This window comes from Ciconia boyciana, chromosome 16 (genome assembly GCF_034638445.1).
Source record: "Ciconia boyciana chromosome 16, ASM3463844v1, whole genome shotgun sequence".
Taxonomy (NCBI): Eukaryota; Metazoa; Chordata; class Aves; order Ciconiiformes; family Ciconiidae; genus Ciconia; species Ciconia boyciana.
In genome coordinates this window covers 15430019-15562694 of record NC_132949.1, presented here as the reverse complement: position 1 = coordinate 15562694, position 132676 = coordinate 15430019, and the positions used below count along the sequence as shown (strand labels likewise).

The following is a 132676-nucleotide window of genomic DNA, read 5'->3' as shown; positions in this document are numbered from 1 at the left end:
ATGTCCCTTCTGCTTCTCATGCCCCTCATCTTCCTCACATCCTCCTTCCCCTCCCCCCCCGACTTCCAATGCTTGTGTTCATCCTCCTCCTGGGCCCTCACTTTTCTCATCCTCCTCTTCCTCACACCTTCGTCTTCATTGTGCTCTGCTATATTTTCCACGTGTCCGCCCTCTTTCTTACACTCTCCTGTTCCTCGCATGTTCTTCCTTGTGCCCCCTCCCGCTCCTCTTCATCACACCTTTCTCCTCCTCATGGTCCTTCATCTTCCTCCCACCATTCCCCCCTCTTCTTTCTTGCCCCTTCCTCACCCCCTTTCCTCCTCCATTTTACCCCTCTCACTCTTCACACCTTCCTCCTCCTCGTGCCCCTTGTCTTCTTCTTTGCCCCCTCCTGTTTTTCTCTCTCGTGTCCCTTCATCTTCCTCATGGCTCTTCCTCTTCCTCGCACTTTTTTCCTCTCATGCCCCTCCTCTTCTTCACACCTTCGTTCTCCTTGTGGCCATTCATCTTTCTCCCATCCTTCTCCCATCCTTCTCCCCTCCCCTTCCTCGCTTCCTCCTCCCCCCACAGGCACAGGAGCTGAAGGAGCGGGGGAACCGGGCGCTGGCGGAAGGGGACGTGGCGGGGGCCCTGCGCCATTACACGGCCGCCATCGCCCTGGACGGCCGCAACCACGTCCTCTTCAGCAACCGCTCGGCCGCCTACGCCCGTCAGGGCGACTACGCCCACGCCCTGGCCGATGCCTGCCGCACCCTCGAGCTGCGCCCCGACTGGGCCAAGGTGGGTGGGGGGAGCACCCGTGGGTGACCCCGGCCGTGTCGGCCCCGGGGGGCTCACCTTGCCTCCCCCCGAACCCAGGGGTACTCGCGCAAGGCAGCGGCGCTGGAGTTCCTGCATCGCTTCGAGGAGGCCAAGGCGGCGTACGAGGAGGGGCTGAAGCACGAACCGGGCAACGCGCAGCTGAAGGAGGGGCTGAGGGGGGTGGAGGCACGGCTGGCCGGTACGGGGGTCCTGGGGGGATTTGGGGGCTAGGGGGCCAGGGAGGCGGTGCTGAGGGGGTTGGGCCTGCGAAAGGGGGTTCTGAGGGGGCTGGAGGGGCTGAGGGGAGCGAAGGCATGGCTTGCCGGCACGGGGAGTCCTGGGGGGATTTGGGGGGCTGGGGGCCAGGGTGGTGAGGGGGTTTGGGGCTGGGAAATGGGGGCTGCTAGGCACGGAGGGGCTGAGGGGGGTGGATGCCCAGCTGGTGGGGCTGCTTGCGGGTCCCAGAGTCGGTCCAGGATGGGCCCTGAGTCAGTCCAGCGGGTCGCTGAGAGGTTTTAGGAGGCTCTGAGGGGGTTTGGGGTCCAGGAAGGGGCTGGGAGGGGGTGTGAAGAGGTTTTGGGGTGTCAGAGTGGGTCTGGAGGGGGGTGCTGAGAGATTTTGGGGTCCCGGGATGGGGCTGGAGGGTTCCTGAGAAGGTCGGGGGTCCCCGAGGAGGGTACAAGGGAGTATGGGGGGTCCCTGACACCCCCTCGTGTCCGTCCGCCCCCCCCAGAGCGGAAGCTGCTGAACCCCTTCAGCGTGCCGGACCTGTACGGGCGGCTGGAGGCGGACCCCCGAACCCGGGCCCTGCTGAGGGACCCCGAGTACCGGCAGCTGCTGGAGCAGCTGCGCAGCCACCCGGCCCAGCTGGGCACGTTAGTGAGGGGGACGGGGGGCAGGTTTTGGGGTGCTGGGGGCCTTGGGGCAGGAGGGGGGGCTTTGGGGCTGGTTTTGGGGAGCTGGGGGGGGCTTAGGGGCAGCTTTTGGTTTGCTGGGGGGTATCTGGGGTGCTGGGAGGGCTGTAGGGCAGGTTTGGGGGGTCAGAGCAGTTTTTGGGGTGCTGGGTGACCCTGGAGGGCTTCACCACAACTCGTGTGCCAGGGTGGCTTTATGGCCGGTTTTGGGGTGCTGGGGATGTTGGAGCAAATCTGGGGCACAGAGTCCCCCCTGGAGGGGGTTGGGGTACAGATTTCGGGGTGCAGCCCCCCCAAACTCTCACTGTCTCCCCCAGGAAGCTGCAGGACCCGCGGGTGATGACAACCCTGAGCGTGCTGCTGGGGGTGGACCTGAGCGGGGCCGAGGAAGAGGAGGAGGCCCCTTCCCCACCCCCCCCGCCCCCTCCCCAGCCCCCTGCCCAGCCCCCCCCGCCCCAGGAGCTCCCCGAAAACAAGAAGGAGGTGAGGGGGGGTCCGCCAAAACCGGGGGGGGCGGTTGGGGAAGCATTTTGGGGTGACCGGCCCTGCCAAACCCCAGGCACAGTGGGAGGAGCTGGGCAACGCTGCCTACAAGGGGAAGGAGTTCTAGGGGGGTATAGGGCAGGTTTTGGGGTGCTGGGCGTTCTAGGCAGGCTTTGGGGTGACCCGTCCCCCCAAACCCCAGGCGCAGAGGGAGAAGGAGCTGGGCAACACTGCCTACAAGCGGAAGGAGTTCCCCACCGCCCTGGCTCACTACACCCGCGCCGAGGAGCTGGACCCCACCAACATGACCTATGTCACCAACCAAGCAGGTGAGTGACCCCCAAAATCCCCCAAGCCCCCCAAAATCCTCTGAGCACCCCAAAATCCCTCTGAACCCCCTTTTTTCTCCCCTACAGCTGTCTACTTCGAGACGGGCGACTACAACCGCTGCCGAGAGCTGTGTGAAAAAGCCATCGAGGTGGGGCGGGAGAACCGGGAGGACTACAGGCAGATTGCTAAGTGAGTACAGCGGGATTTGGGGGGTTAAAAAAGGGGGTGCACCCCCAGCAGCCCCAAACCTCTGCCTGTACCCCCAAAATCATCCCCACAGGGCATACGCTCGCATTGGGAACTCGTATTTGCGGGAGGAACGGTACAAAGACGCTGTGAACTTCTACAACAAGTCATTAGCCGAGCATCGCACGCCCGATGTGCTCAAGAAGTGTCAGCAGGTGATTTGGGGGCGTCTAGGGGGGGCCAAAAAAGGGGGTGCAGTCTCCCCGGACCCCCCCAAAACCCCATATTTCTCTACAGGCAGAGAAAATCTTAAAGGAGCAGGAGCGGTTGGCGTACATCGACCCCAACCTGGCGCTGGAGGAGAAGAATAAAGGCAACGAGTGTTTTCAGAGAGGTAACGGGGGGTCTTGGGAGGGCGAAGGGGCCCCCCCAAATCCTTAGTAACCCCCTGCCCCCCATCGTGGCCCCCCCCAGGGGATTACCCCCAGGCCATGAAGCACTACAGCGAGGCCATTCGCCGCAACCCCCACGAGGCCCGGCTCTACAGCAACCGCGCCGCCTGCTACACCAAGCTGCTCGAGTTCCCTCTGGCCCTCAAGGTCTGGGGGGCTGGGGGCTGCTTTGGGGGTGCAGGGCTCAGCTGGGGGTCCTGGGGGGCTGGTTTGAGGGTGCAGGGGGCTGCTTTGGGGGTACAAGGCTGGTTGGGGGCAGGGCTTGGAGTTCTGGGGGGCACTGGGGGGCTGGTTTGGGGGCACCTCTGACCCCTCCACTTCCCCCCTGCAGGACTGTGAGGAGTGCATCCGCCTGGAGCCCTCCTTCAGTGAGTGCGCAGGGGGGCTGCTCCTGGGGGGGCTGGTTTGGGGGCGCCTCTCCTTCCTCTGCCTGTACCCCCTCCTCCTCCTCTGCCTGTTCCTCTGCCTGTACTCCCTCCCCCCGCCTGCCCATCCCTCTGCCCGCAGTCAAGGGCTACACCCGGAAGGCGGCGGCGCTGGAGGCCATGAAGGATTACAGCAAAGCCATGGACGTCTACCAGCGCGCCCTCGACCTCGACGCCGCCTGTAAGGTGAGGGTGACGCTCTGCCGCCGCCCCCGCCCCGCCGCCGCCCCCCGCTGACGTGTCCCCGTCCCTGTCCCCCCCAGGAGGCGGCGGAGGGCTACCAGCGCTGCCTGCTGGCCCAGTACAACAGGCAGGACACCCCCGAGGAGGTGAAGCGCCGTGCCATGGCCGACCCCGAGGTGCAGCAGATCATGAGCGACCCCGCCATGCGCCTCATCCTCGAGCAGATGCAGAAGGACCCCCAGGCCCTCAGCGAGTGAGTGTCCCCCAGTGTCCCCAGCTGTCCCCGGGTGTCACTGTGGGTCTGCAAGGTGTTGCGGGGTGTTGCTGGCCACCTCGTGGCGCTTGCTGAGGCTTCGAGGGGACACCAGAGCCCTCCTGGAGCTGGCAGGGACTCCCCAAGGAGTCACTGAGTGTCCCCAGAGTGTTACAGAGTGTTATCGGCCACCCCGTGGCGCTCGCCAAGTCTTCAGGGGGACACCTGGAGACCTCCTGCAGCTGGCAGCGTATCCTCAGGGTGTCAGCAGTCACCCAGCTGTCCCCAAGGTGTCGCCAGGGGTCCCCAGGTGTCCCCGAGGTGGTATGGGCTGTCATCAGCCACCCCACGGCGCTCACTGAGTCTTCATGGGGATGCCCAGAGCCCTCCTGGAGATGGGGGGGGGGGGGTCCCCAGGATGTCACCAAGTGTCCCTGAGGTGTCACGAGGTGTTCTCAACCCCCCATGGTCCTCACTGAGTCTTCAAGGGGACACCCAGAGCCCTCCTGGAGCTGGTGGGGGGTCCCTGAGGTGTTGCGGAGTGTTACCGGCCGCCCCACGGCACTCACCGAGTCTTCAAGGGGATACCCGGAGCCCTCCTGGAGCTGGCAGGGGGTCCCCACGGTGTCACCAGTGTCCCCACGGTGTCTCCAGCACTCCCCCGGGGTGACGCCAGCTGCCCCACGGTGCTCACTGAGTCTTCATGGGGACACCTGGAGCCCTCCCGTAGCAAGGGGGGGTCCTCAACGCGTCAGCGGGTATCCCGAAAATGTCAAGAGTGTGTTCCTGGCATGTCAGGTGTCACAGGGTGTCCCCAACATGTTACAGGCAGTCAGAAGGTGTCCCTGACGTGATGGGGTGTTACAGGGTGTTCCTGGTGTGACAGGGACAGCTCCTGATGCCCTGTGACACGCTGGGGACACCTCCATGTCACAGGGTGTCCCCAATACATCATGAGGTGTCACAGGAAGTCCGCACACGTCAGGGCGTGTCCCAAGTACATCAGAGGTGGCCCCGATGTGTTGGGCGTAACGGGGCGTCTCAGGACACCCCGCAGCCCCCCCTCTTTGTCTCTCGGCCTGTCCTGGTGTCCCCTGCAGCTGCGGGGGTCCCTAGGGCCGCTGTCCCCACATGCCAGGAGGGGGTCCCTGTGTCTCCCCCTGATCCTTGTGTCCCCACCCAGGCACCTGAAGAACCCCGTCATCGCCCAGAAGATCCAGAAGCTGATGGACGTGGGGCTGATCGCCATCCGGTGACGTCACCCCCCGTCCCCCCCGGGGACCCCCCCGACCCCCTGGGGATGTGGGTGTGGGGGGTCCCGGGGGGGTTGGGGGGTGCTGCCCCTCCCACCCCCCCATCTTGTGTTGGTTGTGGGGGGCCGTGACCCCCAATAAAGAGCGGAGCAGTTGCCAAGCCCGGCCTCTGTGGGGTGGGAGGTGTGGGGCCCGAAGGCCTGGGGGTGGGAGGTGGGGGCCTGAACGCCTGGGGGGTAGGAAATGGGGGGCCCAGACACCTGGGTCCCCTCTGGGGAGGATTTGGGGGCCCGGATGCCTGGGTCCCCTGTGGGGAGGGTTATGGGGGGCCTGAACGCCTGGGTCCCCCTGGGGGTGGGAAATGGGGGCCCAAAGGCCAGGGTCCCTCTTGGTGTCTTGGGGGTGGGTACCTGGGGGCACACGGGCGCCTGCCTCCCTTCTGCAGAGGGGGGGTTGAGGCTGGGAGCGGGGCCTGGGCCCTCCCAGCTGAGGAGGGGGGGCGGGGGGGGCTCCCCACGCTGGGGACCCGGGCGCTGGGGCCCCATAGCCGCTAGCGGGTGCGATGGCGCAGGGGACCCAGGCGTCCGGGCCCCGCGGCTCCTCCCCGCCTCGACTTCCTCTGGCGCGGCAGTGGGGGGGTTGGGGGTGGCGTGGGGTGGGGTGAACCGGGCGTCCGGGGCCCCCTTCCCCCCGTGGGGCGGGGCAGTGGGGCGGGAAGGGACCCAGGCGCCCGGGCGATGGCGGGGCTGAAGACGGCGAGCGGGGAGGCCATCGACGGCTCCTTCGAGCTGCAGGTGGAAGTGGAGGAGGGCGATGCCGTGGGGCAGGCCGGCCCCCCGGCGCCCCCCGGCCCCCCAGCAGCCCCCCGCACCCTCGCCCTCCGTGTCACCGGGGACCTCCACGTCGGCGGCCTCATGCTCCTCATTGTGGAAACCATCGGTGAGCGACCCACAGCGGGACAGGCGGGCTTGGGCGTTCGGGCCCCACATCTCTAGGCCCTATGGGGAAGGACCCGGGTGTCTGAGCCCCACATCTCTAGGCCCTATGGGGAAGGACCTGGGTGTCCCAGCCCCACATCTCTAGGGCCCATGGGGAAGGACCTGGGTGTCCAGGCCCCACATCTCTAGGCCCCATGGGGAAGGACCTGGGTGTCTGGGCCCCACATCTCTAGGCCCTATGGGGAGGGACCCGGGTGTGCAGGCCCCACATCTCTAGGGTCCATGGGGAAGGACCCGGGCGTCTGAGCCCCACATCTCTAGGCCCCATGGGGAAGGGCCCGGGTGTCCTGGCCCCCCTGCCGTGGGCATCACGCGGTGCTGAGTGGCGGTGGGTGGGGGCAGGATCCGGCCCCGGGGGAAGCCCAGCCCTTATCGGGGTGCCCTGGGGGTCCCCCGCTTCCGTGTCATGCTCCCAGTTGTCACCCCCCCCCCCCCGTGTCACCCCACTGTCACCCTCTGGCCGGGGCGATAAGGGAACTGCAGGATATAAATAGCCGCTCCGTGCCCCCGATCCCCCCGCGGTGGTTTGGGGGTACAGCAGGGCCCCCGCATAGCACCCCGTGGCACCCCCTAACCCCCATAGCACCCACTCACCCCGCTCTAGCGCCCTGTAACTACCCCATAGCCCTCTTACGACCCCCTTAGCACCCCCCAACTCCTCACAGCCGCCCTGCGGCCCCCGTAGCCCCCCGTGACCCCGGTGTCCCCAGGGGTGCAGCGGGACTGGTCGGACCACGCGCTGTGGTGGGCGCAGCGGCGGCAGTGGCTCCTGCGCCCCGGGCGCACCCTGGACGCGCTGGGGGGCGGGGGGGACGCCCGGCTCCGCTTCGCCCCCCAGCACCGACCCCTGCGCCTGCGCCTGCCCAACCGCCGCCGCCTCCGCCTGCGCCTCTCCTTCGCCCAGCCCCTGGCCCACGGCGTCGCCCAGGCCTGCCGCCTGCGGGGTGGGGGGGGTGGGGGGCAACTGAGGGGGGCTGGGGGTTATGGGGGGGCTGGGGAGGGTTATTGGGGGGGCTGGGGGTTATGGGGGGGGCTGGGGAGGGTTATTGGGGGGCATGGGGGGCATTGGAGGGGCTGGGGTCGATGGAGGGGGCTGGGGGGCTGGGGAGGGTTATTGTGGGGGCTGGGGGGCATCGGGGTCCATTGGAGGGGCTGGGGTCGATGGAGGGGGCTGGGGGGCGATCGGGGGCTGGGGGTTACTGGGGGGCTAGGGAGGGTTATTGTGGGGGCTGGGGGGCATGGGGGTCCATTGGGAGGGCTGGGGTCAACGGAGGGGAGCTGGGGGCGATCGGGGGCTGGGGGCCTTGGGGGCCGTTCGAGGGGCTGGGGGCTGCTGGGGGTCTGAGGGGGCTTTGGGGAGCATGGGCAGGGGCAGGGGGCGATGGGGGTCCCAGGGCTCCCCGCGTGACCCGGGCTGTCGCAGGGATCCGCCACCCCGAGGAGCTGTCGCTGCTGCGGCCGCCCGAGGAGGAGGGGGGCGGGGAGGAGGAAGGGCAGCGCCGCCCCCGGCCCCCGACCCCGACCTCAGCCACCTCCTGCTGCCCTCCGGTGAGCGCGCGAGGGGGGCGGGCGCGCAAGGGGCCGCCTGGGCCCGGGCTCAGGCGAGGCCCCCCCTCCCCCCATGTGAGCCCCCCCATGTGAGCCCCCGTGCACGCCCGTGTGCAGCCCCCGGGACCCTCGTGCAAATCCCACGCACGTACTTGTGCCCCCCCCCCGGTGCAAGCCCCTGTGCCCCCCGCAGGCGAGGAGGGGTCACGGTCGGAGCCCCTCCCCACCTGCCCCCGGCTGCTACCGGATGCTGGTGGCCCCTCGGGGGGCTGGGCCCCATCGCCCCTCCCCGGCCCCCGTGGGAACCCCTGCTGCGCCGCGCCCGCCTGCACGCACGGTACGGGGGGTCTGGGCAAGGGGGGAGGCAGGTTGGGGGCAGCCGTGGGGCAGGGTGGGGGCAGTTAGGGTACAGGCTGTGGGGCAGTTGAGGTGCAGGGTGGGGGCAGTTGGGGTACAGGCTGTGGGGCAGGGTGGGGGCAGGGCTGTGGGGCAGTTGGGGTATAGGCTGTGGGGCAGGGTGGGGGGCAGGGCTGTGGGGCAGTTAGGGTACAGGCTGTGGGGCAGTTGGGGTGCAGGGCTGGGGGCAGGGTGAGGGGCAGGGTGGGGTGCAGGCCGTGGGGCAGTTGGGGGGCAGGCCGTGGGGCAGTTGGGGGGCAGGGTGGGGGGCAGTTGGGGGCAGGCCGTGGGGCAGTTGGGGGGCAGGCCGTGGGGCGGCCGGGGGGCAGGGTGTAGAGCGCCCCTGCAGGTGGCTGGACTCCTCGCGCCCGCTGCTGGAGCAGGACGTGGCCGACGACGAGGAGCTGCTGCTGCGCTTCAAGTACCACTGCTTCCTCGACCTCGACCCGCAGGTACCCCCGCCCCGCCCCGCCCCGCGTCTGCCCCCCGCTTTCCGCACCCCAAATACCCCCTGGGCCCCCCCAAGTTCCCCCCGGCTCCCTCCCCCTCATCCCTAAACATCCCCCTGGGACCCCAGGTTCCACCCAGACCCCCTCCTGGGCCCCCTCGCCCCCCTCAGCGTGTCCCCCCGTGTGCCCCCCAGCGGGACGAGCTGCGCCTGGCCCTGCTGTACGAGCAGGCGCGCTGGGCTCTGCTGACCGAGGAGGTCGACTGCACCGAGGAGGAGATGATGCTCTTCGCCGCCCTGCAGGTACCCCACCCCCCCGCACCCCAAAACGCCCACGGAACCCTCCCCAACACCCACGGTTCCTCCGGGGACCCTCCAGACCCACCTGGATCCCCACGGAATCCCCCCCCAAAATGCGCCCCCCACCCCCCTGGTTCCCCACAGACAACCCTGGATCCCCAAAACCCCCACATATCCCCCCGGACCCCTAGGCCCCCCAAAGCTCCCACATACACCCTTGGACCCCCCGGACCCCCAAAACATTCGTAGACCCCCTGGACTCCCACAAACCCCACATGCCCCCCAGACCCCACTGGACCCCTCCCATACCCCCTGGATCCCCCAGAACATTTGTAGACCCCCGGGAGCCCCACAAACCCCGCATACCCCCCAAAAATCCCCACAAACCTTCCTGGACCCCACAGACACCCCAGACCCCCACAGACACCCCCAAACACCCTGGATCCCCAAACACCCCTAATGCTCCCAAATACTCTCCCTGGGACCCCAAATGCCCCTGGGGCCCCCTGATCCCCCCTTGCCCCCCCCGGGACCCCACAGCTCCCCCCCAGCTGCAGGGGCCCCTCCTGACCCCCAACCCCCCCAGTACCACATCGATGAAGTGGGGGGCAGCGGGAGTCAGGCGGGACTGGGGAGGCTGGAGAGCACTGGGAGGCACTGGGGGCACTGGGGGCTCTTACAGGCAACCTGGAGGGACTGGGGAGGCTGGAGAGCACTGGGAGGCACTGGGGGGGCACTGGGGGGCTCTTCTGGCCACACTGGAGGGACTGGGGGAGGCTGGAGAGCACTGGGAGGCACACTGGGAGGGGGGGCACTGGGGCTCTTCTGGCCACACTGGAGGGACTGGGGAGGCTGGAGAGCACTGGGAAGGCACTGGGGGGGGCACTGGGGGCTCTTCTGGCCACACTGGAGGGACTGGGGAGGCTGGAGAGCACTGGGAGGCACTGGGGGGCACTGGGGGCTCTTCTGGCCACACTGGAGGGACTGGGGAGGCTGGAGAGCACTGGGAGGCACAGGGGGGGGCACTGGGGGGCTCTTCTGGCCACACTGGGAGGGACTGGGAGAGCCCTTCTGGCCACACTGGGGGGACCAGGAGGCACTGGGGGGGCACTGGGAGATACTGGGAGTCACTGGGGCCGGATGTCCCCAGGAGGAGCTCACCACCGTCCCCGAGCTGGCGGAGGAGCTGGAGATCTACAGGTACCCCCCGAAGCCTGGGGCCCCCCAGACGCCGGGGTCCATGGGTGACGGGGGGCCGGGACGCCTGGTCCCCGCGGGGCCGTGGCAGGGGGGGGTCGGGCCCGGACGCCTGGGCCCCCCCCGGACGCCTGGGTCCCCCCAGGCCCCGCAAGCTGACGCTGCGGGGGTTCCGCCCCACCTGGGCTGTGCTGAAGGAGACGTCGCTCTCGTACGGCCGCAGCCCCCCGACCCCGGGGGAGCCCCTGCAGCAGCTCAACCTCAGGGGTGAGACCCCCGACCCCCCCCGGGACACCCCAAACCCTCTGGGGCCTCCTGAGGCCCCCCAGGACTCCCAAATCCCCTGAGACACCCCCCTCCCCCCCCAAATCCCTCCTGGGACACCTAAGATGCCCCTGGGACCCCCAAGTCCCCCAGAGACACACCCCCCCAACCCCCTCCTGGGACACCTGAGACCCCCCGGTCCCATCCGCCCATCTCCACGGGTCCCCCCGAACTGCTGGGTCCCCCCTGGACGCTTGGGTCCCCCCAGGCTGTGAGGTGACCCCCGACGTGGATGTGGGGGCGCAGAAGTTTTGCATCAAACTGCTGGTGGCGGCGCCCGAGGGGATGAGCGAGATCCAGCTGCGCTGCCGTGACGTGAGTGGGGCGGCCGTGGGGCGGCCGTGGGGCTGGGGAGCCGCTGTGGGGCCAGGGGACTGCCCGTGGGCGGGGGAGCTGCTGTGGGGCCGAGGGCTGTGGGGGACTCCAAGGGCTATGGGGGTGCCCCACGGGGTAGCAGGGTGCTGGGGGGCGGGGGTCCCAGGGGTCTGACACCCCTCGCCCCCCAGTATGCCCACTGGATAATGGGGGGTGTCCTGGGACTTCGGGGGGTCCCAGAGTGTGGGGTGGGGGCTGGGGGAGGTCCCAGGGCGCCGTTGGGAGTCCTGGGGGAGGGAGGGGCAGTTGGGGGTCCCAGGGAGGTCGGGAGGTTCTAGGGGGGATTTGGGGGTGTCCCAGGGGCTTTGGGAGGTCCCAGGGGGCTTTTGGGGGTCCCCAGGGTCTGACCCCCCGTGCCCCCAGGCCACCCAGTACGCGCGCTGGGTGGCCGGCTGCCGCCTGGCCTCCCGCGGGCGCTCGCTGGCGGACGCCTCCTTCGGGGCGGGGGCGCGGGGGTGCCGGGGGTCCTGGGGCTGCAGCCGGGGGGCCCTCGCTGCCCCCACCACCCCCGGGGCCCCCGCGCCCCCCGCCGGATCCCCGGGTGCTCCTGGCCCCCCGCTTCCAGCGCAAGGTCAAGGCCAAGCAGGTAACAGAGCCCCCGACCCATCGCCACCCCCTGAGCCCCATAGGGATCCCCTGCCCCATAGCCACCCCTCTGGCCCCATGGCATCCCCTGCTCCATAGCCCCCTGCCCAGCCCATCTTCTTCCCCCCAGCTGCTCCCATAGATCCTGGGGATCCTCCAGCCCCTCCCTGCCCCCCAACCTCTGCCCTCCAACTCCTGCCCCACACTCTGCCCCACACTCGCCTCCAGCTCGTGCCTCGCATCCTGGAGGTCCTCCACCGCGTGGGGGCGCTGTCGCCGGCCCAGGCCCGGCTCCGCTTCCTGGAGGCCTGGAGGGCGCTGCCCGGCTTCGGCCTGGCCTACTTCCTCGTGCGGTAGGGGAGGGACTGGGAGGGACTGGGCAGCATGGGGAGGGGACGGGATGTTACTGGGAGGCACTGGGAATGGGTTGGGAAGCACTGGGAGGGACTGGGCAGCATGGGGAGGGGATGGGGGGGTTACTGGGAGGCACTGGGAATGGGTTGGGAAGCACTGGGAGGGACTGGGCAGCATGGGGAGGGGATGGGGGGGGTTACTGGGAGGCACTGGGAATGGGTTGGGAGGGACTGGGCAGCATGGGGAGGGGATGGGGGGGTTACTGGGAGGCACTGGGAGAGACCCAGGCGCCTGGTGCAGGTTCAAGGGCAGCCGCCGCGACGAGGTGTTGGGCGTCGGCCCCTCCCGGCTGCTCCGGCTGGATCCCAGCACCGGCAGTGTCACCCGCGCCTGGCGGTACAGCGCCCTGCGCCAGTGGAACGTCAACTGGGACACCCAGCAGGTACTGGGGGGACTGGGAGGCGGCGGGAGGGGACTGGGAGTTAGGCTGGGCGGGAATGGGAGTGGACGGGGAGAGAGCGGGAGGCACTGGGAGCGAGCTGGGGAGCGCTGGGAGCGGACCGGGAGGGCTGGGGGGGCCCTAGGAGGTGACAGCAGCGCCTCCCCCCCAGGTGACGCTGGAGCTGGAGGGGGAGGTGACGCTGGCGCTGTCGGTGCTGTTGGCCCCGTGCCAGACGCTGCACGAGTTCCTGGGGGTACCTGTGCCTGGGGGCGGCAGCCGGGGCAGCCCCTCGACCTCCGCCTCTTCCACAAGCTGACGGGGGGCAGGAGCCCCTCTGAGCCCCCTCGTGCGAGGGCCCCCGAAAGTTGGCACCAGCCTCAACCCCCCCGCTGCGACACCCCGCTCCCAGCACTTGTGCACCACCGCCCCCCCCGCGAGGCGCTCGTGCGACCCTTGTGAACAGCGGTCAGGGCCGGGAAGGGTTTATTGGCTTCTGTCGGGCACCGGAGTCCTCGTGCGAGGGGCTCACACCCCCCCGGCCCTCGTGCAAAGGGCTTTCGCTGTCCTCGTGCGAGGGGCTCACACCCCCCCGGCCCTCGTGCAAAGGGCTTTCGCCATCCTCATGCGAGGGCCCCTCCAGCGGCAGCAGACACCCTGGGGGGTAATAAAGCAGCTGTTACCATGGCAACGGCCTGGGTCTCTTTTTTTTGGGTGGGGGGTGGGGGGGTAGTGGGGTCTTGGATGCTGGGGTGCCTTGGGGTGGGGGTTGGGGTCCCCCCCCAACCCCTGGGGCTGCCCCCCAGCTCTGGGGTCCTCACGGTGTGGGCGCAGCTGCAGGACACGGAGGAAGTATTCTGGGGGGAGTCGTCCCTCGGCGTCCCCCGGCGTCAGGATCACCCCGTTGGCTGAGCGGAAAAAGGGGATCCCCTCTGCAGGGGGTGCGGGGGGGTCACCCGGGCGCCTGGGGTCGTCGTCGTGTCCCCCCCCCCCGACGCCTGGGTCCCCACTCACCCGCCAGCGCCCGGGGGCCGTCGATGATGATGGCGATCTCCGAGTCCGGCCTCATTCCTGGGGGGGATTTGGGGGGGGGGGGGGTCAGGGGTGCCCGGACGCCGGGGTCCCCTGGGATGGGGGTGCCCAGAGGGCGGTGACCTCACCGCTGCGCACGCCGGGGTCCCCGGGGAGGCCGGGTGCCAGGTGGATGTGGGTGCGCCCCATGGGTGCCAGCCCCCCGGCACGAATAGGGGCCCAGAGGCGGCGGCGGGTGCCGTGGGCCAGGGTGGGGGGCAGCGCCTCGGGGGTCCGCAGGGGCGTCAGCTCCAGCTCCGGCACCTGGGACCCCCAAGATACCCGGCACCCCGACTATCGCCCTGGGCCCCACTCTGGGGCACCCCAAAGGCCCCCAAATCGCCCAGGGATCCCCACGCCCACCTCTGCAGACTCGTAGTGACCCCAGACCCCCCTGGGAACCCCAAGATTCCTCTCTAGAGCCCTCCAGGGACCCCCAGAGCCCCCAAGCCTTCCCTCTGGAGCCCCCAAATACCCCGGGACCCCAAGATCCCTTTCTAGAGCCCCCTCAAGGACCCCAAATCCCCTGAAGCACCCCAGGGACACCCCAAATCCCCTCTGGAGCACCCCAAGTCCCCCTGGGACCTCCAAGATCCCTCTCTAGAGCGCCCTGGGGACACCCAAATCCTCCAGTGACAGACAGACACACAGACACCCCCCCAAATCCCCCTGGGACCCCCAAGCCCCACCTCTGGAGCATCCCAACCCCCCCTGGAACCCTAAGATCCCTCTCTAGACCCCCCCAGGGACCCCAAATCCCCCTGGGACCCCCAAGCCCACCCTCTGGAGCCCCCAGCCCCCCACCTGCAGGGAGTGCCCTGGTTGGCGCGGATGCGCAGGGGGTCGGGGCGCAGGGCGAAGCGTCCCTTGGGGTCCGCAGCCACCAGCCGCCGCACGTCCTCCTCCGAGACCCCCGCGGCGCGCCGCAGCCGCAGCAGGGCCCCCACCTCGGCGAAGCCGTCTGCGCCCCCGAGCCCCCGCCACGGGCCTGGGGGTGGGGGACTGGCGGTGCCGGGGGCACAGGGGGCTCCGGGGGGTTAATGGGGTCCAAGGGAACATTTGGGGGATCCCAGGGGACATCTGGGGCGGCCCCGGGGCATTTTGGGGGAGGCCCTGGGGAGGGGTTTGGGGTCCCAGGGGGCATCTGGGGGTCCTAGAGGGTGGTTGGGGATCCTGGGAGTCCCAGGGCGGGTCACGGGGGCCGGGGGGCACATGAGGGACCCAGGGAGCAGCTGAGGGTGGGGGTGAATTTGGGGGGTCCCGCAGCTCCTCTCCGGGGTCCGAGGGGGCGTTTGGGGGGGTCACGAGTGGGTCCATGGGGCAGTGGGGGATCCCGGGGGCAGTCGGGGGTGGGGGACACGACACGCACCCGGCCCCATGGGCAGCCCCACGGCCGCGGCCCCGCGGCGCAGGACGTAGCTCAGCGCCTTCGACAGCCGCACGGACGGGTCCTGGGGGCCGGAGACCTCTGGGTGCCCCCCGCGGGCCGGGTCCCCTCCGCGGGCCGGGTGCCCCCCACCCCCCTGGGTCCGCGCCCCCCTTGGGTCTTCCCCGCTCGCCTGGGTCCCCCCACCCACCGGGACGTGTGTGTCCCCCTTGTCCCCCCCCGCTCTCCTGGGTCTCCTCCCCTTGAGGTCTCCCCCCTTGCCGCCCCCCGCTCTCCTGGGGTCCCCTCCCCTTGGTCTCCCCCCCCTTGCCCCCCTGCTCTCCTGGGTCTCCCCCTTGCCCCCCCGCCCTCCTGGGTCCCCTCCCCTTGGGTCTCCCCCCTTGCCCCCCCCGCCCTCCTGGGTCCCCTCCCCTTGGGTCTCCCCCCTTGCCCCCCGCCCTCCTGGGTCCCCTCCCCTTGGGTCTCCCCCCTTGCCCCCCCCCGCCCTCCTGGGTCCCCTCCCCTTGGGTCTCCCCCCTTGCCCCCCCCCGCCCTCCTGGGTCCCCTCCCCTTGGGTCTCCCCCCTTGCCCCCCCGCCCTCCTGGGTCCCCTCCCCTTGGGTCTCCCCCCTTGCCCCCCCCCCCGCCCTCCTGGGTCCCCTCCCCTTGGGTCTCCCCCCTTGCCCCCCCCGCCCTCCTGGGTCCCCTCCTCCCCCCCAACCTCCTCCCGCCGCCGCCGCCGCCCCCCGGTCGGCGCTCGCGCCCTCCCCGCCGGCCATGCGCCACGACGTGCCCTCCCACGTGACACCCCGCCCCCACGTGACCACGCCCCGTTCCCCGCCATCACCACACGGGGGCGCTGTCGCGTCCGCGGTTTATTGCCCCGCCCCCCGCCCCGCCCCCCTCAGTCGAGTTTCCGGGCCCCCAGTTTGGGGGCCCCGGGGACCCCGGCGTTTGGCCTCCAGCTCCCGGCGCCGCTGCTGCTCCCGCTGCCGCCGGCCCGAGCCCGGGGGGACCTGGGGGGAGGGGGGGCACAGGGGTCACAGGGGGTCACAGGGGTCATGGGGGTCCCAGGGAAAGGGGGATTCGGGGGGCCCGAGGGGGATGGAGGAGCCCGGGGAGGGCAGGGGTTCGGGGGTGCTGGGGTACCCCCATGGGGGCGGTCCCGAGGGAGGGGGTCCCAGTGAGGCAAATGGGGCCCCCTGGGGGGGTCCCGGGATGGCTGGGGGTGCCGGGGGGTCCCGAGGGGTGGCAGGGGGCTGGGGGCCCGGGGGGGGCTCACCCTGCTGGCTGGGCAGCGCCTCCCAGGCGTCCTCGGTGCCCCACTCGCCCCCCACCCCCCAGCCCCCCTCCCCCTCCTCGTCGCCCCCGGCTGGGGGAGGGGCAGTGGGGGGGGGGTCCGGCAGGGGGTGTCCGGGGGGCTCTGGGCGAGCCCCCACATCCTCCTCGCTGCTCGCAGGGGGCTCCGGGGCAGCTCCATGTCCTGGGGGACACACACAGGGGGGACAGGGGATGCCATGCCGTACCCCTCCCCACACCGTCACGCCCCCTCCCCCCGCACCTCACCTCCAGGCTGCCCCAGTCGTCGTCCCACCCGTCAGGGTCCTCCAGGGGGCTCCTCGGGGGCGGCTCTGGGGGGACAAAAGGCGGGGGTCAAGGGGTTCTGGGGGTCCCCAAGTGTGGGAGGGGTTCGGGACCCCCGTGGAGGAGAGTTGAGGTCCATGGGGGGCTGGGGGTGGGGAGGACCCCGAGGGGCGGGTAGAGACCCCAGAGGGCATTTGGGAACCCTGGGGGGTTGGGGGACACTCACCTTTGGGGGCTGGGGGCCCTCGGCGGGGGTCTGCAGGGGGGTCGGCGAGGGGATCTGCGGGGGGGCCCCGGCCTCGGCCCCCATCAGCCGTGCCGTCAGGGACGTGACGCCGGTGACGGCCCAGGACACGGCGGCCCCCAGCGCCCCCGCCCCTGACCCCGGACCCCCTGGGGCAGCAGCTGCGCTGGGGGGGTCTGAGGGAGGGAGGGAGGGAGGGGTCACGGGGTGGTGGAGGGGGCACCCCGAATCACCCCCTGTCCCCCACCCCCATGTGAGTCCCCAATGTCACCCCCTTACTGCCCCCCGAAGCCCCCATATATGTCCCCCCAACTGCCCCGCAGCCCCCATGTCCCCCCATCCCTAACCCCCCCTTCTCCTCCCTCCCCCAGGACCCCTATTTCTCACCCCTGCCCACCCCTTCCTCCCCTCCGGCCCCCCCAATTCTTGGCTTCCCCCCAGGGTCTCCCCCACCCGGCCCCCCATTCTCTCACCCCCCTCCGGGGCCCCCCCGGATTCGGTGGCCGCCTCCAGCTGATCCAGGAAGCTGCGGATCGCCCGGAAAGCCTGGGGGGAGCCAGGGGGGCGGGGGGGGCCCCCGACAGTGAGGGACCCCCCCCGAAAGACAGGAGACTCCTCCAGCCCCGGTGACCCCAGGTGGGGACACCCGCCCACTGCCAGCACCCGCTGCACGAGGACCCAGACCCCCAGCACCCCCCGCAGCGGGACCCCCGGCACCCAGACCTCCCCAGCACCCCCACTGCAATGAGACCCCCCCAGCACCCATTGCATGAGCACCCTGACCCCCCGCACCCCTTGCAACGGGATCCCCCAGCACCCCCTGCGCCAGCACCCACCCCCCGGCCCCCGCCGCCCACCTGCTGCCGCACGCCGGGGTGGGGGTCGACGGCGAGGCCGCACAGGGCGGGCAGCACCTTCCCGGCGCACTCCTGGGGCGAGTAGCACCCGTGGGTGGCGGCGAAGGCGGCGACGGCGGCCGCCCGCGCCGGGGCGAAGGGGTCCCGCGTCGCCCGCGCCAGGGCGGGGGCCAGCACCCGCTGCCGCGTCTGGGGGGGAGGGGGCAGAGTGAGGCGGGGGGGGACGGGACTGCGGGGGTGGGGGTGCGGGGTGCCGGGGGGTGCTCACCTGGGGGGGCAGGAGGGGGCCCAGGCGCCCCAGGCAGAGCGTGGCGTTGCAGCGCAGGGGTCCCAGCGCGTCACCCGCCTGCACCCGCAGCAGCAGCCGCGGCAGCTCCTGCGCCCGGCGCCCCTCCCCCAGCTTGGGTGCCAGCAGCACCATCGACTGTGGGGGGGCGGGGGGCAGGAGGTCAGGGGGGACCCGGACATCCGGGGGGACCCGGGCACCCAGGTACTGGGAGGACTCAGGTGTCCAGGGGCAACCCAAGAGCTTGAGGGGGACCCAGGAGGTCGGGGGGGCCACATGGGGGAGGGGGGGCAGGTGTCCAGGGGAACCCACGTGTTTGGGGCGGGGGGACACACACGACACCCAGATGTTTGGAGGAGGGACCAGGGTGTTGGGGGGACCCAAGGGGGTGGGGGGACCCAGGTGACTGGGGGGGGTCCCCAGGGTGGGGGGCGCCCACCTTGCCGGTCTGCTCGCGGATGGCGGGGTTGGTGTCGAGGAACCCGTGGGCGACGTGGGGGAAGATCTGGGCGTCCACCGTCGCCTCGGGCAGGAACTCCACGTAGTCCTCCAGCTGGGGGACCCCGGCGGCCGGGTGAGCCCCCCCCCCGGACGCCCCCAGACCCCCAGGGCCGGGGGGACCCAGGCGGCCGGGTCCCCGACCCCCCCCCCTCAGCTCTCCCACAGCTGCCAGGGACCCGGGTGGCCGAGAGTCAAGGGAGGACCCCGGCGTCCAGGCCCCACGCGTTCGGGCCCCACAGAGGTGATGGGGCCCCACGGCGAGGACCCCTCCCCACCTGCTGCAGCAGCTGCATGCGCAGCGCCCGGTCCGGGGAGGAGAAGAGGCGGACGATGACGGGGACGATCCGCTCCTGGTACTCGGGGGGGTCCAGCGCCTTCGCCACCTGCGGCGACGGGGACGGGTGACGCCGGGGAGCGATGCCGCGGGGGGGACGCAGCGGGGGAGGACCCCACCTTGAGGAGGGGGGGCAGGGCGCTGGCGTCGGCACCGCCGAACTCGAGGGCCGCCAGCAGCCGGGGCAGCAGCTTGTGGCGGCGGAGGGGGCGGGGGAGGGCGTCCAGGCGGCCGCTCAGCTCCTGCAGGAAGGTCCGGCGCTCCGCGGCGTCCCGGACCTGGGGGGCACGGGGAGGGCGTCAGGGGCGGGGGGGACGGGGACGGGGACGGGCTGAGGATGGAGGGAGAGGGAGAGGGACAGAGAGCGGGATGGGGACAGGGATGGAGGCGACGGGATGCGGGCAGGGCCAAGGACAGGGGTAGGATGGGGAGGGAGAGGACGGGGATGAGATGGGGACAGAGACGGGACGGAGACCATCTGGGGCTGGGGACAGAGGGGACACGCCGGAGGCGGGAGACAGGGACAGGACACTGAGCACCTGGATGGGTCAAAGCTGGAGCGCCGAGGATGAGGACGGGGATGAGGGGACAGGGATGCAGATGAGGATGGGGACGGCGAGGGGACGGGGACGGTGCCACAGACCTGGAGCTCCTCGAGGAAGAGGCCGGTGCGGACGAGGGGGCAGGCGAGGAAGGCCCCGGGACGCTGCAGGCGCTGCAGGAGCTGCCCTGGCCCCGGCCGTGCCGATGGCTCCGCGGCCACCAGCTCGCAGAAGGGGGGGACCAGCCCCGCCGGCAGCTGGGGAGGGGGGAGACGGGGTCAGGGAACCCCGGCATCGGGGGGGGGTCCGGGGGGGGAACCTAGGGCACCGGGGGGGACCCAGGCATTCGGGGGGACCCATGGGTGGGGGACCCATGGGTGGGGGCCCAGGCACCCAGGGGGACCCAGGTGTTTTGGGGGACCCTGGTGGGTGGGGGGAACCCCAGGTGTCCGGGGGGGACCCAGGTGTTTTGGGGGACCCAGGAGTTCGGGGCACCCAGGTGGGGGGGAAGCACGTGTTGGGGGAACGCTGGTGTTGGGGGCGCCCAGGTGGGCGGGGGGGACCCCGGCGCTGGGGGGGGCCGGGGGGGCCCCAGCGTCCGGACTGACCTTGCCGAAGCTGCGCAGGGCCCCGGGCCGGGGGAGGGGCCCGTTGAAGACCTCCCAGATGAGGCAGCCCAGGCGCCACATGTCCCCTGCCCTGGGGACAGCTGTGGCAGCGCGGGGACGCGGGGACCCCACCGGTCCCCTCCGCCCCCCCAGAGCCCCTCACGGCCTCCTTCCCCCCACCCCCATGACCCCCTCATATGCCCGTGTGCCCCCCATGTCCCTCCCCAGCCCACACGTGTGTTCCCCCATCACCCTCCGCCGCGTCCCTCCCCGGGCCTCGTGCCCCCCTGCCATGACCCTCTGTGCGCGCCCGTGCTGCCCCGGCCCCCATGTCCCCCGTGTCCCCCCATGAGCCCATATGTCCCCAAGACCCCCATGTCCCCCCCATGACCCTCCATGTCCCCCTGACCCCCGTGTCCTCCCATGACCCCCAACGACCCCACGTCTCCCCAAGCCCCGTGTCCCCCCACGTCCCCCCACAACTCACCAGGGCTCACCCTGCCCTCGTGAGGAGTCGCTGAGCTCGGGGGGGTCCTGGGGCCGGGGGGAGACGCCGGGGGGCCGGGGGACCCCTCGCTGGCGGCCGCCACCCGCTCCAGCCCCCCCAGCTTCCAGTCACCCCCCGGGTCGACGAAGACGGCGTCCAGCCCCAGCGCGTGGTGCACCAGCCCCGAGGCCGCCAGGAAGGACAGCGCCGTCTGTGGGAGAGCTCAGCCGGGATCGGGGACCCCCCGGACGGTGGGGGACCCCCCGGACGCCTGGGTCCCCTCCTGAACGCCTGGGGTCCCCCACCCACCTGGGGTCCCCCAAATGCTTGGGACCCCATGGATGCTGAGTCCCCCCCACACACATCTGAGTCCCCCCAACACCGGGGTCCCTCCCAGACGCCTGGGTCCCCCCCCAGATCCCAGGGTCCCCCCCGCCCCCCTCACCAGGAGCTGGTGCAGCCCCCAGGCCACCTCCTGCTCCCCCAGGTCGCCCGTCGGGGGCTGCAGCCGCAGGTGCCGGCGCAGCGGCGTCACCGCCTCCGTCACCAGGTACAGGCACTGCTCTGTCTGGGGGGCCGCGGCGTCACCACACGCGCCCCACGTGTCGCCACGTCCCCCCGGGTCCCCCCACGTGCCCCTGTCCCCCCATGTCCCTCCACATCCCCACGCTGTCCCCGCATCCCCCCCACATCCCCCTGTCCCCCCCATGCCCCCCTGTGCGACCCCTCGTATCCCCCGCGTCCCCCCATGTGTCCCCTCGTATCCCCCCACGTCCCCCCTCCCTGTCCCCACGCCCCTCGTATCCCCCCACGTCCCCCCCATGTGTCCCCTCGTATCCCCCCACGTCCCCCCATGTGTCCCCTCGTATCCCCCCGCGTCCCCCCCGTCCCCACGTCCCCTCGTATTCCCCCGCGTCCCCCCGTGTGTCCCCTCGTATCCCCCGCGTCCCCCCTCCCCGTCCCCACGCCCCCTCGTATCCCCCCGCGTCCCCCGTATCCCCCTGCGTCCCCCCGTGTGTCCCCTCGTATCCCCCCACGTCCCCCCGTGTGTCCCCTCGTATCCCCCCGCGTCCCCCCGTCCCCACGTCCCCTCGTATTCCCCGCGTCCCCCCGTGTGTCCCCTCGTATCCCCCGCGTCCCCCCTCCCCGTCCCCACGCCCCTCGTATCCCCCGCGTCCCCCGTATCCCCCACGTCCCCCGTGTGTCCCCTCGTACCCCCCGCGTCCCCCATATCCCCGTGTCCCCCGTGTCCGCCTGCGTCCCGACAGCATCCCCCTGCCCCCCGTCCCCCTCTCCCCCCGCGTGTCCCCCATGTCCCCCACAGCCCAGCCCTGCCCCTGAGGCCCTGTCGCCCCTCGCGTCCCCCCGGCCGTCACCTCCAGGCTGTCCAGGTACCCCAGGACGCTGGGGTGCCGCAGGCTGCGCAGGCGCCGCAGGGCCGCCCGGGCCAGGGGGGTGGCGGCCGCGTCCCCCGTGCCCAGGCTGTGGGCGAACACCGACACCGGCGCCCCGTCCGCCTGGGACACGGGGACATCGTGGGGACGGGCACGGGGGCCGTGGGGGGAGACGGGGCAGGGGGTGGTGGGGACGTGGGGACACGGGGCTGGGGGCCGCGGGGACCCGGGGGAGCGGGGCAGGGGGACACGGGGACGGGGGGGGCGCCGAGGAGACGGGGATGGGGGACGCGGGGGACAGGGGCAGGGGGACACGGGACGGAGACACGACGTGCACACGACGGGCCCCCCCCGCCCCCCACCTTTCGCCGCCCCCGCAGCAGCCGCCAGAGCGGGGCCGGGGCCGCGTCCGCCGCCGGGTCCGGGTCCGGGTCCGGGTCGGGGTCGGGCGGGCCCAGCTCGAAGGGGAAATCCCGCACCGGGTCCCGGGAGAAGAGCCACATCGCGGGGGGCCGGGGGGGTGGGTGGGCCGGGGGCCGGGGGGCCCGGGCCGGAGCGGGCCCGGAGGAGGCGGCGGCGGCAGCGCCGGGCGGGAGGATCCGGTGGCGGACCAGGGGGCGGGGCCGGAGGCGGGGTCTGGGGACGGGGGTGGAGCCTGGGGAACGGGGTGGAGCCGGGGCGGGGCCGCCAGGGGGAGACGGGGGTGGGGTCAGGGGCGGGGCCGCGAGGGGAAGGGGAGGAGCGAGGGGGCCCGGGGAAGGGGGGCGGAGCCGAGGAAGGAGTCTGAGACCGAGCGCTGGGGGCGGGGAGGAGCGAGGGGCGGGGCGACGGGGCGGGGCCGGGGCAGGAGCGAGGAGGCGGAGCCGGGGAGGGAGCGAGGGGCCGGGCGAGGGGCGGGGCCGAGGAGGACGGTAAGGCGCGTGAGGGACACGCGGGCAGGAAGAGGCAGTGGCGTCACCAACAGGCCGCCAGCCTGGCAGGAAAAGGCAGTGACGTCATCAGGGACAGGCAGTGACGTTGTAGCGGGTGCCAGGGTCAGGCTGGCGGTGTCACAGCCCCGTGACGTCCCGTCCTCCTCCACCCCCCCGCCCCCGGGCAGCAGGGACGACACGAGGCCAGTCAGGTCTCAGCAAGTTTATTGGTCAGTGGGGGTCCCTGTCGTGACACGGGGTCCCTGTCGCAATAGGGCATCTTCACAGTAATACATGGTCCCCGTCACGGTATGGAGTCCTCGAAGCAACGTGGGGTCCCCGTTGACACAGGGTCTCGGTTGTGATATGGGGCTCCTGTCGCGACACCGGTCTTCAGAGCAATGTGGGGCTTGTTGCGGTACGGAGTCCTTGAAGAAACGCGGGGCCCCCGTCGTGATACGGGGCCGCCCCCGTCCCCGCGCCACGGGCTCCCCGAAGCAGCGCTGGGGCCCCCAGAGAAAGAGGGGCGTCCCGTCACGACACGCGGGGTCCCTATTGCCGAGCAGGGGCCCCGTCGCAATGCGGAGCCCTCGTCACGACAGGGGGTCACCCCTGCCCCTGCACGGGGGGCTCCCCGAGCGACGCGGAGGCCCCACAGAAACCGGGGGTCCCTGCCGCGAGGGGGCCCAGGCCGGCAGCGGGCGCCGCGGGGGGTCGAACCCCGCCCCGGGGCCGCGCCCCCGGGGGTGCCGCACCGGCGCCTTTTGCTTTTTTTTGGCCTTTTTGGGCAGGGAGGAGAAAAAGCAAAACCTGAGACAACGGCCGTTCTCTCAGGAAAAGAAAAACCTGCGGGGGGGCGGCCCCCCCGCCGACCCCGCGTCCGCCAAGCCCGGACCGGCCGGGGAGGGGCCGCGGGGGAGCCCCGGGCGGGAGCGCGCTGCGCCGGGAGCGCCGCCCCGCACTGCCGGAAAGGGGGGAAACCGCCCCAAAAAGGCAACCCGGGGCGGGGCCTCCCCGGGGGGCTTTTTTGGGAGGGGGAGGGGAGGGGGAAGGGGGGCTGGGGCCGGCGCCTGTCCCCGGCGCACGCGGGGCCGAGGAGGGGCCGGGGTCCGTCACAGCCGCGCGGGCAACCGGGTGCCGAGAGGGCGACCGGGGCCAGGGGGCCACCCCGCGCACGGAACGGGCTCACACAGGGGCTGTGGGGCGGGCGCGCGTCCCGGCCGCAAACCGGGCTCAGACAGCGGGATTTTGGGGCGGGTGTGCATCCCGGGCGCAAAACGGGCTCAGACGGGGATCTTGGGGCGGGTGCGTTCCCCCTCGCAAACCGGGCTCAGAAAGCGGGATTTTGGGGCAGCTGTGCATCCCGGGCGCAAAACGGGCTCAGACAGCGGGATTTTGGAGCGGGTGTGCATCCCGGGCGCAAAACGGGCTCAGACAGCGGGATTTTGGGGCGGGTGCGTATCCCCCTCGCAAAACAGGCTCAGAAAGCAGGATTTTGGGGCGGGTGTGCATCCCGGGCGCAAAACGGGCTCAGAAAGGAGGATTTTGGGGCAGACACACGTCCCCGTCGCAGAACGGGCTCCGTAAGTGGGATTTTGGGGTGGGCACGCGTCCCAGGCGCAAAATGGGCTCCAAAAGTGGGATTTTGGGGTGGGCGCGGGGGCCCCGCCAGTACTTACTCCGCTCGCTCACCTTTCCTGCCTCTTATTTTGGGGAGGGGGTTTCTAGATTTTAGCCATTTTTTGTACCCAATTTCCATTTTGGGGTGGATCGAGGCCATTTTAGGCACTGTCGCTGCGTTGGGGGGAGAGTGGGGGAGGGGAGAGAAACAACAACAACAACCGGAACAACAACCAGGAACAACAGCCGGAGCCACCGAGCTCTTCCCTACCCCAAAAGTTCTGCGGCTTCTCCTCAACTCCTATCGTTTTGGGGAAAAAACCTGGGAAAAAGGTTAAAAAAAAGCCTCCCCCCTCCCCAGGCAACACGCGATGGTGCTAAGCTTTTTTTTTTTTTTAAATAGCCACGTTTTCCGCTAAAAATCCCAGTTTGGGGGGCAGGCCCAGCCAACAGCACTCGCTGCACATTTTGGGGTGACTGTGGCCTTTTTTGGGTTTTTTTCTTGTTTTCAAATGTGTGGATCTGGGGGGGATGAAGCAGAATTGAGGGGGAAGCGGCAAAACCCGCCCAGGGTAAAAATGCGCCGCCCCCGTGGCACCCAAATCCGGCCAGAATTTCCCATTTTGGGGGGTGAAAAGAGCAGAAATACCCTTTTTTTCCGATCCCTACGTGTTTCTACAGACCCTTTTTTGGGCTTTTTTGGCCCCAATCTGGCGGTTTGAGGCTACGGATCCTCGGCTTTATGGTCGGAGGCGCAGGAGCAGCGGGTGCGGCGCCGGCCGGGGGGGTCTGGAAAAAACACCTGCGAGAAACAGCCCCCCGCCCCGCCAGCCGCCGCAGGGCAAGCGGCAAAAACGCCCCATTTCTTCGCGTTTCTCCGCAAAATCCATCGCTTCTCGCGCGGCTCCGCGCCGGGAGGGGGTGACGGGGCCGGGGGGCGCAAACATGCCGCGCGGCGCATTGCGGGGGCTCCCAGCGCTCCCCCCCCGACACAACCGCGCTCCGACACCCCCGCCACACCCAAAATGGCCGTAAGCGCCCCAAATCCGCAGCCCCTCCCCCCCGACCCCAAACCGGGGGATTTTGGTGACGGGGGGGGGGCGGGGGGGGAGGGGCGCGCCACGGGTCCCTGCCACCGCCGCCACCGAAGCGATTTGGGGGGGTTTGCCTGAATTGTTTTTGCTCCCGCCTCGCTCACTGCTACACTTACAGCTCATTTTGGGGGGGGGAAAGCCTAAATTTAATCATCCTGCTGCTGTTTATGGAGAAAATCTGAAAATACAATTATTGCACCCCCCGCCCCCGCCAGGTGCCCTGCCCCTCCCCCACCGAGCCTTTAGGGGGGTTGGGGGATTGTTGGTTTTGTTTTTTTTTTTACGTTATTTTTTCCTAAGGGAAGCTCCTGGGGACGCTCAGCACATGCCACAATCCTGATTTTCCAGCTCCGTTTTGGGGGGAAAAAAGCGGCTTTTCTTCCAAGCTGCCTCCTACCCTGGCGTCTGCGGAAAGGCTGGAAACAGGCCCAAAACGCGCCCCCGCCCCCCCCCCGCTCCACCAGCAGAAACCGAGGGCAACACCCCAAAAGCCACAAGGAAACCAAAAAAATCTTACTTCTGACTGGCTCCACATTAATCAAATCAGGGTTTTTATCCTCAAACGTCCCTGCGGAAAAGCTCCTGAGTGCGCTTTGGGTGCGGATTTGGCTTTTTTGGTTAAACCCCGAGACCCGGGGTCTCTTCCTATTTCTCCTGGGCATTTCTCTCACCATTATTTGCCTTTTTTTCCTGCGTTTTGCTGCTTCCCTGAGGGGGGAAAAACACTCGAGACACCCCCACCCCCCACCCCGCCCCCACAAGCACCACCATTTTTTTTTTTTTTTTCCTCTTTTCCGGAGAGTTTTGGCCATCCCCTCCCACGTGTCGCCTTTCTGGGGAAAAAAAGGGATTTTGGATCACTTACTCTGCGGCGACAGGCAGGACCTACGGAGTGCTACAGCCGGAGCCTGGTGACGCTGGAGTGGGGTTTGGGGGGATTTTTCCCCGTTTCTTGGGGTTTTATAGAAAAAAGGGGGGAGTGGGGGCGACGGCCGCGGCGCCTGCAACGACAAGAGCCCCCCCGCCCCCCAAAACCCCCCGAATCCCCCCAAAACGAGTGGGGGGAAGGGCCTCACCCGGCTGCCGCCTCCGGCCAGTTCCTCCTCCAGCCCCACCAGCTCCGGCTCCATTTTGGGGTTTTTCCTGATATTCCTTAGAATTTCCTTTCCCTGGCTGCCGCCGTCCCCTCCGGCAGGCTCCTGTCCTCCACTTGCTCTTTCCTCGCCTTCCTCTTCCTCGCCTCTCCTCTTCCTCCTCTTCGCCACCTTCCTCCGGCTCCTGCTCACTTCTCTCCTTAGTTTCTTTACATGCCGTTTCTCTGGTTTCACCGGTTGCCACCGGCTCCGTTTCTGCTCTCTACGTCCTCCTCTTTGCTTTTAGCCTCATTTTCTTATTTTTCTTTTTTTTTTCCTCTACTTCCTCTTTTATTTTCTCTTATTTTTTCTCTTTTATTTTTTCCTTTTTCTTTTTTCCTCTTCTTTCCCTTTTCTCTTTTATTTTTTCCTCTTTTCTCTTTTATTTTCTCTTATTTTTTCTCTCTTACTTTTTTCCTCTTTTCTGTTATTTTTTCCTCTTTTCTCTTTCATTTTTTTCCTCTTTTCTCTTTTATTTTTTTCCTCTTTTCTCTTTCGTTTTTTTCCTCTTTTCAATTTTTTCCTCTTTTCTCATTTTTGCCTGGTTTTTCCCTCTTTTCTCCTCTAGCTTCACCAGTTTCCACTGGCTCCTGATTTTTCTTTTTTTCCTATCTTCTCCAATTTCCAGCAATTATTTTTTCTTTTCTCTGTTTTCTCTTTTTCCCTATTTATTTTATATCTTTTTTTTCCTCTATTTTCCTCTATTTTCTCTCTTTTTTCCTCTATTTTCTCCTCCAGCTTCACCCATCTCCACGGGCTCTTTTTCCCCTTCATTTTTAAGATTTATTTCCTCCAGTTTCGCCATCTTGCACCGGCTCTTTTTTGGTTTTCCTCCTCTCTTCTCTCTCTTTTTCCTCTTTTCTCACCTCTTCCTCCTCTTCCCCGGGGCTGCCCTGCCCAGCGCCTCCTTCCCGGCCGCCAGCCGCCACCTTTCACCAAAAAGTCCTTTTTTTTCCCCCAGCCGGGGCTGCTGGGGGAAAAAAACCCCATCAGACCTCCCTGACTTCTCTCTTCCAGCCGTTAGCGCGCTCCCTGCCCGGGCCCGTCTTCGCTCGCGGCTCTCCCTGTCCCCGTCCTCTCCTCTCTCGATCCACCTTCCTCGGCGTCCTCCGCCCGGGCCGCCCGCCGCGCCTGGCCCCGCCGCTGGGCAGCGAGGAGGGAGCTCCGACGGCTCTTCCTGGCCCGAGCTCGTCAAAAAGAACCAGCATGGCTTTAGGAGCCTTTAAAAACTGAAGCTGCTTTAGGAGCTTTTTTGCAGAAAGGAAATGGCTTTAGGAGCGTTTTAAAAAAACAGCGCTGCTTTAGGGGCTTTTTAAAGAAAGCACAATAGCTTTAAGAGCTTTTTTAAAAAGAAAACAGCTTTAAGAGCGCTTTTTTCCTTTTTTTTTTTTAAGTAAAGCAGCTTTGAAAGCTGCTTTTCATCAAAACAGTGCCCTGGCTCGCTCCAGCTTTTCTCAACTGTCAAATTACAATCTTTTAAGAATTAAAAAAATAAAATGGCTTTGAGAGCTTCTTTTTCTTCAACAAAAACACCCTTAAGAGCTTCGGTTTTTTAAAAAAACAGCTTTAAGGGCTTTGTTTTTAAAAAATGAAACAGCTTTAAGAGCTTTTTTTTTCTCCTAAAATAAAGCAGCTTTGAGAGCTTTTTTAATTAAAAAAAGCACCCTGGCTCACGCCGGCTTTTCCAAATGATTGGATTGCCATAGTCTAAGAATTCAAAAAAGGAAAACAGCTTTAAGAGCTTTTTTTCCTTTAAAGGAAACAGCTTTCAGATTTTTTCTTTAAACAAGGCAGCTTTAAGAGCTTTTTCTTAAAAATAAAGCAGCTTTAAGAGCTTTTTCTTAAAAATAAGGCAGCTTTAAGAGCTTTTCTAACAAAAAGCAGCAGCGTTGCGAGGTTGGCTCTTCCCACCAGGGAATGGCGGTGACGGGAGAGCCGAGGGCGATGGGGCCGTCTCCTCGCCACGGGGCCGTCTCCTCGCCACGCGCCCGCCCGCGCTGGGCCCCGTTATAAGGCCGAGCGGCCTCAGCACCGCCGCCGCCTCCGCGGGGGGGGGCAAAGAAATAATCCCCCAAATCGCCCAAAAAAAGCAGCGGCCAAAAAAAAAAAAAATCAATCCTGCCCCAGCATGCCAGAAAACCTCTTTCCTTTTTTTTTTTTCCCCTCCATAAATCATCCTGGCAGCGGGACGCATTCAGCCGCCCCACGTTTTATCATGAAAATGGTTAAATTTAACACTGAGTTTTTGCGCGATTTTGCCTGTTCTGGACAAAAACCGCCACTCTGACCTTTCTGGATGATTTTAGAGCATTCTCATTAGTTAATTAGTAATACATCGTTTTTGCTCTTGCTGCATCATGGGTCCAGGCCCTTGTGAAAAACGCTCCTTTTCTCCCCAAAAGGGTCACTAATCTTGGGAAAACAGGTCAGCAACGCTTGGCTCTTGAGGGGGACACAGAGACCCCACAAATCCTTTTTTCCACCTATTTCCCTTGTTTCCAGCAAAGCCCAAGCAACCCTTTGTTAATATTTATTTTCACCCCTTTCCAGAAAAGCCCAAACCACCCTTTTTTTAATAAATATTTTTGTTCCCTTCTAGCAAAGCCCAAACCACCCTTTTTTTAACAATTATTTTTGCCCCTTTCTAGCAAAGCCCCAACACCCCTTTTTTACTTCTTCCTTTCCACGAAAATACACCAAAATCTCTGCATGTCACACAAGTTCAAGGCCATGCTGAGTCATGGCACAGCCCGATTTCAACCAGGCAAAAAAAAAAAAAAGGTCCCCTTTTGTGGCATTTTGAGGCATTTCCAGGCGGGAAACAACACCCCGAAAGTGCTGGCAGGGAGGACACCGTGTGTTGTCGCCCCCCCACCCCCCACCCTGTAATTAAAGCTGCTCTGAGGCTAATTAGAGCCACTGACGAAGCCAACGAGGCATTTAGGAGACACAGGGCGAGTTCTTCTGACGCATTTCCAGGGCGTTTCCTGCAGGAGAAGATATTTTGCTGCTGTTACTATTTGTCTGCATTATTCTGCCATTGACACCCACAAAACTGGGGGTTTTCCACCATTTCACCCGTAGGGAGAGGCCTCCCCTCACTCATAACCTGTATTTTTTTGGGGGGAATTCACCTCAATGATGATTTTTGCAGCAATGATTTGCCCATTCCTGGCTGTGTTTAAGCACATACCCACCCACCCACCCACCCCCGATGTCAGCTTTAACATTGTTTTATCGGCTGCAACATGGCCAAACTTCATGTTTTCTGCATGGAAATGCCCCAAAAAGCTTATCTTCCCTCAGGGGCTGGGCCTGGAGGGTCCATTTTAAGGCATTTTCCATTGGAAAGGTAAACCTGTTTTTCACCAAAACCTGCGTTTTTATCAGGAAAAAAAAAAAAAAAAAAGGCCCAGCTGGGTGGAAAAGCAGTTTGGTTGTTTTTTTTAACTGGGATAGCACTAAAAGTCCTCAAAATGAGCCCAAAAGAGCCCCAACAGCCCTGCCAGCACTTTTAGGCCAAGTTAAGCCGGTTTTGAGGCCCAGGGCACAGATTTAGGCCCCACCTCGGCACAGAACTGTGGGGGAGGCCTCAAAAAACAGCACCGAGCTGAAAACTGCAGTTTTTCAGCTTTTTACCCAAACAGCCTCTTTTTGAGCCTGCAAGGAGGGGGCTCCTCCCCCTCCAGCCCACTGTCCACAGGGTTTTGGGGTGAAACCCCCCCCAATTCCTCCCCCTTCTTGCATCCTGAAGGCCCTGTTTTCCCAAGGCTTCTCTCCCTCTTGAAAACCAGCCCCTTTTAACGATTTTCCACACAAAAATTACCTCAGGAAAGGGGGGCAGGAGGGTACCCCGCACCCATCCCAACCAGGGACCCCTAAACCACCGCTAAAACGCCAGAACCCCCCTCCCCCTCCTTCACTCCCCCTCCCCCCAAGCTTTAAGTTTATACCTCCTCCACGCCCATTTACAGGCAAAAAAACAGGGATTGGGGGGCGGGCCCGGCCGGCGGAGGGATACGCGGTGAGGCGGCCCCGCGGCCGGTTCTAACCGGCGCCGGCCGGCCGGGCCGCTGCGGGTGGCGCAGGGCGACACTGCGCATGCGTCCCGCTCGCCCCGCCCACCCGTCTTGCCGCAGTGCCGCGGGGGCGGGGGCGTGGGCGGGCGCAGGGCGCGCTCGCTCCTTTCCTTCCCGCCCCAAAACGGGGGGGGTCACCCCTTCCCCCCCCGGGCTGACGCGGAGCCCCATCCCCAGCCTGCAGCGAGGAGCCGGGGGAGACGAAAAAGTATTTTAAAATCCCCTTTTCCCTTTGATTTTACCTCAGAAAATGGGTGTCTTCCCCCCGCGCGGCCCGTCCCTCAGGCAAAGCGCGACCTTGGGCCCAAATACCGCCAGAAACACCGCCCAGCTCAACGCCCGGGCACGTCCCCGGCGCTCCCCTAACCGAAAAAAAACCCTTTTAATTCAGAAATAAGCCGCTCCACCGACCCAAAACGGCGCTTCCTCACAAGAACAACTCGTCCTCCCCCGAGGAGGGGGGGGGGGGGGCGGTGCATCCTAGCCGGTTCCTGCAGGAAGCCATTTTCCAAAGTACTTACTTTATCCCCCCCCAGTATTTATATTTGTCCCCCTTCTGAGTTGGTAAACCATTTCAGAGCCGATGTTTACCTGTGTCCGTCACGCCCCAATAATACTGACACCCCCCTTTCAGAGCACAAAGCTTTCCCCAATCGCTGACTCTCCCTTAAAAAGTCATTTGGGGCTGAGGCAGGTTTGCCGCAGAGCCGGGGACGTGCCGGCGCTTTCTTGGTAAAATGTGGCAAAGTAGGTTAAAAATAGCCCCTGGTTGGCGGGGAGTGAAGGGGAAAGGGGGGAAATGGGGTTAAATAGCGAAATAATTGCATTTCGGGGTGGTTTTGCGCCCAGGGCACGACCTGCAAAGGCCAGACGAGAGGAGAGCGGTGACCCTAAATCGGCTGGATTTGCCCCAAAGGAGGCCGCGGGCTGAGCGAGGTGCGCGCGGCGTCGAGGCGCTCGTTAGCGCTAACGAGGGGAGGCCCCGGTGAAACACGAGGCCCCGTGACGCGCACACGCGCGTCCACCCCCCACCCCCGGCCCTAAAATGGCCGCCGTCACGTGGGGCCGCCATTTGGCGCCACCGCCCACCCATCGGCCCCAAACTGCCCCGGCACGTCCCGACGTGCCCTGAATTAGCCCCAAACCGCCACAATGTGCCCCAAATCACCCAGAATTAGCCCTAAACTGCCCTGGACTAGCCCAAATCTGCCCCAAACCACCCCAAAATGTCCCAAACGAGCTCCAAACCGCCCCGCACCAGCCCCAAACCCGCGGGCGTGGCCGGGGGCGACGGTGACGTCCGTGTCCCTGTGCAGTTTATTGGTGTATGGGGGGGTCGGTACAAAGTGGGGGTCCCGGGCGCCTGGGTCCCTCCGGGGCCGGGTCCATCGCTGGGGGCTCCCAGTGCTCCCAGTCTGTGCTGGGGGAGGGCTCCCAGTGCTCCCAGTCCAGCGGCGGGGGGGGGCCCAGCCCTGCTCCAGCCCGGCCCCCCCTGACACGGGGGTGTAGGAGCCCCCCCCCCGCCCGAAGAAGGACGCCGAGCGCCGGGGGGGCTTCACCCGCCGCAGCTCCTGTCCTGGGGGGACACGGGGGGTCAGCGCACGCCTGCGTCCCCCGTGTCCCTGTGTGTGTCCCGGGGTGCCCTGTGGGCCCCCCCAAGTCCCGTGTTCCCCCCCGGACACCTGAGTCCCCCCCATGTCCCCCCGTGTCCCCCCTGACGCCAGGACCCCCCGTGTCGTGTCCCCCCCCCGACGCCAGGGCCCCTGTCCCATGTGCCCCTCCCCCCCACCTCCATGACCCCAGGGTCCCCCCGTGTACCCCCTCTCCCCCGACGCCAGGGTCCCCCCGTGTCCACCCTCCCCCCGAGGCCAGGGCCCCTCCCCACCCTCCTGCACGTAGTCGATGGTGGCCAGGCGCTGCAGGCGCGGGCGGGTGACGCTCTCCTGCCGCCGCAAGGGGGCGCCCCGCGCAGGGGTCTCGGGGGCGGCGGCGGCCCCGGGGGGGGCGGCCCCGGCCCCGGCCCCCCCAGCTCGATGCAGCACTCGATGAGGGCGCTCATCAGCTCGGCCTGCGGGCGCGGTCAGCACGCGGAGCCCCGCTGCCCCCCCAGTGCCCCCCAACCGCCCCCCTCTGCCCCCCAGCTGCCCCCCAGTCACCCTGGAGGAGAAGAGCTGCTCCCCACCGCCCCCCAACCACCCTGGGGGGGGAGAGCTGAGCCCCACTGCCCCCCGACACCCCCCAGTGCCGCCCAACTGACCCCCAACCACCCTGGGGGGGGAGAGCTGAGCCCCACTGCCCCCAACATCCCCCAGTGCCGCCCAACTGACCCCCAACCACCCTGGGGGGACAGCTGTGCCCCACTGCCCCCGACACCCCCCAGTGCCGCCCAACTGACCCCCAACCACCCTGGGGGGAGAGCTGAGCCCCACTGCCCCCCAACATCCCCCAGTGCCGCCCAACTGACCCCCAACCACCCTGGGGGGGGAGAGCTGAGCCCCACTGCCCCCAACACCCCCAGTGCCGCCCAACTGACCCCCAACCACCCTGGGGGGACAGCCGTGCCCCACTGCCCCCCAACCACACCCCATTGCCCCACAACCGCCCCCCCAACCCGGCAGAGCCCCCGTGGGGATCCGTGGGTCTGACCTGGGGGGAGAACACCCGCAGCAGGCGGTTGACAGGGGCGCCCTCGTGGTCACCGTCAAACTCCAGCCACAGCTGGGGTGGCCCCACGGCGTCCCCCTCCTGCCCCACAGCGTCCCCCTCCTGCCCCACGGCGCCAACCAGCTCCCAGCACAGCTCGGGGTAGGTCAGCGTCAGCAGCACATGCTGGGGGGACAGGGGGGTCAGCCCCACGGTGTCCCCCCATGCCCCACAGCCTCCCACTGTGCCCCATAGCTGCCCCACAGCATCCTCCCAGCTGCCCCACAGCTTCCCCCCTGCCCCATGGTGTCCCTCCGAAACTGCCCCACAGCCCCCTACGCCCCCTTCCCAGCCACACAATGCCCCCCAACCCGCCCCCCACGCCTCCCCAGCCCCCATCCTGCCCCACAGACCCCACCCGTGGGCCTGATCCTGCCCACAGACCCCACCCAGCACTGCTCCTGCCCCACAGCCCCCCATACCTTTTCCCGGGGGTCGATGATGGTGACGCCCTCCAGCCCCACGGCGACTCTGACGGGCCGCAGCCCCCCCCGGCCCAGCAGCCCCCCGGGGGGGCGGTCGATGGCCCCCGGGAAGAAGGCGCACCTGGGGGGGGCCCAGACGCCTGGGTCCCCGGGTGCCCTGGTGGGGCGCAGCGGGGGGTGCCCCTCCCCGGGCGCCTGGGTTCCCCCGGGTGGCTGTGGGGCGACTTGGGGGGCCCGGACGCCTGGGTCCAGGGGTGAAGCGTGGGGCCTGGACGTCTGGATCCCGGGGTGAACTGGGGGCCCCGGGCGGGGGAGGGGGCTGTGGGGCCTGGCCTCGGCGTCCACGGGGTTCGGTGGGGAGTCCGCGGGGTCCCTGGGGCCCGGACGCCGGGGTCCCCCACTCACCCGTAGTAGGGCAGGGGGTGGCAGCGGCGCAGGAAGGCGCGGTAGAGGGCGGCGGGGGAGGCCTGGGGGCCGGGGGTGCGGGCGAAGGCCTGGAGCAGCTCCTCCTCGGGGGGCGGGCGGGGGCCCCGCCGGCAGGGCCCCCACAGCCCCCCGCCCCGGGGGCGGCGGCAGCAGCTCCCCAGCAGCGGCCTGGGGGGAAGGGGGTGAGGGGCTGCGCCAGGGGGCTGGATGCCGGGGTCCGGGGGTGGGGGTGCTGTGGGTCGCGGGGGGGGTGGGGGGTGGTCTGTGGGGGTTGTTGTGGGTCACGGACAGGGGTCATGGGGTGCTGTGGTCGTGGACACGGTCATGGGGTGCTGTGGGTCGCGGGGTGGGGGTCCATGGGCTGGGGATGCTGTGGGTCACGGGGGGTGTCTGTGGGGTGGGGGTGCTGTGGGTCCTGGGCGGGGCCCATGGGGTGCTGTGGGTCACAGGTGGGGGTCGGGGGTTGCAGGGGTGGGGATCCGTGAGGTGCTGTGGGGCGTGGGGTGGGGTTGCTGTGGGTCATGGGGGTCTGTGGGGTGCTGACCGCAGGCTGTGGGGTGTGGGGTGGGGTTGTTGCGGGTCACGGGGTCTGTGGGGTGCTGCGCGTGGGGGTGCTGCGGGTCCTGGGCGGGGGCCCATGGGGTGCTGTGGGTCACAGGTGGGGGTCGGGGCGGGGGGGAGGGGGTCGCAGGGGTGGGGATCTGTGGGGTGCTGTGGGGTGGGGTTGCTGTGGGTCAGGGGGGTCCGCGGGGCGCTGCGGGTGGGGGTGCCGTGGGTGCTGACCGCAGGCTGTGGGGCGTGTGGCGGCCGGGCTGGAAGGGCCCCAGGCGCAGGCGGCAGGCCAGGGCCCCCAGCTCCACCCCGTCGGGGGGGTCCACGGGGTATCGCCCCCCCAGCACGTTCCCCCGCGCCTCCTCGTACAGCAGCCGCAGCAGCTCCTCCTCCTCCAGCTGGGGGGACCCGCGCGTCACCCCGCGCCCCCCAGGATCCCCCCCGCAGGACCCGGGTCCTGGGGGCGGGGGGGGCGAGGGGTCCAGGCGTCCGGCCACCCCCCCCCCATGACTCCCCCCAGGACCCGGGTGCGGGGGGGTCCCCGGCCCCACGGCCCCGCGGGGGGGACCCCGGCTCCGCTCACCTCCAGCTCCTTGCTCTTGGGGAAGAAGACGTTCCTGCGCAGCTGCAGGCAGGGCTCGTCTGGGGGCGGGGGGGCGTGAGAGGGGACCCAGGCGGCCGGGAGGGACCCCCCGCGGGGACCCCCGGGACCCCCCGCCCCGGGCTCACCCTGGGCGATGTCCGCGGGGGAGCCGAGGCTGAAGCGCAGCAGCAGCTCTGGCCACTGCCGGACCAGGCGCAGGGGCCGGTGCCGCGGCTTCAGCTGCACCTCTGGGGCAGCGGGCTGGGACCCACGGGCACGGCCACCCGCGGCCCCACGGCCACCGCAGACCCATGGCCACCCACGGCCACCCACGGACCCATGGCCACCCCCAGACCCACGGCCACCCACGGACCCATGGCCACCCCCAGACCCACGGCCACCCGCGGACCCACGGCCACCGCAGACCCACGGCCACCCACGGCCACCCACGGACCCATGGCCACCCCCAGACCCACGGCCACCGCAGACCCACGGCCACCCACGGACCCATGGCCACCCACGGCCACCCGCGGCCACTGCAGACCCACGGCCACCCACGGACCCATGGCCACCCACGGCCACCCCCAGACCCACGGCCACCCGTGGACCCACGGCCACCCATGGCCACCCGCGGACCCATGGCCACCCACAGACCCACGGCCACTCACGGACCCATGGCCACCCCCAGACCCACGGCCACCCACGGACCCATGGCCACCCACGGACCCATGGCCACCCACGGCCACCCACAGACCCATGGCCACCCCCAGACCCACGGCCACCCGTGGACCCACGGCCACCCATGGCCACCCGCGGACCCATGGCCACCCATGGCCACCCCCAGACCCACGGCCACCCCCAGACCCACGGCCACCCACGGCCACCCACAGACCCACAGCCACCCACGGCCACCCGCAGCCACTGCAGACCCACGGCCACCCACGGACCCATGGCCACCCCCAGACCCACGGCCACCCGTGGACCCACGGCCACCCATGGCCACCCGCGGACCCATGGCCACCCACAGACCCATGGCCACCCACGGACCCACGGCCACCCCCAGACCCACGGCCACCCACAGACCCACGGCCACCCACGGACCCATGGCCACCCACGGCCACCCCCAGACCCACAGCCACCGCAGACCCACGGCCACCCCCAGAGCCACGCATTCCCCCAGGGAGCCGGGCCCTTACCGGGTCCTAGCTCCCCCCCCCTCCGGTGCCCCCGCTCACCCAGCAGCGCCGACCCCAGCCACAGCGCCAGCGCCTCGGCGGCGATGGGCGGCAGGCGCAGCGCTCCCTGCAGGCGGCGCAGCAGCTCCCCGGCCGTCGGCCCCGGCGGCGGCTCCAGCGGCAGCGGCACCCCCGCGCCGTCGGGCAGGAAGGCCAGCGCGGCCGGGGCTGCGGCGGGGCGGCGGCGTGGGGCCAGGGACCCGCCGGCACCGCGCCCCCCCAGGGACCCGCGGGCGCCCCCCCCCCGCAGGGACCCGCCGGCCCCCCGCAGGGACGCACCCACGCCCCCGGGGGTCCCGCCGGCCCCCCCCAAGGGAGCCGCGGGCACCGCTCAGGGCCCCCCCCCAGGCAGCCGGCCCCGGCCGCCCCGTCATCCCCGGGACCCGGCCCCGCCCCCTCACCGGCAGCGCCGGCGGCCGCCCCCTCCCCCTCCATGCGCGGGGCCGGGGTCAGGGCGGGGTCGCGGCGGGGAGGGTCACGCCGGGGTCAGCGCGGGGTCACGCCGGGGTCAGGGCTCCGGGCCTTCCGCGCGCCGTTCCCGCGCCGGGCGGAAGCGCCGCGGGTGCAGGGGGAGGAGCCGCGCCCCGGGACGTCACGCCCCGCCCCGCCCCGCCCCGCGCGGGGGCGCGGCCCGAGGAGGCGGCGGCCGCGGCGCCCCCTGGCGGCGGGGAGGACCCGGGGGCTGGGGTCCGCGGGGGCGTCCCCGGGGGGGGCCCCGGGGGGATCCCGGGGGGTCCCGGGGCGGCGCAGGAAGAGGCGGAGCCGCTGTACGAAGTATAGAACGTGTATTCCTCTGTGCGCCGCGGGGGCCGGGGCCGGGCCCGGGGCGGGGGCCCCGAGGGGGCGGGGGGCCCTGGAGGGCCCAAGCCCCAGGGGGGCTGGCGAAATTAAAAAATGAACCCAAAGAAAGACCCGGGGGCGGTAGAAAACCGGTTAAAAGGGGCGGGGGCGGGGGTGTCCCGCGTCCCACCGGGCCCCTCCGAGGGCCCCCCCGGGCGTGCGGGGACCCCCGCGCCCCCTCTTCCCCGGGGCAGGCGCACAGACGGCCGCGGAGGTGCCGCCCGGGGGGTGCCGGTGCCGGTGCCGGTGCCGGTGCCGGTGCCGGTGGCGGCGGCGGCCGGGGGGGCGGGCCCGGGGGCGCGGGGCGGCCCGCGTCGGGGCGGCGGCCCCTCAGACATAGTACTCCTTGTCCTTGTTGCGGCGGGCCTTGCCGGGCGCCTTGGGGGGCGCGGGCGGCACCTTCTCCTTGGGGGTCCCCCCGCCGGGGGGGGCGGCGGCGCCGGGGGCCCCCCCCGGGGCTCCGGCGGCGGCGGCGGCGGCGGCGGCGGCGGCGGCGGGGGGGGCGGCCCCGATGTAGTGGCGGCTCTGGTCCACCTGGTAGGAGCCTTCGTCCCTGTTGCGGTACTTGTACATGGCGTAGAGGAGGATGAGGATGCAGAGGGCGGCGGCGGCCACGATGCCCACCACCATGCCGGTGGTGCCGCCCGCCTCCCGCACCACCTCCACGGCGCCCGGCGCGGCGGCTGTGGGGACAGCGGGGCGGCGGGTGACCGGGGCGGCCGTCACCCGCCCGCGCCCCGCGCCCCCCTCCCGCGGGTGCCGCTCGCCCGCCGGCACCAGGCCCGGCAGCGGGGCGGCCGCGACGGTGGGGACGGTGACCGCCGCGTCGCCGGCGTCGGTGGCGGCGTCGGCCGTGACGCCGTGGCGGCGGGGGGCGGTGATGTCACCGCCGTGGCCCGCGAAGTCCTCGTCGTCGGCCGGCGGCAGGTTGGGGTCGGCCGCCTCCCCCGAGGCGAAGCCCGAGGGCTCCTCGCAGTCGGGGCCGCAGCCGGGGGGGGCGCGGGGCGAGGCCGGGGCGGGGGGCGGGGGCGAGGCCGGGCCGCCGCCCGCCGGGGACGCCGGCAGCACCAGCTCGCCGCCTGCGGAGACAGAAGGGGGACGGGGGGGGGCCGGAGAGGGGCCCCGCGTCAGCCCCGCCGCCGGCCCCCGGCCCCCGAGCCCCCCCGCCGCTGCCGCCGCCGCCGCCGCTTCTCGCCGTTACTACTAGCATTACTGTTATCGTTTTTAGCTAATCTCCGCTTTTTTTTTTTTTTTTTTCTCGTTTTTTTAAGAGCAAACCGCGGCGCTGCCGTCAACTTACATCGCGGGATGGGGCCGGGTGATTTTAGCGTGGAGGAAAAAGAAATTGCAGGAAGGAAGGGAAAGCACACAAAAAAAAGAGAAGAAAGAAAGAAAAAGAGAAAAAAGAACAAAAAGAAAAGAAGAGAGAGACACTCGGTGAGAAGGTGCCGCCGGCCGACCCCCTGCGGCGCCAGCGGCCTGCGCCCGGCCAGCCCTGCCTGCGGCCGTGCCTCCATCCGCCCAGCCATCCGTCCGTCCATCCGCGCACCGTCCGTCCATCCGCCCGGCCATCCAGCCGCCCGTCCGGCCATCCGTCCGTCCATCCGCACACCGTCCGTCCATCCGCCCGGCCATCCAGCCGCCCGTCCATCCATCCGTCCGTCCATCCGCGCACCCGTCCGTCCATCCGCCCGGCCATCCAGCCGCCCGTCCGGCCATCCGTCCGTCCATCCGCGCACCATCCGGCCAGCCGCCCATCCGTCCATCCGTCCGTCCATCCGCGCACCCGTCCGGCCATCCGCCCGGCCATCCAGCCGCCTGTCCGTCCATCCACGCACCCATCCGGCCATCCGCCCGGCCATCCAGCCGCCCATCCGTCCATCTGTCCATCCATCCACGCACCCGTCCGTCCATCTGCCCAGCCATCCAGCCACCCATCCGTCCATCTGTCTGTCCATCCGCCCAGCCATCCAGCCACCCATGCGTCCGCCCATCCGTCTGCCCATTCATCCATCTGTCCATCCATCTGCACGTCCGTCCATCCACCAACCCACCCATCCATCCATCCATCCATCCGTGCGCCCATCCAACCTTGAATCCGTCCGTCCATCCGTCCCTGGATCCATCCGTCCATCCGTAAATCCATCCTTGATTCCATCCATCCATCCATCTTCGAGGCCAGCCAGCCTTGAATCTGTCTGTCTGTCCATGCAGCCATCCATGTGTCCATGTGTCCATCCATCCATCCACGCGTCTGTCCATCCATCCCTAAAGCCATCCATCCATGCATCCATCTGTCCATCTGTCCACCCATGCGTCCATCTGTCCTTGAATCCATCCAGCCTTGGATCCATCCATCCCTCCATCTGCCCACCCATCCGTGCCTCCTTTCCTCCACACATCCATCCATCCACCTTGAATCGATCCCTCCATCCATGTGTCCGTCATTGCGTCCATCTGTCCTTGAAGCCACCTATCTGTCCATGTGTCTATCGATCCATGTGTCCATCCGTCCATCCTTGGATCCATCCATCATCCAGCCATCTGTCCACCCAGCCCTGGATCCATCTATCCATCCATCCGTCCATCCATGCGTCCATCCATCTGTCCATCCATCCATCTGTCCATCCAGCCTTGGACCCATCCATCCGTCCATCCATCCATCCGTCCATCCGTCCATCATCCAGCCAGCCAACCTCAGATCCATCCATCTATCCGTCCATGTGTCCATCCATCCGTCCATCTGTCTATCATCCATCCATCCATCCTTGGATCCATCCCTCCGTCTGTCCATCCATCCGTCCATCCATCCTTGGATCCATCCCTCCGTCCGTCCATCCTTGGATCCATCCATCCGTCCGTCCATCCTTGGATCCATCCATCCGTCTGTCCATCCTTCCATCCATCCATCCATCCTTGGATCCATCCCTCCGTCTGTCCATCCATCCATCCATCCATCCTTGGATCCATCCATCCGTCCGTCCATCCTTGGATCCATCCATCCATCTGTCCATCCATCCATCCGTCCATCCATCCTTGGATCCATCCCTCCATCTGTCCATCCATCCATCCATCTGTCCATCCATCCATCCATCCATCTGTCCATCCATCCATCCATCCATCCGTCCATCCATCCATCCATCCATCCATCCATCCATCCTTGGATCCATCCATCCGTCCATCCATCCATCCATCCATCCATCCATCCATCCATCCTTGGATCCATCCATCCATCCGTCCATCCATCCTTGGATCCATGCATCCATCTGTCCATCCATCCTTGGATCCATCCCTCCATCCATCCGTCCGTCCGTCCCTCCAGCTGTGGATCCAGCCCGCCAGCCATCCCTGCATCCATCCGTCCTTGAACCCGTCCACCCATCCTTCAGCCAGCCCATCCAACCTTGAATCCGTCCGTCCTTGAATCCACCCGTCCATCCGTCCATCCATCTGTCCATCCGCCCACCCATCCACCTGTCCGTCCATCCTTGAATCCATCCTCAAATCCGTCCATCACCCATCCGTGTGTCCAGCCAGCCTTGAGTCCATCTGTCCCTGAATCCACCTGTCCATATGTCCGTGCAGCCAGCCAGCCTGGAGTCCATCTGTCTGTCCTTCCATCCATCCCTCATCCATCTGTGCATCCGCCATCCATCCGTCATCCATCTGTCCATCATCCGTCCATCCATCATCTGTCCGTCATCCATCTGTCCATCATCTGTCCATCCCTCATCCATTGTCCATCTGTCCGTCCATGAACCCATCCATCATCCGTCCATCCTCCATCCGTTCCCCCCCTTATCCGTCATCTGTCCATTGTCCGTCCGTCAGTCCGTCAGTCTGTCCGTCCGTCCGTCCCCCTCTCCTCCCCCCCCGCTCCCCCCCGACCGCTGCCGCCCCTCCCCCCCGGGGTCAAGTGGGGCTCAGGGGACCCAGGCGTCCGGGGGATGCCCCGCCCCCCGCGGCGCCGGGAGGGACCCAGGCGTCCGGGGGACACCCATGGGTGCCGGGGGGACCCAGGCGTCCGGGGGGGAACGCAGGCGTCCGGGGGACACCCGTGGGTGCCGGGGGGACCCAGGCGTCCGGGCTCGGCGGAGCCCCGTGCGACGCTGGGGGAGGGGAGGGGGCGGGGGAGGGAGGGTCCTCGCACGAGGCCCCAGGCGGCAGCGGGCGTGCGACGGCCTCGCACGTGGGGGTGACACCCGGATACTGGGGTCCCCTCCCTGTCCGTCCGTCCGTCCATCAGTCTGTCCGTCCATCGGGGTGGGGCCGAGGGCTTGCAGTGGGTGAGGACGGGGCAAGGGGCGGGGCTTGCACGGGGCCCTGGGGCACACGCGTGTGCACGGAGCGGGCGGGAGTGTGTGCTGCAGGGTGGGGAACACGTGTGTGCAGGCGTGTGAGGGGCGGGGCCATGTGCAGGGGGGCGGGGGCGCAGGCGCGTGTGCACGGGGCGGGTGTGCACGGGGCGTGTGCAGGGGCGTGCAAGGGGCAGCTGCGTATGTAGGGCACACGTGAGCGTGTGTGCACAGGCGTGTGAGCAGCTGTTTGTGCGTGCACGCACTTGCGCGTGTTTGTGTGAGCAGTTGCGTGCACGTGTGCGCGTGCATGAGTGCGTGCATGTGTGTGCACGTGTGTGTGCAGCCAGGTGCTTTCCTGTGTGCGTGAGCCTCCGTGTGTGGGTGTGAGCAGCTCGTGTGCACACGCGTGTGCATTAGTGCATGTGTGTACAGCTGTGTGAACGTAGGCGTGTGCGTGCGTGTGCACAAGCAGGCACGTGTGTGTGTGTCTGCAGGCACGTGCCTTTCTGTGTGCACGTGCGTGTGTGTGTGAGCCTGCGTGTGCACGTGCGTGCGTGCAGGTGCATGAGCAGCTTTTGTGCACGTGCGTGTGTGCACGCGGGTGTGAGCGTGCACACGTGTGTGGCTGAGTGCGTTCCCGCGTGCACAGGCGTGTGCGGGAGCAGCTCTTGCGTGTAACCGCGTGCCTGCCTGTGTGCACACCCACGTGTGCACGAGCGTGTGCGTGCGTGAGCCCGTGCCCGTGCGCACCCACGTGAGCGTGTCTGCAGACGCACGCGTGTGCCCCGGCTCCCCCCCCCGCGCGTGCAAGGGGGTTCGCCGCTGCCGTTGGGGGGGTGATCGCGGGGGGGGGTGGGCGTGCCCCGGGCGGGCGTGCGAGGGCGTCGCACGCGCGCGTGCCCGGGGCGCCCCCGCGAGAGGAGCACCCACCTGTGCCGGGCTCACACTCCTCCAGGTCCTCGTCGTCGCTCGGGCACTCGGCCGAGGCCACCAGCAGGTCGTCCGTGTTCTGGGGGGGACGGGGGGACGGGGGTCACCCGGACGCCGGGGTCCCCGCCGCCCCTCCCCCACCCGCAGCACACCCCCGGGGGGGGGGCCTTGGTGTCCGGGGGCCCGCCGCGCCCCACAACCCCCAGGGGACCCGGGCGTCCGGGGTCCTGCCCCGGCCCCCCCGAGGGCCCCGGCGTCCGGGACCCCCCAGCTCGCCCCTGCGAAGCGCCCAGGCGTCCGCCCCCTCCCCCCCCGCCCCGTTCCTCCCGTTCCCCCTCGCCTCCCCCCTCCCCCGTACCTGCGCGACGGTGTCGCGGAGGGTGGGCGACCGCCCGCGGCGGGTGGTGGTGGTGGCCATGGTGGTGGTGGTCTCCATGATGGTGGTGGCCATGTCCGGGGGGGCGGGGGTGGCGCCGGGCGGGGCGGGGGGCGGCGGGGGCTCCCCCACCAGCCGCAGGTCCCCCTCCAGCCGCACCCGCGGGTGCCCCTCGGCCGCCAGCGCCAGCAGCTTCAGCCCGTTGTAGTAGAGCCCCGAGAGCTGCCCCTGGAAGGGGCGGCCGCGGTCCTGGCCCCCCACCCGCACGGCCGCCTGGCTGTTGAAGATGGTGAGCTGGCGGCCTGGGGGGGACAGAGCGTGTCGCGCGCGCGGGCGGGCACGGCTCGCGCCTCGCGCCTCGCGCGCGGGGAGAGGGGCGCGCGGCGGGCGAGGGGCCGGGGGCCGCGCGCGAGGGCCGCGGCGGGCGAGGGCGCGAGGGCGTCGCGGGCGTCGCGCGAGGGCCGCGCGCGCGTCGCGCGAGGAGCGGCCGCGCGCCCCGCGGCCCCGGCCCCGCCGCCGCCGCCTGCCCGGTGCCCCCCAGCGTCCCCCCCCCATATCCCCCTCCCCCGCCCTCCTGCCCCCCCCCCCCCCCGGGCGGCGGCAGTTAAAGGGACCCCAACGCCCTCCCGGCCCCTTTAACCCTCTGGGCTGCGCCGGGGGGGGCTCAGTTTGGGCTCAATTCGGCCGCTTTTGGTTCTTTTGGGGCTGGGGGGGGCGCGGGGGGGGTCCTGCCTGAGCGGGGCCGGGGCGTGCGAGGGCGTGCGAGGCTGGGGGGGGGCGGCCGGTGCACGGGCGGCTCCCGCGCACACCCAGCCCTCGTACACGCACGACACTCGTGCACACGTGACGCTTGTGCACGCGCGGCCCTCGTGCACGCACGACACCTGCACGCGTGGCCCTCCTGCAGCCACAGCCCCTCGCACGCTTGCCACACTCACACGCTCGCGGCCCTCGTGCACGCCCGGCCCTCGTGCACACTCACGGCCCTCGTGCACGCCCCGGCCCTGCCCTGCTGGCGTCGCTCGTCACCGGGCCAATTAGTGTCGCTAATTAGTGCGGTTATTATGCGGGTTTTAGCTTCGTTTATGCTGGTTTAGGGCCCGGGGGGGCGGCAGCACTCAAAGGGTTAAAGCGCGGTTTAGGGGGCGGTTAGGCTTGTTAGCGTCCCTTTAACCAGGCGGGTTAGCGGGTTAACCGGGTTAACGCGGGTTAACGAGGGTTAATGGGGGGCTGGGGGGGTGCAGAGTCCGGCCCGCCCGGACGCCTGGGTCCCTGGACAACGCGGTCCTCGGGGACGCGGGGCCCGGACGCCTGGGTCCCCAAACCGCCGGGGCGCGGGCGGCTGGGTGCCCCGGCGGGTGGTCCCGGGCGTGGGGCGGGGCGGGGGGGTGCTCGTTAGGGCGGCGCTGACGAGTTACCTTTGTCGAGCAGCCACTCATCGACCACCCGCCCCAGGCGGTAGGGGATGCGCTGCCGCGCCAGCGCCAGCCGCTCGCTGTCCCCGCTGCCTTCGGAGGGAGGAGAAGAGGGTTACGGCACGCGGCACCGCCCGGTGCGGCGCCACCGGCACGCCCGCGGCACCGGGGCCGGCCGGGGCGCTGGCGACGGCACCGACGGCGGCGGCGTGGCGCGGGTGGCGGCGGGGCCGTCGGCACCCCCATGGCGCGACCGCGGCGTCGCCGCCAGCGGCGCCGCGGTGGGACCGTGGTGTCACCGTCGGCGTCACTGTCAGTGTCGCCGTGGTGGGACCGCGGCCTCACCGTTGGTGGCACTGTGGCACGACCAGGGCGTCACCATTGGCATCGCCATCAGCGGCACCGTGGTGGGACCACAGCGTCACCGTTGGCATCGCTGCTGTCGGCACCGTGCTGTGGCCGTGGCCTCGCCGCCGGCGTCGCCGTGGTGCGACCCTGGCGTCGCCGCTGGCGTCACCGGGACGCTACTGTGATGTCACCACCGGCGTCACCACGGCGCGGTTGGTGGCATGGCCCCGGCGTCACCGCTGGCGTCACCACGACGTGACCACGGTGTCACCGCTGAAGTCACCAGGCCACGACCATGATGTCACCAGCGGCGGCGTAGCCGGGGCGTGGCCGTGTTCGGGGGGGTTTATGCGGCGTTTAGGGGGCGTTAGGGGCCCGGGGGAGGGGCGGCATGGGGGCGGGCGGGGCCGCAGTCGCGCCACGCTGCCCTTCGTTAGTGCCCTCGTTAGGTGGCTGGTGCCCTTAATTAGGGGTGGCTCGTTAGCACGGGGGAGGGGCATCTGGCGTGCACAGAGGGTACGGGGGGGGGCTACAGGGGGCCTATAGGTGGTATGGGGGTATAGGCGGCCTATGAGGGGCTACAGGGGGCCTATGGGGGGCCATAGGAGGCCTAAAGGGGGGTATAGGGGCTATAGGAGGCCTATAGGGAGGGCTATGTCTGTGGGTGCTATAGGGGAGCTGTGGGGTGTCTGTGGGCGCTATGGGGTGCTGCAGGGTGTTTCCAGGTGCTGTGGGGTGTCTTAAGCACCATGGGGTGCCTGTAGGTGCCATAGGGGTGCCTGAAGAAGCTACAGGGATGCTATAGGGTGTCTCTAAGCGCTGTGGGGTGCCTATAGGTACTATGGGATGTGATGGGGTGTCTCTAAGCGCTGTAGGGTGCTATAGGCGCTGTGGGGTGCCTACAGGTGCTATGGGGTGCCGTAGGTGCTACAGGGATGCTATAGGGTGTCTCTGAGCACTACGGGGTGCCTGTAGGTGCCATAGGGGCACTATGGGGTGCTTGTAGGCGCTATAGGGTGCTACAGGGCGTCTCTAAGTGCTGTGGGTGCCTACAGGTGCTATGGGGTGTCTCTAAGCGCTATGGGGTGCCTTGTAGGTGCTGTAGGGGTGTTACGGGGTGCGTATAGATGCTATAGGGTGTCTCTAAGCGCTCCGGGGTGCCTATGGGTGCCTCAGGGTGGCCCGGGGTGCCGTCGGCGCGGGGGGGGTGGTACCTGGGGGGTAGCGCTCGTGCAGGGGGCCGCCGTCCACCTGGAGGGTGGCGTTGCCGCCGCTGCGGGTGAAGCGGACGACGTGGAAGCGCCCGTCGCTGACGGCCGCCCCCCGCTCCTCCAGCGCGATGTCCTCTGTCCCCACGTTGAAGAGCACCCCCACGGCCCCCTGCGCCTGCGGGGGGGGGGCACCCGTGGGTCCCCGACCCACAGCCTGCCCCACGGCCCAGCCCACGGCCCCCCACAGCCACCCGCCCGGACGCCGGGGTCCCTCCTGCAGCGGGTCCCGATGTCCCCGAGGTGAGGACCCCGCCCCATGGTTGGGGGGTGATGGGGTCCCTCCAGCCCCACATGCAGCCCCCAGCCCCACAGCCAGCCCCACATCCCCCCACAGAGCCCAGCCCGGCCACTGCCGGGGGCCCCCCTGTGGTGGGTAAAAGATGCCCCTGCCCCGTGGATGGGGGGGCCCCCGGATGCCTGCGTCCCCCCCACTCCACACGCTAATGAAGGCAGTCGCTAACGAGGGGGGGGGGGTCCTGCCCCCCGGCACAGCTGAGCCGCTGACTCAGGCGCTTCCGGCTGCCCGGGCCCCCGGAGCGGGGTGGGGGGCTCCTGGACACCCGGGTGCCCCGGCGCGGGGGGGGACGGAGCCCACCCGGCCGCCTGGGTGCCCAGCGCGGGGGACGGGGCCGTCAGAGCGGCCCCCGCTGCCCCACGGGGGACCCAGGCCATCGGGCCCCACTTGGGGGGGCCCCCACCCCACAGCTCTGCCCCACGTCCCCCCCAGGGGACCCAGGCGTCCGGGAGCCCTGGTCCCGTCCCCCCTGGGGCCCAGCCCTCCACCCCTCGGGGATCCGGGTGCCTGGGCCCCCCAGTCCCCCCTCCCCACAGGGGACCCAGGCGTCCGAGCCCCCCCCCATTCCCCCGAGTCCCCTATCCCCAGCCCCCGGAGGACCCAGGTGTCCCCCCCCAGTCCCCTCATGCCCCCCCTTACGACCTGGAGCTGCAGGAAGCCCCCAGCACCCCCGTACCCCCGTGCCCCCGGCCCCCTTACGATGTGGAGCTGCAGGAAGTCCCCCAGCCCGGCCGCGCTCTCCACCCGCAGCAGGACGGCGTCGCGCTGGTGGGTGCTGAAGCCCAGGGCCAGGCGGTCGGCGCGGGTGCTGGGGCGGTCGTTGGGGGGCCACGTGTAGGTGATCAGTGCCCCCTTCCCGAAGATGTAGGTGGTGCCCGCTGCGGGGGGGGGAGAGGGGCGTCAGGGGGCCTGGGGGACCCCGGCATCCGGGGGACCCGGGGGCACAGGAGGGACCCCTGGGTTTTGGGGGGGACCCAGGCATTCGTGGGGGACCCCAGGATTTGGGGAGAGGGGCCGCGGGGCCCAGGCGACCGGGCACCGCTGCTCCCCCGCCGCGACGTAGGTCAGCGCCCAGGCCTCGCACGGGGGCGGGGGGCTCGCACGAGGGCTCGGCCTTGCACGGGGGGCGGGGGGCTCGCACGAGGGCTCGGCCTCGCACGGGGGATGTGGGGCTCGCACGAGGGCTCGGCCTCGCACGGGGGGGCGGGGGGCTTGCACGAGGGCTCGGCCTCGCACGCGGGATGTGGGGCTCGCACGAGGGCTCGGCCTCGCACGGGGGATGTGGGGCTCGCACGAGGGCTCGGCCTCGCACGGGGGGCGGGGGGCTCACACGAGGGCAAGTCCCCGCCCCACATCACCGTGGGGCACACGTGCCCATGGGGCGCACGAAGGACGTGCACACACACTTGTGCCCACGTGTGCGCGCACCCCCCCCAGCTGCACCCCCACCGCCTCGCACCAGCAGCTCCGCACCCCCCGGGCCGTGCACACACATGCGCGTGTGCGAGGGCGCACGCACAGACACGCCATGGGGACGTGCACACGCGTGCGTGCAAGGGGGGGCACAGACGCCCCCAAACCCAGCCCGGCCCCTACCCCCATCAACAGCATCCCCGGGGGGGGGTGGGGGCGGGGGAGGAGGAGGAGAAGGAGGAGGAGGAAGGTCGGCCTAGGGGTCCCTGGGAGGAAGAGGAGGAGGGAGATGGGGGTTTGGGGTCCCAAGGAGGAGGGGAGGGGGAGGAAGAAGAGCAGGAGGATGGGGGTTTTGGGGTCCCCAGGAGCAGGAGGGGAGGAAGAGGAGGGTGAGGAGAAGGAGGAGGAGGAGGCTGGGGGTTTTGGGATCCCCACAAGGAGAAGGAGGAGGAGGAGGAGGAGGAGGAGGAGGAGGAGGAAGGCCAGTCTGGGGGTCCTCAGGAAGAAGAGGAGGAGGAGGATGGAGACTTTGGGGTCCCCATGAGCAGAAGAGGATGAGGAAGAGGAGAACAGGGGTTTTGGGGTCCCCACAAGCAGCAGGGGAGGAGGAGGAGGAGGAGGAGGAAGGCAGGTCTGGGGGTCCCTGTGAGCAGGAGGAGGAGGAGGAGGATGGGGATTTTGGGGTCCCCATGAGCAGGAGGAAGATGAGGAGGGGAGGAAGAGGAGCAGGCGAGGGGATTGGGAGGAAGAGGAGGAAGGCCCGTCTGAGGGTACCCATGAGCAGGTGGGGAGGAAGAGGAGGGTGAGAAGGAGGAGGAGGAAGGCAGGTCCCGGGGGTCCCCCGGAAGAAGAGGAGGAGGAGGAGGAGGGTTTTGGGGTCCCTGTGAGCACAGGAGGAGGATGAGGAGGAAGGCAGGTCAGGGGGTCCCCACAAGCAGGAGAGGAGGAAGAAGAGGATGAAGAGGGAGATGGGGGTCTGGGGGTCCCCATGAGCAGGAGGGGAAGAAGAGGAGGGTGAGAAGGAGAAAGGCTGGTTTTGGGGTCCCCATGAGCACAAGGGCAGAAAGAGGAGGGTGAGGAGGAGGAGGAAGGCAGGTCTCAGGGGTCCCCACAAGCAGGAGGAGGAGGATGGGGGCTTGGGGTCCCCATGGGCAGGGGGGGAGGAAGAAGAGGAGGAGGAAGAGGAGGACAGGGATTTTGGGGTCCCCATGAGTGGGAGGGGAGGAAGAGGAGGGTGAGGAGGATGCGGGGGAGGAAGGCAGGACTGGGGTCCCTGCAAGCAGGATGGGAGGAAGAGGAGGAGGAGGATGGGGGTTTGGGGGTCCCTGTGAGCACAAGGGGAGGAGGAGGAAGGCAGGTCTGGGGGACCCCAGGAGGAAAAGGAGGAGGAGGACAAGGGTTTTGGGGTCCCCCAGGATCAGGCAGGGAGGAAGAGGAGGAGGAGGGTGAGGAGGAGGAGGAAGGACAGTCTGGGGGTCCCCAGGAGGAGGAGGAGGAGGGTTTTGGGGTCACTGTGAGCACAAGGGGAGGAAGAGGAGGGTGAGGCGGAGAAGGAAGGCAGGTCTGGGGGACACCAGGAGGAAGAGGAGGACAGACAGGGGTTTTGGGGTCCCCCAGGATCAGGCAGGGGGGAAGAGGAGGAGGAGGCTGAGGAGGAGGAAGGCCAGTCTGGGGGTCCCCAGGAGGAGGAGGAGGAGGAGGAGGGTTTTGGGGTCACTGGGAGCAGGAGGGGAGGAAGAGGAGCAGGACAGGGTTTTTGGGGTCCCCATGAGGAGGAAGAGGAGGAAGGCCGGTCTGGGGGTCTCCAGGAGGAGGAGGAGGAGGAGGGTTTTGGGGTCCCCGTGAGCACAAGAAGAGGGGGAGGAGGAGGAGGATGGGGGCTTTGGGGTCCCCACGAGCAGGAGGAGGAGGAAGGCCGGCTGGGGGGTCCCCGGGAGGAGGAGGAGGAGGAGGAGGCGGAGGAGGCGGAGGAAGGCCGGCGCGGGTCCCCGAGGCGGCGAGGAGGAGGAGGCGGCGGCGGCGGCTCACCGTGGGCGCCGCGGGTGAGGAAGGGCGTGCGGTTGATGGCGATGGGGACGGTGCCGTGGCGGCTGTGGAAGTGGTGGACGTGGTGGGTGGTGGAGAGGCTGGAGGAGACCCTGGCCGGGCGCCCGGGGGCCGCCAGCACCCCCAGCGCCAGCAGCGCCAGCCCCAGCGCCCCGGGGCCCCCCCGGCCCCCCATCGGCCCCTCAGCGGCCCCCCGCCATCCGCCGGGCACCCCCAAACTGGGGGGGCGGGGGCACCCCGGAAGGGGGAGCTGATGTGGGGCGGGGGTGGGACCCCGGAATGAGCCGCCCGGGGTGGGGCGGGGGAGCCCCCAAATGGGGAGGGGGGGGGTGACGGGAGGGGTTGCGCCCCAAAACGGGGGGGACAGCGAAGGGAGGAGGTTGCGCCCCAAAACGGGGGGGGCAGCGAAGGGAGGGGGTTGCGCCCCAAAACGGGGGGGGGACAGCGAAGGGAGGGGGTTGCGCCCCAAAACGGGGGAGGACAGCGAAGGGAGGGGGTTGCGCCCCAAAACGGGGGGGGGGCAGCGAAGGGAGGGGTTGCGCCCCAAAACGGGGGAGGACAGCGAAGGGAGGGGTTGTGCCCCAAAACAGGGGGGGACAGTGAAGGGAAGGGGTTGTGCCCTAAAATGGGCTATGGGGAGGATTGAGCCCCAAAATGGGGTCTAGGGGGATTGCACCCCAAAATGTGGTTGGGGGTGTCTGTGGCCCAGGGGGACTGCACCCCAAAATGTGGCCCTGGGGGGATTGCACCCTAAAATGGGGTTTGATAGAGGGCTGTGCCCCAAAATTGGATCTGGGGGGGTATTGCACCCCACAAAGTGGTCTAGGGGGTAGAGCCCCAAAATGTGGTTTGAAGGGGGGGGAGCTGTGCCCCAAAATAGGGTCAGGGGAGTGTGCACCCCACAATGTGGTTGAGGAGAGGATTGTGCCCCAAAATGTGGCCAGGGGGGTGCACCCCAAAATGGGGCTGGGAAGAGGTGAAAACAAGGAAGAGGGGGTAGGAGGAGGGAGATGCGCCCCAAAAGAGGCTGCGAGGGGAACGGAGCCCCGAAATGCAGCTGGGGGTGTCGCGAGCCCAGAATTGGGCTGAGGGGCCTCAAGTCACCCCAAAAATGGGGCTGGGGGGCAGCCCTAAATCACCTCGACCTCAAGCCGGGGAAGCCCCAGATCCCCTCAAAACTGGGCCCTGGGTCACCCCACAAGGGCTGGGGGGGTCCCCGAATCCCCCCCGGTGGGGCTAAAGGCCCCCAAAACCCACCCACAGGGCTGCGGGGGGCGCTGGGTCACCCCTAAAATGGGGCTGGGGAGGCCCCGAGTTATTCCAAATCCCCTAAAATGGGGCTGGGGGTCAAGTCACCCCAAGATGGGGCTCCGGGGCCTGAATCTCCCCCAAATGGGGCTGAGGGGGGGATCGCCCAAATCTCCCCCTAGAACAGGGCTGGGGGGGCCCAAACGCCCCCCAAAATGGGGCTGGGGGGGCAGCCCCCCCTAGAAAGGCGGGAGCTCCCCGGACGCCCCCAAAGGGCCTGGGGGGTCCCGACCCCCCCTGGGGAGCGGGGCCGGGGGGTGCCGAGCGCCCCCCCCGCGGGGGGGCTGGATCCCCCCCCCGGGGCTCAGAGCATGCGGGGGGGCGAGGGGGGCCCCGGGGCGGGGGGCCAGGGCGGGCTCAGAGGGGGTCGAGCATGGTCCGGGGGGGAGCGGGGGAGGGGGGGAGCTGGGGGCTGCGGGGCTGGGGCTGGAGGATGCGGGATGGAAGATGTGGGGCGGGGATGGAGGCTGTGGGGCGGGGGAGACGGAGGATGGGGCCGAGGAGGGGGATGCGGGATGTGGGGCGGAGGAGGGGAGATGGAGGATGGGGGCTGTGGGGCAGCAGCCGGGGGGATGCGGGGCGGAGGATGGGAGATGTGGGGCGGGGGATGGAGGCTGTGGGGCGGAGGCCGGGGCTGCGGGAGGATGAGGATGGGGCCGGGGGGCTCTGGCCGGGGCGGCTCCGGCTGCGGCTGTGGGGCGCGGCGGGTCGGCGCGGCGGTGGGGCGCGGTGGGGCGGCGGGCGGCCGTGGGGCGGCGGCGGCGGCGGGTGCTGCAGCGGGAGGGGCGGGGGAGGGGGAGGGGCGGGGGAGGGGCCTGAGGGGGGAGGGGCCACGCCGCGACCCACGGGGGGGGAACCCACGGACACCCCCGGCAGCCCCACGGGGGACCCACGGTAGCCCCACGGAGAGCCGCGGGGACCCACCGGGGGTCCGTGGAGCCCCATAGCAGCCCCACAGCGACCCATAGACACCCCCTGCGGCCCACGGCAGCCCCACAGAGACCCACAGGGACTCCCAGGTCCCGCCGCAGCCCCACAGCAGCCCACCAGGAACCACAGCAGCCCCACAGAAGCTCCCAGGGATGCCCGGTACCCCCACAGCGACCCACAGCAGCATCCAGCCGCCCCCATCACAGTGCCACTCCGACCCCCATCGTGCCCCACGGCATCACCGTGCCCCACGTCCTGCCCCACAGCTGCCCCATGGACCAGTGGGTCAGAGCCGGGGGGATGCAGCCCCCGGACACCTGGGTCCCCCAGAGGTGAGGGGGGCTGTGGCTGAGCAGGGACCCCGGACGCCCGGGTCCCCTGGGAGCTGGGGGGGGGGGTCGCATCACCGGCCCTTGCACGCCCCTCGCACGCCCCTCGTGCCCCACACATGTGTGCAAACAGGGGGGCCGGCTCTGCCTGGAACTCACCTGGGCCGTGATGGTGTGGGGCCACGGGGACCCCGTGCAAGGCACACGGGGCCATCTGCTCCTTGCACAAGAGACTCGGGGACACACGGACCCGCGCAGGGGACGTGCGTGTCTTGTGCAAGGCACGTGAGGCCATATGCACCTTGTGCAAGGGACCTGGGGACACGCAGACCTCGTGCAAGGGACACAGACGTCTTGTGCAAGGCACGCAGGGCCATATACCCCCATGGAAGGGACACGACACCTCGTGCAAGGGACACGGGCCACCTGCACCCCGTGCAAGGGACACGGGGCTACGTACACCTTGTGCGAGGCACGCGAGGCCATACGCACCTCGTGCAAGGGACCTGGAGACACAGACTCCTCGTGCAAGGCACACGGGGCCATCTGCACCTTGCACAAGAGACTCGGGGCCACGCCGCCCCCGTGCAAGGGACCTGGGGACACCCGCGCCCCCCCCGCGCCCCCCCCCCACTCACGGTCGTTGCAGACGGGGCCCCCGTACGAGGTCATGGTGCAGTCGCACGTGAAGCCGTCCCACTGCTGCAGGCAGACGCCCTGGTTGGCGCACGACTCCTCCGTGCACGTCGTGCTCGGGCCTGCGGGCGCCGGCGTCACTGGGGTGCCCCCACCCCGACCTCCCCGTCCTGGGCGTCCTCGGGCACCCTTGTGCACCCCTCGTGCACCCGGCTGCCTTTGCGCACCCCCGTGCACCCCTGTCTGCATTTGTGCACCCCCGTGCGCACCCCCATACGCTCCCCTGCGCCCCGGCGCACCCGGCTGCCTCCGAGCACCCTCGTGAAACCCCCCCCGCGCGCCCTCCGCGTGCCTCCGCTTGCTGCTGCGCACCCCCCCGCCGTTGTGCACCCTTGTGCAACCCCTGTGCGCCCCTGTCTGCTTTGTGCACCCCCGTGCGCCCCTGTGCCCCCTCTCCGCCCCTGTGCGCGCACCCCACGTGCCCCGAGCACCCTTGGGTGCCCGTGTCCAGCCCCGCAGTCCCCTGAGCACCCTGTGAGCACCCGTGCACCCCCATCAGTCTCTGGGCACCCCGTACCCCCTCCTGCACCTCCACGCAACCCCCCATACACCCTCCTGCTCCCTCCCTCGGCCCCGTGAGCCCACGTGCACCCCCGTACCCATTCCTGCGACCCCGTGCACCCTTTTGCACTCCCGTGCACCTTCCGGCACCCTCCCACGCCCCGCGCACCCTCCTGCCCCCCGCACCCCTTCCCGCACCCCCGCGCGCCCTCACGCGCCCTCGCGCATCCCCACGCGCCCTCCCGCGCCCCCTTACCCCTTCCCACGACCCCGTGCGCCCTCCTTCTCCCCCTCGCACCCCCGTGCACCCTCCCGCGCCCCGCCCCGCTCACCGTCGCAGCCGCGCTGGGCGTGGCCCACGCGGTGCAGCGCGTCCGCCAGCAGGTCGGGCAGGCGGCCGTTGAGGTCGAGGGAGGCCAGGCAGCCCTGGAAGCCCCCGCGCGAGGCCACCAGCTTGGGCAGCCGCCCCAGCAGCCCCTTGCTGACGCCCCCGATGTACAGCTCCCCTGGGGGGCGGGGGGGGGGGGGGGGGGCACCCACGGGCACCTCCTTTGTGCACCCACCCCACGGAGCGACAACCCGGGGGCAGCCGTCCCCAGGCGTACCCCGCCGTGGGTGCCCCCCACGCGTGGGTGCCCCCCCACGCGTACCCTCCCCTACGGGTTCCCCCCCGTGGGCGCTGCCCCCACGCATCCCCCGCTGTGGGCGCCCCCCCACGTACGCATCCCCGCGGGTGCCCCCCACGTAGGTGCTCCCCCAGGGGTGCCCCCCGCCCCGCCGTCGCCCCGCTCACCCTTGAGGTCGAGGTTGCGGGCGCCCTGGCCGTGCTGGGTGACGGGGCGCCCGTCCACCCGCAGCCCGTGCAGGGTCCCCCCCTCCCGGGCCACCGACACCTCGTGCCAGCGCCCGTCGTGCAGCGGCTGCTCCGAGTTCCCCTTCATCAGCGAGGGGCCATCGCCCAGGTCGAACACGTAGTGGATGTACCTGGGGGGGCAGGGGGCGGGGCCTGAGCGGGGGGCGGGGCCTCCGGGGCAGGGGGGCGGGGACCGGTCCGAGGGGGCAGGGCTTAGGGCTTGGTGGGCACTGCGGGGCGTGGGGTCCCCGAGGTCCCCGGGGAGGTTCAGGACGTCCCCGAGGTCCCCGGGACCCCCCTGGTGTCCCTAGGTGGTCCCCAAGGCCCGAGGAGGTTCAGGAGGTCCCCAGGATCTCCCCGGTGTCCCCAGGGTCCTCAAGGACCTAATGAGGTTTAGGAGGTCCCCGAGGGTCCCCAGGATCTGCCTGGTGTCCCCAGGTGGTCCCCAAGGTCCTCTGAGGTTTAGAAGGTCCACAACGGCCCCAGGACCTCCCTGGTGTCCCCAGGGTTCTGGGAGGTTGAGAACGTCCCCAGAGCCCCCAGGATATCCCTGGTGTCCCCAGGGGGTCCTTGATGTCCTGTGAGGTTTAGAAGGTCCTCAAGGTCCCCAGGACCTCCCGGTCACCCCCCCCCCCCCGCCCGGGACGTGCCCTCACCCCTTAACGAGCTCAACGACGAGGAAGTCGTTGCCGTTGCCGCTGTTGAAGAGGATGAGGCCGTCGGGCGCCGTGGTCTTGAACTGGAAGAAGAGGTGCATGGAGGCGTAGGCCTGGAGCGTGGCCAGCGCCACGTAGGAGCCGCGACCACGGAAGGCCACCGGGTCGGCCACGATGGTCCGGCGGCCAAAGCGGGCATTGAGCTCGCAGGAGCTGATGTCCCCGTTCTTGCAGAGGTCCAGGTAGGGCAGCCCGTTGAAGAGGAGCCCGCTCAAGTGACCCAAGAAGTTGGAGGGCACCACGGCCAGGAAGCGTCGCTCCGTCACGATGCCCGTCTCGATGTTGTGGAACTCCAGGCGGGTGTGGGCGCCCGACATCTGCCCTGCGGGGGGGCAGGCGAGGGTGGTGGGTGTCCCCGTGCGCCCGCGTCCCCACGGACCCACACCCCCACGCGCCCCGTCCCCGTGGACTTGAGCATCCGCGTCCCCGCACACCCACGTCCTCATGCACTCGCGTCCCATCGCGCCGCGGCCCCACGGACCCGCGGCCCCACGCGCCGCGTCCCTGTGGACCTGGGCACCGCGGCCCCGAGCAACCACGTCCTCATGGACCTGGGCGCCCGCGTCCCCGTGCACCCGTGTCTCCGCGGGCCCGCGCCCACAGCTCCACGCATCTACGCGCCCGTCGCCACGTGTGCCCGCGCACCCCCGTCCCCACGTCCCTGCACCCCCGTCCCCACGTGCGGGCACCTTCGACGGTGACGTTGTCAACGGAGAGCTGGAGGCTGCGCCCGCGCCGCACCACCCGCACCGTGTGCCACTCGTTGTCGTCCAGCTTCTGCCCCGCGAAGAGCGTCTCGGGGCCCTTGCCTGGGGGGCGGGGGTCAGCCGGGCCACACCGCGACACCGGGCACCGCCGGGTGACACCAGGCGCCGGGTGACACCGCGGGACACCGCGCACACGTCTGCAAACACCCCGTGCAAACACGCGCACGCACCCCTGCAAACAGCGTGCGCACACACGCGCGCTCCCCTAAATATCGTGCACGTGCACACCCGCAACCATCGCACACGCACGCACCCCGGCTAGCAACCACCGTGCACGCACGTGCGCTCCCCTAAACACCGTGCACACGCAGCCCTAAAAACAGCACGACCACACGCTCGCTCCAGCAAACGCCACGCCCAGACACCCCAAATATCGTGCACGCACCTGCAAACACCGCGCACGAACACACCCACCCTCTAGCAAACAGCGTGCGCACACGCGCGCTCCCCTAAACGTTGCGCGTGTGCACACCTGCAAACACCGCGCACACACGCCGAGACACCGTGCACACCCACACCTGCAAACACCACCCACGCTCCTGCACGCTGCGCACGCCCCCCTGCAAGCTGTGCACGCTCACACCCCTAAAACCCCCGCGCACCCCCAAACACCGCGTACGCGCACCCCCCGAGCAGCGAGCACACTGACACACTCCTACAGACCTTGTGCGCACGCACCCCAACGCCGCACACCCAGAGCGTGCAAACACCGCACACACACACCCGCGGCTGCAGACACGGGGTGTGCACGCCCAGAACATTCAGAGCCTGCACACGCGCACACCCGCCACGCTGTTCAGACGTGCAGCCCCCGAGCGCCGCGCACACGCACCCACGCACACCCCCGCAGCCCGCGAGCGCCGCGTGTGCGCACGCGCACCCCCTTGCACGCACACCTGTGTGCACGCACGTGCCCGACCCCACCCCTGTGGGTGCCCACGCACACGCTGGCCGGGGGACACAAGGACACACACGAACCGGGGGACACGGGGAGGGAAACGGGGGGGTGCATGCAGGGGGTGCGCGCGTGCTCACGTGTGCCCACGCACAGCTGCAGCAGGCACGTGTGCGTGCACAGCTGCAGCGTGTGTGCACGTGTGTGTGTGCACAGCTGCAGAGCGCGTCTGCACGCATGTGCGTCCGTGCAGAGGCGCAGTCTGTGTGCGTGCACACGTGTGTGCCTGTGCCCGTGCACAGCTGCAGGGTGCACACGCGCGTGTCCCTGCGCACGGCCGCAGCGCATGCGCGCCGTTACGGCGTGTGCCCGTGCACAGCTGCAGAACACTGGCACGTGCGTGTGCACGCGTGTGCGTGCCTGCAGCCCGTGTGCGTGTCCCTACGCGCGTGTGGCACGTGCGAGCACCCACGTGCTCCCGCTCCCCCCCAGGACCCCTCCCCTCGGGTAGGAGCCCCCAGACGCCTGGGTCCCCGGGGGGGGCAGGGCGCACGGCTGGGACGCCTGGGTGCCCCTGCGGGGGGGTAGGACCGGGCCACCCTCGTGTGCCCCGGCCTCGGGGACGGGGACCCCTCACTCACCTGCGCTGGCAGCTGGCTGTCGCACGCCGAGTGTGGGCACGTGTGTCACACGTGTGTCACACGTGTGTGTGTCCCACCCCCCTGCCCCCCCCCACACCCGTGTGTTCTCGTGACACCCCCACCCCCCAGCACAGCCACTGTGCACGCCGGCGAGTGTGAAACACTAGGCCTTGCACACGCGTGTGCATTTGTGCACCCCCAGCCCCTGCACATGTGTGTGACGGCAGCCACCGCCCGTGTCCCTGTCCTGTCCCCGTGTCACGCCCCTGACACACGCGTGTGCCCTGGGGGGGCGGGGCTGAGCCTTACCTGCACACATGGGGCCTCGTGCACCTGCACGTGCGCGTGTCCCACCCTGCACATGTCTTGCACACGCGTGTGTGTGACCGTGTCCTCGTGTGACCCTGGGTGTGTCCAGGGGACCCAGGCAGCCGGGAGGGTGACCAGACCCCCGGAGGGGACCCAGGCGTCCGGGGGGGGGTGTCAGACCCTATAGGGGACCCAGGCGTCGGGGGGGGGGTGTCAGACCCTATAGGGGACCCAGGCGTCCGGGGGGGGGTGTCAGACCCTATAGGGGACCCAGGCGTCGGGGGGCGGGGGCGCACACTTACTGGGGTGGCAGCCCACGCGCACGCAGTCTGGGGAGAGAAGAGAGCAGGATCAGGCCCTTCGGAGCCGCAGCCGGGGTCACCGCCCCGGGGACAAGGGGGGTGGCCGGGACAGGCGAGGTGCCGGGGGACGGGACTGGGGGGGCAGAGGACAGGGACGGGTCTGGGATGGGGACCAGCACAGGAACGGGGCGGGACTGGGACAGGACGGGGCCGGGCACTGGGGCTGTGCCGGGGGTCTCGGGGGGGGGGGGTCTCGGCACCTCGCGGGGGTCCCGGCCACCTCGCAGGGCCCAGCCCGGGAGGGCACGGGGATCCCGGGGATCCCGGGGATCCGGGGGATCGGGCACCCCAGGGCTGGGCCCCCTCGTCAACCGCTGCGGGGCGGGGGGGCAAACGCGCCGGGACCGGGGGGGGGGCCGACCCCATGGGGAAGGGGGGTCCCCAACCCTGCAGAGGGGCTGCGGCCCCATGGGGGGGGTCCCCCAGTGCTGTGGGGCTGCAGGGGGGATCCAGACCCCATGGGGGGGATCCCCGAACCTGGGGGGATCTCCAATCCCACGGGGGGGTCCCCGGCCCCCGGGGGGGGCCCCAATGTATGGGACTGCAGGGGGGATCCCTATTCCCACGAGGGGGTCTCCAACCCCTTGGGGGGTCCCTGACCCCATGGGGGGGATCCCCAACCCCCTGGGGAGGTCTCCAATACCAGGGGGGGGTCCCGGACCCCACAGAGGACCTGCAGCCCCATGGGGGTCCGCCCACAATGTATGGGGCTGCAGGGGGGATCCCCAACCCTGGGGGGAACCCTGATCCCCTGGGGGGATCCCCGACCCCTCTGGGGGGTCCCGGCGCCATGTCCCAAGTGGCAGCGGGGGTGTCACGAAGGCTCCAAACCCGGGGGGGACGGGACGGGACCTGACAGGGGGGACACGGGTGCCCGAGTTGGCTCTGGTGACGCCCCCCCCAGAGGCGCCGTTTCGGGGACCCCGGTGCTATTTTGGGGTCCCGGGTGCCTGGGTTTGGGGGGGCTCCAACAGCACTGTGGGGTTCGGGTGCTGTTTAGGGGTCCTGGCCCGATTTGGGGTCTCAGGTGTGATTCTGGGGACCTGGGCACCATTTTGGGGACCATTTCAGGGTCTCAGGCACCATTTTGGGGTCAGAGGCACCAACTTCGGCGACCACTTTGGGGTCACGAGCGCTGCCTTGAGCACCATTTGGGGGACAGTTTTGGGGTCTCAGGCACAGTTTTGGGGACGCAGGCACAGTTTTGGGTCCCAGGCATTGACTCGAGCATCACTTCAGGGACCATTTTGGGGGTCCCAGGCACCAGTTTGAGCATCACTTTGGGGACCGTTCTGGGGTCACGACACCAACTCAGGCACCACTTTGGGGACCACTTTGGGGTCTCGGGCACCATTTATGGGTCCCAGGCACTGACTCGAGCATCACCTCAGGGACCGTTTTGGGGTGCAAGCACCAACTTGAGCGTTGCTTTGGGGACAGTTCTGGGGTCCCAGGCTCCAACTTGAGCATCACTTCAGGGACCGTTTCGGGGTCACGAGAACCGACTCGGGCACCGTTTCAGGGACCATTTTGGGGACCCGGGCATCACTTCGGGGACCGTTTCAAGGTCTGGGGGTGTCGGGGGGCTCACCCAGGTTGACGGTGAGCTTCATGCGCCCCCCGTCCAGCTCGAGGCGCAGGGTGTCGGCCGACTGGCGGGAGGTGGTGGCCAGGACGAGGCCGTAGGCGCGGGGGGACATGAAGCGCAGGGCCACGTCCTCCGCCTCCGTCTGCGCCGCCCCCGGCACCAGGATCTTCAGGTACATGCTGCCGTCGTAGCTCAGCACCGCCGCCTCTGCGGGGGGACCCCCCCGTCACCGCAGACCCGGGCGTTCAGGGGGGACCCCCTGGCGCTGGGGACCCCCAGGCATCTGGGGACCCCCATCTCCAGGGGACCCGGGCATTCAGGAGCCCCCTGCCCCAGGGGACCCAGGCACATGGGTACTCCCCCCTCCCCGGGTGACCCCCAGGCATCTGGGGACCCCCCCCTTCCCCAGGGCCACCCCCTCCGGGGCACCCAGGCATCCGGGGGGGCACCCAGGCATCCGGGTACCCCCTTCTCCAAGGGTGCCAGACATTTGGGTACTCCCCTCTCCCAGCACCACCCTCCTGGGGGACCCAGGTGTCTGGGGGGGACCCAGGCGTCGGGGTGCTCCCATCTCTCCCTGGGGGACCCCCAGGCATCCAGGCACCCCCTTCCCCAGGGGTCTCCAGTATCCGAGTACCCCCCTTCTCCAGGGCCACCCCCTGCGGGAGCCAGGCGCCGGGGGGGGGGCTGCCACCCACCGGTCTCGCAGCGGGGTCCCAGGTAGCCGGTGCCGAGGCAGTCGCAGATGAAGCGGTTCCAGCCCTCGCGGCAGAGCCCCCCGTTGCGGCAGGGCCCGCTGGCGCAGTGCCGGGGGGGCTCGCGGGCGCAGAAGGGGGTGACCCCCGGGGCGGCCTGATCCTCCGCCAGCCGTCGCACGTCCTGGCTGCGGCCGTTGACAAAGAGGTCGCGGATGCAGCCCACGTAGCCGTAGCGCAGAAAGGCCGTCCAGAGCTCGGGGGGCAGCGGGGGGCCCGGCCGCCCCTCGGGGAGCCCCCCCAGGTAAAGCTCCGAGTCCAGGTCCAGCACCTCGCTCTCGCCGCTCGCCAGGAAAGGCGTGCTGCGGCTGTTCACCGACACCGAGCCTGGGGGGACACCAGGGGACATTGGGGTACCCCGGGTGCACGGCACCATGGGGACACAGGGGGACGTGGGGGTGCAACGGCTTCATGGGGACACAGGGATGCAGGGGCGCATGGCACCGTGGGGACACCAGGGGACGCGGGTGGGTGGCATCACGGGGACACCAGGCGACATGGGGGTGCAGGGGGTACTGCAGCTGTTCACCAACACTGAGCCTGGGGGGACACAATGGGTGGGTGGCATTGTGGGGACATAGGGGGACACTGGGGTGCAGGGGGTGCTGCGGCTGTTCACCAACACCGAGCCGGGGGGGTCACACAGGAAGGGTGGCACCGTGGGGACAGAGGGGACATAGGGGTGCAGGGGGTACATGGCACCGTGGGGACAACGGGGGGCGCAGGGGTGCACAGGGTGCACGGCACCACGGGGACACGGGGGACGTGGGGGGATGCACGGCACCACGGAGGCGTAACAGGGACACGCGGCACCGCAGGGACACGTGGCCACGCACGGCATCGCAAGGCACGCAGGGACACGGGGCACCGCGGGGGCTCCAGGGCCACCCTGCGCACACCCACCCCCTCCGTGCACGGAGCCACGGGCACCGCGTGCCCGTGCGCAACCCCCCCCCAGACACCCTTTGCACCCACCGCCCCTCTGCGCACCAACGCCCTCGCACACCTGCAAACCCCGCACGCACGCGCCCTTTGCATGCACCACCTCTCCACACGCAGCCGCCCTTGCACGCCTGCAAGCCCTCTGCGCGCGCACCCCCCCACGCACAAACACCCCTGCGGGTGCGCGCACCCCCCGCGAACACCTCTGCACCCACCTCGCCACGCACGGCCGCCCTCGCACGCCCGCAAACCCTCCGCGCGCGCACCCGCCGCCTCTCCGCGCGCCGACACCCTCGCACCCCTTCGCCCCCGCCCCTCCGCCGCGCACGAGCACCCTCGCGCCCCCTCCGCCCCTCACCTTTCCTCCCGTCCCTCTGCACGTCCACGTGGCACCACTCGCCGTCGGTGACCTTGCGGGCGCTGGCGCGCACCTTGATGCCGCCGGAGCCCATGTCCAGCAGCAGGTAGAGGTGCCCGTCCAGCAGCTCCAGGGCGAAGTAGTCGGGCCGGGGGTGGCCGGGGCCCTGCGGCCGCCCCTGCGCGAAGAGCAGGAGCCCGTTGGCTTCGGTGGTTCGGAAGTCGAAGGAGACGGAGCCGGCGCGCGCGGCCTGCCACGCCGGCAGCGCCAGGAAGGCCTGAGGCGTCCCAAAGGTGACGGGCTCCAGGGCGGCCACGGCCTCGCAGCGGAAGAGCAGGGCGCCGTGCAGCGTCACCCGCCCGTCGCCCTCCTGCGCCAGGCGCGACAGCTCCAGCTTGAAGTCGTTGTTCTTGTAGACCACCTGGGGGACGCGTGTCCCATGGGCGTCCCCGTCCCTCTGCGCCCCGCGTCCCTCTGCACCTGCACCCGTGTCCCCATACATCCCGTGCCCCTGTGTCCCCGTGCATCCCCTGTCCTTGTGCCCACCATGGCCCTGTGCACCTCATGCCCCCATGCACCCCGTGTCCCCCTGCACCCTGTGCAAGTGTCCCCCATGCACCCCATGTCCCCGTGTCCCCGTGCACCCCGGTGCTCCATGACCCCATGCACCCCGTGTCCTTGCACCCCATGCACGTGTCCCTGTGTCCCCAGGCACCTCGGTGCTCCACGTCCCTGCGTCCCCATGTCCCCACGCACCACGGTGCTCCACGTCCCCAAGCACCCCACATCCCCGTGCGCCCCAGTGCTCCCTGTCCCCGTGTCCCCAAGCACCCCGTGTCCCCACGTGTCCCCCCCGTCCCGGCGCTCACGTCCTTGAGGCAGCCCATGAAGTTGTTGCTGACGGGGGAGCCGGGGAGGTCGGCGGTGTTGGGGGACCCCCCCACGTAGAAGAAGTCGTCGGAGCCCAGCATGGTGTAGTCCTCCTGCGTGTACCCCGTCGTCGTCAGGATCCCGTCCACCGAGATCGTCACCTGCGGCACGAGCGCGCCCGGCCTCAGCAGGGGCCCCCGCCCGCCCGCCGCAGCCATTTCTGTGTCTGGGGGGACCCCAAAAGGGGGGTGGGGGTGGTACCCGGGAGGCTGGGGGTGATGGGGGGAATGGGGTTATGGGGGGACAATGGGGGGGTAATAGGGGTGATGGGGGCAAAGGGGGCAATGAGGGGGACAATGGGGGACAACAGGGGTGATGGAGGACGATGGGGGGCAATAGGGGGCAATGGGGATGGGGGTTGATGGGGGACAATAGGGACAAGGGGGGCAAGGGGGACTTGGGGGTGACGGGGTGAATGAGGGGCAAGGGGGACTGGGGTGAGGGGAGGCAGTGGGGGCGTGGGGGGCCGGGGGCAATGGGGCAGCAATGGGGGCAACGGGGGCAACGGGGGCAGCAGTAGGGGTGTGGAGGAGATATGGGGGCAGTGGGGGGGCACTAAGGGGGTGCTGGGGGGCAAAGGAGGTGCGATGCTGGCGGGGGGACTGGGGGGTCTCGGGGGCGCCTGGGGAGCAGGAGCACCCACGGGGGGACACACTGGGGCTCTCGGGGAGGGGGTCCCAAGGTTGCCCCTGGCCACAGATACGGGACCCCGGCTGGGTGCGGGGGGCTGGGGACCCCCAGCTCCTGCCTCCCCAGGGGACCCAGGCGCCCGGGTGCCCCCCGGCCCCACCTCCCCGCCTCGGGGACCCGGGCGTCCGGGAGCCCCCGCCCCCCCCGGGGCCACGCAGGCGCCCGGGGCAGCTCCGCCCCCTCCGGGCGCTCATTAGGGCTCATTAGCGGCAGCTGCTAATGAGGGGTCGCGCGGCCCCCCCAGTGCTGACAGCGGGGGGGCGGAGCCCGGACGCCTGGGTCCTGTGCTGGGCTCCGCCCCCCCCAAGGCCCCCCCGGGGGGTCCGGGCGTCGGGGGGACCCCCACCCCCCAGGGAGCCCCCAGGGTGGCTGTGGGGACAGGGTGGCCCTAGGGGACATGGGGAGGGGGTGACGAGGGGGTGGCCCTGGGGGACATGGGGACACGGGGGGGGGGGCCCTAAGGGACCTAAGGGACATGGTGACAATGGGGATGGGGTGGCCCTGAGCACAGAGGGTGGCACTAAGGGGACGGGGTGATCTTAAGGGACATGGGGACGGGATGACCATGAGGACAGGGCGGGGATAGAGACGAGGTGGCCCTAGGGGACATGGGGACGATGGGGACAGGGTGGCCCTAAGGGACAAGGGGAAGGGGTGATGATGGGGTGGCCCGAAGGGACATGGGGATGGGGTGACAATGGGGACAGGGTGGCCTTGGGGGACGTGAGGGCTGGGTGACCTTAAGGGGCGTGGGGACGGGGTGACGAAGGGGAGAGGGTGATGAAGGGGACAAGGGGACGGTGGGGGACAAGGTGACAAGGCGGGGGAGGGGCCGGGGGGTGACAGGGTGACACCGAGGGTGACACCGTGGGGGGGGTTGGATTAGTAACGAGTTTTGGGGGTCCTCAGACAGAACCAAGCTCAGACAGAAAAATGGCTGTTAGTGGGGCTCAGCGCGCGCGAGGGGCGTGCGAGGGCGTGCGAGGGGTGTGCGAGGGTGTGCAAGGGGCGTGCAAGGAGCCGTGCACGCGGGCGTGCGGGGACGGCGGGGACAGCGGGAGCACCAGGGCCCTGGGATGTACGGGGGCGGCCCCATGCGCAGCTTGCACACGCGTGTGAGCACACACACACACGGGCTGTGAGCACGTGTTGACGCACGCTCGTGCACGCAGGCACCCCAGGCTGGCCTTGCACTGATGCGCACGCACGCTCACACGCCCCAGTGTGACCCTCACATGAATGCACACGCATGTGCACACAGCGCAGCACCAACCTTGCACCAACGCACCCCCGCGCACGCACACACACCCATCCTGCACCTTGCACCGACACACCCCCGTGCACGCACACACACCCATCCTGCACCTTGCACCGACACACACCTGTGCACGCACACGCACCCATCCTGCACCTTGCACCAATGCACACCCGTGCATGCACATGCACACACAGCCCCAACCTTGCACCAACGCACACCCGTGTGTGTACACGCACCCATCCTGCACCTTGCACCAACGCACACTCATGCACACACACACACAGACCCAACCTTGCACCAATGCACCCCTGCGCACGCACACACCCATCCTGCACCTTGCACCAACGCACACTCATGCACACACATGCACCCATCCTGCACCTTGCACCAACGCACACCCGTGCACGCACACGCACCCATCCTGCACCTTGCACCAACGCACACTCATGCACACACACATAGACCCAGCCTTGCACCAACGCACCCCGTGCACGCACACCCCCATCCTGCACCTTGCACCAATGCACACCCGTGCACGCACACACACCCATCCTGCACCTTGCACCAATGCACACCCGTGCATGCACATGCACACACAGCCCCAACCTTGCACCAACGCACACCCGTGCGTGTACACGCGCCCATCCTGCACCTTGCACCAACGCACACTCATGCACACACACACACAGACCCAACCTTGCACCAACGCACCCCTGCGCACGCACACACCCATCCTGCACCTTGCACCGACACACACCCGTGCACGCACACACACCCATCCTGCCCCTTGCACCAACGCACCCCCATGCACGCACACGCACCCATCCTGCACCTTGCACCAACGCACACTCATGCACACACACACACACACAGACCCAACCTTGCACCAACGCACCCCCATGCACACACACGCACCCATCCTGCACCTTGCACCGACACACACCCATGCACACACACACACAGACCCAGCCTTGCACCAACGCACCCCGTGCACGCACACCCCCATCCTGCACCTTGCACCAACGCACCCCGTGCACACCCCCCATCCTGCACACCCCAGCACCCACCCCGCAGCGGTGCCGGCCCCGGTGCTCCGCCAGCAGCACCCATGGGTGGGGGCCGGGGGCGGGGGGGAGGGGAGGAGGAGGAGGAGGAGGAGGGGAGGAGGAGGGGAGGAGGGGGAGGAAGCGGGGGACACAGTGTTAGTGAGCCGTGCGGGGCCGTGCGGGGCCGTGCGGGGCCGTGCGAGGGCTCCGGCGCAGGCAGCGGGGCCCGATCCCTGCGGGGGGGGGCGGGGGCGGGGGCGGGCCCGCTGCCTGCGCGGGGGGGGGCGGCAGCTGCCCACGGGCTGGTCCTGAAAACGCCGTTTCCGTCCTCGATTTGGGGAGGGGGCACCCCAAAAAAAATCACCCACCCAGCCCCCGGCACACCCCTCCCCCCCGAGCCTGGGTTTTGGGGGGAAACCGGCTGGGTTGGGGATCGGGGAGCCGAGGCCTGGCTGCCTGCAAGGGGAGGGGGCATCACATGGACCAAAAAGCCAAGAAATTGCCCCAAAATGTGGGGGTTGGGACCTCACGTCAACCCCCCCACGGAAAAACAGCCCCCCCTTGAGCCCGGACCGGGTTTTGGGGTGAAACCGGCTGGCTTTGGGATCGGGGAGCCAAGGCCTGGCTGCCTGCAAAGGAGGTGGGCATCAAATGGACCAAAATCCCAAGAATTTGCCCCAAAAGGGGGGGGGGCACGACCCCACATGACCCCCGTTGGATAAAACATCCCCCCTCCGACCCTGAATGGGCTTTTTTGGGGGGAAACTGGCTGGTTTGGGCATCGGGGAGCCAAGACCTGGCTGCGTATGGGGGGGTGGTATAAAATCGCCCCGCATCCCAAGAAATCACCCCAAAAAGTGGGTCTGGGGACCCCCCCTCGCCCCTCCGGGGGAAAAACAGCCCCCCCTTGGGCAGGATTCCGGGGGGAAACCGGCTGGTTCTGGCATCAGGGAGCCGAGGCTGGGCCGCAGAGGGTGGGTGGTAGAAAATTGCCCCAAATCCCAAGAATTCCCCCCAAAAGGCGGGGGTTGGGCCCCCACCTCGCCCCCCTGAGGAAAACCATCCCCCTCCTCGCCCCGGACGGGCTTTTTTTGGGGGAAATCAGCTGTTTTTAGCACCGGGGAGCTGAGGCCTGTCTGCCGACAGCAGGGGCGTATCGAATTGCCCCCACATCCCAAGAATTCATCCCAAAATGGGGGGGGGGGACCCACACCCCACTCCAACCCCCTGAGAAAAAAATATATCCCCCCCCGCCCTGGGCAGGATTCTGGGGGGAAACCGGCTGGTTTTGGCATCAGGGAGCCGAGGCTCGGCCGCATATGGTGGGTGATAGAAAATTGCCCCAAATCCCAAGAATTCGCCCCGAAAGGTGGGTTCTGGGGGGGGGGCCCACGGCGAAGCCAAGGAGTAACAATTAGAGTGATAACTACCAGGTAATGCAGTTTGTTTACCATAGCGTGTCCGATCCCTGCGTGCTGGGGCGCCGGGGAGCGAAAAAAGGACAAAACACAACAAAAAATGACATTTCCCGCCGGCGGGGCGGGCCGGGGCACTTCCCGGGGCGCCTGGGAGTGGGGGTTCCTGGGGGCCCCCCGGGATTAGTCGGGGGCAGGGAGGTTAGTGGGGGGCCCCGGCGGCGGTAAGCGTGTTAGTCGCACGCGCACACACAGAGGGGGAGGGGCGTTGCACGGGGGGGAGGGGCGTTGCACGGGGGGGCGTTGCACGGGGGGGGGGTGCGGGGGGGCTGCGCCCACCTTTGGGGAGAGAAGCAGAGAGTCGTTAGAGGGGGTGGGGGCGCGGACACCGCCCCTCCCCCGCGCCCATCGTCCCCCACCCCCACCCCACGGGGCAGCCGGGGGCCGCGCCCAGCGCTCCCAGCTGGGGAGGGACCGGGGACCAGTGCTCCCAGTTGGGGAGGGACCCCGGTGCCCAGCGCTCCCAGCTGGGCACTTGACCGTGCCCCGTGCTCCCACTGGGGAGCAGACCTCAGCACCCAGTGCTCCCAGTCAGGGAGCGGGCCCCGGTGCCCAGTGCTCCCAGTTGGGTTGTTGATCTCGGCATCCAGTGCTCCCAGTTGGGTACTGGACCAAGGTATCTGGTGCTCCCGGTTCAAGAGCAGACCCTGGTGTCCAGTGCCCCCAGTTGGGTGGCTGACCAAGGTGCCCAGCACTCCCAGTGCTCCCAGTTGGGGAGTTGACCAAGGTGCCCAGTGCTCCCAGTTGGGGAGTTGACTAGGCAGTGCTCCCAGTTGGGTGGCTGACCAAGACACCCATTGCTCCCAGTGCTCCCAGTCGGGTAGTTGAGCAGGGTGCCCAGTGCCCCCAGTTGGGGAGCAGCCGCTGGTGTCCAGCATTCCCAGTTGGGTACTGGACCAACCTATCTGGTGCTCCCAGTTGGGTAGTTGACCAAGGCACCGATTGCTCCCAGTGCTCCCAGTTCTCCCAGTTGGGGAGCAGCCCCTGGTGTTCAGCACCCCCAGTTGGGGAGCTGACCAAGGTGCCCAGTGCTCCCAGTGCTCCCAGCTGGGGAGCTGACCAAGGTGCCCAGTGCTCCCAGTTGGGGAGCTGACCAAGGTGCCCAGTGCTCCCAGTTGCTGACCAAGGCGTCCAGTGCTCCCAGTGTTCCCAGTTGGGTAGTTGACCAGGGTGCCCAGTGCTCCCAGTTGGGGAGCAGCTGCTGGTGTCCAGCATCCCCAGTTGGGTACTGGACCAACCTATCTGGTGCTCCCAGTTGGGTAGTTGACCACGGTGCCCAGTGCTCCCAGTGCTCCCAGTTGGGTAGCCGACCAAGATGATCAGTGCTCCCAGTGCTCCCAGTTGGGTAGTTGACCAAGCTGCCCAGTGCTCCCAGTTGGGGAGCTGACCAAGGTGCCCAGTGCTCCCAGTGCTCCCAGTTGGGTAGCCGACCAAGATGATCAGTGCTCCCAGTGCTCCCAGTTGGGTGGCTGACCAAGGCGCCCAGTGCTCCCAGTTGGGGAGCTGACCAAGGCGCCCAGTGCTTCCAGTGCTCCCAGCTGGGGAGCTGACCAAGGTGTCCAGTGCTCCCAGTTGGGTGGCTGACCAAGGTGCCCAGTGCTCCCAGTGCTCCCAGCTGGGTGGCTGACCAAGGCGCCCAGTGCTCCCAGTTGGGGAGCTGACCAAGGCACCCAGTGCTTCCAGTGCTCCCAGCTGGGGAGCTGACCAAGGCGCCCAGTGCTCCCAGTTGGGGAGCTGACCAAGGTGATCAGTGCTCCCAGTGCTCCCAGCTGGGTGGCTGACCAGTGCTCCCAGTGCTCCCAGCACCCCCCGCTGGGGCTCAGCCCCCCCCTCCCCTCCCCGCCACGCCCCCCCTCCCCGTCCCTACCTGTCGCAGGTTGCGGGTGACGCGGATGTCGTGCCAGTCGTTGTCGTTGAACTTGCCGTTGACGGGCTCCACCAGCGCCTCGAAGGCGCCGGAGCCCAGGTTGATGACCAGCCAGACCGCGCCGCTCTTCAGCGAGAGGTTGACGTAGTCGGCCGACTTGCCGGTGTGCAGCAGCAGCCCGTTGCGCTGCAGCGTGCGGAAGGAGAGCGTCAGCTCGTCCGTGCTGCTCTGGATGGGGTTGTGGGACAGGTCGTAGCAGAAGAACTCGTTGCCTTTGAAGGTGGCCACGTATTCCTCCCGGCCTGCGGGGACCACGCGTCAGCGCGGGGGGAGCGCGGCCGGCCGCGCCGGGGATCGCGCCGGGGGCCTCGCGTGGGGACCTTGCAGCGGGGGCTTCGCAACGGGACCGCGTGACGGGGGCCTCGCGACGGGGGCTTGCGTGGGGACGCTGCACCGGGGACCTCGCCCTGGGATCCCGCATGGGGACATCGCGCTGGGGGCCTTGCCGCGGGGGCTTGCACGGGGAACCTTGCAACGAGCACTTTGCAGCGGGACCTCGCACGGGGACCTTGCGCCAGGGGCGTCGCAATGGGACTTTGCACCGGGGACGTTGCAACGGGGACTTTGCAGCGGGGGCTCGCACGGGATCTTGAGACAGGATCTTGCAACGGGACCTTGCACCGGGATCCTGCGTGGGGACCTTGCACGAGGACCTTGCACCAGGGACTCTGCAACGGAGCCCTGCCGTGGGACCTTGCCGCGGGGACTCGCACCTACATCTTGCGCGGGGACCTTGCAACAAGGGCTTGCAACGGGGACTCGCACGGGGACCTTGCGCCAGGACCTCGCACGGGGCCTTGCAGTGAGGGTCCCTCGCACGGGGACCTTGCGCCAGGGTCTCACGCCGGGGCCCTGCACCAGGACCGTGCACGTCCCCCGTGCGCGGGGCCGTCGCGCCACGGGGGGCATTCGGCCGGGCGCGCGCACACGCGTGCGGCCTGGGCGCGCGAGGGCTGGGTGCGGGGGCGAGGCCGTGGCCGCTCGCGCGTATTCGCCCCGCGCGGGCGCCCGCGCGGCGCGCGTCGGCACGCGGGGCTCCGCCCGCAAAGGCGGACGCGTGCGACGTTCACGCTCAGGGCCGCGACGGCGGCCCGCGTCCCCGGCGGGGGGAGGGGGGCGCAGCCCCGGGCCGGAGGCCGGGGTCCCTCGGGGCGGGGGCGGGGTCCCCGGGGGGGCCCGCAGGGGACGCGGGGGCCGCGCCGCACTGACCTTTCGTCGCCTGCTGGATCTCGCCGGCGCCGCGGCCGGGCCCCCCCTCGGCCGCCTCCGCGGGCCCTGGGGGAGGGGGGCGTCAGGGGGCACGCGCGTGCGCCCCGGGCTCCCCGCGAGGGCACCCTCGGCCCTCGTGCGAGGGGGCCGCGCTCGCGCGCCCGGGGGCGCCCGTGCAAGGAGCTGCCCTCCCGCTGCGAGGGGGCGCGCGTGCTCGCACGCTCGCCCGGGCCCTCGTGCCGGGGGACGCTTGCACGCGCCCGGGGGTGCCCGTGCAAGGAGCTGCCCCTCCCCCTCCCCCTGCCCCCCCCCCTCCCCCGGCGAGGTGGCCGCCCCTCCCCCCCGTGTCGCACGAGCCACAGACACGATGGGGGGGCGGGGGGACGGGGGGATGATGATGACGATGACGATGATGACGACGATGACGATGATGATGACGGGGGGGTGAAGGGGGGCCCGACGGCGTCACGCGGGGGAAGGGGCGCGTCATTACCTTGGCCGGTGACTCGCAGGTGGGCGGGACCTTGGGGGGGCGGAGCCAAAGCAAAACAACAACGGAAAGCGAAAGTGGTGGCAGAAAGGGAAAGTGATGGCGGGAAAGAAAGAGAAAGTGGTGAGAGCGAGCGAGGGCGGCAGAGGGGGCGGGGCGGCAAAAGAAAGCGAAAGTCGTTAAAAAGGGAGAGAGGGTCGGAAAGGGGGAGGCCATAACAGAAAGTGAAAGTGACGAAGAGCGGGTGGGGGCGGGAGGGCAGAGCCGCCGGAGCGGCGGCAGAAAAGGGCAAAAAAGGGAGAAAAAGGCAAAAAAAGAGCAAAAAAGATTTTAAAAGGCAAAAAAGGGGCAAAAAAGGGCGAAAAAGAGCATTAAAAGGGCAAAAAATGAAAAAAAAAGAGCATTAAAAGGGCAAAAAAAGGGCAAAAAATGGAAAAAAAAGAGCATTAAAAGGGCAAAAAAGGGGGAAAAAGGGAAAAAAGGGAAAAAAAGAGCATCAAAAGGGCAAAAAAGGGGGAAAAAGGGAAAAAAGGGAAAAAAAGAGCATCAAAAGGGCAAAGAAGGGTAAAAAAGAGAAAAAAAGCATAAAAAGAGCATTAAAAGGGCATAACAAGAGCATAAAAAGGGCGAAAAAGAGCAAAAAAGAGCATTAAAAGGGCAAAAAAAGAGCATAAAAAGGGCCAAAAAAGGCAAAAAAGGCAAAAAAAAGTAAAAATGCAAAAGCAGGGGCGGCCGCTCCGGCCGCGGCCCCGGGCGCCCGAAGGGCCCAAGGGTGAGGGGCGTCGGAGGGGAGAGGGACGGGGGAGGGGAGGGGTTTGGAAGGGGATGGTTCCAAGAGGGCAGTGATTGAACAATGGCGAGAATTCAAAACGGGGAAAGAATTTAAAAGGGAAAATAATTTTTTAAAAGCGATAGAATTTTAAAAGGGGAAAAGAATTTAAAAAGGGAAAGTAGTTTAAAAGAGGGAAGATTGTTTAAAAAGCGGAAATAATTTTAAAAAGGGGAAACAATTTGAAAAGGGAAAATAATTAATTGAAATTAATTACTCATAAAATAATTTCGGCCGGAGCCGGAGCGGCGAAACGAAGAGAGAGGCCCGGGGGAGGGGCGGGGAGGGGAGGGGAGAGGCGCCACCGCGGGCCCCGTCACAACTTAAAGCGCGTTAACCCAGACGGCATCGGGCGATGCCGGGGGCGGGGCGGGGCGGGGGACACGGACACGGGGGCGGGGACAGGCAGGGGGGAGGGGCCGCGCCGGCAGCGCCGCACCTCCCCCACCCGCCGCCTTCCCGCGGGTTTTTCCCCTTTTTTGCTCTTGGTTGGGGGAAAAGCCGGGGGGGGGGGAGGGGAGGGGATGGAGACACGGGGGGGGCGGGGGGCGCCCCCTCGCGCGGGGACCCCGCCCCCGCCCCCACCCCCGGGGGGACCCAGGCGCCCCGGGGCTCGCGGGGTTCGTTAGCGGCGGCGGCTAACGAGGGCCTCGCGCTCCTTGCACGCCCCTGCGTCGCGCGGCCCGCGTGCCGTGCACGCGTCCGGCTCCTTGCACGCCCTCGCGCGCTGCGCGCCCCCGCGCCAGCCCCGCTCCTTGCACGCGCCGGGCGCGGCACCGGCCCCGCGCGAGGCCGCCTGCGGACACGCCCCCGTGCCTCGTGCACGCCCTCGTGCGCCGCACGGCCCTCGCGCCAGCCCCGCCCCTCGCGGGGGGCGGGGCAGAGCTCACCCGGGCGCCCTGGCCGCCCGATGCCTCCTCCCCATTGGCTGTCGGCGCCCCTTCGTTTGCATAGCCCCACCCCCACCGGCCGCAGCGCCCCCCACCACCCCTCCGCCTCCTTGGGCCGGCCACCCCCCCCTTCATTTGCATGCCGCCGTCCTATTGGGCTGCCCGGGGTGACGTCATGCCGAGCGGCCGGAGGGGGCGTGGCCGGAAGCGGCGGCTGACGCGGCCGTAGGCGCGTGCGGAGCCCGTGCAGCTCGGGCAGGGCGCGAGCACCGGCGTTTGCACGAGCACCGGGCCGTGCACGAGCACCGGGGTTTGCACGAGCACCGAGCTGTGCACGAGCACCGGGGTTTGCACGAGCACCGGGCCGTGCACGAGCACCGGCGTTTGCACGAGCACCGGGGTTTGCACGAGCACCGGGCCGTGCACGAGCACCACCGACCCGAGGCTGCGTGAGCCCCACGCTGTGTGCAAGCGCGTGCCGAGCCTCGCACAAGCCCTCGAGCCTTGCACGAGCCCTGCTCCGTGCACGAACACCCCGAGCCTTGCACGCACCCCTGCTCCGTGCACAGGCACAAATCCTGAGCTTTGCACGCTCCCCTGAGCTTTGCACACCCCGATCTTCACCGCCCCGACCTTTGCACGCCCCCGACCTTTGCACGCCCCCTTGCACAACTGCTGAGCTGTTCACAAGCCTTCCCGGCCCTGTGCAAAACCCTCCTGCTCCAGGCGTGGCGCCGGGCCTTGCACGCCCCCCCCAGCCTTGCACAACCCCCAGCCTTGCACGCCCCCGACTCACCTTCCACCGCGGGTTCTTCCTCTGGGGGTCCCGAGGGGGGGGCGAGCAGAGGGGGGAGGGGAGAGGCGTTAGCGAGCGGGACGCTCGTGCCCGCGTGCCCCCACGCGCAGCCCCGGTGACACCACCCGAACCCCGGGGGGTCCCCGTGACCTTGGGTTGACCTTGGGAGGCTGGGGCGGAGGGGGGAGGGCACGGGGCTGGGCCTTGCACCACGGTTGTGTCGCACGGAGGTGTGCGGGGCGCGGGCCGGGGGTGGGGGTTTGCACGCCCCAGGGGGGTTACGCACCCCCTCGCACGCCCCAGGGGGGTTTGCACGCCCTGGTGCAATTTGCACGCCCCGTGGCACGTCCTGCCAGGCTTTGCACGCCCCCTGCACGCCCCAGGGGGGTTTGCTCGCCCCACAGCGTGCCCGCGGGAGCCCCACATCCCCACACGGCACCGCACGAGCACCCCACGGGGACCATGCACCCCATAGCGCACCCCACAGCACCCCATAGCACGCCTCACAGGGGCCGTGCAACCCACGGTGCGCCCCACAGCACCCTGCCTGCACCCCACAGGGACCTTGCACCCCATAGCGCACCCCACAGCGCACCCCACAGGGACCCTGCCCCCGTGGCACACCCCACAGCACCCCCAGCCCCCCCGTCCCCGTCCCCGTCACCCCTCAAGGACACGGCCGGTGGAAAAACATCCCCGCGGCGCCGCGCCCCGGCAACCGTCGCCAGGGAGACAGGCGGCCCGGCCGTCTCCATGGCAACCGGCCTTGGCAACGGGTCAACCGCCCCGGCGTCGCCACGGCAACCCATCCCCCGGCGTCGCCATGGCAACCCATCCCGGCCTGCAGTCCCGGCAACCGTCGTCCTGGCAACAGGCCTGGGAGGATGCTGTCGCCATGGCAACGCCGCCAGTTGTCCCCGGGTCCCCGGCGGGGACGTGTGCGAGGGGGCGTCTCGCACGAGGGGGTGTCTCGCACGAGGGGGCGTCTCGCACGAGGCACGCCCAGCCGCTGCCGTCACCCCGGGGGCACCCGGCCTCGGGGCCTCGCACGAGGGCGTGCGAGGGTGTGGGGACGGGCAGGGGCACGGGGGCGTGCGATTGCACGAGGGTGTGCAAGGGCACGGGGCGGGCGATTGCACAAGTAAACACTGGTGTGCGATGACCCTGGGTGGGGCTGGGCTGGGGGTTCCCCAGAGCCCCCCTTCCCCCCCCACTGTGGGGGGAACCCCAAGGGAACCCCGACCCAGCCCCCCCACGCCGCACAAGGACGGGCGAGGGCACAAGGACGTGCAAAGGCAGGGGTGTGCGAGGGCACAGAGGCCTGGAGAGAGGCGGGGGCGTGCGAGGCTGCGAGGGCACGAGGATGTGGAGAGGCACGAGGACACGGAGAGACATGAGGATGCGGAGAGACACAAGGACACGGAGAGGCACGAGGACACGGAGAGGGACGAGGACACGGAGAGGCACGAGGACACGGAGAGGGACGAGGACACGGAGAGGGACGAGGACATGGAGAGGCACGCGGATGCACAATGCCAGGAGGACACGAAGAGATGGAGAAACACACAGACGTGCAAAGACATGAGGACGTGCAACACCAGGAGGGGACACAACGCCGAGAGAACACGAGGATGCGGAGAAACACAAGAACACGAGGACGCACAATGCCAGGAAGACGTGAAGCCAAGGAGCAACACGAGGACGCAACGCCAGGAAGACGTCCAGACGCCAAGAGGACACCAAGAGACGGAGGAACGCCAGAACGCACAGACACGAGGGGAGAAACATGGAAGCCGTGCAACGCCAAGAGGACACGAAGCCACGGGGAAGCACAAGCAGGCAGCCATGACGACGTGCAACGCCAGGAAGACACAAAGACGTGGAGAAGCACAAGGACGCAAGGCCGGGAAGACGTCCGACGCCATGAAGACGTCCGACGCCAAGAGGACACGAAGACGTGGAGGACACACAAGAATGCAAAGACACGAGGTGGTGCCGCGGCCCCCCCACCCCGCGGTCCCCCCGCCGCCCTCACCTTCGGCGCAGAAGGGCCCGCGGTAGCCGGTGCCGGTGCAGTCGCAGCGGGGCTCTCCGCGGCGCAGGGTGCAGCGGCCGCCGTGGGCGCAGGGCGGGTGGCGGGCGCAGCGCTCCTCCCCCTCGCCCCGCACCCCTTGGGCGCCCAGCAGGGCCGCCGGCGCGTCCCCGACCTTCAGGTTGGCCAACCAACCCCGGAAGGGCGCCTCGTACTTGACGGTGCTGAGGGTCAACGCCGAGAGGCGGACGTCGGGTGGGATCCCACCTACGAAGAGGTCGCTGGCCACCGCCATCTCGGCCCGCTTGGAGCGGACGGCGGCCGCCCGCGCCTCCCCGTCCACAGCCAAAGCGGTTTCGCGGGCGTTACGGGTGAGGAGCACCATGTGCCAACGACCGTCGCTCACCGCCGCCGGCGGTTGGACGGTGGCGGGTTCGGCGCAGGCGATGGCAAAGCGGAGGCGAAGACGCCCCTCGGCCACCAGCAGCTCCAAGAAGTCACAGTTGCCGCCGTCGTCCAGGTAGAGCAGCAATGCCCGGGAGATGTTGGTCTTCAAGCTGAAGCTCAGCTGGCCCCCGGCCCCCGGCGCCCACCGCCCGTAGCGTGCCCATTGGCCCGGGGCACCTCCAAATTCCAGCGCCGCCCCCGAGGTCCCTGGTAGCAGCAGGGACCCCAAGGTCAGCAGCACCAAGCCCAGGTGGGCGCCCAAGGGGACACGGGGACACGGACAGGACGGGGTGGCCCGGTTGGCCATGGGGGTTTGGTGGAACTTAGTCTCTAGGTGGGCCGTGGAGCCTCGGGTGGCCACGGAGTCTCGGTGGACCTTCAAGTCTAGACAAGCCACGGGGCCTTGGTTGACCTTGGTCTCTAAATGGGCCATGGGGCTTTGGTTGACCTTGGTCTCTAGGTGGTCCTTGGGGGCTTGGTAGGCCGTGGAGTCTTGTTGGACCTTCAGAACTAGACGGGCCACGGGGGCTTGGTTGACCTTGGTCTCTAGACAGGCCATGGAGCCTTGGTTGGCTGTGGGGCCTTGGTTGGCCATTGAGCTTTCATGGACCTTCAGGTCTAAACGGGCCATGGGGCTTTGGTGGACCTTGATCTCTAGATGGGTCTTGGAGGCTTGGTTGGCCATTGGGCTTTCGTGGACCTTCAGATCTAGACAGGCTGTAGGGCCTTGGTTGACCTTGGTCTCTAGATAGTCCTTGGAGCCTTGGTTGGCTGTGGGGCCTTGGTAGACCTTCAAGTCTAACCGGGCCATGGAGCCATCATTGACGTTGGTCTCTAGATAGTCCTCGGAGCCTCGGTTGGCCAGGAAGCCTTGGTGGGCCTTAGTCTCTGGATGGTCCTGGGAGCCTTGGTTGGCCACGAAGCCCTGGGTGGCCATGAAGCCCTTGCGGGCCTTAGTCTCTGGATGGTCCTGGGAGCCCTGGTTGCCCACGGAGCCCTGGTTGCCCATGGAGCCCTGGTTGCCCATGGAGCCCTGGTGGGCCTTAGTCTCTAGATGGACCCTGGGACCTGGGTGGCCCTCGGCGTCCAGACAGGTCATGGCGCCTGGGGTGTCTGCGGAGCCTGGGCGGGTTGGGGGGCCCTGGAGGGGCCCTGGGGGGCCCGGCCACCCCCGTCCTCTCACAGCCGCATGGGTGGCCCCGGGGGGGGCTACAGCATGGCCGGGGCGTCCGGTGGGCACCTGGGGGGGGAGAGAGAGCGTGAGAGGGGACCCGGGCGGCCGGGGACCCCCCTCAGGACCCCGGCGTCCGGGCCTCGCTCCAACCCCCCTCTACCTCGTTATCAACCCCGTTAATTAACCCCAGTGATTAGGGGGGGGGGGATGATGCCGGTCACCGCGGCAACCCGGGATCTGGCATCATGCAAATGAGGCCCCAGGTTATTTATAACCCTGCCGTGGCGGCCCCCCCTCATTGGGTAATGGGGCTCATTAACATGCGCCGCATAATTAGCCAATCACACTAACTGCTGCACCTGCGGGGGGGGGCCGGGATTGACAGCGACGACCCCCCCGTGACAGCCCCCACCCTCACCCCCACCCCAGGGGAGCCCTATGGGGTGGGGGGACCCCTGCAGACCCCCCTGCCCCCCCAGGGCCCCCGGCGGCCGGGTGCCCCTCCCCCCGAGTTAATCAATTAATTATTGATTTCTGCTGCCTGATGGGGGAGGGGGCACCCGGCCCCCGGGGTCCCGGGGGGCTGGGGGGGGGCGCCCGGGTCCCCTCTGCCCCCCGCGGGCGGGTGAAGGTCACGGGGAGGAGAAGGCCCTGGGGGGCTCCAGGGGACCCCCGGGGGGGACCCCGCTGTCCGGGTGCCCCGGCCCCCCCGCCGTGAGCGCGGCCTCGCACGCGCACGTGCGGCCGCGTGCACCCCGCTCCTGCACACGCCCTTGCACACGCGTGCGCCCCCCGCGTGCACACCCCCCTCGCGCACGCCGGTGCACACACAACCCCCCCCGCGCACACGCCTCTGAACATGTGCACACGCACCCGCGCCTGCGCACGCCTGCGCGCTCACGCACACACGCGCCTGCACACACGCGTGCGCACGCCCCGACACCCTGCACACACCCGTGCGCACGCTGCGCACACCCTGCACGCACCCTGCACTCGTGTGCACCCCAGTTTTGCACGCGCACACCCTTGCACGCTCACACCCCCCCATGCATCCCCCTGCACGCACACGTGCACCCCAGCTTGCACACACCCCCCCCTACAGCCACACCCCCAGTTTTGCATGTGCACGCTCACGTGCACCCGCAGATCAGCATGCACACCCCCCGCACGCTCATGTGCACCCCAATTTTGCATGCACACACCCCCCACGCGTGCGCACACTCATGTGCACCCCAATGCAGCACGCGCACCCCCTGCACACTTACAGGCGCCCCAGCTCTGCCTGCACACACCCTGCACGCTCAGGCGCACCCCAGTTTTGCACACACACACCCACTCACGTGCCCCCCCACATCAGCATGCACACCCCCTGCACACCCGTGTGCACCCCAGTTTTGCATGTGCACACACGTGCACCCCGGTTTTGCATGCACGCGCCCCACGCACACTCCCGTGCACCCCAATGCAGCACGCGCACCCCCTGCACGCTCCCGTGCACCCCAGCTTTGCCTGCGCGCCCCCTGCACACGCGTGTGCACCCCAAGTCTGCATGCGCCCCCCATGCACACACACGTGTGCACCCCGGGTTTGTGCACACCCCCGCACCCCCCACCTTTGCACACGCACGCACGCGCCTGCAACTGCCCCCACCCTGCGGGCACACGCATCCGCACGCACAGCCGTGCCCGCACACGCGTGTGCGCGCACACACACACGCACGCACACGCCTGCACACGCGTGTGCACCGTCCCGCTGCCCGGCGGCGGTGACGCTGCGCCCGTGGGGGACGCAGGCGGCCAGGCCCGGCAGCCCCACGCACACGCGTGTGCGTCGCACGCCCAGCCCCGGCCCCGCACCCCGGGGGGGGCCCTGGCGAGGGTGGGGCCGGCTGCGGCCCCCAGCCCCTGCAATGGGCGGGGGCACGACGTGCCCCCCAAGTCCGCGCCGTGGGGCAGGACGAGACCCCCCAAGTCCGCGCCGTGGGGCAGGACGAGACTCCCGCGGGGGGGGGAGGGAGGCGGCCCCAGCCCCGGCAGTGGGGGGCGAGGGGGGTCCGGCTGCGGCCCCCCGGCCCCGCGTGTCGAGGACGCATCGCCCGAGGCCCCGGGGAGGGGCGGGATGCGGCCCCCCGGGATGGGGGGGTCCCCAGGCTCAGCAGGGCCCCCCCAGACCCCTCACGGCGATGGGGGGGAAGGATGTGATCCCCCCCGTACCCCCAGTCCGGCAGCCCCCAGCCCTGGGGCCTCATCCTGCCCCCCAGCCCTGGTACCCCCAGCCCCGGTACCCCAAACCTGCACCCCCGGTAGCCCCCTCCTGCACCCTCGCAATCCTGCACCCCCGGCTCCCATCCTGCGTCCCCTGCACCCCCACCCCGCATCCTCCATTTCCGGTGCCCCCCATCCTGCCCCCCGGCACCCCAAACCTGCATCCCCGTCCTGACCCCCCCATCCCGCACCCCCATCCCTGGTACCCCACTGCCCCCCCGGCATCCCCATCCTGCACCCCTCCCCTGCGGGTACCCCCATCCTCCCCCCGCCGGTACCTCCAGCCTGCACCCCCGTGCTGGTACCCCCCCGGGTACCCCAATCCTGCACCCCCGGGTACCCCAATCCTGCACCCCCATCCCGGTACCCCCATCCTGCACCCCCAGCACCCCAATCCTGCAGCCCCCCAATATCCCCCACCCTCCGTCCCCCCACCCCGGGTACCCCCATCCCGCACCCTCAGCCCCGGCACCCCCGCCCCCCATCCTGCCCCCCGCCCCGGGTACCCCCATCCTGCCCCCACCCCCCCGCTGCCCCCCGCGTGTCCGTGTCCCCCCGTGTCCCGGTACCTGCCCGGGGCGGTGGCGGCGTCCCCGGCCCCGGCCCCGTCCCCGCCGCTCCCGCAGTCCCGCAGCTCCCGCCCGCCGCGGGCACGCGCACGGCACCGGCCCCGCGCGCCCCCCCCCCCCGCGCGCCCCCGCCCCGGCCACGGCCTCGCACGGGCACGGCCGGCGCCCCACGGCTGCCCCACGGCTGCCCCACAGGGACCCCGGGGGTCCTCGCGGCTGCCCCACGGGCTCCCCACAGACACCCCAGAGGGAGCCCCACAGGCGGCCCGTAGCTGCCCCATAGGGAGCCCACGGGGGGCTCGCAGCTGCCCCATGGCTGCCCCATAGCTGCCCCATAGCTGCCCCACAGGGCTCCCACAGACTGCCTGCAGATGCCCCACAGTGAGCCCCATAGCTGCTCCACAGGGAGCCCACGGGGGGCTCACGGCTGCCCCACAGACTCCCCATAGACACCCCATGGGGTGCCCCACGGACACCCCATAGCTGCCCCATAGAGTGTCCACAGGGGGCTCACAGCTGCCCCACAGACTCCCCATAGAAGCCCCCCAGGGTGCCCCACGGACGCCCCATAGCCAGCCCCATAGCTAGCCCACAGGGGGCTCACAGCTGCCCCACAGGGAGCCCCATGGACCCCCCACTATAACCAGCCCCCGAGCCCCCCGCCCCCCGGCCCCACAGCCCCCCCGGGGGTCGCAGGCGTGCGGGGCGCCAGGAGCAGACGGACAGACGGACGCAGTTTATTCCCCCGGCGTCGGGGCCCCGGCGCTGCCGCCGCAGAGGAGACCCCCAGGCCGAGTGCCCCCCAGGCCGCGGGGGGGGGGGTCCTGGGGTCGAGGGGGGTCAGGGTGAGCCAGAGCCCAGGGACCCTGTGGAAAGGGGGGGCGGTGAGCCCAGGCGTCCGGGCCCCCGCCTTGAGGGGACCCAGGCCCCCGGCCCCCCGATACCTGGCTATAGGTGGATGTCGAAGACGCCGTCCTCCACCTCCTGCAGCTCCTTGGGGGTCTCTGGGGGGGCGGGGGGGCGTTAGGGGCGCGGGGGCCTGGGGGGCCTGGGGCGGGGGTCCCGGACGCCTGGGTGCCCTGGGGGCCAGGGAGGGGATGGGGGAGTGGGGGTCCAGGGGGCGGGGGCCTGGGGCCTGGGTCCCCAGGGTGCTGGGGGGCCCTGGGGTCCCGGGGTTTGGGGGTCCCACCTGGGGGCTGCAGGGAGAGCCGGCGGGGCCAGGGCAGGGAGAAGCTGAAGGAGCGGGGGGGGGTCCCGGGTGTCCCGGGGGGCGTCGGCGGCGATGCTCTGGGTGCGACGGCGACACTCGACGCGCAGCCGCTCCCGGCACCCGGCGTGACAGCGCAGGCCGCAGGCTGGGGGGAGCACGTCACCACCAGGGCACCCATAACCCCCCCACGGCACCCCTAACCCCCCATGGCACCCCCAGAGCACCCATACCCCCCATGGCACCCAACACCCCCCATTGCACCCCCATTGCACCCATAACCCCCCATGGCACCCCCAGAGCACCCATACCCCCCATGGCACCCACAACCCCCCATTGCACCCCCAGAGCACCCTAACACCCCATGGCACCTAACCCCCCATTGCACCCCCATTGCACCCATAACCCCCCATGGCACCCACAACCCCCCATTGCACCCCCAGAGCACCCTAACACCCCCATGGCACCCAACCCCCCCATTGCACCCCCATTGCACCCATAACCCCCCATGGCACCCACAACCCCCCATTGCACCCCAGAGCACCCTAACACCCCCATGGCACCCAACCCCCATTGCACCCCCCATTGCACCCATAACCCCCCATGGCACCCAAAACCCCCATTGCACCCCCAGAGCACCCATAACCCCCCATGGCACACATAACCCCTCCCCTGCACCCCCAGGACACCCATGAACCCCCCATTGCACCCCCAGAGCACCCACGACCCCCATGGCACCCATAAAGCCCCCCCCGTTGCACCCTCCATTGCGCCCCAAACCCCCCTTTGCACCCCCAACTGCACCCCCATGGCACCCTCGAACCCCCATCGCAGCCCCTCCCCCCTCGCACCCCCGTGGCACCCGAAAGGCGCCCATGGCCCCCCGCCCCTCCCCCACTCACTGCGGCACTTCAGCCCCTGTTTGTGGAGGCCCAAAATCTGGGGGGGCCGGGGGGAGGGGTGAGGGGGGCGACCCCGTGCCAGGGGCCCCCTCCTCGTGCAAAGCCCCCGTGCGAGGGGAGCCCGACGGCCCCTCCCCGCAGGACGCTGGTGCAAGGCCCTGGTGCGACGCACGCTCGCGTGACACGCGGGGGAAGCGGCTCCCGTGCGCGGCGCTCGTGCAAAGCCCCCGCGGCTCCCGCCGGCGAGGCGTGCAAAATGCTCGTGCAAACCGCGCCCGGGGGGCCGGCGTGCAAGGGGCCTGGCACGAGGGGCCCTGGGTGCACGTGAGCTCCGGGTGTGCGAGGGGCGTGCGAGGGGGGTGCAAAGAGTGAGAGGGTGCGTGGGGAGCGTGCCAGGGGTGCACGGGGGGCGTGCAAGGGGTGCGCGAGGGGTGTACGGGGGTGTGAGGGCACGCGGGGCGTGCAAGGCGCACGCGGGGTGTGTGAGAGGCGTGCGAGGGGCGTACGAGGGGCATGTGAGGGGTGTGCAAGGTGTGGGGGGCGTGGGGGGCGTGTGAGGGCGTGAGGGGCGTGCAAGGGGCGTACGAGGGGCGGGGGGGCGTGCAAGGTGTGGGAGGGCGTGGGAGGGCGTGTGGGGGTGTGCAAGGGCGTGCAAGGGGTCTGAAGCGTGCAAGGGTGTGTGAGGGCATGTGAGGGGTGTGAGGGCGTGTGGGGCGTGCGAGGGGTGCGAAGTGTGCAAGGCGTGCGAGGGCGTGCGAGGGCGTGCGAGGGGGTGCGAGGTGTGTGGGGGCATGTGGGGGGCGTGCGAGGGGTGGGAGGGGCAGGAGGGTGTGCAAGGGGGTGTGAGGGCGTGCGAGGGCGTGTGAGGGCGTGCAGAGGGTGCGAGGGCGTGCGAGGGCGTGCGAGGGCGTGCAGAGGGTGCGAGGGCGTGCGAGGCGTGCGGGGCGCAGGGCGTGCGGGCGCGGGGCCGTCTCACCGGGCGGCGGCAGTGGCGGCAGGCTGCGGGGCGCAGGGCGCTGCTCTCCTCGAAGAGGTGGGGGGCCCCGGGGGGGCGGGGGGCCCCTGCTGCAGCGCAGGAAGGAGGCCAGGACCTCGCCCCGGCTCAGGCTGCCGTCCCTGGGGGCCGGGGTGATGGGGGGCAGTGGGGGGGTCCCAGGGGCGGGGGTCCCCCAGACACGAGGGTCCCGGGGGGGGTTGGGGGTCCCGGATGCCTGCGTCCCTCGGGGCGGGGGGCGGTCAGGGGGCCTGGGGGTCCCGGGGGCAGGGAGGGAATCCCTGGGGGGGTCCCTGGGGGGGGGAGGGGGTGTCCCTCGTTTGGGGGTGTCAGGGGGGTCCTGATTGGGGAGGTGTCGCTGGGGGGCCCTGGTTTGGGGGTGTCACTGGGGGTCCCTGTGGGGTCCCTCGTTTGGGGGTCCCTGGGGCGTCCCTGGGGGAGGGGTCTTGATTGGGGGAGGTCCCTGGTTTGGGGGTCCCTGGGGGTGTCCCTGGGGGGCGTCCCTGGTTTGGGGTGACCCTGGGGGGTCCCGGGGGGGGTCCCTGGTTTGGGGTTCCCTGGGGGGATCTCGGGGGGTCCCTGGTTTGGGGGTCCCGGGGGATTTCGGGGGTCCCTGGTCTGGGGTCCCGGGGTCCCCACCGGTCGGTGTCCAGGTCCCCGAAGAGCTGCAGGTGGGGGAAGTTCTCCCGCACGATCCCGAATTCCTCCCGCGAGATCCGGCCGTCCCCGTCCACGTCGAAGTTACGGAAAATGTACTGCCCCCCGTCACCCCAGGGACCCCGACCCCCCGTCACCCCAGGGACCCCCGGATCCCCCGTCACCCCAGGGACCCCTGACCCCCGGACCCCCCGTCACCCCAGGGACCCCCGGATCCCCGCCACCCCAGGGACCCCTGACCCCCCGGACCCCCGTCACCCCAGGGACCCCGGACCCCTCCATCAGCCCCCGGAAGCCACGGACCCCTCCCGGACCCCCCGAGACCCCCCAGATGCCTCCTGACCCCCCCGAGACCCCCCCAGCCCCCAAAGACCCCCAGGGACTCCCAGCAGCCCCCCCGCCCGAGACCCTCCCGGATGCCCCCGGCCCCTCCAGGGACCCCAAGCCCCCAGGGACCCCCAAGAGCCCCGAGCCCCCCGCCCCACCTCCACCAGCCTCTCGAGGTGGGCGCGCAGCAGGGCCGGGTCGGGCCTGGGGGGTCGGGCAGGACCCACTCGTCCATGGGGCAGACGGGGGCAGCGCCGGGGGGCCCCGACTGGGGGGGCACAGGCACCGGCAGGTGGGGGCGGCCCCGCCCGGGAGCGCGCTGGGGGCAGCTTGGGGTGCAACGGCCCCCCAGGGCGCTGCCCCCCCGCACCCCCCGTTGCACACTCACGCCCCGTTGCACCCCTGTTGCACTCCCACCCCCCGTTGCGCGCTCACGCCCCCCGTTGCACATCGCCACCGTTGCACGCCCCCATTGCACACACAGCCCGTCGCACGCCGCAGCCCCCGTTGCACCCCCATTGCACACGCCCCCGTCTCACCCCCGCCGTTGCACACCAGCCCCCCGCAGGTTTGTGCACGCCGCACCCCGTTGCACCCCTTTGCACACTCGCACCCCCGTTGCACACCCCCGTCGCACACCCACCCCACTGCGCACCCCGCCTTTGCACACTCACCCCCCCTTGCACCCTCACCCCCCGTGCACCCCCTTGCACACTCGCACCCCCGTTGCACACCCCCGTCGCACACTCACCCCCGCTGCACACCCCCTTTGCACACTCACCCCCCTTGCACCCTCACGCCCGTTGCACCCCCTTTGCACACTCGCACCCCCCGTTGCACCCCCTTTGCACACTCGCACCCCCGTTGCACACCCCCGTCGCACACTCACCCCTCGCTGCGCACCCCCCTTTGCACACTCACCCCCCCTTGCACCCTCACCCCCGTCGCACGCCCCTTGCACACTCACGGGGGTGCGCGTGCGGGGCTCGCGCTGCAGCGAGAGCTGGTAGAGCTGCTCCTCCGTCTGCCCCAGCTCCAGGGAGACCGGGGGGGGCCGGGGGGTTTGGGGGTGCAGGCAGACCGGGGGGGCAGGGGGCTTGGGGGTGCAGGGGGGCGGGGAGTCGCGGGAGGCGGGGGGCCTGGGGGGTTGGGGTGCAGGGGGGTGTGGGGGTCGGGGGCCAGAGGGGTTTGGGGGTGCAGGGATGCCTGGGGGGTTCATGGGGTGCAGGGGGGTCTGGGGCTGCAGGTCAGGGTCTGGGGGTGCAGGGGGGTCTGGGGCTGCGGGGGAGGTTTGGGTGCAGGAGGGCGCAGGTCTGTTTTGGGGGTGCGGGGGGTCTGGGGTGCGGGGGGTGGGGTTGCATTTTGGGGGCAGTTCGGGGGGGTCTCACCGTCAGCAGGTGGAGCAGGTCGGGGTCGGAGGGCACGGGGGGCCCCTGCTCGCCCCCCAGCAGCCCCCAGGATGGCGAAGCGCTGCTGCAGCTTGGCGGGGTGGGGGCGCCCGGGGCCCCCCCAGTCGGGCAGCGCCGCCTCCAGCGCCACCAGGTCCCGCAGGTGGACCCCCAGGGCGGGCAGGCGGAAGCCCCCGCCGCCCCCGCGCCCCCAGCAGCCCCCGGTACCGCCGGTAGTTGCCCCCGAGCCCACCGCCCCCGCCAGGCGCGCCCACAGCTGGGGGCGGGGGGCAGGGGGGGACAGAGGGGGGGGACACGCACGGGGGGGGGCACATCTTAGGGCCGAGCAGGGCTGGGGGTGATGGTCCCCCGTCCCTCAGGACACCCCGTGGCCCCCTGAGCTCCCCTGAGAGCCCCCCAGCCCCAAGGGCCCCCTCAGACGCCCCCAGGACCACCTCCCCAGGACCCCCATGTGTCCCCAGGAGCCCCCAGCCCCCCTAGGACCACCCCCCCGGACCCTCAGGACCCTCTTGTGCCCCCCAGGACCCCCATGTGCCCCCAGAACCCCCCAGGACCCCCGGGCACCCCAGACCCCCTAGGACCACCCCCGGACCCTCAGGACCCCCTTGTGCCCCCAGGACCCCCTGAGCCCCCAGAACCCCCCCCAGAACCCCCTGGGCACCCCAGAAGCCCCCAGGAGCCCCCAGGATCTCCCTAGGACCCCCCGGACCCCTCGGACCTCCAGCCCCCCAGCCCCACCTTGGTGACGTCGGGGGGCAGCAGGGCGAGGGTCTGGCGCAGGCGGGTGATGGAGCCGTGCCCCAGCCCCCACCACCGCCATCAGCGTGTTGAAGTTGCGCAGCTCCAGCAGCCTCTGGGGGCGGGGGTCAGAGCTATGGGGCAGGGTTGTGGGGCAGGGGCACTGCTATGGGGTAGGGACGTTGCTATGGGGCTGGAGCATTGCTATGGGGCAGGGGCATTGCTATGGGGTAGGGCCGTGGGGCAGGACCACTGCTATGGGGTAGGGCTATGGAGCGGCCATGGGGCAGAGCTGTGGGGCTCTGGTGCAGCCAGGAGGCAGGGCTATGGGGCCAGCCATGGGGCAGCACTATGGGGCTGGCCACGGGGCACTGCTGTGGGGCCATGGGGCCAGCCATGTGCCGGGGCTATGGGGCTATGGGTCCAGCTGTGAGGCAGTGCCGTGGGGCTATGGGGCCAGCCGTGGGGCAGCACTATGGGACCGGCCTCGGGGCAGCGCTACGGGGCCGGCCGTGGGGCATCGCTACGGGGCCGCGCCGTGGGGCCAGCCGTGGGGCAGCACTATGGGACCGGCCTCGGGGCAGCGCTACGGGGCCGGCCGTGGGGCATCGCTACGGGGCCGCGCCGTGGGGCCGGGCGTGGGTCACCTGTGCCACGTGGAGGAAGCGGGCGAGGACGCGGGCGCGCTGGGCGGGGGCGGCGGGGCTGAGCACCAGCAGCTGCACCCAGCGGGAGACCCCGTTGGAGAGGGCGACGACGCGCTGCAGGGCCGGGCTGCCGGCGGCGCAGCCACGCCGGGCGAAGCTGCGGTAATCCTGCAACTGCGCGCACGCGGGCCTCGCACGCGGGCCTCGCACGCGGGCGTGCGACGCGGCGGGGAACGGGCCCGCCGCGCGCGGGGGCGCGCGAGGGAGAGGGGACCCGCCCGGGCCTCGCGCGGGGACGCCCGAGGGACCCGTCCAGGGGCGCGCGACGCCCGGGGACCCGCGCGCGTCTCGCACGAGGGCGTGCGAGGGAGGAGGGACCCTCCCCGGGGGCGCGCGACGGAGGGGACCCCGTCCGGGTTTCGCGCGTGGGCGTGCGACGGAGGGGACCCACGGCGGGGGCGCGCGACGGCTGGGGGCGGGCGCGGGGCTGGCGCGTGGGCGTGCGAGGCGTGCTCACGCGGACGCGGGCGAAGGCGCGGTGCTCCAGGTGGGTGAGGTGCTCGGCCAGCTCGGCGGCCTCCAGGTGGTCCAGCAGCAGCGAGGTCTTGCGCTGGCCGGGGGGCCGGGGGGGCGGCTCCTCCTGCTCCCCCTCCGACTGCGCCGGCCTGCGCCCGCCACGCGCTCAGGGTGCTTTGCACGCGCACGTGCGCACCCACCCCCCCCGCGGCCCCCAGCCTCGTGCACGTGGATGCACGTGGCCCCGTGGGCGCCCCGACCCCGTGCGGGCCCCGGGCCGGGCTTGCACGCACCCGAGCCCCCGCGCACACGCGCCCCCCCACGCACGCACCCCCGTCCTCGTGCACGCACACACGGCCGTGTCCCCGTGCGCGCCCCCCACGTACGCACACTTGTCCCCCCCCACGCGCACACCTCGTGCGTGCACCCGCGTCCCCCTGCCCGCGCCCCCGTGCCCGCAGCCCCACGCCCCGTTGCACGCACGCCCCCGTGCAGGCCCTCGCGTCCCCGTGCGTGCACACACCTTGCGCGCGCACACGCGTGTCCCCACGCCTGCACCCAAGTGTACCGCCTGGGTGCAGGTACAGTGTACTGCCTCGTGCGTGTACCCAAGTCCCCGTGCACGCCCCCCGTGTCCCCGTGCACGCCCGCCGCGTCCCCGTGCACGCCCGCGCCCCCGGCCCCCTCCCCACGTACAGGCTGTCCAGGTCGATGGGGGTGTCGGGGGCCCCCCGGCCCAGCGCCTCCCGCAGCGCCCCGATCCGGCCCAGCAGCTCGGGGTCCCCGGCCAGCTCCCCCGGGAAGGCCCGCACCCAGTACCTGGGGGGCAGCGGGGGGGCCCCAAAGGGGGTCGGTGGGGCCCAGGGGGGCCGGGGGGGCCCCAGAGGGGCTCTAGGGGGTCCCAGGGGCTATGGGGTCCCCAGAGGGGGCCTAGGGGTCCCAGGGGGTTATGGGGTTCCCAGATAGGGTCTCAGGGTCCCGGGGGGTGGGGGGGGGCTATGGGGTCCCCAGAGGGGTCTAGGGGTCCCAGAGGGGCTTGCGGGGGGCTATGGGGTCCCTAAAGCAGATCTAGGGGGTCCCAGGGGGCTATGGGGTCCCCAGAGGGGGCCTAGGGGGTCCCAGGGGGTTATGGGGTCCCCAGATAGGGTCTCAGGGTCCCGGGGGGGTGGGGGGGCTATGGGGTCCCCAGAGGGGGTCTAGGGGTCCCAGAGGGGCTTGCGGGGGCTATGGGGTCCCTAAAGCAGATCTAGGGGGTCCCAGGGGGCTATGGGGTCCCCAGAGGGGGTCTAGGGGTCCCAGAGGGGCTTTGGGGGGCTGTGGGGTCCCTAAGGGAGGTGTAGGGGGTCCCAGGGGGCTGTGGGTCCCCAGAGGGGCCTAGGGGTCCCAGGAGGGTTATGGGGTCCTCAAATAGGGTCTCAGGGTCCCAGGGGGCTGGGGGGGGCTGTGGGGGGGCTGTGGGGCCCCAGAGGGGGTCTGGGGGTCCCGGGGGCTGTGGGGCAGCTATGAGGTGCCGGGGGGTCCCAGAGGTTTTGGGGATCGCAGAGGGTTTTGGGGGTCCCGGGGGGTCACTCACCGGACGAGGTGGCCGATCTTGAGGCGCAGGGAGGGGCCCTCGGCCAAGCCCCCCGACTCCTCGATGGTGGGGGGGTGTCAAGGAGCCTGCGCTGGGGTCCCGGGGGTTGGGGGGCTGGGGGGGCGGGGGTTTTGGGGGACCCAGGGGGTCCCAGGGGCTTTAGGGTGGCTATGGGGGGGGTCCCACGGATTCAGGGAGTCCCAGGGGGTCTATGGGGGGTCCCGGAGGTTTTGGGGGGCTATGGGGGGTCCCAGGGGGTTTGAGAGGTCCCAGTGTGTTCCCAGGGCTTTGGGGGTCTTGGGGGGTCCCAGGGGTTCGGGAGTGCCAGGGGGGTCCCGAGGATTTTGGGGGCTATGGGGGGCCCCATGGGTTTGGGGGGGGGGCTATGGGCGGAAGTCCCCAAGGATATATAGGCAGCAGCTGGGATGGGGGTGCGGGGGGTCTCTGGGGTTTGGGGGTCCCGGGGGTTCCCAGGGGTCTGGGGGTGCCGTGGGGGTTTGGGGGGCCGGGGGTCCCCAAGGATATATGCGCAACAGCTTGTCGGCCAGCTCGGCGGGGGCAGGTACCAGGGGTGCATCATGAGGAAGAGCCGGACGAGGTGGGGGTCCCGCACCTTCCCCTGCGCGTCTGGGGGCCGGGGCGCGTCACCCCCCGGGACCCCCAAACCCTCCCTGGGACCCCCAAGTGTCCCCGGGACCCCCAGCCCCCTCCCAGGCCCAGACACCCCCAGCATCCCCAGTCCCAGCAGAGCCCCCCAAGACCCCAGATCCCAGGGACACCCCCAGGATCCCGGGGACACCCCCGGAGACCCCAGTAACGGGGACACCCCCCGCACCCCCACCTACCCCCAGTCCAAGGGACCCCAAACCCACAGCCCCCCCCCAAATCCCACAGACCCTCCCAGAGCCCTCAACCCCAGACACCCCCCCAAATCCCCAGAGACACCCCCCAGAGATCCCCCAAATCCCCAGAGACCCCTAGACCCCAGGGGACCCCGAAACCCTGGGCCCCCCAGACCCCAGGAACCCCCAGTCCCCAGGGGTCCCCCAGACCCCACGGGTCCCCCAAATCCCAGAGCCTGCCCAAATCCAGGGGGTCCTCAAACCCAGGGCCCCCAAACCCCAGCCTCCCCAAAACCCAGACCCCAGGCACCCCCCCAGAGCCCCCCCCAACCCCAGGGCCCCCCCCGCCCGAAGGCGTCGATGCAGCCCTGCAGCAGCTCGTCCAGCGTGGGGCCCCGATCCAGGTCCAGGGTGCAGCTCATGGTGGGACCCCAAAACTCGCGGCCCCCGCGGCTCTGTGCTCCTGGGGGGGGGCGGGGGGGATCAACACCCACGTCCCAGGTGGCACCCCCAAAACCAGGAATTGGGGGTCCCAGGGTGTCCTGGGGGTCCCCTGGTCCTATGGGTTCCAGTTTGGAGGTGCTGGGAGGGATTTTGGGGTCCCCAGCTCTGTGAGTCCCAGGAGGTCCTGGGTGTCCCCATGTCTTGGGGGTCCCAGGGGGTCCTGGGGGTCCCTTGGCACCAAGGGGGCTGGTTTGGGGAAGCTGGGAGGGATCTGGGGGGCCCCCGGCCCCTGGGGGTCCCAGTCTGGGGGTCCTGGGGGGTCCCCTGGCTTTGGGGGTCCCAAGGGGGTCCTGGGGGTCCCCTGGTCCCAGAGGTCCCAGTTTGGGGGTCCCGGGGGATCCCCTGGCCTGGGGTGGTGTCTCATTTTAGGGGTGCTGGGGGGCCCCCCATGCTGCCTCCCCCCTGCCCCAGCCGTGCTCTTGCACAAGCTCTTGCACAACCCCTCCCGCACCCCAGAACCTCCCGCACCCCCAAACCCCCTGCACCCCCAGAACCTCCCGCACCCCCAAACCCCCCGCACCCCGGAACCCCCGCACCCCAAACCCTCCCGGCACCTCCAGGGCCCCCCACACCCCCAAACCCTCCCTGCACCCCCAACCCTCCCCCAACCCCCAAACCCCCGCACCCCCAAACCCCCCGGTCCTGCGCGCCCCGATAAGGCTTCGCTTCCTGCCCCACCAGTTCCGGAGTCGTCCCAGTAAGGGGGTGTGGGGGGAACTGGGAGGAACTGGGAGGGACTGGGGATATGGAGGGGCAGCACCCAGACCCCCCCGCCTTGAGCCTCTCGGCTGAGACGGGCCCAACTCGTGACCGGTGGGGTGCTCCCCCCACCTCCCCATACTGGGAGCACTGGGACGGGGGGGGGGTGAGGCACTGGGAGCACTGGGATGGGGGGGCCCAGGGCAGTGGGTGCACTGGGAGGACTGGGATGGGGGGGTGCAGGGAGAACTGGTGCCGTCCTCCCGGAGGCACTGGGAGCACTGGGATGGAGAGGTTCGGGAGCACTGGGATGGGGGTACCCCGGGGCACCGGGACTGGGCGTACTGGGAGCACTGGGACAAGGGTACCCTGGGGCACTAGGAGCACTGGGTGCAGTGGGTGCACTGGGATGGGGGGGGGCCCAGGGGCACTGGGACGGGGGTGCAGGAAGAACTGGGAGCACTGGGATGGAGAGGCTCTGGACCACTGGGAGCACTGGGACAGGGGTACCCCAGAGCAGTGGGAGCACTGGGACAGGGGTACCCGGGGCACTGGGAGCACTGGGATGGGGAGCACTGGGACAGGGGTACCCGGGGCACTGGGAGCACTGGGATGGGGAGCACTGGGACAGGGGTACCCGGGGCACTGGGAGCACTGGGATGGGGAGCACTGGGACAGGGGTACCCGGGGCACTGGGAGCACTGGGACAGGGGTACCCGGGGCAGGGGGAGCCCTGGGCTGGGGAGCAGGGGGGCTCTGGGGGACGCCCGGGGTCCCGCACCCCGCCCGCACCCACCTGCTCCGGCGGCCGCGGCGGAGGCGGGCGGGGGGAGGGGCGGAGCCGGGGGGCGGGGGGAAGTGGTTTGTGGTTAAACAGAAACGCGGCGGCCGGCACCGCCCTGGGGGGCCGGGGGCCCAAATATCCCCCCGACCCCCAAATAGCCCCTGGGGCCCCAAGACCCCCAGGCACCCTAAATCCCCCTTGAAGCCCCCGAATACCCCCAGGCACCCCAAATCCCCCCGGGGACGCCTCAAAGTGCCCCAGACCCCTCCAGATCCCCACTGGAGCCCCAAGTACCCCCGGGGACCCCAAATCCCCCAGGGACCCCTAGACCTCCCCAGACCCCTGAATCCCCTGGCAGCCCCCCAAATCCCCCTCAAACCCCTCAAGTCCCCTCCCCCGGGGGGTCAAACCCAGCCCCCGTCCCCCTTTCCCCCACTTGGGGACCCCCAAGGGTCCCCATCCAGCCCCCTGACGCCTGGGTCCCCTCCTGCCCACGGGGGGGCAGTGGGGACCCCCATACTTTGAGGGGGGCCAGAACCCACGCGGTGAAACCGGGACCCGCAGCCCCGCCCCCCGCGGTGACGCCCCGCCCCCCCGCCCGCATCCGGACGCCGGGTCCCCTCCTTTGGGCGGGGGTCCCCGGACGTCCGGACCCCCACCTCAGCCCCCGGCGGGGACCCAGGGGTCCGGGGACCCCCACTGCCCCCTCCAAGGGCACAATTCTGGGGGTACCCCCAATTTCCCCCCACCTTCTGCCCCCCAGGGGGGACCCGGGCGCCCGGGGCAAGAGAAGAACCTTAATTTCCTTCTTTTCTTTTCTTTTCCTCATTTTATTTTATTTTACTTTATTTTATTTTATTTATTTTATTTATTTTATTTTTATTTATTTATTTATGGGGGGGGGCACCGACCCCGGCACCCGCCACCCCAGTTCTCCCAGTGCCGCCACTGGGCTGCCCCCAGTTCCCGCTGCGCAGGGGGGGAAGGGGTCACACCCCCGCTTAAATTAAAAACGACAAATTTAAAAAAAAACAAATGAACCCCAAAGAGCCCCGAGGGCCGGGGTGCCCCGGCAAGGTTGTGGGGGGCCCCCCCTGAGCCCCCCAGTTACTATGGGGTGGGATCTGGGGGGGGTAAAGGCCCACAGTGGGGCCCGGGGGGACCCAGGTGTCTGGGCTGGTTGGGGGGGGCCCCCCCTGAGCCCCCCAGTTACTATGGGGTGGGATCTGGGGGGATCAAAGCACACAGCAGGGTCCGGGGGGACCCCGGCATCTGGGTGTGGGGGGACCCAGGCGTCCCGGGGGGAACCCAGGTGTCCGTTCCGGGGGGACCCCCCCAACTACTTTGGGGCGGGATTGGGGGGGTGGGTCTAAGCACATAGTGGGGTCTGGGGGAGACCGAGGCGTCCGGGAGCGGGGGGCCCCGGCGTGCGGCACGCGGGCGCTACTCGCGGGGCTCGTCGGGCGCGGGGATGCGGTGGCGGGTGGGCTCGGCCCCCCAGATCTCCCGGGCGTACTGGGCGATGGTCCGGTCGCTTGAGAACTTCCCGGCCGCCGCCACGTTCCTGATCACCATCCGCGTCCACTCCCGCGCGTTCTGGGGGGGGGGGCGGGCTCAGGGGGGGGGGCGCACCCCCAAATATCCTCCCTGGACCCCCTGGGCCTTTGGGGACCCCCCTGGACCCCCCCGTCCCCTTCTGCATCCTGCTCTCCCCTCCCAGACCCGCCCAGTTCCCTCTGTGTCCGCCCACCAAGATGCCCTTGGACCCCCCCGGACCCCTTTGTTGCCCCCCCATCTGTCCCCCTGGGGTTTAGGGGTCCCCCCTGTTCCCCCTCCAGGGCTTTGGAGACCCCCCTGGGCCCCCCAGTCACCTCCCTGGGGATTTGGGGATCCTCCCCCCAGACGCCTCCAGCCCCCCAGGGCTCTGGGGGGGGTCCCTTTGGGGGCGTCCCTGGGGGGGTCCCCACCTTGTAGAGGGCGCTGACTTTCTCCTGGCACTTGATATAAGCCTCGTAGTCTGCGAACACCTTAAACCTGGGGGGCAACACGGGTATGGGGGGGTCAGGGGAGACCCAGGCATCCGGGCCCCCCAACTATGATGGGGGCCCCAGCACCCGAGCCCCCCACCCAAACCCTGTGAGCTGGGGTCCTCCATCCCCCGGGGACCCCCCCTCCCCACCTCCCAGGGGACCCCAGCGTCCAGGCCCACCAGCGATGGGGACCCCGGCATCCAGGCCCCCCAACTATGATGGGGACCCCCAGCATCCAACACCCCCCCCCAAAGCCTGGAGCCCAGGTCCTCCATCACCCATGCAGCCCCCTCCCCACCTCCCAGGGGACCCGGGCACCCGGGACCCCAGTGAAGGCGACTCCAGTGAAGGGGCCCCCAGCAACGGGGACCCCGGCATCCGGGCCCCCATCTATGACGGGGACCCCCAGCACCCAACCCCCCCCCAGCTCCAGGAGCCCAGGTCCTCCATCCCCGGGGACCCCCCTCCCCACCTCCCAGGGGACCCCAGCGTCCAGGCCCACCAGCGATGGGGACCCCGGCATCCGGGCCCCCCAACTATGACGGGGGCCCCCAGCACCCAACCCCCCCCCCCGCTCCAGGAGCCCAGGTCCTCCATCCCCCGGGGGCCCCCCTCCCCACCTCCCCGGGGCCCCGGGCGCCCGGGACGCCAGCGGAGGGGCCCCGCCCCGGCCTGTCCTGGTTCATGAGCATGTTGACGATGTCGCGGAAGAGGTCGGGCTGGCGCGGGCTGAAGAAGCCGCTGCCGAGCTGGTCCACTGCCTGCCGCAGCTCCGGCAGCCGCTCGTAGTAGTCGCGGGCGCGGTACCTGCACGGCGCCGTCAGCCCCGGGGGCTCGGGGGGCACGGGGGCCTGGGCGCTGCGGGGTGCCGTGGGGAGCCCTGGGGAGCTATGGGTGCTGTGGGGTGCCGTGGGGAGCCCTGGGGAGCTATGGGTGCTGTGGGGTGCTGTGGGGAGCCCTGGGGAGCTATGGGGGGCCCTGGGGGCTGTGGGGTGCCATGGGGAGCTATAGGGAGCCCTGGGTGCTGTGGGGTGCCGTGGGGAGCCCTGGGGAGCTATAGGGAGCCCTAGGTGCTGTGGGGTGCCGTGGGGAGCCCTGGGGAGCTATGGAGGCCCTGGGTGCTGTGGGGTGCCATGGGGAGCCCTGGGGAGCTATAGGGAGCCCTGGGTGCTGTGGGGTGCCGTGGGGAGCCCTGGGGAGCTATGGGTGCTGTGGGGTGCCGTGGGGAGCCTGGGGAGCTATGGGGGCCCTGGGGGCTGTGGGGTGCCATGGGGAGCTATAGGGAGCCCTGGGTGCTGTGGGGTGCCGTGGGGAGCCCTGGGGAGCTATAGGGAGCCTAGGTGCTGTGGGGTGCCGTGGGGAGCCCGGGGGAGCTATGGAGGCCCTGGGTGCTGTGGGGTGCCATGGGGAGCCCTGGGGAGCTATAGGGAGCCCTGGGTGCTGTGGGGTGCCGTGGGGAGCCCTGGGGAGCTATGGGTGCTGTGGGGTGCCGTGGGGAGCCCTGGGGAGCTATGGGGGCCCTGGGGGCTGTGGGGAGCCCTGGGGAGCTATAGGGAGCCCTGGGTGCTGTGGGGTGCCGTGGGGAGCCCTGGGGAGCTATAGGGAGCCCTAGGTGCTGTGGGGTGCCGTGGGGAGCCCTGGGGAGCTATGGAGGCCCTGGGTGCTGTGGGGTGCCATGGGGAGCCCTGGGGAGCTATAGGGAGCCCTGGGTGCTGTGGGGTGCCGTGGGGAGCCCTGGGTAGCTATGGGGGCCCTGGGGGCTGTGGGGTGCCATGGGGAGCTATAGGGAGCCCTGGGTGCTGTGGGGTGCCGTGGGGAGCCCTGGGGAGCTATAGGGAGCCCTAGGTGCTGTGGGGTGCCGTGGGGAGCCCTGGGGAGCTATGGAGGCCCTGGGTGCTGTGGGGTGCCATGGGGAGCCCTGGGGAGCTATAGGGAGCCCTGGGTGCTGTGGGGTGCCGTGGGGAGCCCTGGGGAGCTATGGGTGCTGTGGGGTGCCGTGGGGAGCCCTGGGGAGCTATAGGGAGCCCTGGGTGCTGTGGGGTGCCATGGGGAGCCCTGGGGAGCTATGGGTGCTGTGGGGTGCCGTGGGGAGCCCTGGGGAGCTATAGGGAGCCCTGGGTGCTGTGGGGTGCCATGGGGAGCCCTGGGGAGCTATGGGTGCTGTGGGGTGCCATGGGGAGCCCTGGGGAGCTATGGGTGCTGTGGGGTGCCGTGGGGAGCCCTGGGGAGCTATAGGGAGCCCTGGGTGCTGTGGGGTGCCATGGGGAGCCCTGGGGAGCTATGGGTGCTGTGGGGTGCCATGGGGAGCCCTGGGGAGCTATAGGGAGCCCTGGGTGCTGTGGGGTGCCGTGGGCAGCCCTGGGGAGCTATGGGGGCCCTGGGTGCTGTGGGGTGCCATGGGGAGCCCTGGGGGGGTGCCATGGGGGTGCATTGGGGGTGCAATGGGTGCCATGGGGGTCCCAGGTCACCGTGGGGGTGCAATGGGTGCCGCGGGGGTGCAAGCGGGTCCCTGGGCACCGTGGGGGTGCTGTGGGGGTCCCAGGCCAACACGGGGGGTGCGACGGGCCCCCCGGGGGTCCCAGGTCACCACAGGGGTGCCACGGGCACCGTGGGGGTGCAACGGGTGCCATGGGGGCCCCCGGTGACCGCGGGGGCGCAACGGGGGTTCGACGGGTGCCCAGGGCCCCGCAGGGGTGCGGCGGGGTCCCAGACCCCCCCGGGGTCCGTGGGTGCCACCCACCCCTGGCGGTCGAGGGCCTCGACGTCCTCCACCCGCATGCCGAAGATGAAGAGGTTCTCCTCGCCCGCCTCCTCCGCCATCTCCACGTTGGCCCCGTCCATCGTCCCGATGGTCAGCGCCCCGTTCAGCATGAACTTCATGTTCCCCGTCCCCGAGGCCTCCGTCCCCGCCGTCGAGATCTGCTCCGACAGGTCGGCCGCCGGGATCACTGCGGGACACGGGGGCCGCGATAGCGGGGTGCCCAGGGCCCACCCGGGGTGGTATCGGGGTGCGGCGGGGGGCGTAATGGGGTGCCCAGGGCGATACCAGGGTGGTATCGGGGTGCCCAGGGCAGTACCGGGGTGCCCAGAGTGGTAGCAGGGCAGTATTGGGGTGCCCAGGTGCATACCGGAGTGATATTGGGGCGCCCAGGGAAATTTTGGGGTGCCCAGGGTGATAGCAGAGCAGTATTGGGGTGCCCAGGGCTGTACCAGGGCGATATTGGGGTGCCCAAGGCAGTATTGGGGTGCCCAGGGCAATATTGGGGTGCCCAGGGCCGTACCAGGGTGATGCTGGGGTGCCCAAGGTGATACCAGGGCAATATTGGGGTGCCCAAGGCAGTATTGGGGTGCCCAGGGCCGTACCAGGGCGATATTGGGGTGCCCAAGGTGATACCAGGGCAGTATTGGGGTGCCCAGGCTGTACCAGGGCGATACTGGGGTGCTCAGGGCAACATTGGGGTGCCCAGGGCCATACCAGGGCGATCCTGGGGTGCTCAGGGCAGTATTGGGGTGCCCAGGCTGTACCAGGGCGATCCTGGGGTGCTCAGGGCAGTATTGGGGTGCCCAGGCTGTACCAGGGCGATCCTGGGGTGCTCAGGGCAGTATTGGGGTGCCCAGGGCCGTACCAGGGCGATCCTGGGGTGCTCAGGGCAGTATTGGGGTGCCCAGGGCCATACCAGGGCGATCCTGGGGTGCTCAGGGCAGTATTGGGGTGCCCAGGCTGTACCAGGGCAGTATTGGGGCGCCCAGGCTGTACCAGGGCGATATTGGGGTGCTCAGGGCAACATTGGGGTGCCCAGGGCCATACCAGGGCGACCCTGGGGTGCTCAGGGCAGTATTGGGGTGCCCAGGGCCGTACCAGGGCGATCCTGGGGTGCTCAGGGCAGTATTGGGGTGCCCAGGCTGTACCAGGGCGATCCTGGGGTGCTCAGGGCAGTATTGGGGTGCCCAGGCCGTACCAGGGCGATCCTGGGGTGCTCAGGGCAGTATTGGGGTGCCCAGGCCGTACCAGGGCGATCCTGGGGTGCTCAGGGCAGTATTGGGGTGCCCAGGCTGTACCAGGGCAATATTGGGGTGCTCAGGGCAACATTGGGGTGCCCAGGGCCATACCAGGGCGATATTGGGGTGCCCAAGGTGATACCAGGGCAGTATTGGGGTGCCCAGGGCCGTACCAGGGCGATATTGGGGTGCCCAGGGCCGTACCAGGGCGATCCTGGGGTGCTCAGGGCAGTATTGGGGTGCCCAGGCTGTACCAGGGCAGTATTGGGGCGCCCAGGGTGGTACTGGGGTGGTATTGGGGTACCCAGAGTTTTGGGGTGCCCTACCCTCTCGGCCCGGGAGATGCAGTCGTTCTCCAGGAAGAGGTCTGGGGGCGCAGGGTGGGCTGGGCTGCTCATGGCTGGGTTCTGGGGCGCGGGGGGGGTTTCGGGGTTCGGGGGTTCGGGGCCCCCTACCCTTCTCGGCCAGCGAGACGCGGTCGCTCAGAGGAGCTCGGGGGATGCAGGAGGTGCAGGGGACGGTTCGGGGATGCAGGGGTGGGGTTGGGGGGGCGGGGGGGTCTGTGTGGGTTTCGGGGTTCGGGGGGGTTCGGGGGCCCCTACCCTTCTCGGCCAGCGAGACGCGGTAGTTCTCCAGGAACAGGACCTTGAGGCGGTCGCCCACGGCCGGGTCGTGGTTGACCACGTCCCCGATGGCGGTCACCAGCTTGATGATCATCTTGGCCATGTGGTAGCCGGGGGCCGCCTGGGGGCACGCCGGGGGGTGACCCGGGACCCCCGAGGGACACCCCCGTCCCCCCAGGACCGCCCTGACCCCCCCAGTCCCTATAGGGACCCCTGGGAGCCCCACGGGACCCCTCTGACCCGCCCCCCCCCCCAGTTCCCAGAGGGATCCCCGGGACCCCCAAGGGATCCCCCAAAGCCCCAGAGGGTGACCTGAGGGGCCCCCCAGTGCCACCAGGAACCCCCTGACCCCCCCCCAGTCCCTGTAGAGCCCCTGGGACCCCCTCAAGCCCCTCTAGGACCCCCTGATCGCCCCAATTCCCATAGGGACCCCTGGGAGCCCCCAGATCCCTATAGGCCCCCGGGACCCCTCTGGGTTCCTCCATGAGCCTCCCAAGTCCCCCTGGGACCCCTCTGGGCCCCCCATGAGCCCCCAAGTCCCCCAGGACCCTCTGATCCCCTCCAGGCCCCCCCAGGAGACCCCAGGCCCCCCAGGACCCCTGGGAGCCCCCCAAATCCCCCCCGGGGCCCCTCTGCCCCCCCCCGCCCCCCCAGCCCCTCACCTTGCCCCCAATCATGACGGTTCGGGGCACGAAGGATTTGTTGGGCTCCTTCTTGATCCCTGGGGAGGGGGACCCCGAATCAGGGGGTCCTGGGGGGCAGGGGTGGGGCTGGACGCTGGGGACCCCGGGGTGGGGCAGACCTTGGGGTCCCCAGGGGGGTCAGGGGGTGCCTGGATGCTGGGGTCCCCGTGGGGCACAGGGTGGGGGTCTGGATGCTGGAGTCCCCGAGGGGGGTCAGGGGTGCCCGTCCACGGGGGTCCGTGGGTGGGGGGTTCCCGGCTGCCGTGGTCCCTGGGTGGGGGGTCGGGGGTGCCCATCCATGGGGATCTCTGGGTGGGGGTTTGTGGGTCCCCGGCCACCTGGGTCCTTGGGTGGGGGGGGTTGGGCCCCCAGCAGAGCTTTGGGGGGGTCCCCGGCCACCTGGGTCCTTGGGTGGGTGGGGGGGTCCCAGCAGAGCTTTGGGGGGTCCCCGGCCACCTGGGTCCTTGGGTGGGGGTCCCCAGCAGAGCTTTGGGGGGTCCCGGCCACCTGGGTCCTTGGGTGGGTGGGGGGGGTCCCAGCAGAGCTTTGGGGGGTCCCCGGCCACCTGGGTCCTTGGGTGGGGGTCCCCAGCAGAGCTTTGGGGGGTCCCCGGCCACCTGGGTCCTTGGGTGGGGGGTCCCCAGCAGAGCTTTGGGGGGGTCCCCGGCCACCTGGGTCCTTGGGTGGGGGGTCCCCAGCAGAGCTTTGGGGGGGTCCCCGGCCACCTGGGTCCTTGGGTGGGGGGTCCCCAGCAGAGCTTTGGGGGGGTCCCCGGCCACCTGGGTCCTTGGGTGGGGGGTCCCCAGGTTGGGGGGGTCAGGGGGTGCCCATCCACGGGGGTCCTTGTTGGGGGCTGGGAGTTCTCGGGCGCCTGGGCCCTCGGGTAGGGGGTCCCCGGACGCCCGGGTCCCTGGGTGGGGGTTCCCGGGGGGGGCGCCGGGGGTCCCGCTCACGGTTGTAGAGGGTGATGACGTGGAGGCAGTTGAGCAGCTGCCGCTTGTACTCGTGGATGCGCTTGACCTGGATGTCGAAGAGGGACGCGGGGTTCACCCGCACCCCGTACTCCTTCTCCAGGAACGCCGCGAACTTCAGCTTGTTCTCCTGGGGGGCACGGGGGTGGGCACCCAGCCGGGACCCCGGAGCTCCCCGCGTGCCTGCAGCATCCCCCGTCCCCCCACAGCCCCCACATCCTGCCCCGGACCCCCGTGAGCCCCCCCGAGCCCCCCGTGTCCCTCGGGGTCCCTGCGGCACCCCCTGTCCCCCCATAAGCCCCACATCCCACCCCAGACCCCATAAGTCCCCCCTGGACCCCATAAGCCCCCCAGAGACCCCTTGAAGGCCCTGGGACCCCGTAAGTCCCCAGGGGCCCCCATAAGTCAACCCTTGACCCCATAAGCCCCCCAGGAACCCCTATAAGTTCCCAAGGACCCCATAAGCCCCCCAGGGATCCCCATAACCTCTCTGAGACCCCCCATGCCCCCTCCATCCACCCTCCAGGGACCCCATAACCCCCAGGGACCCCCATTGCCCCCATCACCCCCGTATCCCACACCCCCGACGTCCCAGCGGCCCCCGGCCCCCCGGCCCCCCTCGGCCCCCCGGCCCCCGTACCTGCTTGACCTTGGCCACGTCCCGGATGAAGCTGTCGTCATCCACCAAGTTGCGGAGCTGCTGGAGCTGGTCCAGGTCGGCCACGAACTCCTCCCCGATGCGCTGGGGGGGGCGAGGGGGGGCATGGGGCAGGCCCCCACTGCACCACCCCATGGCACCCTACAGCACCCCAGGGACCCCCACTGCACCCCACTGGCACCCTGATAGCATCCCATGGACCCCCATGGACCCCCAGAGCACCCCATGGACCCCCAGAGCACCTCTCTGACCCCCCCAGCACCCCCCCAGCACCCTAGGGACCCCCCAGCACGCTAGGGACCCCCTCTACCCCCCCCAGGATTCCCACATGGCGCCCCAGGGATCCCTCTATAGCACCCCAGGGGACCCTCAGGGACCCCCTAGCCCCCTAGGGACACCCGTAGCACCCCAGGGGACCCCTCAGGGACCCCCTAGCCCCCAGCCCCCCGGCCCCCGAGGGGACCCTCAGAGGACCCTCCAGGACCCCTCTAGCCCCCAGGGACCCCCGTATCCCCTAGGGACCCCCACAGCACCCCAGGGATCCCTCTATAGCACCCCAGGGACCGCAGGGACCCCTATAGCTCCCTAGGGACCCCCATATCTCCCAGGGGATCCCCAAAGCTCCCCTGAGGACCTTCAGGGACCCCCAGCGTCCTCCAGGGACCCTCAAGGACCCCCTAGCCCCCAGCGAACCCCCATGCCCCCCGGGGACCCCTCTACGGCACTCTAGGGACCCCCATATGCCCCGGGACCCCCAAGTCGCCCCCAGCGCCCCCCCGCCCCCGTCCCCACCTGGGCGATGACCTCGGCCAGCCCCGGGTTGCAGAGCAGCAGCCAGCGCCGGGGCGTGATCCCGTTGGTTTTGTTCTGGAACTTGTGGGGCTCCAGCTCGTAGAAATCCTTGAACCTGCCCGGGGGACGCGGCCGTCGGGGGGGCGACCCACGGCGACCCACGGCCACCCACCGCCATGGGGTGGGAACCCACGGTGAAGCACAGGGACGGGGACCCATGGCCACGGGGTCCCATGGGGACAGGGAGCCCCGGGGATGGGGATGGGGACCCGCAGGGAGGGGGACCCACGGGCACCCACAGCAATAGGGACCCACGGCCGTGGGGACTCATGGCAGTGGATGGGGACCCACGGCCACGGGGACCCACGGCAATGGGGATGGGGACCCGCGGCAACAGGGACCCACAGCGATGGCGACGGGGACCCATGGGGACGGTGACCCACGGCCACGGGGACCCACGGGGACCCACGGCAACGGGCGGGGACGCACAGCGATGGGGATGGGGACGGAGACAGGACGGGGACGGGGACAGGGATGGGGACGGGGGTGGGACAAGGACGGGGACAAGGGACGGGGCTGGGACGACAGCGGGAGAAGGCGGCGGCGGCGGGGACAGCGGGAGGGCGGGCGGCGGGGGCCCTACACGCTGTTCTTGAGGATGTCGGAGTGGATGCGGGCGACGCCGTTGACGGCGTGGGAGCCCACGATGCAGAGGTGCGCCATGTTGATGCGCTTGACGGCGCCTTCCTCCACCAGCGACATCCGCCGCAGCCGCTCGTGGTCCCCGGGGAAGTTGGCGTAGACCCGCTGCGGGGAGCCGGGCGTCCGGGGGGGGACCCGGCCGCCCGGGGCCCATCCGCCCCCCGTTGCGCCCCACGGCCTCCGGGGGGGCCCATCCGCCCCCCATTGCCCCCCACTGCCCCCCCTCCAAGGACCCATCTGCCCCCCGAGGATGCAGGCGTCCGGGGGAGACCCAGGCGTCCGCCCCCCATCCGCCCCCCAAAGAACCCGGGCGTCCAGACCCCTCTGCCCCCAAGTGCCCCCAAGGACCCAGGTACCTGGGTGCCCCCACCAGCCCCCAAAGAACCTGGGCGTCCAGACCCCCTCTGCCCCCAAGGACCCAGGTATCTGCGTGCCCCCAAGCACCCCCAAGGAACCTGGGCCCCGGGTCCCATCCGCCCCCAAGTGCCCCCCAAGGACCCAGGTACCTGGGTGCCCCCACCAGCCCCCAAAGAACCCGGGCGTCCAGACCCCCTCTGCCCCCAAGGACCCAGGTATCTGGGTGCCCCCAAGCACCCCCCAAGGAACCCGGGCCCCCGGGCCCCCTCTGCCCCCCACCCGTGGGGCGGACGCACGTCGAGGAAGCGCTGGTTGATCTCGTAGATGATCTGGAGGTGCCGGGGCAGCAGCGCCTCGAGCAGGTGGAGGGGCCATCGCTCCAGCGCCTCGGGCAGCACCGTGTGGTTGGTGTACGCGCACGTCCGCACCGTCACCTCCCACGCCTGGGGGGACGCCGCACTTGGGGGGCTGCCCCACGGCGACCCGGGCCCATAGCGCCCTGGCCTGGGGACCCCCCCGTCCCGGGGGAAGCCGGGGTCTGGGGAGCCCCGTCCCTGCAGCACCCCCACCCTAGGGGACCCCCCGCCCTATAGCACCCCGCATCTGGGGGTCCCCCTGCCCCACAGCACCCCGTCCCTGGGGGAAAACAGACCCCTGGTGACCCGTGGCCTTTGGGGACCCCCTGCCCCCGGGGTCCCCCCCGTGTCCCCCTCCCCGTGTCCCACCTTGTCCCAGCTGAGCTGCTCCTCGTCCACCAGGATCCGCATCAGCTCGGGGATGGCCAGGGAGGGGTGGGTGTCATTGAGCTGGATGGCCACCTGTGGGGGGACACCGCTCGGGGACACGGCACGGGGACACGGCACAGCATGGGGACACGGCATGGGGACACTGCTTGGGGACACGGCATGGCATGGGGACACGGCACGGCATGGGGACATGGCATGGGGACACTGCTTGGGGACACGGCATGGCATGGGGACACGGCATGGGGACACTGCTTGGGGACATGGCATGGCATGGGAACACGGCACGGCATGGGGACACGGCATGGGGACACTGCTTGGAGACACGGCATGGCATGGGGACATGGCACGGCATGGGGACACGGCATGGGGACACGGCATGGGGACACCACGTGGGAACATGGCACAGGATGGGGACATGGCATGGGGACACTGCCTGGGGACATGGCACGGGGACACCACTTGAGGACGCGGCATGGCACGGGGACACGGCACAGGGACACGGCTTGGCACAGAGACATGGCATGGGGACACGGGGTGGGGACACAGCACGGGGAGGTGGCATGGGATGGGGACACGGCATAACACAGGGACACGGGATGGGGACAGCGCCATCGCTGTGTCCCCACCTTGTCGGGGAAGGTGTCGAAGGCGGTGGCACGGGGACGGGGGGACACGGGGGGACACGGGGGGACACGGGGGGACGGGGCTGTCACCTTGTCGGGGAAGGTGTCGAAGGCGGTGCGCACGGGGTCGCGGCTGCCGAACTTGGCGGACTTGAAGCGCCGGATGATGTCGTGCAGCGTGGCCGCCACCACGAAGTACTCCTGCTTCAGCCGCAGCTCCTTCCCCTCGAAGAACTGCGGACCCCCCAGCGTCACGCCGGGACCCCACCCTCGGGGACCCGGGGACCCCGCACCCACAGCTACGGGAGCCCCATCGTCGGCCCCACAAGGACACGGAGACGCCAGAGCCTCAGCACGCGGGGACCCCTGCCCTCAGCCCCACGGCGACGTGGGACCTCAGCCCCACGGTGACACAGGGAGCCCCAGCCCACGGGGACACAGGGAGCCCAGCCCCACAGCTACGGGACCCCCGTCCTCAGCCCCACAGGGACACGGGACCTCAGCCCCACAGGGACATGGGGACCCCAGCCCCACAGCTACGGGACCCCCGTCCTCAGCCCCACAGGGACACGGGACCTCAGCCCCACAGGGACATGGGGACCCCAGCCCCACAGCTACGGGACCCCCGTCCTCAGCCCCACAGGGACATGGGGACCCCAGCCCCACAGCTACGGGACCCCCGTCCTCAGCCCCACAGGGACATGGGGACCCCAGCCCCACAGCTACGGGACCCCCGTCCTCAGCCCCACAGGGACATGGGGACCCCAGCCCCACAGCTACGGGGCCCTCGTCCTCAGCCCCACAGGGACATGGGGACCCCCGCCCCCCCGCTACGGGACCCCGTCCTCAGCCCCACAGGGACATGGGGACCCCAGCCCCACAGCTACGGGACCCCCGTCCTCAGCCCCACAGGGACATGGGGACCCCAGCCCCACAGCTATGGGACCCTCGTCCTCAGCCCCACAGGGACACGGGACCTCAGCCCCACGGTAACACAGGGACCCCAGCCCCACGGTGACGCCAGCCCCCAACCCACGGTGACACCGCGACTCCAGCCCCACGGCCATGGGACCCCTACGGCACCCAGGGACCCCCACCCTCAGCCCCGTGGTGACACGGAGACCCCCATGTCCCAGCACCCCCTGCACCCCCAGCCCCCGGGGACCCAGGCACCCCCTGCCCCCAGCGCCCCCAGCCCCCTCACGTTGTCGTTGGGGTACAGGACGCGGGAGATGTTCTCCGCCAGGTTTCGGTCCAGCACGGCCTGGATGTACCCCCGACATTGACTGGGGAGACAGGGGGTCAGGGAGCCCCGCAGGGGGCAGGGGGCCCCAGGAGGGGTTTAGGGGGCCCCAGGAGGGGTTTAGGGGTGCATCATTACCCTAGGGGGTGTTTGGGGGTGCCGGGGGCTCTGGGGCATTGCTTGAGGTCTGGGGGGCCATTGGGGGTGTACAGGGAGGCATAGGGAGGTATTGGGGGTCTGGGGGTATTTGGGGTGTAGAGGGACCCTAGGGGTGCATCTGGGGGTCCTGGGGGTGTTTTGGGGATGCAGGGGGTTACGTGGGGTGCTGCAGCCCCGCGGGTGAATTTGGGGTCCCAGGGGAGTATTTGGGGATGCAGGAGGTCCTGGGGGCGTTTGGGGTGTGTTTGGGGGCGTTTGGGGGTGTTTGGGGGCCAGGGGGTGTTGGGGGGGCTTTGTTTGGGGGGCGTTTGGGGGGTGCAGGGGGGTGCGGGGGTGCTCACAGTCCTTCAGGTTGAACTCGTTGGGGGCGCGGGCCGACCAGAGCCGCATGGTGTTCACCGTGTTGTTGCGGTACCCGGGCACCGGCGTGTCGTACGGCAGCGCCAGCACCACCTGCGGCACGCGGCACGGCCTCGCACACGCGCGTGCAAGCCTGGCACCCGCCCGTGCAGCCCCCCACCCCCGCCCCGCCCCTCGCACGCTCCATCCCCACACGGCGTGCGCGTGCAAGGGCAGCCTCGCACCAGCACCCGGGGCCCTCGCGCGCCCTCGCACGCCCTCGCACGCCCTCGCACGCCCGCCCCGCACCCTCGCACGCCCCCTCCATCCCCAGGCCAGCGTGCACACGCAAGAGCAGCCTCGCACCGGCACCCTGCACCCTTGCACACCCTGGCACGCCCCGGCACGCCTCCCTTGCGCCCTTGCACATCCTCGCACGCCCTCGCACGCCTCCCCGCGCCCTCGCACGCCCTCGCACGCCCACCTGGGTGTCGAGCCACTTGGCGCCGTGGGGGCCGTGCTCGACGCGCCCGTAGAAGTGGATGGGGATGGTGTACTCGGGGCGCGCCTTCTCCCAGGGGTTCCCGTAGCGCAGCCAGTCGTCCGCCTCCTCCACCTGGGGGGGGCACAGCTGGGACCCCCACACACACCCCCAAACCCCCCCCGGCCCCCCCCAGGGCCCCCTGCGCCCCTGTGCCCCCTCATCTGCTCCCCAGGACCCCCCAGGGCCCCCTCAGGACCCCCGCCCTATTCGCCTCCCCCCCAAGGTGCTCAGGACCCCCCCTCCAGGACCCCGAACCCCTCATCTGCTCCCCAAGACCCCCTGGGACCCCTCCTGGACCCCCCAGAACCCTCCCAGGACCCTTATACCCCCTCGTCTTCTCCCCGAGGCCCCTCGGGACCCCCCCAGGACCCCCTTGCCCTATTCCCCTTCCTCCCAGGACTCTCAGGACCCCCCAGGGCCCCCTCAGGACCCCCAGAACCCTCCCCAGGGCCCCTATGCCCCTCAGCTTCTCCCCAAGACCCCCATGCCCATCATTTGCTCCCTGCCCCCCGACCCCTATCCCCTCTCACCTGCCCCCCAGGGCCCCCAGGCCCCCTACCCCATTCGCCTCCCTCCCGAGACGTTCGGCCCCCAGCCCCCGTCACCTGCCAGCCCCCGAGATCTTCTGGTTGAAGATGCCGAACTCGTAGCGGATGCCGTAGCCGTAGGCGGCCAGGCCCAGCGTGGCCATCGAGTCCAGGAAGCAGGCTGGGGACCGGGGCGTCACCGGGGGGGACAACGGGGACCCCCCAGGGACCAGGGGCACCACAGGGACTGGGGGGACAACAGGCACCAGGGGGACAACGGGGACCAGGGGCACCCCGGGGACACCAGAAGCATCACAGGGACATCCCGGGGACAACGGGGACTGGGGACAATGGGGACCAGGGACAGCCCGGGGACTGGGGGACCAGGAGCATTGTGGGGACTGGGGACATCCTGGGGACATCGTGGGGACAACGGGGACCAGGGACACCCTGGGGACTGGGGGGACCAGGAGCATCACGGGGACCGGGGACATCCTGGGGACATCGTGGGGACAACGGGGACCACGGGGACAATGGGGACCAGGGACAGCCCGGGGACTGGGGGACCAGGGACATCCTGGGGACATTGTGGGGACAACGGGGACCAGGGACACCCCGGGGACTGGGGGGACCAGGAGCATTGTGGGGACTGGGGACATCCTGGAGACATTGTGGGGACAACTGGGACCACAGGGACAATGGGGACCAGGGACACCCCGGGGACTGGGAGAACCAGGAGCATCACGGGGACCGGGGACATCCTGGGGACATCGTGGGGACAACGGGGACCAGGGACACCCCAGGGACTGGGGGGACCATGGGGACGTCCCTGGGGACACAGAGGGACCAGGGACCACGCTGGGGACACAGGGACCCCGGGCGACTTGAGGGTGGTCGGAGCGGACGAAGGGGGTCTTGGGCAGGAGGGGGATGTTGGGGACACCGGGGTGACAAAGGGGGGGACATGGGGACCCCAGGAGACCCCAGGCAAAGCTGGGGGGGCGGCTCGAGCACTCAGGACCCCCCTAGCTCCCCCAGGCTCCCTCCCAGCACGCCGGGGACCCCCCGGCACCCTGAGACACCCCCAGCAACCCCGGGCCCCCCGGGCCCCCCTCCCAGCAGCCCAGGCCCCCCCAGGGCCCCCGGGCCCCCCACCTGCCAGGCGCCCCAGGCCCCCGTTGCCCAGCCCCGCGTCCTCCTCGATCTCCTGCAGCTCCTCCATGTCCAGCCCCAGCTGGGGCGGGGGGTCAGGGGCCCCAAAATCCCCTCCGGAGCAGGACACCCCCGCCCCCGGCTCCGTCCCCCTGCCTGTCCCCCCTGCTTCTCCCTCTCATTGTCCCCTCCGTGTCCCCCCATGCCACCCCAATGTCCCTCTCTGTGTCCCCCTGCTTGTCCCCCCGTGTCCCCCTCCCTGTCCCCCCATGTCCCCCTGCTCATCCCCTCCCCATCCCCCCACTTGTCCCCTTCATGTCCCCCCATGTCCCCATGCTCATCCCCCACATCCCCCCCACATCCCCCACTTGTCCCCTCCATGTCCCCCCATGTCCCCATGCTCATCGCCCCACATCCCCCTGTCCCCCCATGTCCCCATGCTCATCCCCCACATCCCCCCATGTCCCCATGCTCATCCCCCACATCCCCCACTTGTCCCCTCCATGTCCCCCCATGTCCCCATGCTCATCGCCCCACATCCCCCCCATGTCCCCCCCATGTCCCCCTGCTTGTCCCCTTACTCACCCCCCATGTCCCCCCATGTCCCCATGCTCATCCCCCCACATCCCCCCACTTGTCCTCTTCATGTCCCCCCCATGTCCCCCCATGTCCCCATGCTCATTGCCCCACATCCCCCACATCCCCCCACTTGTCCCCTCCATGTCCCCCCATGTCCCCATGCTCATCGCCCCACATCCCCCCATATCCCCCCATGTCCCCATGCTCGCCCCTCCCCATCCCCCCGCTTCCCCCATGTCCCCCGCTTGTCCCCTTACTCACCCCCCGTGTCCCCTCCCCTCTCCCGTTTCCCCCTGCTCGTCCCCTCCGTGTGCCCCCCATGCCCCCAGCCCCCGTGCCCCCTGTGCCCCCGTGCCCCCGTACCTGGTACAGGGCCTCGTCGCAGGCGCTCTGCAGCCCCAGGTTGACCATGGTGTTCTGCAGCGTCCGCCCCATGTAGAACTCCAGCGAGAGGTAATAGATGCGCTGGGGGGGCCGGCGGGGGTCAGCGGGGGTCACAGCCCCCCCCCGCACACGGGGACCCCCCCGGACCCCCCCGGACCCGCTGCCCCCCCGCCGCTATCCGGTGTCGGGATTAAATGGCAGCGGGTCAGCGGCAAAGGTCAGGTTAAATTTAACTGTCCCGGGTGGGGGGGCGGACCCTCCTGTGACCCCCCAAACCTGCACCCCCAAACCTGTACCCCCTGACTGCACCCCCCGGACCCTGCACCCCCTGTGACTCCCCCAAACCTGCACCCCCTCAGCTGCACCCCTCAAACCTGCACCCCGAGTGCACCCCCAGACCCTGCGCCCCCGGACTCTCCTGTAACCCCCAAACCTGCACCCCTGAGCTGCACCCCCAAACCGGCACCCCCTGAGTGCACCCCCGAGACCCTGCACCCCCCGACCCACACCCCCCAAACCTGCACCCTCAAACCTGCACCCCGGGCCCTCCTGTGACCCCCCAAACCTGCACCCCCAAACCTGTACCCCCTGACTGCACCCCCCGGACCCTGCACCCCCTGTGACTCCCCAAACCTGCACCCCTCAGCTGCACCCCTCAAACCTGCACCCCCGAGTGCACCCCCAGACCCTGCGTCCCCCGGACTCTCCTGTAACCCCCAAACCTGCACCCCTGAGCTGCACCCCCAAACCGGCACCCCCTGAGTGCACCCCCGAGACCCTGCACCCCCCGACCCACACCCCCCCCAAACCTGCACCCCTCAAACCTGCACCCCCGGGCCCTCCTGTGACCCCCCAAACCTGCACCCCCCAGACCCTGGACCCCCTGGACCCTCCTGTGACCCCCGAAACCTGCACCCCCCTGAGTGCACCCCCCAGACCCTGCAGCCCCCGACCCACACCCCCCAAACCTGCACCCCCGACCCCGCACCCCCCGGACCCTCCTGTGACCCCCCAAACCTGCGCCCCCGAGCTGCACCCCTGACCCCCAGCCCCCTCCCCTTGCCCCCGTGTCCCAGGACCCCCAGAGCCGGGCTCTGTCTCGGGGCCCGTGACGCCCCAGTGTCCCCAGTGTCCCCAGTGTCCCCAGTGTCCCCAGCTGCCCCGGTGACCCCGGGCCCCGCCGACCCCCAGTGTCCTTGGAGCCCCCAGCCCCTCCAGTGCCCCCAGCCCCCCAACTCCTTGGAGCCCCCAGACCCCCTTGACGCTGCCAGTCCCCCCAGCCCCCCCAGTGTCCCTACGCTCCCCAACGTCCCTGGTGCCTCCAGTCCCCAAAGCCCCAGACCCCCCGGGGCCCCTCTTGCAGCGGCACCGCTGGGCGTGCGGCCGGCAGCCCTGGGCCCCCGGGCCCCCCACCTTGGGGTCCTGCTCGTAGTGGCACTGCTGGGTGCAGAACCATCACCACCCCCGCCCCCCCACCTTGGGGTCCTGCTCGTAGTGGCACTGCTGGGTGCGCGGCCAGCAGCCCCCGGCCCCCGGGGACCCCCCCCCCGGGGTCCCTCTTGCAGCGGCACCGCTGGGCGTGCGGCCGGCGGCCGCGGCCCCCAGGCCCCCGGGCCCCCACCTTGGGGTCCTTCTCGTAGTAGTACTGCTGGGTGCGCAGCCACCGCCCCACCAGGTGGTCGCGCACGGTGTGGGCCAGCGCCTGGTAGTAGTCGCGGGTGGTGGCCACGTTGCGGTCCTTGACCAGGGTGAAGTGGAGGTGCCGGTTGAAGTTGCGCTTCAGCTCGGACACGTTCTCGGCCCCCGCCAGCCCCCGCACGCTGATCTGCCGCCGCCGCTCCTGGTCGCTCAGGGGTCGCGACATGGCGCCGGGGGGGGGGGTGTCGGGGCTGAGGCTCCGGGCTGGGGGCTGCGGGGCCGGGGCCGAGGCACCGGGCTGGGGGGTGGGGCTGTGGGCTCCGGGATGCGGGGGCTCCGGGGGGCAGCGGGCTCCGGGCGGCTCCGGGGTTGGGGGGGGGCAGCGGGCGGGGGGCTCCGGGCTGGAGGCGGCGGCGGCGGCGGGGGCCCGGCCGCTATGAGCGCCCGGCTCGTTCATTATTCATGAGTGGGCGGCGCTCGCGACGAAAGCCCGCCCCCAGCAGGCGCTGCGGCGCCCCCTCGGGGACGGCCGCCTCGTTCGTTATTCATGAGTGGGCGGCGCTTCCGGCGGGACACTCCCTCCGCGCGGGGCGGTGGCGCCCCCTGGGGAGGCCGCCTCGTTCGTTATTCATGAGCGGGCGGGGCTGGCGGAGGGCGCCACGCCCCGGCTGGGGGCGCAGCCCCTCTGCGCCCTCCCCCCGCGGGGGTACACGCGTGTCCGTGTCCCCCCTCCCCCCCCGTAACCGGAGCCGCGCTGAAGGTCGCGACATTTGGGGCAGGCGGCGGCTGAGTGACGGCCACAGGGGGTGGGGGCGGCCCCCCCGCTCGGGTTTCACGGCGGGGGGGGGAAGGGCGCGAGAGGCGAGGCGGGGGGAGGGGCGCGAAAGGAGGGGCCGGCGGGTGGGGGCGGGGTCCCCGCTCCGGCCTTTATTCATACACAAAAGAAAGCGCGCGGGGAGGGGCGGGGCTGGGGGCGGGGCCAGGGGCGCCGCGCCGCCCCCGCGCCCCGGGAGGGGGAGGGGCAGGCGGTGGTCCCGGGCGGGGCCCGGCCCGCTCAGTTCTGGGGGGCGGGGGCGGGGCGGGGGCATGCCGAAGGGGGCATGGCCGGGACCCCATCCCCATCATGGTGACGAAGTTAGAAGGGTCCATGGGGGGGCGGCGGGGGCGGGGGCGCGTACATCATGCCCCCGGAGCCAGGGGGCGGCGGGGGCGGGGGCCCCGGGGGAGGGGCGGCTGCACCCCGGGGGCAAAGGCACCATGGAGGGGCTGCCGGGGAGCGGGGGGCCCCGTAGAAGCCGCCCCCCGCCGCCCCCCCGCCCCTGCTGCTGCCAGGGGGAGGGAGCCGCTGCCAGCGCTCGTGGTGGTCGTCGTATCTGGGGGGAAGGCGTTAGCCGGGGGCCACTGACGGGGAGGGGCGGGGTGGGTGTGGTGAGCCAGGGGGCCACTGGGGGCGGGGGGGGCAATGAACCGCGGGGGGAGGGGAAGGGGAGGGGAAGGGGGAGGGGTCCCCAAGGCGAACAGCACCCACCTCCCCCGCACCGCCGGGGGGCCCATGGTGGCATGGGCTGATGGGGGAGCGCTTGCGTTAAGGGGGGTAATTAAAGGAGGAGGTGTTAATTGGGGGAGGGGCACACCTGCTGGGGGGGGGGGCTGAAACGAGCAAGATCCCACCCTCCCCCATGGCCCAGCCCCGGGGCAGGGGGTGATTGGGGGGGGAGGGGGATCAATGGGGTGGTGGGAACCAGGGGGTTGGGGGCGGTGTTAGTGGCCCCCCCGCGCGCGGGCCCCCAGGACCAAGCCCCCACTCACTTTGCTGCCAGCCCAAGGGGTGCTGCTGCTGCTGGGGGCGGCGGCTGCTGCTGCCATGGGGGAGGGGGCCGGAGGGGGGCGGCTGCCCACCGGGCGGGGGGCGGGGGGCAGCATACCCAGCGGCGGCGGCATCATACCTGCGGGGGAGGGGCGTTAGCGGGGCGGGGCGGGGGGGCGGGGGGCCGGGGGGTCCTCACCTTTTCCCTGGTGCAGGCGATAGACCCCAGAGCCCACCGGCGCATTGCCCAGGTACTGATCTTGGGGAAGGAGCGAGCGTCGCCTTAGCGAGGGGGCCGGCCCCCCGTACGCCCCCAGCCTCCCCGATCCTACACCCCAGCACGCCCCGCCCCTCGCCCTCCCCACAACACCCCAGAAATCCTCCCAAGCCCCCAATCCCCACCCCCCCAACCGCAGCCCCCACAACACCCCAAAAATCCTCCCAAGCCCCCAATCCCCCCCAACCACAGCCCCCACAACACCCCAAAATCCTCCCCAACCCCCAAAATCCTCCCCCCCCCCCCCCCAGGGTCTCATCCAGGAGCGAGACCCTTGCCAGGGGGAGGGGGCAATACAAACCCCACCCTTTTCACCCCAAAAATCCTCCTGCCCCCCAAATAACTCCCCCAACCCCAAATATATCCCCCCCCCCCCCCAAGGTCTCAGCTGTGAGCAAGACCCTGGGGGGCCAATAAAACCACCCCTTTTCAGCCCCCAAATCCTCCCAACCCCCCATCCCCAGCCCCCACCCAGGATTGTCCTTACCCATGTGGTGGGGCCCCGGGTGCCCGGGCGGGTGGGGGCCCTGCCCCATGGGGGGTGGTGGGGCTGCATCCAGGGGGGCCCGTTGGGGTTGTGCTGCAGGGGTGGCCCCGTGGCCCCCCCATGCCGGCCATGGGGTGGGGGAAGCTGTGGGGCCCCCCCGGCCCCCCCCCGTGCATCCCCTGCTAGGGGCGGCTCTCCGAGGGGCTGGAGTTCATCCAGGGCGGGCGGCTCTGTGGGGACAGGGGGGTTAGGGGGCGACCCCCCCCCGGCTCAGGGGCGCTCCCCCATGGCGGCGAAGGGGGCGGCGGCGCTCACGGGGGGCTGGCTGCTGGCCTGGCTGGCGGCGCGGTGGCTGCTGGAGAGGGGGCTGTTGTTGTGGGCGGCGTTGGAGCTGACCGAGACGGGGGCCTCCCCCAGCTCCGCCATCAGCGAGAGGTACTCCTTGTCCATCCGCGCCTTGTCCTGCGCCGACTGCGGGTCCCCGGGCCTGGGGGGGCGGCGGGCGGGGGGGGGGCGTCAGGCAGGGGCGGCCCCCCGGGCCGGGGGCACCCACCCCCCCTCCGCCCCGATCCCCCATCGCCTCTGCCCCCCAGAGCAAGGGGATGGTGCAGGGGCTTGGGGCGGTCTGGGATGGTTATGGGGTGTTTGGGGGTGCCTGGGGGGGGACCTGGGGGGGGCTTGGGGGCCGTTACCTGGCAAACTTGCAGTCGGAGGCGATGTGGCCGGCCCCGCCGCACTTGGTGCAGACGGTGGTGTTGGTGATGCTGCGGGTCTCGGTGCTCTGCCACGGCCGCAGGATCCTGGAGGGCGAGGGGCGCGTGCGGTTGTTTTGGGGTGAGGAGCAGTGGTTTGGGGTGCGGGGGGGGACTCTGGGGTATTCCGGGGCGTCACCGACCGGTTATCGTCCTCCCGCAGCGTGCCGTTGAGGCGCGCCAGCTCCCGCAGCTGCATCTTCCGCAGGTCGTTCTGGTCCTCGGGCGTCTCGATGCCTTGCTTCAGGATATTCCGGATCTGGTTTTGGGGCAGAACAGAGCTCAAACGGGGGCGGCGGGGCTCCGCGCGGCCCCCCGCGTCGGGGTTCCCCCCCGTACCTGCTCCACCGCCTTCTTGACGTTCTCCATGGTGTTGGCGGTGACCAGGGCGTGGAGGGGCTCGTCCTCCCCCGGCAGCATCTGCCCGTCCTTGCGGCCCACCTTGCCCTCCTTCACCGAGCCCTTTCCCCGGATCATGATCTTGGCGTTGCACTCCTTCTCGATGTTCTTCAGCGTGTTCCCCCTGCGGCGGCGGGGAAGGGGGGGTCACCGGGGGGGGCACCCCATGGTCCCCCACACCAGGACGCCACCGGCGGGGAGAGCTGGGAACATGGCGGCACCCTGGCATCGTTAGGAGCCCGGCCTCGTTAAGAGCGCACTGTCATTAAGAGCCCCCCAAAATTTTGTAGGGGATGCTGAGGGGGGCCACAGCCCAGGGAGAGGGAGGGGAAGGGGGTCACCCACCCAAACATGTGGGGGGACACACCCACACTGGAACCCCCCAGGCAGGGAGAGCTGGGAACACAGCAGCACCCTGGCATCGTTAAGAGCCCGCTCTCGTTAAGAGGGCAGTCATTAAGAGCCCCCCGAAATTTGGTAGGGAACACTGAGGCACACCCCAGGGAGGGGGAGGGAAGGGGGCCACCCACCCGAATGGGGGGGGGGGCACCCCACAGACCCACTGGGGCACCCACACCAGGACCCCGCAGGCAGGGAGAGCTGGGAACACGGGGCATCATTAGGAGCCTGACCTCGTTAACACCTCGGCCTCATTAAGAGCCCAGACTCATTAACGCCTGGCATCACTGGCAGCCCCCCCAACTTTTGGGGGTAACGCTGAGGGGGGATCCCCCCCCCACCAGTCCTGCAGGTGGGGAGAGCCAGGGGGGCAGCAGCACCCCGCCCTCGTTAAGCACCCGGCATCGTTAGCAGCCCCGGGGCCGTTAGGGGCCCCCCCGCTGTGGGGGTGCCGGGGGCACGGACGCACCTGGGGCCGATGAGGAGCCCCACGAAGTTGATCTCGGGGTACTCGTCCTGCGGGATCATCACCTTGTCGCTCACCCGCGTCGCCGGCGGCCTGCGGGGTGGGGGGGGGGGGGCGAGAAAGGAGCGTCAAGACACGGGGGGGCGCCCCAAAACGGCCGGGATGGGCCCCAAAAGCGCTGCCCCCCCTCACTTGTAGTCGGCGGGGGGCTTGAAGTCGGGGTTGAGGGCCACCATCTCGGTGATGAGGTTGTGCCGCTCCTCCTCCAGCTTCTTGCGGGTGCGGAACTCGCGGGTGTTGAGGCGCTTCCCCTCGCTGTTGTAGATGGGCTCGGGGGACGGCGACCTGGGGGGGCAGCGGCGTCAGCCCCCGCCCCGCCCGCCCCGGCACCCCCGGCCCCCCGGGGCGGGCTGGGCTCCTCGCCTCGCTTCTGCGGGGGAAGCTGGGGGGCTGCCCCTTTCCCCCCGGTTTTTGAGGCCTCATTTTGCCTGTTTCTCTGGTTTTTAAGAGGAAAAGCTTCCCCGTTGTGGGGTGGTTGGTTTTTTTTTTTTTGGGGGGGTGGGGGAAGCTTTTTTTTTCGGCTCGGCCGGGAAGAGCCGAGGGGGGGACGAGCGGAGCCGTGTGGGGGGCGAGGAGAGCCAGGCCCACAGTCAAAAATCGGGGTGAAAAATGAGAATTATCATCGATCACGGGATTAAAAAAAAAAAAGTCACAATTCCTCCCATTTTGGAGCTTTTCTCCCCGCCCCCCCCGCCCCTCCCACCCCCCAATTGCAAATTTAGGACGAGGCTGCAAGGAGGGAAGAGATTAGGCGGATCATCCAAAAAAATACATCCCGGGCGGCACTCGGAACCTGCACCCGTTTTGGGGCGAGAAAGAAACTTTTCTGGATTAAAACCAGTTGGCGCCACCGTCCTCGCGGCCTGAAGGGAACTGTCGACAGGCGAAACGAAAGGTCAGCTAATCACCGCTCGTTAATTATTAATCAGTAACATCCCCCCCGCCCCCCCCCGCCGCAAGCAGGCGTCCGCTGGTAATTAGCGCTAACGACGCCCCAGCTCGTTAACGATGCGCTCGGCCCTGGCGCGCTGCGGAGGAGCAAGTCAGGGTTATTGCCGATTTGTCTGCGTTTCCCCCCAAAACCCGAGGGCCGGGCGGCCGGTATCGCCCCCGCCCCTCCGGCCCCGGCTCGTTAGCGGGGTTCGTTAGCCGGCGAGGGACCCCGGCCTGCCCCGCCGCGGAGGAGCGGGGTCCAGGGGAAGGGGCGGGGCTGGAATTTGGCCCCTTTTTGACCGAATCGGTGTGAAATGAGGGGAAAGCGGGGGCGAGGCGGCAGCCCCGACTCCGGGCGCTCTCCCCCGCCGCGGGCAAAGCCGCCCCGGCGCCCGGCCCTCGTTAATCCGCCGGGGCCGATTAATGGATCCGCCGGGGCCGATTAATGGATCCGCCGGGGCCGATTAATGGATCCGCCGGGGCCGATTAATGGATCCGCCGGCGCGGCGGGGTTACGGAAGGGCCCCTTCCCCTGCGGCGGAGGGGCGGGGGGCGGCCCGGCCCGGTCCGGCCCGGCGGGCAGCGGCGGCAGGGCCGCGCTCGTTAGGGGTGCTGGCTCGTTAGCGGTCGCTGGCAGGCGAAGGTCCCGACCTGTCCTCAGGGTTAGGGGGGATGCCCAGGTCTCCCGTGCGCAGTTTGCGAGTCAGGTCTTCGATCTGCAGTTGCACTGGAAGAAACCCGGTTAGGACAGAGAGAGGGCGGGGGAAGAGAGTTACCACCACGGCCGCGCTGCCCCGCCGCCGCGCCCCGGACACCCGCCACCGGCGCCGCCTCGGCACCGGCACCCTCGGCACGTCGCCCGAAGCGGGCGTCGCTCCCCGAAACCGGGCGGCCTCGCTCAAAAATCGCCCGAAAGCCGGCGAGGGCCGGGGGTCGGAGGTGTCGGTGCCAGGGCGGAGCTTTGCGCCGTCGCGACGGAAGCGGGTTATCGCCAGACCCCGGCCCTAGGGGGTCGTTACCAAAACCAGCCGCTCTTACCCCAACCAGGAGACTATCGCTACAAAAGCAAACGTTATGACCTAAAAACCCCACATGAGCATCAAAAGCAGGCATGGTTACCAATAAAAAAAGGACGTTATTACCCCCAAACAAGAGATTATTGCTAAAAAAGCAAACGTTATTACCTAAAAAAATCACGTTATGACCCAAAACAGGCGTTGTTACCAAAAAAAACCAGACGTTATTACCTTAGAAACAGAGGTTATCACCTAAAAAAACCACATTGTTACCCAAAAACAGCCGTTATTACCCAAAAAAGGAAATTATTGCAAAAAATCCAGACATTGTTACCCCAAAAAAGGATATTATTGCCAAAACTCCAGACATTATTACCTAAAAAAGGACGTTATTACCCCCAAAAAAGCACGTTGTTACCTAGAAGTGCACATTATCACCCTAAAAAATGCACATTGTTATCCTAAAAAAGCACGTTATTACCTAAAAATGCACATTGTTACCCTCAAAAATGCACATTGTTACCTAAAAAAGCACGTTATTACCTAAAAAGGCACGTTATTACCCTAAAAAATGCACATTGTTACCTAAAAAAATGCACGTTATTACCTAAAAAATGCACATTATTACCCCAAAAAAGCACGTTATTCGCCCCAAAGCACCCGCCCAGCCCCGCGGCAGCGCCTGCCCCCCGCACCCCGCGCCCCCGGCCGCTCGCCCCGCAGGCGGGCGCGGCGTTACCGATGTAGGCGCGCTCCTGCTCGCGGGTGAGGCCGGGCGGGATGACGGTCGGCATGCCCGGGATCACCGTCTTCTGCTCCAGCGAGTCCTGGTTCCAGCGGCTCCGCTTCCGCTTCCGCGGGAACTCTGCGGGAAGCGCCGGCTCTGGGCCACCCGCGGGGCTGGGCCGGACGGGGGCGACCCCCCGGACCCCTCCAACCCCCCCCCCCAGCCCCGGAGGGGGAGCCCGCTGTGTCCCGGGGGGTCCCGCCCGGAGGTTCCCCCCGCCCCGGGCTCCATCTTGCCCGCACGCGTCCCCGACACGTGTCCCGGCCGGCGCGGGGGGGGCCGAAGGCCCGGGGCCCCCCCTCAGCGCGCGGTAACGCCGTGACCCCCCGCGCCCCCCCAACAACCCCCGGCCCCCCAACAGCCCCCTCGCCCCCCATAACCCCCTGCCCCCCGCGTCTCTCCCTCTTCGTCCCCCACTTCGCCGCTGCACCCCTTCCCTCCCGCCTCCCCCGCCCCCCTCGGCCACCCCTTCCCTCCTGCCCCCGTAACCCCCTGGCCCCCTTTGCTCCCAGACCCCTCGTACCCCCTGCCCCCCCCCGCCCCCCGGGACGTACCTGACCTCCTGGACCCCTTATGGCCGCCGGCCGCCCGCCCGCCCGGTTCATTCTGCCCGACACCTCCTCCTCCTCCTCCTCCCCCGCCGGGCCCGCTCTCCTCCGGCCGCTGCTGCGCCGGGGCGGCGGCCGGCGGCTGCTGGGGGGGGGCCGGCTGCTGCTGGGGGGCGGCCGGCGGGGCCGCCGCGGACTGCGGGGCCGCCGGCGGGTCGTGGCCGGGCGGCGGCGAGGGGAAGCGGTACTGCCCGTAGGGCGCGGCGCCCGGGGCCGGCGGCTGCTGCGGGGCGGCCGGGGCCGCCGGTTGTTGCTGCTGCTGCTGCGGGGCGGCCGCCGCCTGAGGCTGCGGCTGCTGCTGGGCCGGCGGCGGCGGCGGCGGGGGCGGCGGCGGCTGCTGCTGCGGCTGAGGCTGCGGCGGCGGCGGCGGGGGGGGCGGCGGCGGCGGCGGCGGGAGGGCGGCGAAGGGGTAAGCGGCGGCCGCCATCGGGCCTAGTAAGGCGGCCGGGGCCTGGCCGGCGCCTGGGGGCGGCGGTGGAGGCGGCGGAGGGCCGGGGAGGACGAGGCCGGGGGGCGGCGGCAGCGGGAAGCCGGGCTTCCCCGGCGGCGGGGGCGGGTGGAGCTTGCCCAGCGGCGTGGCGTTCGCCCCGGTCGCCATAGAGCCTCCCCTCAGCCGCCGGCCTTCGCGAACCTTCCACGCCGCCGCTACGCGCGCCCGACGCTCATTGGCCGAGCGGCGCGCCGATCAAGGCGTTCGCGCTCCGCCGCTGGCTGGCGGCGCTGCCCGTCTGCGCGGCGCCGCCGGGGATTGGCTGGGGGGCGGGCGGCGGGGCGGGGACGGGCGCTGAGGCGGCGGCGAAGGGGATTGGCGGCGAGGGACGTCGCTCAGGCGCCGCGCGGGGGAGGGGGAGGGGGCGAGCGCGGATTGGGCGGAGCGGCGGAGGGCGGGCCCGCCGAGGGGGCCGCCGCCATTGGCTACGCGCCGCCCCGCCCCGCGCCCCCGAACGAGGGCGTCGGTAGACCCCGTGCCGGGCGGGCGTGACGCCGGCGCCTGCCTCGCCCCTCATTGGGCTGCGGGCTCCGCGCCGCCTGATTGGCGGGCTCCGCCGTCGCGCAGGGAAGGCGCCGTCTGATTGGCGGAGGCGGAGGCTGGGGGGGCGGGCGCTCGTGCGCGGCGCCCAGCGGCCCGCCAAAACCTCGCCGCGAGGCATCGCGGGAATTCGGCCGGTACCGCCCCCCCCGCCCCGCGCAGAGGATCATGGGAGTCCGGGCCCAACACCCCCACCCCCCTCCCCCGGCCTCGACCCCCGGGCCCCCAAACCCCCGGCCCCCCAGCCCCAGCCCCCCAGCCCCCAGCGCCCCACACGTTCTCTCAGCTCCACGTTTATTCCCCCCCGAGCTCATTCCAGTGTAAAACCCCAATTGGGGGGGCACCCCAAACCGGCCCCCCAAACCGGGGGCACCGGCAGCCCCCAAACCCCTGCGGGTGGCGGGGGGGGCTGTCTCCGCGGGGGGCACGGGGCCTCATCGCAGACCGGGGCGCCCCGGGTTCTCAGGAGGGGTTTTGGGGGGTCCCCTAAAGTGGGGGGGTCCCCTAAAAGCTGCTCTGGTGCCCGGTGAGGAGGTAGAGGCTGGCGGGGGCCTGGGGGTCCCCCGCGGGGCGGCTCTCCAGGACGATGTCCCTGGGGGGGACGCACGGGCGGGGGAGGGGCCCCCGACATGGGGGGGTCCCCCCCCGCCCCCCCCGCCCCCGGTACCTGTTGGCCCCCAGGACGCGGAAGACGCGGGACTCGTCCGTCACCTCCTGCGTCACCTGGGGAGGGGGCTGGGGCACCCCGAAATACCCCCGGCCCCCCAAGCCCCCACCCCAAACCTCCCCCCAGCCCCGAATCGCACCCCAACCCCAAAGCCCCCAAAACCCGCCCCGACCCCACCCCACAACCTCACCCCTGAATCCCCACCCCAAAATCCACCCCGGCCCCCGTACCCCGCAGGTCCCCCAGGCCCTCCGCCGCACCCCCAAAGCCCCCTACCCCAAGCCCAGCCCCCAAATCCCCCAACGCCCCTGCGCCCCAAATCCCCCAACTCCCCTGCACCCCACGCCCCGCACCCCAAATCCCCCAACTGCCCCGTGCCCCAAATCCCTCCCAACGCCCCGCACCCCAACCCCAGCCCCCAAAACCCGCCCCAACACCCCTGCGCCCCAAATCCCCCAACTCCCCCGCACCCCACGCCCCCAGCCCCCAAATCCCCCCAACGCCCCCGCGCCCCAAATCCCCTAACTCCCCACACCCCAACTCCCCAGCCCCCAAATCCCCCCAACTCTCCCGCACCCCAACCCCAGCCCCCAAAACCTGCCCCAACACCCCGCGCCCCAAATCCCCCCAACTCCCCCGCACCCCAACGCCCCTGCACCCCAAATCCCCCCAACTCCCCGCACCCCAACTCCCCGTGCCCCAAATCCCCCAACTCCCCCGCACCCCAACGCCCTGCACCCCAAATCCCCCAACTCCCCGCACCCCCAGCCCCCAAATCCCCCCAACGCCCCCTGCCCCCACCCCCAGCCCCCAAAACCCGCCCCAACGCCCCCGTCCCCCAGACCCCACCTGGTTGCCCCCCAGGCTGCGGCCCTGCACCCCGTGGCGGCCGAAGGCCAGCACGCTGTCCGGCAGGCACACTGCGCCCCGACACCGCCGTCAGCCCCGAGCCCCCGGGCTGGGGGCACCCCAAAACCCAACCGGGACCAGGCTGAGCCCCAAACCCCCCCGGGACGGGGGCACCCCAAAACCCCTCGGGACCAGGGTGAGCCCAAAACCCACCCAGGACAGGGGTGACCCCAAATCCCACCCGGGAACAGCTGAACCCCAGCACCCGCCTGGGACCAGGGTGAACCCCAAAACCCCCCTGGGATGGGGGGGGACCCCAAAACCCGCCCGGGATCGGCTGAACCCCATCCCCCCCCCGGGACATCCGAACCCCAAAACCACTGGCATGGGGTCACCCCAAAACCCCCCAGGGCTGGGGGACCCCAACCTTCCCCCCGGGGAGGGGTGAACCCCCAAACCCCCAGACCCGCCCGGGGAGGGGGTGACCCCCAGCCCCCCCTCACCGAGGGTCTCCACGGGGAAGTCGAAGGTGAGCTGGGGGGCCAGGGCGGGGTGGGGGTGCCCCCCCAGATCCACCACCCGCACGCAGCCTGGGGGGGCGGGGGATCAGTGCTGGGGACCCCCCCAGCACCCCAACATCCCCCCAGCACCCCAAAACACCCCCAGCACCCCAACCCCCGGCACCCCCGCTCACCCCCAGACCCCCCCAGACCCCCAACCCCCACCAGCACCCCAAAACGCACCAGCACCCCAAAACCCCCAGCACCCTAAAACCCCCAGTCCCCCGAAACCCCCAGACCCCCAAAACCCCCAGCACCCCAACCCTGATTCCCAAGCACCCCAACCCCCCAGGCACCCCAAAACCCCCACAAGCACCCCAACCCCCAGGCACCCCAAGCTCCCCCGCTCACCCCCAGCCCCCCAGCTCCCCCACCCCCCAGCACCCCAAAACCCCCAGACCCCCAAACCCCTCCCAGCACCCCAACCCCCCAGGCACCCCAAAACCCCCACAAGCACCCCAACCCCCCAGGCACCCCAAGCTCCCCCGCCCCCCGCCCCCAAAGCGGGGCTCACCCCCGAAGCAGACCAGCACGGTGTCTCGGTCCACCTGGGTGAGGTGGGTGGCGGCGCGGCCGGGGGGGGCTGCGGGGAAAGGGGGGCCCCGTCACGGCAGGGGGCCCCCCCAAAATGCCTCCCCCTCCCTGAGCCCAAACCTCCCCCCCCCCAACCCCCCCCGGGCTCCAAGCCCCCCCAGACCCCAAATCCCCCTCCGCGACCCCCCAAATCGCCCCCAACCCCCCATTACCCGGGGGTTTCGGGGTTCCCCCGTCCCCAGCAGCTGGAAGTGGAGGCGGCTCCGGGGGGGGCCGGGCTCGGTGCCCCCCCCGCAGGTTTGGGGCTCGGTGGCCCCCACGCAGATTTGGGGGTACGCCTCCCCCGGCACCACCAGCAGCGCGAACAGCCCCCGGGGGGCAGGGCCACGGCCACGCGCTGGGGGGGGGGGAGAGGTCAGGGCACCCCCGGCCGTGCCCCCCACCCCCCGAACCCCCAAATCACCTTGAGGAGCCCGAAGCGGCGCAGGGGGGGGCACCAGCGCAGCAGCAGGAGGGCGGCGGGGAGGGCGGCGCCCAGGAAGGTGCTGCCCCCTGGGGTCCCTGACTGGGGGGTCAGGGGGACCCCACCCCAGAGCGACCCCCCGCCCGGGCCCCCAACTGACCCCCCATGGACCCCCCCAACTGGACCCCAAACTGACCCCCCATGGCACCCTCCATGGACCCCCAAACTGACCCCCCCCATATCTGGGGCACCCCGCTTGTGTGGGGACCCCCATGTCTGCACCCCACAACCGGGGGCCCCCACAACCACACCCCCGGCCTGGGGCCCCCAACTGACCCCCCCATGGACCCCCAAACTGACCTGCCCCCCAGCACCCCCGGACCCCCAAACTGACCCCCCACGGCACCCCCATGGTCCCCCGCACCATATCTGGGGCACCCCGCTTGTGTGGGGACCCCCACATCCGCACCCCACAACCGGGGGCCCCCCACAACCACGCCCCCCGGCCTTGGGCCCCCCCTGTCCGCGCCCCACGCCCCGGCGCCCCCCCCAGACCCCCCGGGCCCCCCTTACCCACGCGGCACCGCAGGCAGCCCTTGGTGTGGGGCACCTTGGAGGAGAGGGGGCCCCGCCTGGGGGCGGGGGTCAGGGGGGCGGCCCCACGGCGGGGGGGACCCGGGGGGCGGCCCCGCGCGGGGGCTGGGGGGCGGCGGGGGGGCCGTTACCGGGGGAGCAGGCGGGAGAGCGGGGAGGGGGCGTCCGGCCGCCGGCGCCGCTGGAAGAGCCCGGGCAGGTGGTGGGCGAGGACCTGGGGGGGCTTCCCTGGGGGCGAGCGACCCGGCTGCCCCCCGGCGCCCCCCGGCGCCCCGGGCCCCACATCCCGGCCCCATGCTGACGCTGGCCCCCACATCCCGGCCCCACAGCAACCCGGGCCCCACATCCCGGCCCCACATCCTGGCCCCACGGTGACCTGGGCCCCCACATCCCGGCCCCACAGCGACCCCAGGCCCCCACATCTCAGCCCCACAGCCGCCTGGACCCCCACATCCCAGCCCCACAGCAACCCGGGCCCCACATCCCGGCCCCACAGTGACCCCAGACCCTCAACAACCCCCCCAACCGAGACATCCCAGCCCCACGGTGACCTGGACCCCACATCCCGGCCCCACAGTGACCCCGGCCCCCACATCCCGGCCCCACAGCGACCCCGGGCCCCCACATCCCAGCCCCACAGCCGCCTGGACCCCCACATCCCGGCCCCACAGCGACCCGGGCCCCACATCCCGGCCCCACAGCGACCCCAGACCCTCAACAACCCCCCCAACCGAGACATCCCAGCCCCACGGCGACCTGGGCCCCCACATCCCAGCCCCACAGTGACCCTGCCCCCCATACCCCAGCCCCACAGCGACCCCAGACCCTCAACAACCCCCCAGGCCCCAGCTCCCCAGCCCCACACCACCCCAGCCCCACATGCCAGCCCCCAGCAGCCCCCCACCGGACAGCGAGAGCAGGACGTCGCTGATGCAGTAGAGCCAGGCGCAGCGGTGGGGCAGGAGCTGGGGGGGGCAGAGGTTTGGGGGGGTCCCCTCTCCAGGGGTGCCCTCTCGGGGGGGGCCCCCCGCTGCCCCCCACCTTCTCCAGCGTGTCCTCGTGCAGCTCGTGCAGGTTGAGGGTGTAGACCCCCTCCTCCGCCCCCACCAGCAGGTACTGATCTGGGGGGGGAGGTTTGGGGGGGTCAGTGGGGAGGGGGTGGGGTGGGGCGCGCCCGGACGCCTGGGTGCCCCCTACCTCGGGTTTCGGGGTGCACCCAGGTGAGGGCGGAGTTGATTCTCAGGGGGCAGCCATTGAAGACCTTGGAGAAGCAGGCGCCCATCTGGGGGGACATGGTCAGCCCCCAAACCCCTGAGCCCCCCAAACACCCTGACCCCCCAAACCCCCAGCCCCCCAGATCCCTGAGCCCCCCAAACACCCTGACCCCCAAAACCCCCAGCCCCCCAGATCCCTGAGCCCCCGAACGACTGGTACCCCAAACCCCCTGAGCCCCCAAAAGCCCTGACCCCCCACCCCTGAGCCCTCCAAAACCCCAAGCCCCCCCCCCAAACCTGACCCCCCCCCCAAGCCCCTGAGCCCCCCCAACCCCTCACCCCCCAAAATCCCTGCCCCCACTCACGTGGACTTTGGGGGTCGGGGGAGCCCGTGGCAGCGGGGTCTCTGCGGGGGGGGTGTGCTCGTTAGCCCCCCCACATTGGGGGTCCCCATCCTGGGGGACCCAGGCGTTCGGGGGGTTACGGGGGGGCACCCACCTCTGGCTCGGCGCTGGCCCAGCCCAGGGGCAGCGGCAAATCGGGGGGCCGGGGGGGCAGGGACCCCCCGGGGAGGGGGCTTGGGGGCTGCCCTCGGCGGGGTCCGGCTCCCGGCCCCCACTCCCAGGGGATGCTTGGGGGGGGGGGGGGTCCGGGGGTCCTGGGGGCAGAGAGGGGTGAGGGGGGCAGCAACCCAATATGGGGGGGTCCCGGGGGGCACCCACCTGTGGGGCTGCGGGGCGGACGGTCAGGCTCCTGGGGGGACGGGGGGGTCAGGGAGCGGGGGGGCCCGGCGTCCGGGGGGGGCCCAGGCGCCCGGGACCCCCCCGGGGCGACCCAAGGGTCGGGGCCCCCCCTCACCGCTCCTCCAGGGCGTCCTCCACCGACTGCAGGAGGCTCCTGGGGCGAGATGGGGGTCAGCCCCACGGCGGGGGGGTCAGCCCCACGGCGGGGGGGACGGGCCCCCGCCCCGGCCCCCCCATCGCTTACTCTTCCTCTCCCAGCAAGGTCCAGTCGCCGTCGTCATCCTCGCTCTGCCGGGCAGGGCAGATGTGGGGGGCAGCCCCATAGCCCCCTTGTGCCCCCCCAGCTGCCCCACAGCCCCACAAGCTGCTCCGCAGCCGCCCCACGGCTGCCCCACAGCTTCCCCACGGCTGCCCCCCAGCCCCCCCAGCTGCCCCATAGCCACCCCCCAGCTGCCCCCAGCCCCCAGCTGCCCCCAGCCACCCCACGGCTGCCCCACGGCCCCCTGTGCCCTCCAAGCTAAGCCCCCACCCCACAGACCCCCCATGCCCCCCACGGCTGCCCCACAGCCTCCCACAGCCAACCCCCAGCCACCCCACAACCGCCCCATAACCCGCCCCAGCTGCCCCACAGCCCCCCCCGGCCCCCCCGACTGCCCCACGGCCGCCCCACAGCCGCCCCTCACCCAGCCGCCGCCGGGCTCCGTCTCCTTCCGCAGGGGGGGCTCGAACTTCAGCTCCTGAACTGGGGGGAACGAAGGGGCCGTGAACGGGGGGGCGGGGGGCGGGGCGGGGTCCCGGGGTCCCGGGGTGCGGGGTCCCGGGGTCCCGGGGTCCCGGGGCGGGGGGCGGGTCCCCCTCACAGGGGGTCTCCGAGGGGCCGCGCTCGTCCTGCGACCGGATCCTGTCCGGGAAAACGTCGTCGTCCTGCGATCCCGGGGGGAACGGGGGGGTCAGGGGCCCTGGGGCACCCCGGCCCCCAAAACCTCCTGGGAACCCCCAACCCCCGCGGAACCCCAAAACTTCCCCAAGTTCCCCCAAAACCTCCCAGGCACCCCACCCCCCCGACCCCCCAAATCTCCCCGAGCCCCCCCAAAACCTCCCAGCGACCCCCCAAACCTCCCCGAACCCCAAATCTCCCCCGACCCCACCCTCGGACACCCCAAAACCTCCCCAGCACACCCCAACCCCCGGTGCCCCCAAACCTCCACCCAGAGACCCCAAACCTCCCAGGACCCCCCCCCCGACATTTTTGGGGCGTCACCTCGGGGTCCCCATCGTCCGGGTGGGGGGACCCCCCCCCGGGGCTCTGGGCCCGAACCAGCCGCTGGAGGCCGAGGTCCCGCGGGAGGGGCTGGGCGGTGAAGGGGTGCTGGGGGGCAGGGGTCAGGGGGTCCCCAAAGCCCCCGTGCCCCCCAAGCCCCCCCGTGCCCCCCAAGTCCCCCTCACCTGCAGCAGCTTGGCGGCCGTGGGGCGTTTTTTGGGGTTCTTGGTCAGCGCCAGTTTGAGGAACTGGTGGAAAGTGGGGGACCTGGGGGGTATGGGAGGGGTCCTGCACCCCGAACACCGCCCTGCACCCCACATACCCCCTTACCCCAGCCCCGGCACCCCCAGCTTCTTCCCCACACCCCAAATATCCCCCCTGCACCCCAATGATCTCCTTATCCCACCCCTGCACCCCAAATATTCACTGTGTCCCCCTGCACCCCAACCGCCCCTGCCCCCAAATATCCTCCCTGCACCCCAACCCCCGTATCCCACCCTGCACCCCAAATACCCCTTGTACCCCCAATATCCCCCGCACCCCAAATATCCCCTCATCCCACCCCCTGCACCCCAAAACCCACCACCGACTCTTCTCCTTCAACTTGGGGGGCTGGAAGCTGCTCTTGGCCATCAGCATCAGCGCCCTGGGGGGGGCACGGACACGGGGGTCGGGGGGTCCCGAGGGGCCCGGGGGGCCGGGGGCGGGGGGTCCCCCTCACCTCATGGGGTGCAGGTCGAAGAGGGGGGGCTGCAGCTCCGCCAGCTCGATGGCGGTGATGCCGAGCGCCCAGACGTCGCAGCGATGGTCGTAGCCCCCCGTCTTCTCCACCGCCGCCACCTCGGGGGCCATCCTGGGGGGCGCAGGGGGGTCCAGCCGGCCGGGCCCCCCCCCGGGCCCCCCCGGCCCCCCGGGGCCGCGCCCGGCCTCCCCCAGCTCACCAGTAAGGGGTCCCGATGAAGGATCGGCGCTTGGCCGCCGCCGTCAGCTCCGCCGACACCCCGAAATCCGCTGGCGGGGGGGGACGGGGGGTTGGGGACCCAGGCGTGCCCCGGGAGAGCCCCCAATATTGGGGGGGACCCAGGTGTCCGGCTGCCCCCCCCCAGTGTCTGGGGGGCACCCCCTGCGCGTCCGCGGGGTGACGCACCCAGTTTGACGTCCCCGCCGTGGGTCAGGAGGATGTTGGCGCCCTGTGGGAGACGGGGCAGCGTCGGGGAGGGGCCCGCGTGGGGCGCCGTGGGGTGCTATGGGTGCTGTGGGGCACTACGGGGTGCTGTGGGGTGCCATGGGGTGCTATGGGGTGCTATAGTGTGCCGTGGGGTGCTATGGGTGCTGTGGGGCACCATGGGGTGCTATAGCGTGCCGTGGGGTGCTGTGGGGTGCTATGGATGCCGTGGGGCGCTGTGGGGCACCATGGGATGCTGTGGGGCATTATGGGCACCGTGGGGTGCTGTGGGGTGTTATGGGTGCTATGGGATGCTATGGGTGCCATGGGGCGCCGTGGGGTACTGTGGGGTGCTATGGGTGCTGTGGGGTACTGTGGGTGCTATGGGTGCTGTGGGGTGCTGTGGGTGCCGTGGGGTGTTGTGGGGTGCCATGGGGTGCTATGGGTGCTGTGGGGTGCTATGGATTCCATGGGGTGCTGTAGGTGCTGTGGGGTGCTATGGGTGCTGTGGGGTGCTATGGATTCCATGGGGTGCTGTGGGGCGCCGTGGGGCGCGTCTCACCTTGACGTCCCGGTGCATCCTGCCCTGGCCGTGGAGATGCTGCAGCCCCTGGGGGTGGGGCGAGGTGTGCGTGGGCCCCTCCCCCCGGGAGGACCCCGGCACCGGGGGGCACCCAGGCCTCGGGTGGGGGGAGGGGGACCCCAGGGACCCCCACCCACCTGCAGGGTCTCTCGGCAGACGAAGGCGATCTGCGCCTCGGCCAGGGGGCCGCTGGCTGCGGGCGGACGGACGGACGGACAGGGGGCTGGGGAGCCCCCAGTGCTCCCCGCGCCCCCAGTGCCCCCCCCCCCCCCCCCAACTTCCGCCCCGGAATCGGCTCCGGGCACAAACAGGAAAACCTGCTTACAACACCCTGCCCCCCGCTCCCACGGGTGGGGGGCGGGGGGCCGCGCGTGGGGGCCCCAACCCCCTGCCCCCCGCCCCCCAGCCCCCGCCCCCCCAGCACCCACCGAGGCAGATCTCCTGCAGGGACCCCCCGCAGAACTCCATGCAGATCCACAGCCGGTCGCTCCTGGGGGAGGGTTAGTGGGGGCGGGGGCTGGGGGCGCGGGGACCCCGAAGTGCCCCCCACCTGAGGTAGCTCCCGAAATAGGCCACGACGTTGGGGTGCCGGCACTGCCGCAGCGTCGCCACCTCCTGCTGCACCCCGCTGCCGTCCTCGCCTGGGGGGCGGGGGGTCAGGGGGCGGGGACCCCCTTTCCCCGGGGGCCCCAGGCGTCCGGGGGCCCCCGCCACCCCCCGGGGTACCTGGCTCCAGCTGGATGATCTTGATGGCGGCCACCTCCCCCGTCCCCGTGTCCCGGGCCTGCGGGGGGACCCCGAAACTCAGCGCCCCCCACACGGGGCAGCCCCGCTGCACCCCAACCCCCCGGGACCCCCCGGGGCACCCCGGTTCCCCGGTCACGGCCCCCCCGCGTGTCCCCCTGTCCCCAGTGCGCCCCAGTGCCCGGCTCTGCTCCCTGCCCCCCCGTCCCCGTGCCCCCCATTCCCCCAGCCCCCTGCAGCTCCCGGTGCCCCCCAGTTCCTGGTGCCCTCTGACCCCCCGTTCCCAGTGCCCCCCAGTCCTCCCAGTTCCCCCCAGTGCCCCCCCGTTCCCAGTGCCCCCAGTCCTCCCAGTTCCCCCAGTGCCCCCCCGTTCCCAGTGCCCCCAGTCCTCCCAGTTCCCCCAGTGCCCCCCCGTTCCCAGTGCCCCCAGTCCTCCCAGTTCCCCCAGTGCCCCCCGTTCCCAGTGCCCCCAGTCCTCCCAGTTCCCCCAGTGCCCCCCCCGTTCCCAGTGCCCCCTGCTCCCAGTGCCCCCCAGTCCCCCCAGTCCCCCACCTTGTAGACCTCCCCGTAGCTGCCCCCCAGCCGCTGCACCAGCTCATATCGCAGCCGCGGGTCCAGTCGCGACACCTCGGGCAGGCTCATGGCGGGGGGTACCCGGCCCCCCAAACCCGGCCCTGTGTGCGCGCCCGTGCCCCCCGCCGGCCCTGCCCCCATGGCCCCGCCCCCCAAAAAGGAGGCGGCGGGAAAAAACAGCGGCCGTTTATTGGCTGATGGAGCGGGGGCGGAGCCCTGGGCACCCCAAAGTCCGGGTCCCCCCAAAGGGCCGGGGGGGCGGGGCAGGAAGCCCCTCAGGTCTGACCCCCCACCCCGGGGACCCCCAGGAGGTGGGGACCCCCAAAACACCTCGGGCTGGGGGTCCCCACTGCACCCCCGGACCCCAACCCCTTCCCCCCGGACCCCTCTTCTCCACCTCCAGCCCCCGGAGCCCCCTCCCCCACGGGGGGGCTCGGGCCCTGGCAGGGTCTCGGGGGGTCTCAGGTTGGGGGGGGTGTCTCGGGGGTCTCAGAAGCCCCTTGTGGGGTCCCAGAGGCCCTGGGGGGGCGGTCAGAGGTCCTTGTACGGTCCCGGGGGTCTTGGGGGGGTCTCAGAGCCCCGGGGGGTCCTGGGGGCTCAGAGGCCCTTGCGGGGTCTCGGGAGGGTCCCGGGGGGTCTCAGAGGCCCTTGCGGGGTCCCAGGGGGTCCGGGGGGGGTGTGTGTCTCAGAGGCCCTTGCGGGGTCCGGGGGGTCCCAGGGGTCAGAGGCCCTTGCGGGGTCCCAGGGGTCCCGGGGGTCTCAGAGGCCCTTGCGGGGTCCCGGGGGGGTCTGGGGGGGCTCAGAGGCCCTTGCGGGGTCCCAGGGGTCCCGGGGGGGTCCCGGGGGCTCAGAGGCCCTTGCGGGTCCGGGGGGTCCCGGGGCTCAGAGGCCCTTGCGGGGTCCCGGGGGGCTCAGAGGCCCTTGCGGGGTCCCAGGGGTCCCGGGGGTCCCGGGGCTCAGAGGCCCTTGCGGGGTCTTGGGGGGTCCCGGGGCTCAGAGGCCCTTGCGGGGTCTCGGGAGGGTCCCGGGGGGGTCTCAGAGGCCCTTGCGGGGTCCCGGGGGGTCCCGGGGGCTCAGAGGCCCTTGTGGGGTCCCGGGGTCCCCGGGGGGTCCCGGGGCTCAGAGGCCCTTGCGGGGTCCCGGGGGGGGTCCCGGGGGGGTCCCGGGGGCTCAGAGGCCCTTGCGGGGTCCGGGGGGGGTCCCGGGGGCTCAGAGGCCCTTGTGGGGTCCCGGGGGTCCCCGGGGGGGTCCCGGGGGCTCAGAGGCCCTTGCGGGGTCCCGGGGGGGGTCCCGGGGGGGCCCGGGGGCTCAGAGGCCCTTGCGGGGTCCCGGGGGGGTCCCGGGGGGGCCCGGGGGCTCAGAGGCCCTTGCGGGGTCTCTTGAGGAAGGCCAGGGTGTAGTCGCTGGGCGCCGCCTTCTGCTTCTTGAGCTGCACCTGGGACTGGGCCGTCAGCTGGAGCTTGATGGCGCTGGAGTTGATCTTGGGGGCGCGCAGCAGGTCCTTCATCCCCTTCATCTTCTCGCTCTGGAACACCAGCACCAGGCCCCCGGGCGCGGGCGGCGGCGGCGGCGGGGGGCCCGTGGCGGGAGGGGCGGCGGCGGCGGCGGCGGGGGCAGAGGGGCTCCTCGGGCGCGGGCCGGGGGGCCGGCGGCGGTCGGGGGCTTCTTGGGGAGAGGGGCTCTTCGGGCTTGGACTCGCGGCGGGGCCCCGGCGGCGGCCCTCCCGGGGTCCTCGCTGCCGGCGTCCTCGTCCTCGGGGGTCGGCGTCCCGCGACACCAGCGTCACCTTCTGACGGACCTGGGGGCGGGCAGGGGGTCCGGGGTCACCGCGAGGGACACAGGGGACACGCAGGGGTCCAGGAGGACGCACAGGGCGTCTGGGGTCACCGCGAGGGACACAGGGGACACGCAGGGGGTCCGGGGTCACCGCGAGGGATGCGCAGAGGGACACACAGGGGGTCTGGGGTCTGGGGTCACCGCACGGGACACGGGGGACACACAGGGGTCCAGGAGGACACGCAGGGGTCCGGGGTCACCATGAGGGACACGGGGGACACGCAGGGGTCCGGGGTCACCATGAGGGACACGGGGGACACACAGGGGGTCCGGGGTCACCACGAGGGACGCGCAGGGGGACACACAGGGGTCCGGGGTCACCACGAGGGACACGGGGGACACGCAGGGGTCCGGGGTCACTGCAAGGGACACGGGGGACACGCAGGGGTCCAGGAGGACACACAGGGGTCCGGGGTCACCACGAGGGACACGGGGGACACGCAGGGGGTCTGGGGTCACCACGAGGGACGCGCAGGGGGACATGCAGGGGTCCGGGGTCACCGCACAGGACACGGGGGACACGCAGGGGTCCAGGAGGACACACAGGGGGTCTGGGGTCACCGCGAGGGACGCACAGGGGGTCCGGGGACCCACACAGGGGTCTGGAGGGGGACACAGGGGACACACAGGGGGCCCGGGGGGGACACACACAGGGGGTCTGGGGTCACCTCAGGGGACATGGGGGCCCCTGGAGACCCCCCAGAGGTTACCGGGGACCCCAGGTAGGACATGGGGGACCCCAGGGACCCCCCAGGGCCCCCCCAAACCTCACCTGCCCATCGGGAGCATCTGAGGCAGAGCGCCAGCCGCGCCGCGGGGCTGCCCCGTCCTCCCCCGGGCCCCCCGGGCCCCCGCGCCCCTGGGGTCCCCCACGTTCCCGGGGTCCCCAAGCCCCGGGGAGCCCCCAAGCCCCCCGACCTGCCCGTCGAAGCGGCCGAGGGACTGGACGAGGAAGGTGGCCCAGCCGACGTGCAGCACGGGCGTGGGGCTGCCCTCCTCCCACTTGCAGATGCCGTCGTAGAAGCGCAGGAGGTGGGCGAAGCACTCGGGGTCCTGCAGCGCCGAGACCCCCGCCCCGGGGCTGGGGGGCGCGTGGGGACCCCCGGGGCCAGGCGGCCCCCCAAAAGGGGGGGCGGGCGCCCCAACACGCGGCGTGCCGCACGGGGGACCCCCCCCCCCACGGTGGGCAGGGGGCCGTCTGCCAGCGGGGACCCCCAAGTGCAGCCCCCCCCCCATACGTGGGGCACCCCCTTGGGCCCCCCCAAATGCAGCCCCCCGTAGCACACCCCAATGCAGCCCCCGATACCTGGGCACCCCCTGGACCCCCCCAAACGCAGGCTCTCTCTGTGGGGCGCCCCACAGCAGGAACACCCCCCAGCCCAGCGTTGCCTGCGGGCACCCCACCCCAAACGGGGGCTCCCCCCTGTGTGGGGCAGCGCGAATGGGGACCCCCGGATGTGGGGCACCCCCAGGCACCCCAAATGGTGACCCCCAGACGCGGGCCCCCAAAATGCCACCCCCAGAGGTGAGGGCCCCCCCGACGTGCCGCCACCCCCCCAAACGCAGCACCCCACGGCAGGGACGCCCCACGCGAGGCAGACCTCCCCCGTGGGGCGCCCCACGCCCAGGGCCCCCCCAACCCGGGGCCCCCCACCTCGGCGCCGTCGCCCTCCCCGGGGGCTCGGCGGCGTTGGCCGCCTCCTTCAGCAGGTTGGGGATGACGTCGTTGGCCACGTCGAAGAACTCCTTGTAGATCTCCTCGTCCTCCCGGCAGTAGTTGTAGCTGTGGGGCAGAGACGGGGGGCTGGGGGGCTGCCCCACGGCGCTGAGGGGGG

General features: G+C 70.4%; 11 protein-coding genes and 1 pseudogene across 26 annotated transcripts in view; 2 read left to right on the top strand and 10 right to left on the bottom strand.

Annotated features, from left to right (window-relative positions):
* STIP1 (stress induced phosphoprotein 1) overlaps positions 1–5440 on the top strand; it is a 6162-nt gene extending 722 nt beyond the window's left edge. The window contains exons 2-14 of the mRNA XM_072881353.1: positions 571–780; positions 859–1000; positions 1535–1676; positions 2033–2198; positions 2401–2527; positions 2615–2717; positions 2809–2929; positions 3012–3108; positions 3189–3313; positions 3498–3534; positions 3674–3777; positions 3855–4027; positions 5211–5440. Coding sequence (XP_072737454.1) covers positions 571–780; positions 859–1000; positions 1535–1676; positions 2033–2198; positions 2401–2527; positions 2615–2717; positions 2809–2929; positions 3012–3108; positions 3189–3313; positions 3498–3534; positions 3674–3777; positions 3855–4027; positions 5211–5283 — 1620 coding nt within the window. The 3' untranslated portion in view covers positions 5284–5440. The remainder of the gene's footprint in view (positions 1–570; positions 781–858; positions 1001–1534; positions 1677–2032; positions 2199–2400; positions 2528–2614; positions 2718–2808; positions 2930–3011; positions 3109–3188; positions 3314–3497; positions 3535–3673; positions 3778–3854; positions 4028–5210) is intronic.
* Positions 5441–5937: 497 nt separating this feature from the next.
* Positions 5938–12931, top strand: LOC140660584 (fermitin family homolog 3-like). Its single transcript, XM_072881564.1, is given in 16 exon segments — positions 5938–6219; positions 6989–7222; positions 7702–7826; positions 8020–8058; positions 8060–8163; positions 8572–8674; positions 8866–8973; positions 9557–9592; positions 10121–10170; positions 10313–10434; positions 10700–10806; positions 11230–11330; positions 11332–11452; positions 11680–11804; positions 12106–12247; positions 12417–12931. Coding segments are annotated over 16 exon segments (1866 nt in total). The 5' UTR covers positions 5938–6017; the 3' UTR covers positions 12564–12931.
* TRPT1 (tRNA phosphotransferase 1) lies at positions 12714–15524 on the bottom strand. The gene is given in 8 exon segments (XM_072881563.1): positions 12714–12901; positions 13066–13176; positions 13259–13315; positions 13405–13579; positions 14120–14136; positions 14139–14276; positions 14685–14766; positions 15402–15524. Coding segments are annotated over 8 exon segments (891 nt in total).
* Positions 15525–16333: 809 nt separating this feature from the next.
* SCYL1 (SCY1 like pseudokinase 1) lies at positions 16334–22028 on the bottom strand. Its single transcript, XM_072881562.1, is given in 15 exon segments — positions 16334–16343; positions 16447–16684; positions 16982–17054; positions 17366–17554; positions 17634–17789; positions 18091–18204; positions 18428–18535; positions 18606–18764; positions 19130–19285; positions 19637–19727; positions 20124–20181; positions 20184–20334; positions 20569–20691; positions 21500–21640; positions 21880–22028. Coding segments are annotated over 15 exon segments (1908 nt in total). The 5' UTR covers positions 22021–22028.
* Positions 22029–26426: 4398 nt separating this feature from the next.
* Positions 26427–36860, bottom strand: FRMD8 (FERM domain containing 8). Its single transcript, XM_072881407.1, is given in 13 exon segments — positions 26427–29262; positions 30597–30716; positions 31613–31930; positions 32240–32332; positions 32335–32422; positions 33001–33183; positions 33480–33603; positions 33888–34076; positions 34692–34858; positions 35044–35102; positions 35190–35291; positions 36279–36446; positions 36680–36860. Coding segments are annotated over 12 exon segments (1644 nt in total). The 5' UTR covers positions 36714–36860; the 3' UTR covers positions 26427–29262; position 30597.
* A 263-nt stretch (positions 36861–37123) lies between these two features.
* Positions 37124–79566, bottom strand: LOC140660217 (neurexin-2-like). Of its 16 annotated transcripts, none has more exons than XM_072880821.1 (22): positions 79487–79566; positions 75036–76719; positions 73001–73021; positions 70489–70518; positions 69996–70061; positions 68727–69028; positions 62330–62491; positions 61461–61881; positions 60104–60487; positions 59409–59612; positions 57758–57784; positions 55533–55652; positions 54784–55165; positions 54068–54258; positions 53607–53780; positions 52716–52835; positions 46751–46929; positions 45700–45871; positions 44141–44230; positions 42705–43024; positions 42347–42425; positions 37124–38197 (listed from the first exon to the last, which is right to left on the bottom strand). In XM_072880821.1, the coding sequence occupies exons 2-22, from the start codon at positions 76576–76578 to the stop codon at positions 37449–37451; spliced, it is 5736 nt and encodes a 1911-aa protein (XP_072736922.1). In that variant the 5' UTR covers positions 76579–76719; positions 79487–79566; the 3' UTR covers positions 37124–37448. The 16 variants fall into 16 exon arrangements, with proteins under 16 accessions (XP_072736922.1, XP_072736935.1, XP_072736923.1 ...); XM_072880834.1 differs by having other exon boundaries at positions 37124–37801; XM_072880822.1 differs by having other exon boundaries at positions 79491–79562.
* Positions 79567–80214: 648 nt separating this feature from the next.
* Positions 80215–89720, bottom strand: LOC140660581 (RAS guanyl-releasing protein 2-like). Its single transcript, XM_072881561.1, is given in 17 exon segments — positions 80215–80352; positions 80431–80490; positions 80676–80755; positions 80757–80841; positions 81596–81632; positions 82572–82656; positions 82658–82711; positions 83229–83344; positions 83732–83841; positions 84962–85238; positions 85721–85790; positions 85792–85835; positions 86368–86541; positions 86885–87032; positions 87580–87702; positions 88457–88526; positions 89630–89720. Coding segments are annotated over 16 exon segments (1620 nt in total). The 3' UTR covers positions 80215–80352; positions 80431–80434.
* A 2398-nt stretch (positions 89721–92118) lies between these two features.
* On the bottom strand, positions 92119–110333 carry PYGM (glycogen phosphorylase, muscle associated). Its single transcript, XM_072881369.1, is given in 22 exon segments — positions 92119–92881; positions 93253–93319; positions 93988–94122; positions 96056–96263; positions 97917–98058; positions 98600–98658; positions 99574–99721; positions 100232–100333; positions 101042–101156; positions 101685–101848; positions 102397–102543; positions 102826–102918; positions 103560–103703; positions 104674–104744; positions 104747–104755; positions 105213–105324; positions 105695–105826; positions 106360–106373; positions 106376–106462; positions 107437–107515; positions 108376–108477; positions 110018–110333. Coding segments are annotated over 22 exon segments (2526 nt in total). The 5' UTR covers positions 110261–110333; the 3' UTR covers positions 92119–92728.
* An 880-nt stretch (positions 110334–111213) lies between these two features.
* On the bottom strand, positions 111214–112841 carry LOC140660580 (uncharacterized; annotated as a pseudogene).
* Position 112842: 1 nt separating this feature from the next.
* Positions 112843–118667, bottom strand: LOC140660306 (splicing factor 1-like). The gene is made up of 9 exons (XM_072881039.1): positions 117972–118667; positions 117370–117495; positions 116266–116341; positions 114814–114966; positions 114625–114714; positions 113697–113880; positions 113501–113616; positions 113298–113405; positions 112843–113092 (listed from the first exon to the last, which is right to left on the bottom strand). Exons 1-9 carry the CDS (start codon positions 118621–118623, stop codon positions 112876–112878), a joined length of 1722 nt encoding a protein of 573 aa, XP_072737140.1. The 5' UTR covers positions 118624–118667; the 3' UTR covers positions 112843–112875.
* Positions 118668–119467: 800 nt separating this feature from the next.
* MAP4K2 (mitogen-activated protein kinase kinase kinase kinase 2) lies at positions 119468–129074 on the bottom strand. The gene is made up of 30 exons (XM_072881560.1): positions 128985–129074; positions 128415–128472; positions 128239–128329; positions 128117–128178; positions 127826–127881; positions 127668–127715; positions 127088–127130; positions 126882–126951; positions 126662–126793; positions 126524–126586; positions 126126–126207; positions 125941–126048; positions 125540–125603; positions 125363–125421; positions 124924–124967; positions 124795–124833; positions 124659–124689; positions 124435–124594; positions 124302–124342; positions 123920–124004; positions 123764–123843; positions 123627–123687; positions 122854–122950; positions 122702–122760; positions 121868–122062; positions 121646–121714; positions 121075–121161; positions 120572–120642; positions 119723–119778; positions 119468–119647 (listed from the first exon to the last, which is right to left on the bottom strand). The coding sequence occupies exons 1-30, from the start codon at positions 129072–129074 to the stop codon at positions 119560–119562; spliced, it is 2289 nt and encodes a 762-aa protein (XP_072737661.1). The 3' UTR covers positions 119468–119559.
* Positions 129075–130261: 1187 nt separating this feature from the next.
* MEN1 (menin 1) overlaps positions 130262–132676 on the bottom strand; it is a 6602-nt gene continuing 4187 nt past the window's right edge. The window contains exons 8-10 of the mRNA XM_072880801.1: positions 132505–132624; positions 131760–131943; positions 130262–130803 (exon numbers count right to left, since the gene is read on the bottom strand). Of these exons, the coding sequence (XP_072736902.1) occupies positions 130363–130803; positions 131760–131943; positions 132505–132624 (745 nt within the window). The 3' untranslated portion in view covers positions 130262–130362. The remainder of the gene's footprint in view (positions 130804–131759; positions 131944–132504; positions 132625–132676) is intronic.

Excerpts from the sequence above, each read along its gene's own strand:
- LOC140660306 (XM_072881039.1), bottom strand. The coding sequence starts at position 118,623 with ATGGCGACCGGGGCGAACGCCACGCCGCTGGGCAAGCTCCACCCGCCC. Across the intron at positions 113,881-114,624 it reads GGGCTCCTCATCGGCCCCAG|GGGGAACACGCTGAAGAACA; the intron begins GTGCGTCCGTGC and ends CCGCCGCCGCAG. Across the intron at positions 113,406-113,500 it reads CTGCGGGAGGACGATAACCG|GATCCTGCGGCCGTGGCAGA; the intron begins GTCGGTGACGCC and ends CTCGCCCTCCAG.
- LOC140660217 (XM_072880821.1), bottom strand. The coding sequence starts at position 76,578 with ATGACCTGTCTGGACGCCGAGGGCCACCCAGGTCCCAGGGTCCATCTA. Across the intron at positions 69,029-69,995 it reads GATCCAGCAGGCGACGAAAG|GCCGGGAGGAATACGTGGCC; the intron begins GTCAGTGCGGCG and ends TGGTCCCCGCAG. Across the intron at positions 44,231-45,699 it reads GCACGAGCGCTACCCCCCAG|GCAGCGGGGACAGCGAGCGG; the intron begins GTACCACCCCCC and ends CTCCCTCCGAAG.
- MAP4K2 (XM_072881560.1), bottom strand. The coding sequence starts at position 129,074 with ATGAGCCTGCCCGAGGTGTCGCGACTGGACCCGCGGCTGCGATATGAG. Across the intron at positions 127,131-127,667 it reads GGATGCACCGGGACGTCAAG|GGCGCCAACATCCTCCTGAC; the intron begins GTGAGACGCGCC and ends CGTCTCCCACAG. Across the intron at positions 124,690-124,794 it reads GAGGACGCCCTGGAGGAGCG|GAGCCTGACCGTCCGCCCCG; the intron begins GTGAGGGGGGGC and ends CCGTCCCCCCAG.